General features: G+C 42.9%; 7 protein-coding genes and 1 pseudogene across 8 annotated transcripts in view; 4 read left to right on the top strand and 4 right to left on the bottom strand.

Annotated features, from left to right (window-relative positions):
* Positions 1-11,817, top strand: part of tshz3a (teashirt zinc finger homeobox 3a) — an 18,097-nt gene extending 6,280 nt beyond the window's left edge. The window contains exon 2 of the mRNA XM_030426820.1: positions 7,596-11,817. Within this exon, the coding sequence (XP_030282680.1) occupies positions 7,596-10,912 (3,317 nt within the window). The 3' untranslated portion in view covers positions 10,913-11,817. The remainder of the gene's footprint in view (positions 1-7,595) is intronic.
* A 29,174-nt stretch (positions 11,818-40,991) lies between these two features.
* On the bottom strand, positions 40,992-58,034 carry LOC115586638 (zinc finger protein 536-like; the record flags this gene model as incomplete). Its single annotated transcript, XM_030425814.1, has 3 exons — positions 40,992-41,488; positions 49,323-50,243; positions 56,345-58,034. Coding segments are annotated over 3 exons (2,847 nt in total), but the record flags the coding sequence as incomplete, so codon positions are not given.
* Positions 58,035-75,312: 17,278 nt separating this feature from the next.
* On the bottom strand, positions 75,313-87,328 carry uri1 (URI1 prefoldin like chaperone). Its single transcript, XM_030425815.1, has 11 exons — positions 86,901-87,328; positions 84,821-84,855; positions 79,576-79,654; positions 79,175-79,310; positions 77,967-78,058; positions 77,812-77,875; positions 77,478-77,661; positions 77,135-77,384; positions 76,900-77,039; positions 76,451-76,691; positions 75,313-76,075 (listed from the first exon to the last, which is right to left on the bottom strand). Exons 1-11 carry the CDS (start codon positions 86,970-86,972, stop codon positions 75,887-75,889), a joined length of 1,482 nt encoding a protein of 493 aa, XP_030281675.1. The 5' UTR covers positions 86,973-87,328; the 3' UTR covers positions 75,313-75,886.
* A 2,593-nt stretch (positions 87,329-89,921) lies between these two features.
* Positions 89,922-92,298, bottom strand: LOC115586834 (E3 ubiquitin-protein ligase TRIM21-like). Its single transcript, XM_030426234.1, has one exon. The coding sequence runs from the start codon at positions 92,296-92,298 to the stop codon at positions 90,661-90,663; it is 1,638 nt and encodes a 545-aa protein (XP_030282094.1). The 3' UTR covers positions 89,922-90,660.
* Positions 92,299-100,499: 8,201 nt separating this feature from the next.
* On the bottom strand, positions 100,500-103,997 carry LOC115586837 (E3 ubiquitin-protein ligase TRIM21-like). The gene is made up of 2 exons (XM_030426237.1): positions 103,144-103,997; positions 100,500-102,640 (listed from the first exon to the last, which is right to left on the bottom strand). The coding sequence occupies exon 2, from the start codon at positions 102,629-102,631 to the stop codon at positions 101,003-101,005; it is 1,629 nt and encodes a 542-aa protein (XP_030282097.1). The 5' UTR covers positions 102,632-102,640; positions 103,144-103,997; the 3' UTR covers positions 100,500-101,002.
* Positions 103,998-114,980: 10,983 nt separating this feature from the next.
* Positions 114,981-118,032, top strand: LOC115586839 (zinc finger protein RFP-like). Its single transcript, XM_030426239.1, has one exon. It carries the CDS (start codon positions 115,174-115,176, stop codon positions 116,836-116,838), a length of 1,665 nt encoding a protein of 554 aa, XP_030282099.1. The 5' UTR covers positions 114,981-115,173; the 3' UTR covers positions 116,839-118,032.
* Positions 118,033-132,403: 14,371 nt separating this feature from the next.
* On the top strand, positions 132,404-137,948 carry LOC115586831 (E3 ubiquitin-protein ligase TRIM21-like; annotated as a pseudogene).
* Positions 137,949-141,498: 3,550 nt separating this feature from the next.
* Positions 141,499-143,200, top strand: LOC115586833 (E3 ubiquitin-protein ligase TRIM21-like). Of its 2 annotated transcripts, XM_030426233.1 has the most exons (2): positions 141,499-142,215; positions 142,267-143,200. In XM_030426233.1, the coding sequence occupies exons 1-2, from the start codon at positions 141,499-141,501 to the stop codon at positions 143,134-143,136; spliced, it is 1,587 nt and encodes a 528-aa protein (XP_030282093.1). In that variant the 3' UTR covers positions 143,137-143,200. The 2 variants fall into 2 exon arrangements, with proteins under 2 accessions (XP_030282093.1, XP_030282092.1); XM_030426232.1 differs by having other exon boundaries at positions 141,499-143,200.
* The last annotated feature ends 979 nt before the right edge of the window (positions 143,201-144,179 follow it).

The following is a 144,179-nucleotide window of genomic DNA, read 5'->3' as shown; positions in this document are numbered from 1 at the left end:
AGGGGTTCGCTCGTCCCACTCCCAACCTCGACTTTATTCCCCTCACCCCCTCCAACATCACCGCCACCGCCGCCGCTGCATTAACATTTAACTTTAACCGCGGGCCCAGTTCCAGTTCCAGCCGCAAACATAAACCCAGTTTCAGACCCGAGCCCGTCCCTTCATCCCGACTGTAGCCCCGGTTTGACCCCCTGATTTAGTGTCAGCTCTGCAGTCACCTTTGACCCCCAGCCTCCCTGTCAGGCCCACAGGAAAGCAGCACAAACCTTAGAGGAAAGTTATGTTTTGTAGCTGCTATCATCAGAGTTAATGTCATCGTTAAATTTACATTTAATGTATTTTTGAAAGGCCGTGACATTAGCACATCAAAAAGACAGATGTCTGCACATTCTGCCTGCACACAGACGTGATGTTAATTAAAATAGTTTGGCAAAGAAGTTTACGCAGTCGGTTGGAGATCTTCGGTTAATTCTTTACCAGCGTTTTTAGACTTTTATTTTTAAAACGCTGGTAAACTCAATTAAAATATGCGAGTTGGTGCCATTCACGTTGTCAAGAATCCACCAGTTAGAAGCAGGGAGCAGTGGACAGCAGCAGATGGTTCACCTCATCAGACCTCATCATCCAGGAGACGTTACAGATTGTTTTTAAAAAAGTCTTCATTACATCCTGAATTACAGACAGCGTTTTGTTTCCCGGAGCTGATAACAGAAAAGTAGCTAAAAACAGGGAGACGTCTCGCTTCTGTCTCTCTCTCTCATCTCTGTTGTGAGTTGCACATGTGCAGTAACGCGACTTTCAAACTCAACGCCGACTAAACGGTGTTCACAGCGTCGTGTTTTAAGCGATGGGTGCGGCCGATAAAAACCTTTGGCTGCCGCAGAGTCGTTTGACGCAGGAGTGCCGGATGTTTTTTGTTTTTTTGTTGAGCACATTTGCAAAGTAGTTCAGACCAATCCAGGAACATTAAGTCACAAATATTACTACGATTGCATGTAAATCGACGTGTTTAAACCCCGTCCCAGTCGTCGTGTGCGGTCTTGGTGTGTCTCTACGTTAGTTTATTTAGTGTTTTGCCTCACTGACACGACCTGGTGACTTCTTAACAGCGCGTTTTGTACGAGGCCTGAGCAGCTCCCGACAGGAATGGGGAAGCAAACAGCAGTTCTGCTTCGTGGAGTTTTTGTTTGGGAGCGAGTCCGCGAGAAAAGATTGATGGGAAGAAGTCGGAGGCAGAGATGTGGGGCAGTTTAAGGAACTGAGAAAACGTCGCCTCCTTCCCCCTCCCGTGCTATCTCAGACCTCTCTGCTGCCCTTGGTTCTGCACCTGTGGAAGCTTGTTTGTGTTGGATTTTCAGTTTGTTTCCATTTTGTTTATCGCTTGTTGTGGCTGCATCGGGTTTCAGAACCGGGGGACCGGAGCTATGAGTTTGCTGCCCCTGCTCGTTCTGCATTAGAGTTTAGTGGCGGGGAGGCCTTTTTATATGTTTGTGGCTCATCTGGTGTCAGATAAAGAAGATGAATTCTCAGGTCTTGAAGGTCTGTATATGCAGCTGGCGGCTTTTGAGGTTCGCTCGTAACATAACAGTCAGCCGAGGGTTGAATCTATTCAGTGACTCTCTCTCTCTCTCTCTCTGTTTCTGTGCCGTGTCTCTCTCCCTCCTCTCTCTTACGATGTGCATTGACAAGGTTCAGCCTTAAGCTTTGCCTGGGGCCAGAATGATCTCTCTGTTTTTCCCATCTCCCATATCACACATCCTGCACTACAATCGGCGGACACAATGTATTCACAATGCCATCAGGGGGTAGAGAACACACACAAATAAAAAAAAAAACTTGACAAAGACGTCCGTGATCGGCGGTAACTTGAGCAAAACGCAGAACGAGGTGTTTGACAAACCTGGAAAAGGAAAGCGAGCAGCACAGGACGGCCTTCTGTGGTCATATCTCGAAGCAGCGAATTATGTCAGGACTTATTAATTTTTCAAGTGGCCACAGATCACCTGTTACATATTTTCTCGTGGGACTTTTCAGCCCAGCCTGTGAGGATCAAAGGGAAGAGGAGGGAGAGAACTAAGTTTGATTGAGTGTGTTACTTTGACAAATGTGTACAACAGAGAGGCATTTTAGGTATGTTACTGATCTGCAGCTATTTTGACAGAATGGGGCTGTTTTGGACTGAATTATTCTAATCTATTTAAAGAGTTTTTTAGGCTGCTGGGAAACTCGAGAGAGACACACAGAGAGAGTGGAAGTCGGCGGTTTTGCGGTTTCTTGTGATTGAGACTGAGGTGACTTCCTGTCCTGTAGTGTTCTGGAGCCGTTTCCTGTCAGCGAGAGCCCCCCGCTGAGGGGCCGTGTTGGTTTCTTAAGGGGGCGTCGGGGTCCAGTTGAAATACCGTACACATGTCAAGAAGCACTCGTCGTGTTGTGACACAGTTTATAACTGCGCAGAGGCCGACACGTGATCAAAAGGTCGCGACAGCTGTGTGGAACCTCCTCGATCTGTGCATTCATTCTTTTACGCAGCTCGATGTTTGCGTCCTTGTTTATTAAACCACCAACAACAGGCTGAAATCTCTCTGCTGCTTTTTTTTTTTTTTTCCTGTTGCTTGATTTTTTTTTTGTTTGTTCGGGGGAGGCCATAAAAAATGTTTTGTAATCTTTACAGTGAGCTATACGGGGACCACCCATGTAGACAATTTCCTCTCCCCTCCCCGGATCAGCCCAGTTGCGTCTTTGTTCCACGGCACAGTTCTCCGTGCATACGGTGATTGAGTTATAAATAAAGATGCAATCAAGCTGTGAAGCCCTCGTACGATCGTTAGCTTTTTGTTTTAGTGTCAGTTTTTTTTGTTGTGTTTGCTTAAAATCCTGGTGTGATAATTAAAGGTGCACTACGTAGTTTTTGGGAAGGAATTTTGATTGGCAGAGAAAAAAAATCTTCACTGATTGAAACTCTTGCTGTTTTACTTACTTACTTACTCCCACTTCAAACCATGTTCTGGGGACCTCATTCTGCTTATTTATTATACATATTTACGAGTTTATATTATAACCTGATTAATATTGTAAATATAAAAACTATAGTGCACCTTTAAGCATTGTTGTTCCTCATTTCTATCAGTGTAATATTAAAAAATGAGCGTATTGTATTTACATTATGCATTACGTTGCTCTATGAAGCAGGTAAACACAGTTTTTCTGAGATTATCTCAGGTAACAGCGGCTCAGTGTGAGTGTAAACTGGTCTTCTTATCACCTTGCTGTATTTTCTGCCAAATAATTTCAGAAAAACAAACAATAAACAGACATCTGCCAGCGATGCGGCACCTTTTTAAAGCACAGATTAAATATTGCGCTCATGCCGACCGTACAAAGGACTCACCTTTTTTATATCACGACGCCTGTGGCAAGGTTGTATCTTTTTTTCTTTCTTCTTCTTCTTCTTCATTTTTCAGAGACCGAGCAGTCATTGGAGTCTGAGGGTCAGACATAGGTAGAGTTTTTTAATGACACATCCTGTTTATCCCGCTGCTGTGGGGTGTGATCTGGCTGCCAGACTGTTTTCCCAGCTGTGGAGGTCGGAGCAGGAATATGCACTTTGGTCATCAAGGGACAGATTCAAGAGAAGAGACAGGAGTTAGTTATAGCTTGATGAAGAGGTGGTGGAAATTCACATCCACTAGAATAAAACTAAACATATATGCTGTACGGCTGGACGATGATGTAAATCAAATCTATAGCGTTGTTGTGATATGAGATCTTAGAGTTTGGATAGCGTACATTAATATAGCAGAAGTGTTTTCTTTCCCTGGTTTCAAAAAGCTGCATTACAGTAAAATTATGTAATTTTCTGAATTGTTCTACTTGTTCTGATACTTTGCTTTTAACCACTTAGTCATTAAATGCTCATTACTGGTAATTATTTATCAAACATGTCATTGTGTTAATATTTTTTTCATCCCTACAAACATCCCTTTTTGATTTTGAAGTGCTTTTGGAGGTTTTAAAAATCCCAACGTATATTATAGTGTCTCGTAATATAACCTAAAAAAATATTGCGATATTATTTGAAGGACGCGTCACGCAGCAGCGTTTATTCGTCGAGCACAGAAAAGGAGTGCAGAAGACTTCCTACTCGAGCAGCAGATGATTGATTGTTTTCTTTTTAGGTCCTCAGATTATCACTCTTGCATACGAGGCCTATTTAAAATGCAGCATCTAAAAAAACAGAGCGTGCTTTCAGCAGCACTTGAGGAGAGACAACCCATGGGACGGAGGGAAGGAGACGGAGAGAGGCTCTGCTTTAGAGGCAGCCACAGCACCTTCCTGCTTAATCACCCCCTGTCCCTGCCCTGTCTGTTGTTCCTGATCGTCAGAGCAGCACTGCAGTATTTCTATCAGATGATCTCTCCCTCCTCGTCTGCGGCCCTTATGTTTATGAAAATGATACTCCACAGGAATGCCTCCTGCATGCCAAGATGTCACTGTCTTTCCTCATCGCTTGCATCTACGTGCATGTACGTGTGTGTGTGAGGAAGAGAGAGAGGTGGTGGTGGTGGTGGTGGTGTTGGTTGTGGTGGGGGTGAGCTGGTGTCATAACCGACTGACTAGCTTTATTTATAATTACGCGGGGGCGCGTGTGTGTGTTTGAGGTTGCGTATATTAAAGGTGAAATGTGTGTTTCTGCACGTGAGACTTTTGCTTTGTCGGCAGCATGTGTGTTTGTGCGAATGTGTTATTGCTATTTCTGTGCGAGCCGTGACTGAGATGTTGATTGTGTGAAAGTGCACCTCCGACCGTTCTTATCCTCCCTCCCTCCCTCCCTCCCTCCCTCCCCGAGAAAGGGATCATTCATGGAACCTAATGATTCTTGTCTTTCCCCCACATGGCATCGGCTCACTTTATCATTACAAGAACACACGCATCGCTCTTCCTCTCACTTATACACGCACTAGGAAAACTCATACATTGGCCCGACACCATATGCTCAGATAATAGTTAAGACTGCATCCAAGAGTATTGTTGTATTCATAATCCTCTCCTCTTTTTTTTTTTCATTCTAAGGGAGCCTCTATACTCCCATCACCTTTTATTAGCTTGATAAATCACCTCTGTTGTCAGTCAAGCCAGGGAGAATAATTGGATGTGGTTGTCGCCCTGTGTGATGGATTATCAGTCATTGGGGATTAAATTAACAGATAGTGCTCAGACATAATGGTTTTTGTTTTGCATTTTAAATTGCCTGGGAGCACGGCTAGACTCTCCAGGTTTTATAGCCGGTCCTTTTGGACTTCTTTTCCCCCTCTCCACGCTATCAAGGCTTAATGACAATTGAACAATAACCTATAGGGCCGCAGCTCTATTAGTATGAAATGTAAAACATTTAATACCGAGCTCCGGCACAGAGAGGGGGCCTGGGAAGGCTTACGAATGTGATAACATGGCATGAAATTGGATATAGCGATGGTTTGATGAAATAGCTTGACAATGTGAAGAAATATGTGGAATATTTTCTTGATGAGGAAGAGAAAGGTGACCTGACAACTTGGTCAAGCGGTGTGTCAGGCTCGCCTGATGCAAGCTGACATCTGTGACCAGCTAGTCAGGATACAAACACATTAACTGCCTCATCCTGGCTGGATTTCCTCTTTCAAATGAGAATCTGACACGAAATCCTTCCAGAGGAGAAGCGGAAGAGAAAGTAAAGCGAGGGGGAGAGAGGAGGGTGTGGGCAGCCGCTGGAGCCCTGGTAGCAGTGAGATATCTCTCCTTGCGTGTTTTCCCGAGCGTGAGCGATTTACCTCCTCGCCCCCTTTCTCCATCCTCCCGAGCCCCTCCCTCCCCTCCACATCCACATTATCATAATTGTGTCCAGAACATGAGGGGCCGGGGAAGTGATCATGTCATTTTATTTACACCCTGCTTGGCCCTTTTTACAAACGACATGCCACTGACTGCCAAGCGGACTGGGGCCCGACGACATCTTTTGATCAGGGCTGTCGGGGCCTATCAGCGGAGAATGGCAGGTAATGGATACCCAGTGACAAACCAAATCTCCGGGAGGACGGAGAGTGGGCCGCACCTGCCAGGTCTCCATTAGGCTGGCCTCTCAGTGGGGCTGCCTGCTGACTGTGCCCCCAGGGCCCAAATCAGACCAGCGCCAGCCGCATGGCTGCCTAGAGATTGGCTGTTAGCACTGGAAATGAGAGTTATTTCAGCTATGACATTTTTGTTTAGACTGGACGTGTGTGTGTGTGAGGCGGTTGGGGGAATGAAGGATTTAGTCACAGTGTGTGTGTGTGTGTGTGTGTGTGTGTGTGTGTGCCTGTTTGCGTCCACAACGTATGAGCGCACAAACTCTGACGATACCTACAGCTTCTTTCTTTGGCATTTGTCTTGGTTTACAATATTGTCCGAGTGGCCTCAGACCTGTCCGCGTGCCGTACGCTTCTTTTTTAAGAGATTGTTTGTTTTTCCTTAAGTTGAGCGGTTTTGTGAGTGAGGTGGACAGGAAATGAGGGAGGGGGGAAGGCATGATGACACTGCGGAAGAAGGGGGCGAGTGGTGGGTGAGTTGGCGTTGAGTGGGTAGGCTCGCCACCACAGGAGACACACACACGCACACACACACACACACACACCATTCTCCATGTAAGCAGTGGGCGCCAACATACAAAGTGACAGATCGCTTATGCATTGCCGTCATGTTGACGCGCCTCACTCTCACCTCGTCATCTTCATCCTTCTCCTGCGGCCTCGTTTTCTTCCTCCCTTTATTTTTCTTACTTCCTTTTTTTTTCTTTTTAACGATGAGTGAAATGTCTTTTGTTTTATATTCGCACGACATCTAACACCTGTTTGGACTGTGACGATTTGCTTGTAAGAATTCAGCTTTAACCCGGAGTATCGACTATCTTCCGCACATTAAGAAACTAATGAACTCACTTCGGTCTGGATGACACTGTCGGATGTCTATTCAACATGTCAGAATTTTCTCCAACAAAATCCTGACATCCTTTTCTTGAAATTCTTCAAGATACGCTCTTTGTCTGCATGCGCATGTGTGTGTATATGTGTGTGTGTGTAATCAGAGAAGAGGCAGATGAAGAGGCGTCAGACATATTAACTGACAGATGGAGGTTGATCCAACTCATTTATTACCCCAGAGGAGAATGCCACAGTGAGATTGGGCTTCATTAATTTCAGATTTAGTTTTCATTTCAAGCTGTTGCGCCCTGAGATAAATAAAATGGCGCATTATGTTTTTGCCAAGATATTTCTTTTTTGTTTTCCTCCAATAGAAGGAGTGAAAAGAGGGGAGGCATAAGTTCCGTGTGGCTGGGGTAGTATATAAATACAGGCTCGCCTAGAGGAAAATAACACCTCAACGGTTGATGAGGTGAAATGGGATGACTGTAATTTCTCAGCTCAGCTTTAAAGGCTCCCACACAGATGGCTCATTTATCCCTGGGAGTCCTCGGGCACACATAGCAGGGAAACTTTTTCTCCAGTTATTCTAACATAGCGTGTTCACTCCCCGCAATTTAACTCATCTCTTTCTTTCTCTCTTTGTCTCCATTCTCCTTGCAGCCTATTCTCCCGAGGAGCTGACAGAGCACGCTGTGGAGGATGAGGAGGTGGAAGCAGACGACTTGCCCTCAGCCCCTCAGGATGACCTTCCCATGAAAGATGAGTTTGTGGAGCAGAGCGCAGACCCTGCCAAGGAGCAGGCATGTGACCAGGAATCAGCTGGGGCCGCAGAGCTCTCAGGACAAGAGATGGACAGTGAGTCACATGTGAGTGAGACCAGTGACCGTCTCTCAGACTTCGAGAGCCCCTCCAGCAAAGCTGAGACCAACGTGGTCACAGCACCTCTGAATGGTGGCACTAAAACACCTCCCATAGGCATGGACACCTTAGAACAAATGAAGGCTATCTACTCCAGCTTCCTGAGCAGCCCCTTGTGGTCGCCGCTGAACTATAATTCCACACCGCCACAGGCGCAATCGTCAGCTTCGACAGAGAAGCCGGCTCGCAGCAACAGCACTAGTAGCAGTAGCAGCTGCAGCAGCGGAAGCTACGACTGGCACCAGTCTGCAGTGGCAAAGTCACTACAGCAGCATCCTCCCCAGAGCCGTCACCATGCTCACTCCGAGCCCAGCCTCTTCAGTACAGTCCAGCTCCACAGGCAAAACCCAAAGCTGTTTGGCTCAATCTTCAGTGGGGCCAGTAAATTTCGCTGTAAGGGCTGCAGTGCTGCTTATGACACCCTGGTGGAGCTGACAGTTCACATGAATGACACAGGTCACTATCGCGATGACAACCACGACAGGGCAGGAAGTGGCGGGAAGCGCTGGTCTAAACCACGAAAGCGTTCCCTGTTGGAGATGGAAGGGAAGGAGGATGCCCAGAAGGTTTTGAAGTGCATGTATTGTGGCCACTCCTTTGAATCCCTCCAGGACCTCAGTGTCCACATGATCAAGACCAAACACTACCAGAAAGTGCCTCTGAAGGAGCCCATGGCCCCCGTGGCAGCCAAAATCATTTCCTCTAAGAAAAGGGGACTTGTGGGGTTGGATATCACCCCGTCACCACGCTCTAGAGAAGGAACCCCCAAAGCTAAGCATTCACAGGCGGACCTGAGTGAAACCTCACAGAAGTCCTCCTCCAGCCCCTACAGCACTCCCAATAACCGCTACGGCCACCAGAACGGTGCAAGCTACGCGTGGCAGTTCGAATCCAACAAATTCCAGATCCTGAAGTGTATGGAGTGTGGCAGTTCCCATAATACACTACAAGAGTTGAGAACCCACATGATGGTGACAGGACACTTCCTGAGGGTGACCAGCTCTGTGGGAAAGAGAATCAAAACACTTCCTGAGGCCACCTCCCCCAATCCTGTGAGGGTCACCACACCGACTGAACAGAGGGTCCAGTCTGTCCCGCTCGCACCCTCCACCTTCTCTCCTCCACCTCTTCAAACCACATCGACCTCCCCTGCCACCTCCCCTCCTCTTAAAGAGATCAAAAAGGAGGAGGTCGAGGAGGAGTGCACTAAGGAAGAGGCTGTCGGAAATGAGAAGCAAGTTGTAGCTCCAGTCGGGAAGGAGGAGGACACTGAGAAGGAGGAAAAATATGACATCTCAATGTATAACTATCTCACTGAAGAGGACCTGAAGGAGAGCCCTAAAGGTGGCTTTGATATTCTCAAATCACTGGAAAACACTGTGACTTCAGCCATCAACAAGGCACAGAGTGGGAACCCAAGCTGGGGGGGATACCCCAGCATCCATGCAGCCTACCAGTTCCCCACTGCCCTCAAGCTCCAACAGGGCGGCCTGGACAAGAACTCCCCAGTGAAGTTCCTGTTCAACGGAGGGGACGGCACTTTGTCCTCCCTCGCCAAGAACCAGCCCCTCATTTCCCCGCCACTTAGCCAGTCCTCCCCCTTCCCCTGTAACAACTTCCAGGCGATGGAGGATTTAGTGAAAAAAGTGACTGAGAAAGTAGCAAAAGTAGAGCAAAGGGTGAAACAGTTGTCTCCCAAGATGGAGAATCATCTCTCTCCCTGCAGCAGCGAGGCTGGAGAATCTCACAAGGGAGGAGAGGCTGACTCGCCTCGGGAATGGCGGGCAGTCACCCCAGCCAATAGCGACAGGGGAAGCCATAGCGACAGAGCGTCCCCTGCAACAGAACCCAAGAGAGAGACAGCAGTCAAATCCCCACTCACCTCGACGCTGAGATGCAGCACCGCCATTATCACTGGCCATACTCCTCCAGAGCAGCCCTTTGTCAACCCTCTAAGTGCTCTTCAGTCAGTAATGAACATTCATTTGGGGAAAGCAGCCAAGCCTGCCTTGCCAAACCAAGATCCCCTGAGCATGCTCTCCAGGCTCAACCAGAGCATGGCTGAGAGGGCTGCTGTGGCCGCCCCTCCCTCACAGACCAAAAAGCCGGAAAGTGTAGTTGATAATAGTTTCTGCCAGCCCAGTGATGATCAGCCTATGGACCTGACGAAAGGGAAAAGCGATAGAGGAGGCTCTGTTGGCTCAGCCCCCCTCACCCCTTCGTCCACAGCCTCCTCCATCTCCCCATCGTCCCTCGTTACTCCTGCAAAGCTAACAGTGGTGTCTCCCTACACATCCAGCAGCCCTCTGCATGAAAACGCATTGTCGGATATCTCGGACATGCTAAGGAACCTGACACAGTCCCACCATGTCCCAAAGCCGCCGTCACGGACCCGGGTCGCTGAGAAAGCCGAGATTGTGGGCTCTACTCACGACGAAGATGACGCGACCATGCATGGCCACAAACGCAAAGGTCGTCACTCCAACTGGAACCCCCAGCACCTCCTCCTCCTGCAGGCCCAGTTTGCCTCGAGCCTGAGGCAGACATCCGAGGGGAAGTACATCATCAACGACCTCAGCCCGCAGGAGAGAATGCACGTGTCTCGGTTCACAGGCCTCTCCATGACCACCATCAGCCACTGGCTGGCTAATGTCAAGTACCAGCTACGGAGAACTGGCAGAACCAAGTTCCTCAAGAACCTGGACTCTGGCCAGCCCATATTCTTCTGTAGTGACTGTGCCTCACAGATCCGAACCCCAGCAGCGTACGTATGCCACCTGGAAGCCCACCTAGGGTTCAGAATCAGGGACCTGGCCAAGCTGTCTCCCAAACAGACTGTCAGGGACTCCCACACTCTCACTGAGAAACTAGTGCCCCTGGAGTCCTTCCTTTCCCCACAATCACAAGATGACTGCAGTAGTAATGGGTCAGTGTACCGCTGCCAGCTCTGTGTCCGTAAATTTGCCACTAAGCACGCCATCAAGCTTCACCTCAGCAAGAGCCATGGGAAGTCTCCAGAGGACCATCTGCTATATGTGTGCGAACTAGAGAAACACTAAATTGCTCTCAGCGGCAGTCGTACTGGAAAACACATGTAGAGTGGCTGTTAGAAAACAAAAAAAAACAACAGAGAATATTTGAAAGTGCACAAAGATGGCATGAACTACTGTTATAAGTGTCAGCGCGAGGTGTTTACATCTATTTCGGCCTATAAACATTTCTGATTTCTCTGTATTTCAAAAGACATTTATTTCAAATCAAAATATACTATAGGTCAAAGATAGACAGCCTCGCTAACGTGAGACGGCAGAAGACGGATGATTTCACGATCATGGTGAAGCTCGTTTGACTAGAAGGTCAGCTAATAACTTGACTTGAAAAAATGTATTAACTTTATTGTATTTATTTTGTTATTTTTTTGTGAGTTTGCTTTTGATTTGCTGGTAGACTGCATGTTCGACAAGTTTTACTGTTACATTTGTACAGTCCTGTCCTGTCCAGATTTTAAAAATGCCCTTTCAAACCGGTCATTTTTTTTTAAAAAACACCTTAAAACAGCCAAACGCCTGGGAACGCTCCTTTTAAAAGAATCTGCCAAACAGCAAAAGTTCATTGCTTGTTTTTATAGTTTTCTCTGTACAGCCGATTGATTTTTCTTGCTGATTGTAAAAGCTGCCTTGTTCTATATCATTGAGTGAGGGGCACTTAAAATCCAGGTCTGTGTAAAAATGTATATAAAGTGTATAAGCTTACAACTTGCTGTTTAAATTATGCATACTTGTTATATTTCCTAATTTAAGAGGACTATGACTATCCACTGGTGCAGAGCCTTTGAAGAAGATTAAAAGGACATTGTTTTGCACAATAGTTTTATAAATGTTATTTGATAAAAAAAAAAAACAACAATACAAATATGTTAATGCCTTGTGCTTCTATGATTAAATTGAATTAACTGCTGCATAAATCATTTGTTTTCTTTCGTATTTCCCAACCGGAGAAATGTGTAGATCAAGGTGCATTATGGGTCTCCAATTTTGAAAAAAAAAATAGCAATATTTCAACAGGTGACATTTTAAAGCAGTCCGTTAATGAAGAGCGATAACTGACACGACAGATAACTTGACAGAATTGTCCAAAATATAATTTCCAAGCTGTTAACTAATTTTTCACCTGGCTTACTGGAAAATCATCCATCTTAGGAAAAAAAAAAAAAAAAAAACCCAACCCCTCCCAGTTCCTGTCCCACATTGTAATGACTAAGCATTTACAAGTCAGCTGACAGATTGCTCAAAAAGCCACATCTGCAGAAATGCTGAGCAGAACTTAAAAAAACCCTCAGCATTTTTAAATCCGCCGTTGTCTTCACAACTGCAATTTGTCTCGATATTCCTGGTGATTTCTGTGTCGTCGTGTTGTTGTGGGGCGGACTCGAGAGGTGCGAGCGGTGCCACTGCCTGCAAGGCGTCTGGCAGGTGGTGTGTGCTGCATGTAAACCACCAGATGTTTCTGAAACGAGCCACTGGAGGAGGAGGAGGCAGGCGGGCTGCAACAGCAGGCAGAGTGGGCTGATTACCACGGGGGCTTGGATGCCATCAGGAGCCCTGGGCACAGACAGCAGATCTGGCACACACCTGGACTCCGAGACTGTCCCTTGGAAAAAATAAAGCGGATCCTATATACGCGCGCTGAGACGAGCTGACAGTGGTGCAGAATGCACAGACAGGTGCTATTCCCTCAAAGCAGGCTTTTGGATCTAACAATATTACTGGCAGGTGTTGATGCTATCAGAGTAGTCACAATTCAGGCTCGGTGCCATGTAATGAGAAAGTTTTTTTTATGTTTGTCAGTGTGCAGAGTGCGATAAAGGCACACACACACACATATATATATATACACACAAACACACACATTTAGTTTTCAAAATGTTCACCCATCTACCTTTGTCTTATTTGAAGATGCCTGGGGACACCATGTTCTTTCTGTTTGATGTTCCCAGGCTTCGCTTGTCATGACTGACTGACTGAGTGACTCGGGGGCCGGGGAAGTTATCTGGTTACTATGGTGACGGCCATTTGCCCAGCCTCTAACCCTGCTCGCTCACTCAACGGAGGACAGCCCGAGTGCAGCACACCCATTTACTCTCTTAAATCTCATCATCTCGCTTCAGTTCCTCCCACCCGGGAACAGATTAATTAACACACACACACTGTGTCCTGACCCCGTCTTCTCACACAAACTCATTACCGCCTCAGACTTGCTCCCGGCCCTCCGACGTTTAGGATACATTGGTCTAACGTTGTGGGAGAACCCAGTGATGACTCACATCTGACAAGCAGAATAAAGCCCTTAACAAAGGATGATAATTGAAAGATGGGATTCAGAACGGTAGCCATTGATAATGCAAATGAAACAGGGGCTGAGCTGCCTCATTGAATATCTCGTGCCTTTTCCGAGCTTACCGAGTCCTCGCAGATATAGAATTATCTCTCAGACGTGATCGGTTTTGTTGTTTTTTTTTTCCCCAACATGGTATGTGTTGATGAATGCTTTAGGCTTAGTGATGGACTCGGGGTGAGGATGGTTGGGGGCGTTAATGAGATAGTTGACACTTTGGGGGTTAATGAGGGGCTGGAGGGAGAGGGCTAAATGATTGGACTTCTGCTTGGATGAGCATTATAGTGGCTGCTAGAGGAGAGCGCTGTCGAAGCTGTAGATCTGCTGCAGCCAATTATTTAGCATGAAAGACACAAAACTCCTCTCAATTGTATTTTTCCGTGATAATAAAGAGGAGATTAGATGTGTTATCCATTGTTCTTTTGTCTTGAATATCCTTGAGGGCTGGGTAGTTATAGACGCCGATGCGCCTCAATGCTCCTAAAACAAAGTCAGCAGTGAAGGGGGAAGAAAGGAGGCGGACAGGACAGGGATAGGATAGGAGGAGAATGAGTCCCCCCACTCCTCCACTCCACAGATCTCCCATCAGCTCTTGTCATCCCTCTAATGAATATCAGTTAAATTGCTCTGTGGATCTGAGGAGTTTGGATGTCAATGTGATTTGTGTGAGTGTGGCGGATGGAGGGGCCCAGACTAATGAAAGGCGAGCCTAGCCTGACAGAGTGATGAGCATCAAGCCCATCAGACCAATCACACAAGAGTGGCTGACAGCGCCGACAGACAGACAGCTGAGGGAGGAGAGGCTATGCATTTAGGAAAACAAAATGGCTGCCAAAATAGTGCTGGATGTCATTTAGAGCACATTGATATATATCACTCCTGTCTTCGTGTGCTTGCACAGTTGTGCAAACGGACGCCGGCAGCCGTGTCGCACACAAAAACTGCAGCACGTGATCCTGGAAATACGTAAATTGTGAATTCGGGAAGATTTATAGGAGCCGACTCCGTCGCGCGCTTTAATGGCTTCACGTTAATCAGAGAAAGTCTTAAAAATATCAACAGGTTGAAGAGGATAAAATGGGTTAACCGCTATTAAACAGGGACGACAAATCAAATGTTCCTCTAAGTGTCCCCTGCTTGACATCACGATTTGATAAACAACCATGTTGTTGGCCACAAACAAGCTCCCGGTCATCCTAAATCGTCGCGTGCCAAGATGGAAGACAATGTAGGAAAGTGTTTCCAGTGAAGGTGACATGATGTCTTCTGACAGCGGCGAAGGAGTCATGGGTAGAGCTGAGTTAGCTTCACCTTGGACCTCTGACCTCCTGTCTCTAATGTATGGGAGGAGTCCACACGCATCTATGACAGCTAATATAAAGGTCACTGGCCTGTTCTCTGTCGGTGCCAGACAGGAAATACCGCCTTCACTCTGCACAACATTAAAGAAAATCGACGTTAATATAATTTCTTTGGATGGCACGAAAGATTTGAGCGTGCAGAGATTTGCGAGCGACAGAGACACACAGAGGAAGAGACAGAGAGGTGAGTTTAAGATGGTCTGATTTCCAAATGTGCCTTCACTAGTGGGTGCAGGTTTTCATGCTGCCGTGTTGCAGTGTGCCGCCGCCGCCGCCCGAGATAGCTGTCAGAGGTATTTTGGTGTGATATCTGACAGATTTGCTAAAGACACTCGTCTCAGGGCACTACTCTATATATCGTTAGTTTAATGCACAATGACATGACCAATTATAGCGAGCTACATGCTCAAATAGCATGTCAAAACCTGTGTATCAATCCATTAAGTCCTGTCTCCCATCACATTAAGTGGTACCTTTAGCTATCTGTTCGGCACGTAAAAAAGGAAAATGCTGACGGAATGGAAAATCTGCCTGTGCTGTTCACAGAGCTGATGTCTTTTGGAGAAGGAGGCTGTGTCGCTCTCTCTCTCTCTCTCTCTCTCCTTCACTCCCTCGTTTCTCTCCCTCTTTGTCCCTCTCTGTGCCGTTCTCTCGCTCACTTGCTCATCCCAGCCACGGAGCGAAAAAATGCATAAACAATACATCTAGATAATGGCCCGCATTGTTTACTTAGCTCTGAAAATGTATTTGTGCAAAACTCTAAAATGCATTTAGGGGGAATCATTCACTCTGTGTAAAGCCTTGTTGACATTGGGGGTGCTCTCAAAAGCAGGGGGAAGTGTCATAACAACATCATATATCACTGTATCAATTGGAATAAGAGGATGTGATGATTGCTCGGGAACAGACCAGTGGATTCGACCAGTAGCCGCTCTGCCTCTCCCAGTATTTCTGCATCAACCTGCCTCGTCGGCCATGACAGTGGGTGGGAGGAGGTGTGTGATTTAGTGCATTTGGTCCTAACGACCTCTCTGTCCTTGTGACGAGGACACACAGCCTCAGGGCGCTGGCATGGAGGATGTGCCTTGGACCGCCTGGCACCTCGCCTGGCACCACGCGTGGCAACACGTCCACACTCTGCCGCCGTTCTGATGGATTGGCCTGTCTCTGGTGCCACCTTCATGAAATCACTTTTTGATTTGTTGTCATGTTTTTCTCCTTTTTTTTTCCCGCTACTTGGGTTTTTCACGGGTAAGAACACCCTCTGGTCAGGTATTACAAGAGTGATTAAATTAACCTTCAATAAATCAGCATAATAGAGCATTACCTGCGCGTGTGTGTGCGTGCCTGCCCGCCTGACGGTATGAAGGTGTGCGATCAGGAGGTCAGCGTCAAACGTCCATCCACGACGACCGTATGAAACACAGTTGCCCCGTGGCTGAAGCTGCTCTTTCCAATGTGCCATTTCACAGGAAACACATCAATAAGGCGCGATTACAAGCCTGACAAAATTAATCTCAACTGTCATTTCATAGAGCTCCAGTCTGAGAGTGCTCTGATCAAGTTACATTAGTGGGAAGCTACTGACTGATTTGGAGTGGAATCAAAATCCATTTGACTTTCCTTCTGTTTGGCAAGGGGCTTATTATCGTCAAGAACCATTTCTTATTAGAAACAAATGGCATCTATGAGTGGATTTTGATCTAGGTTCCTGAATTTAATACATATGATGCTGTAACTGTGGGGCTTTGTTTTATCAGCAGCGAGTGTAGGAACTGACATTTGAAGCGGAGGAACCATTAGTATGACTTTTCCAGTGTGGGTGTACACACATGCCAACTGTTCACAGCAGTAGAGGAAGAAATATTGAGATCTTTTATTTAAGTAGATGAAGCAATACTGCGCTGTTAAAATATTATGAGGAAGATTCCTGCATTCCCTTCAAGTTATAATCCTGAAGATCGTCATTCATGCAAACCCTGTTTTCTGAGTTCTTTCAGCAAAGCCCTTCCATATATATTTACATTCATAATTATCACTCCATATGTTCTTTATTGTTGTGTTCCCACGCTGTAGTCAAAGTTACAGGGGATTCCCAGGAAACCACACGTGTACTCCAACGTGTTCCAACATGTACTGTGTGGCTGTCAGCACATCAACCAGGATTACAACGTCAAGTAAGAGTATCATCAGCATAAATGTAAGTGTTCATTATGCAAAATTGTTCCATTTAAACTTGTGTATTAAATTATATATATATATATATATATATATATATATATATATATATATATATATATATGTACATCAGTGAAATATTAAAGGGATATTCCAGTGTAAGTTTAATCCATGGTCTAAATCACCGTGAAACTGTGTTAGACTCCCTCTCGAGAGATCAAGTTAGCAGACCGCTAATTTACGGAGTTTTATCAACCTCAGAAACGACCGCACGACAACAATACTCTGCAGTAAATGGATCCAAATATAAACCGCCACCAAAAAGCCACAAATAATGCTCAGAACAGCACCAAACTTCAGCAACAGTACAAATAGGGTCTCAGCACATAGTCCGGGGCATCTAACCTCTGCTAGCTTAGCTGGATTTCTATTGTGAAGCTAAAAACAGATTTCAACTCTCCTCCAACAGCTTCCGGGTCGGGGAAGTCCCGACGCGACGATTACCGAGTGCGGTTAGAAATGCTCAATTCCGTTCTTTTCCCTGTCCGCTCTCGATAATAACTGTTATAAACTGGCAGGTAAGACACATATGAACTTTGATTGCTTTTCCATGGAGTCATAATCATACATTTTCATCCATGAGCCGCGGAACTCTACTGCACTCGGTAATCGACTCGTCGGGACTTCCCGTCAACAGGAAGCTGCTGCAGAAGAGCGGTAAATTTAGTCAGCTTTTCAGTAGAAATCCAGCTAAGCTAGCGGAGGTTAGATGCCCCGGACTATGTGCTGAGACCCTATTTGTACTGTTGCTGAAGTTTGGTGCTGTTCTGAGCATTATTTGTGGCTTTTTGGTGGCGGTTTATATTTGGATCCATTTACTGCAGTGTATTGTTGTCGTGCGGTCGTTTCTGAGGTTGATAAAACTCCGTAAATTAGCGGTCTGCTAACTTGATCTCTCGAGAGGGAGTCTAACACAGTTTCACGGTGTGTTAGACCATGGATTAAATTTACACCGGAATATCCCTTTAACTGATAAACTGTGAGCAGAATGTAACATTTCCAGCATGTTCCTGTATTATCTTAATCTGACACAACACATCACATTTCATAAACTGAAATCTGAAAATTAACAAGTAACTAAAGTTGTGCACAAAGTACAGTATTAACCTCTGCATTAACATGAATTAGACGTATTAAAGTAGAGTAAAATCATTACGTTGTCACACACCTTTTAGTGCCATATATTAAGTAAAATTTTAAGGTCTTCGGGTAACAGATTACATTTCAGGATTTTCCTACAAATAAAGGTCATCGGACATGTGAGCAGGATTTAGGGGCATCAAGCTGTGAGGTTGCAACCAGCTGAATAGCCCTCGTCCTCCTAGCATGCAGAAAAACTACAGGAGCTACTATAAATGCACAAAAAGCAAAGAGGCCCTCTCTAGAGCCAGTGTTTGCTTTGTCCTCTCTGGGCTACTGTAGAAACATGGCGGACGCTATGGCAGATTTAAAGAGCTCATTCTAATGTAACAAAAACACAACAATTCTTAGATTTGGGGGATTATACAATAATGAAAACATACATATGAATATTATTTTACATGTCTAAATCCTACACACTGGTCCATTAAGATATATTATAGGTATTTTACTCAAAATAAGCTGATTTGGCAGACGTGTCTCGTACTCTTAAGACTGAGACCTCAGCTTTGGGATTTGTTAAAATGAATACATCCTGTAAAAGAGAATCCACCACCATATTCCGCACATAGCTTACTGTGTTCTCATCATAAAACTCATTCCTGACAGAGAAACAAGCTAAACCCTCGGACAACTCATTCTTTCCATCTGCGCCGTCTTCAGTGTCCTTCACGAGCAAATCTTGACAGCTCTGTCCAGAGGAGGAAGGCAAACTCAGGACATCTGCTTCTCTGCTTCACGGAGACATGGCAGGGATTTTGACACAGGGTGTCAGGGTAATCTGACAAGACAAGCCTCATGTTTTATCGGAGCGTTCAAAAAATGTGCCGCCGTCGCTCTGGCTCGTGTCTTCCGTACATCATTCTGTCTTCTCCTTGACTGTTATGCATCGCGTAGGTGGCATTGAAATGGAATGTCCTGTAAAACATGCGAAAGAGGGGAGAGAAGGAAAAGCGAGGGAGAGCGAGAGAAAAGCAGGAGTCAGACCCGTGACCTCTTCGGCCGCACGATGTGTCTGGAGCTGGCAGGGGACGCAATTGAGAGTGACACTCCTGGTTGGAGCTGCCAAACTGCCACTTCCTGTCCTCTTTATTCACACATAGCAGGAGTTTAAGCTGGACGTTTGAAGAGCGGAGAACAGACATGTGTCTCCTTGTACAGCCATCGCTTCTGACTGTCATTATTGTGGTTCATGACCACTCCATCAACATCGCAGTCCGACACCCATCTGCAGAGCACGGGCGGAAAAAACTGAAAGGGGTGGGGGGGGGGGGAGAGGAAAGCATTAGGATGGGTCAAGATATGAGTTTTTGTGGTTTTTATTCTTGTAATTGACTGAAATATAAAACTTTCTTTGTCGTCATTACTCCCTGCGTTCAACTCTTTATGCCTCCTCTGGTGTATCATTGGATTTGGGAGTCCTCAGTGGCCCAGCGCGATCAAATTGCTGCAGAATTGGAGAAATTGGACTCATAATTTTGATGTTTTGTGTTGAATAACCCTTTAACTTTGTTAGGATCAAGTTTGTCACTCTTCTTCCTCTGCTCTCTCCTTTAATGGCTTTGTTTTTCTCCTTCCCAGCATCCCTAATAACGCTTGCGCCAGTGATGGGTCACTTTCACCAATACAAATAAGATTCAAAGTCATGTGTCCAGCTCCAGGTTTTCATTGAATTCTGTCCCCTCAGGTCAAGTTTGTTTTATTTCCCTGATATTCTTGTCTTTCCTGCCTTTGTCTTAACTCTATATCCATCTCGGTTTCTGCTCTTTTCTCTTTTTTTTTTCCTCCGCCGCTCTCTGCACAGAAACACTCTCTCTCTCACACACACGCACGCATACACGCACACATTATCCTTGGGCTATTACCAGGATAAGTCAATTTGATCCATCCAAGGCAGTGGATGTCATTTTATTCATATATTTTCAAGCCTAGTGACTTTATTAAAGGCTACTGCTTCAATCTATCCTGAATGGATGAATGCACCCACTGATGAAACACAGGAAAAAATGAGGCCCACACAGCCTGAAATGACCACAGCCAATCAGCCTGTCATTTTCAAACATGTTCTCAAATTCTGTGTTTTATATGCAATCGAAAACAGCTTGGTGATTCTGAAGCTTTTTGGCACAATGTTTTCTATTCATCTGCGAGTGAAGAGACACAGAGCTGCCCGCCCGCCTCCCAATGACAAGAGAATGGCTGTTGAGACTTCCAGCTTGGGGGGAAAAAATGAGATGTTACAGTCAGTGGAGGCACGGAGCAGAGAAAGTTGGAGACGAGACAAAAATGTGTCTATTCATGCCAACTGGTGTCCTGACCCTCCTCCAGGCTGCCATTGCCTTCTGTCAGGAGAGGGAATTAAAGGGCCATTCACCAGACATGAAGACTTCCACTGCTTTTCCAACTTCCACTCTGCTCCCTCTCGCCCTGCTGCTCGTACTCCTTTTAGGTCAGCTATGATACCCAATCGGTGCCGAGGGGGGGGAACTTTTCCCGCTGAGGTTCATTCAGGGGAGAAAAAAAAGAAAAAGCAGGTTCTGTCTCTTTAAGGTGAATATGGAGATGCCAGAGTGCACACGGCCAACTAGTCTTCCAGAGCAGAGGGGAAGGTCAGATAGAGTTCAGAGTGAGCGCGATGACTGATGGCTGTAGAGGGACTCTGGTGTCTGCTGCTGCACCTCAAAGACCAGGCCTCACTGGCTGCTAACAGGCCACGGTGAGCCGGGACTGGACCAAAGACGACCAGTCCTGAACTTTAGGCCCCATGCGTTCAGACTCTTCCTCTTGAAGTGGACCAACAACTTAAAGGAAACCTGTTTGTCCACTGAGACATGAAGCGTTAAAAGCTGAAGCCAATAGCTAGCTGTCCAAAGAAGCACAACGCTGTCTTGCTCTTGTGCTAGTGTTTCCAGCTGAAGCTACTTTGTAAACTAAAGTTCTGTCCACCAATTTTACACACTTAAGTTCAGTTTACTCATCACAATGAGCGCTATTCAGCCTGTGAATACAGTTGTTGATTGTCTTCTGTGGCTTTCGAGGGAGCTTTCCAAAGTTAGAAAAAATTATGAAGTCATTAGTGTTTTTGGAGCTCGACCCATACAAGAGACTGAATGTTAGGATATCTCAGCCTCTGCCGCTTTGAATTTCACCATCCTTTATTTATATCTGTCTCTTTGGCAGATACTTATTCTGACAAGAACTACAAGAACCTTGAGCCTCTCACGTTGTCCAAAACACTTCAGATTTAATAGAAATCTTTGTGTCCGACTACTAGTGAACACAAAAAGTAGTCCCCTCTGAAATCCTTACACCTGTTATAGCATATGAAATCAATTGTATTGATAGAAATGAACCATTTACGCCTGTGTTTGTACAGTTATGAATAGTTGATAAAGTCTGAAGCTCTCAAATGGTGATGATGAGTTTAAAAAAGCTTTACAATCTCATCCCTATTGAATCGTACAGTAAAAACAGTAAAAACTGTAAAAAACAGTCAGTCTTTGTGTTTCAGTCAAAGTACAAAGTAGTCACCCTGGACCTTAGAGCACATATAGCAAATAGTCACATGATCAATATGGGTATGTTGTCATATAATTAGCAAAGGCAGTTAAAATCACATGACAGATGATGTTTGATATACACAGAACATCTTACAACATCTTAATATTTCAATACACAAAGGAAAAGAAGTAAAGTGTAGTTCCTTAGATGCCTCAACTCACTTACTAACACACTTCCTCATGAGAAACTACGACTACTATTCAACATCCTTTAATATTCAGGGTTTTTTTTTTTATAATATCACCCCTATGAGTGTGTCAGACATCATTTTCTACACCTGAACAGAGAACCTTGCACGCTGTTTTTTCGACTGAGGTCATACAGTTACATTATGCAGAAGAGGCTCTCCTCTTTGAGGAAGCTCTCAATAATTCAACCAGCGACAGTGATTCTAAGGGGTGAACTACAAAACCTAAAGGATGAGGTTTAAGGATTTAGTGGATCAGAGACTGTGATTATTATATCTGGTGTCAGAGTGTTGATGTTGTTCCTAGAACATCATAATTAATGTTGTCGCAGGGACATAATTTCTAATTTGAGAAAGCAACAAAGGACGCATTTCGAGCAATATTATTATATTATTATTTTTAACAATAAGCTTATCGTTTTACATTTCACTTCAGTGTTCTGTTGTCTGGTTAGGTTGAGGCAGCAAAAGCACTTGGTTTAGTACCATAGTACAAATACTTTGGGTTACAATATACCATTTATCAACATTTTACATGTGTAACAAAGTATAACTCCTCCCCTGTGTATATTTTGTTGGTCTTTATTTCCTGATCACAAAGCTGTGACATTATAGAAACGTGAATGGTCAGCCGCGTGATGTTCAAGGAGCAACATTAATTATGATGTTCCAGGAACAACACCAACACGGCAGTATCAGATCAAGCGTAAATATACATAAACATTAGATTGGGGTGGAAGCAGGCGGTGGAGGGTGGTGTTGAATGAAGTCATAAGCAGCCTGAGATGTGAGACATGACAGTTTGTAAAGGCTTGGCTGGCGCAGCTGAATGAATGTGATTGGATGTTGTTAGTCAGCAGGTAGTCAAACAGACGATGCCTGATACTGAGCATGAATGAGGAAGCTGAAATCAATAATGCTGGAATAATAAGTACTATTGTGCTTTACAGTATGTGAACCAACACAAGGCTCTGCTTCCTGCTGTATCCACGGCTTGTTCACATTAGTGTGAGCTTGTGGCCTGTTGCCAGTGTTACTATGTGTGCATGCTAGAAACGCAGTGGTAAACACTAGAAGGTTGAGTCGTCTTATAGAACTATGAAGTATTAAAGAGGCTATATTATGCTTTTTGGGGTTTTTGCCTTTATTGTATTGTGTTATGCAGCATTTTTGTGCATATAAAAGGTCTCTTTCCCACATGAAACACTGCTCCTGCAGTGCTTGAAACATCTGGTTAGGAGTCGAGCCTTTACTTCTGTAACTTATGTGAGTCACTATGTAACAAGCAATATTTTAATATACATATTTACATATTTATTATCAAATACGGCTGTACCACAGGCATGGTTAGCAGCAGTACCTGCATTATTTTGGATCACACTACCTTGCTTGGCATGACCCGCCCTCCTCTGTCTCTGATTGGCTACATCCTGCACATTAACTAATGTGCATGTGCAACTCTCACCTGAGATTGAACTAAAACGAGATTTCTCACTCCGTAGCTAAATCAGAGCATTTGAGGCACATTGAGAAAAGGGATGTTGCAGCAATGCACTGTATAAGAAAAATAATGTGTTTTCTGAAAATTAAATTATGTAAACCTGTTCTACTAGGACTCTCAAATAAAAGCATAAACCTTAAAATTAGCATAATATGACCTCTTTAATCTAAAGACGAAACTTTTTGTTAAAGAGAGAGTGCAGCTGCGGCTAATGGCTGAATTAAAAATTGACCTACATATAAGTGGACCATGGTTCAAACCACGGGGGTGATTGGGGGTGTCTATCCCCCACAAATAAGACTTGGACCGCCCCAAAACAGACGAAAGGGGTGGGGTGAAATATTTGTCTTGTCTGTGATTGCAAACATTACAATTTATTTCCCATAGTCAAGCCTAAGAGACTCTAAATGCGCATTCAGACACCCCTAAAGTGGACCGTACCACTTCTCAACGGTACGTCAGGTGACTGACTCCTGCGTCACTTTGCGTCACTCCCAACCGTTGCTAGGCTACGTTCAAGCGCGTCGCGCCAAACGCTGTCAGATAATGTAAGTAGCCGTCTAGCTACACTAATTAGACTTTATTTAGACTTTACTGTCTTACCTTTATAGTTTAGGCCCTACATCGTGTCAAGGGGCTACACAGGAATGCTAACGTGTGTCTGTGACTTAGCATTTCAATATAAAATGTCATCTAATGTTAGCTAACAATGGCGTTAGCTAGGTGCAGTGAGAAAATGGAGGATTAGCTGTAGAGATGATATCAGTTTAGACAGTGGTGGAAGAAGTACTCACATATTTACTGATGTGTTAATAGCACAAAGTAAAAATACTTAATTATAAGTAAAAGTCCTGTATTTAAAATATAGAAGTAGTAGTTTTAAGCTAACAGTATGAAATATTTAGGTAAAAGTTCTCATTTTGCAGTGACTGATATGTTGAATACATTACGCTGAGAATATTTTTTAATACTTAAGAGTGAATACATTCAGTACAGCATGTTATTGTTGTAGGTGCTTGAGGTGGAGTTAGTTTGAACTGTTTTGAAAGGGTCACAGGATAAATCTGACGGTCGTGAGATGATAGATTTGGTATAAAAGAAGGGAAAAAAACAAACTTCTGCTCCATGAATCATTGCATTTGTGTTAAGTGTTGTAGAATTTTACTGCTTCAGGCCTCAAACTATTATTTATCTGAGACCATGTGAGGGGAAATGTCTCTGGTGAACTGCAGACAACCTCTTAGATTCCTGAAACATGATAAAGTCAAATACACACTGATTTTTCTTTTTTTTTTGGTAAGGATCCACAAGTCAAACAGTTTGGGAATCACTTGTTTAATCTTTGATAAAGCAGTGAAATGTATATAAGAGTGCACTTACTCCAGTGCAGTACATGAGTAAATGTACTAAGTTATTTTCCACCATTGAATATAGAGTTTATTATTTAATTCTAATAGTCTTTTTGTGTCTTTTTGTCTCGTGTATATTAGCTTTTATGATTGCGTCCTGTTTGTTTTCACTCAGGAATACAGGAGCTAAACAATATTAAAAACCATGTCTGCTGAAAGCTAAGTAATTGTATTAGTCCAAATGTATGATGACTTTATTGGACTCAGATTGGATTTAATTCACAGAGTTATAATGAGCCAGAGGAGAGGAGGAGATATCAGGCACTTCTTCCACTTTTTCCTCTTCATAATCAAACCTTTATTTTGTGCAGGACTAATACTGAGCGCGATTATTTCATTATTTCAACGATGTGGGTGACAGGGAGGAAAGCCGAGGAGAGTCAACCCAAACCTCTGTGGTAAATGTTTTAAGGTAAGACTGATTTGATGACATATTTTTGCATTAGGCTCCTTTGAAGAGTGAATTAGCCTAGCTTCTACTTAAAGGCATAGACCACCCACAAATCTTACGCTGAAAATAGCCTAATAGAAAAAATAAATCCATACAGGATCCATATGTTTCTCACTTGAATTAATGCTTAGGCTTAGCCGAGGCTTTTGAGCCTATAGGTTGAGTCCTGTCTTATCCATTCATTTTGTTATTGGGACCAGTATTGGATCTACAATGTAAAATGTTGATTTATTTTTCTGTGCCTTTAACATTAGTGAGGTACAGGCCTAGATGCCAAATAGTAGAGACATATCTGTCTACCTCTGTGGCTTGTTGATAGATTCGTTGGTTCTGGTACACCACTGTGTGGGTCTGTGTGAGAGTGGAGATGATATTCTTGCTGGCAGTTTTGATCTAGAACACTTTGTTGGTGACCCCTGACTGGAAAAGTGTTTGTGCGGTACTTTCCCCCCCGTGAGTTGGTGTAATGGATTTGACTTAACATCATCTTCAGACTGCAGACATTATGTTGAACAAGCAAGAAACTGTAAAGACTTCAGCTCGGTGAAGCACGCGCCTGCATTGTACCGCCTGCATTGTACTGGGTTTCTCTTTACACCCTGGAGAAAAAGTTGACCTCCCACCCAGTTGTCATCATATAATTCATACTCTCGGATAGAGTGTGTACGTAGGAAACATTTTGCATTCACTGCAAAGATTCAAAATCTTTCCGAGTGTATTTGTCTCATTTCCGGTCAAAATATCTGAACACAATCATTAAGAAAGTAGTATTTCAGCGGGAAACAGGACGCTCGTTCTTCAACAGTTTCAAACATTTCCATTTCCATTTATTACAAGCAAACCTTGTTTTCAACATTTTTTATTTATCTTTGAAGTGCGGCGTTTTTTCCAGTAAAGTGTTTGACTACCAGCACTTAGTAAGATTAGAAAACATCCGCCTAAAATCTACAACTTATTGTAGATTCAAGAGAGCCACTCGAGGAGCTCTGACAAATGGCTTTGAGTCACGCTGCCCACTGCTGGAATCACTTGGATCTAAGATATAACCCCAACTGCAGGCATTTCTATAAATTAAAGATTGTTGTTTTTACCCATACTTTTAATCGATCGTATTATTATTTTATTACCTTTTACTTTTATGAAAATCATATTTTTATATATCTTATTTGACCTTTTTCATTGACATTCTTTTCACCTGTTAAATACTGTAAGTAACGCCTGTGTACGATAAGGTGCTATAGAAATAAACTTGCCTTTCCTTGCAACAGCTAGGGACTGTTCTCCGTGTTTACCTCTGTATGGACTCAAAGACAGTTGAGGGTTCATGTTTTCCATAAAACTGTAAGCGACATTCAAACCCTGACTGAGTCTTCGTTCACAAATCCTGTGGTGGTGGTGAGAAGATAAAATGTTTGAAGGAAAACACTTTGAAAAAAAGGGTCAAGGGGTCAAATAGTAATAAATACTTCAAATAGTTGATTAGTGAGCCCCTTCTCTGTGTTGTCGTTGGCCTTAGACTTTTTGTTGCCACATGGAGGTTAAGCACCAGGCATAAAATAAAAAACAGAAAGCGAAAACGCCGACAAGAAGTGGATGTGGAGGGACATCAGGAGGATTTTGCATCCACAGGGTGACACAGATCACATCAAGTTTTGACGACATCCCGCGGTCCTCTCTACACTCCCCGTTTCCTTAACCACACCAAGCTATAAAACCAGAGGCTCCCACAGCTGTAGAGAAGAGAGAGATATGTGCGAGCGCATGTGTGTGACAGTTACAGAATCTAAATTCATCCCCTCTTGCCTCCGAAAGCCTCCCGCAGCCCCCTCCACCCTCCTCAACTATCAGAGCCGTATCGTTTTGCAAACCTCTGCGGTGATGTTGTCAGGCTTCTTTCTGTGAAGTGGCCCCAGCCATAAAACAACAGTGACGTGAGTGATTGATCCAGCAATGAAGATGGCAATACTCCTCTGCATCAATATGAAGGCAGCCTGCGGGACTGGAGCCCTTTCAGACAGCTCTCTGTTTCTCCTCAGAGGAAAAATCCATACACAATTGATGGCAGTTCAAAGAGAGGCTTTATTGTGGGATATCAAATAAAACATCAGAGAACACAGAGAACGGGAGAGAGAGAGAGAGAGAGAGATAGAATGAAAGAGTGCATGTGAGTGAGTGAGAGAGGACGGGTGAGAAAGAGGGGGGAGACGGAGAGAGCGATCTGCATTTTGCTTTATCTCCTTTTTGCACCTGAATGGTAATGAACTGGCTTAGATGAAATGGAGAGACTTCATCGTTTCCAGCGGACTTGCAAACAGCATGTGGATGTCAACAGTATCTATGGCACAATTACACCATATGATCCTACGCAGGGAGAAGGTATGCAGATACGGAGGGACCAGGTGATTGTGTGCAAGTGAAGACAGCCTAAATAGGCCGGTAAAGGTGTTAAGTATTTATAGGGTTATTTCAGGGTATAAGAGAGAAGTAAGAGAGAGAGAGAGATATCAGTCGTTTCCTGTCTGTTCTCTGCAGCCTGGCCTCCGGCAAACCCTGTTATGATTTCATCAGCACTGCTTCTAATCCACTTACTTAATGAAATACATAATTAACACAGCTTAATTGTGGTAGGGACAGTTTTGACTGAAATCATTTCCTGTGGCCACTGTTGCTGTAATTGAATGTGTTCTTCACACCCGGTCGAGACCTTCGGAGTCGAGGCAGAGGTTTGTTTGTTTTCCCTTAATGTGTTTTACTTGTTGTTGTTGTTTATGTTGATCACTGATCAGATATTGATTGATTTTTCTGGGTTACATGAAAGAAAGTTGCACCTTGTAGTAAATCAAGGATAGAACATTATCTCTTCAATTTTCTCTGTTTTGTTTGAATTTTTTCCCAAACAGCTGATCAGATTTTGACCAAATTTCTACTGCGGATACGATCTGTTTTAATTATTGCAGCTCGTCTCGTCGACAGGCCAGAATCACAAGCCAAAACAAGGTAATATACTGGCAGTATACATACAGTGTTTGATGTAGCCGTGGTTTCTTCCATTCCGACTCTCTCCCTCTCTCCTCTGCTCTTTGGTCGTGATTGATCGATATGTCAGGTATGATGGGGCATCATGGCGTTAGAGCGGGTTTGCAGCTCAGTCATGTGACCGCAGCAGATGGCACAGCTGAGTATTAGAGTGGGTTCACCTGCTGTTTGCTCTCCTGCTTCCTGCTTTACTGCTATCAAATACCGCCAAGGGAGCGCGAAGGAGGGAGTGAAAAGGAGCGAGGGAGGGGAAGGAAAAAGTTGCTAGCCGGGGAAAGGGAGAGCAGGTTTAGGAAAGAAAGAGCACGACAGGTGAGGAATGGGAGCCACGGAGGAAGGAGAGATGAAAGTGAGATGATGAGCTAGGTGTGAGAGTGTGTGATTCTGCAAACGGAGGAGGTGCAGGAGGATGTGCCGCATTCTTTCGACAATCTCTTTCTCTTAATTACCCTCTAGCTTATTCTCCCTCTCCTCCTCTCTCAGTCATAAGGCTCAAATAATAAGCTCATAATGACAGGATGTGGTCGAGGATCCATTTAACACCCGTTCCAGACCAGTGGATGAGTACAGATAGAGGGGCTCGGAGACGCACAAAGTTAACTATGACTGATGGCCGAGCCTGGTGACTCCAAGGGACATCCTCTTTGTAATTCTCTTAGTGTAGCATAATATCATTTATCCCGCAAATAGACAAATGACCCTGCAGTACCCGTGTCACTCAGAGTTCAAGACTCGGGGAGTGCACTCGAAGGACAGGACACACACTCATATAATTACACACAATGTGGTTATAGCGCACGCACAAACATTCATTACGTCTCGCACACATGCCTGTGCAGCGCGCTAATGGTGCCGCATGAAGCGCACATAGACACAGATAAGAAACGTCATTCACACATAAACACACACGCTCATTACATATGCATAACCCGCATGCAGCGTCGAGGGCATTGCTGACTAATAGAAGCACTCCATGCGGCCTGCAAACATAAGCGCGTTATCAGTGATGAATTCCACCACACCTACCCACCTTGACAGCAGTCCAACCGGCAGCCTGCTCGGCTGCTATCTGCCCTCTACAGCCCCGCTCCTGGGCTGTTTGGGAATGAGTGGCAGGTGTGTGTAAATGCTGGTGCCGATATGTCACAGGCACCAATCTGCAGTCCCCGGGGATTCTACTGGGAGTTCAGCCTGAGTATCACACCGCGGAGAAAACAATTTCTGCTGCCAATACTCCCGCGCAGATGAGAAATGTTTTAATATTTGCCGCTGCTTTATGGCTGCGGCTGTGACAGTGATGGAGAAAATGTCAGCTTTTTCCACCCTTAAATGCCACTCTTTGTCTCAGTCTGTTTCTTTTCATTGATCTCTGCCTCTGCCTCCGAATCAATAAGGTCCACCAAACAGTCGCTTGTCGGAGAATGCATTGCCGTTTCCCCCCCTCTCAAACCTTTCAGCGGCACAGGATTTCGCACTTTACTTTCTTTGCCTAATTAGCTATCCAATAGGGCCCCAGCCAGTGGACGGCAACATGTTCAAAGGGAGAAATAGCGTTGTAATTCCACAGCTTATTTAGTTGTCAGTCACTGAAAAAGAATGCGTGCCCCCCACCACCACTAGAGAATAGGCTAATGCACACATTGTGTTTGGGGGAAATTTGTATGCTCACTTTACTTTCTTTGGCTCCGAGTTGTCGTTCTGTGTGTTTTGTCTAACTGCAGTAACATTTTGTCCAATAATAGCAGCACAGAAGAGACAACAATACCTCTCTTCTTCCCTCCAGCTACTCCAGAGCTCGGCAGAAGCCTGTCAATAGTAACTGACCCAAACTTGCACCCTCATGGGGTGAAGGGTAATTCAGTCAGTGTTGCCACTCAGCTGCAGTCCCTCTTCAGCTCTCCCCCTCTGGTGCCGCCGCAAAGAGGGGAGAACAAAAGATATAGAGCAGTAACAGTTTAAGGCTCGACTAGGATGGTGGATGTTCCTCATCGACCGCGGCCCTTAGGAGGAGGCTGCTAGGGGAGCCCGTGTCAGTCCTGATCAGATATCTGTGGTGTCAATTAAACAGACACAGGAAGCGATTTTTTTTTTTTAAAGTCACAGACATATTTCCTCACATGACTGAGAGGTTAAGATTAAAATGTGAGCAACAATAGGCCCCTTTTAGCTGAATCGTTGATTCTGGGGTCACTCAGGGGACGTCAGGGAGAGTGATGATATAATATAACGCATCACTTCCCTTACATGTCGACAGGGCAGACAATTAAAGGTTTGTTCTCACAAGAAATGTCTTCCATTCCTGAGGGTTAGAGGAGGAGGAGGAGGAAGGGGAGGGGTACACGAAACTAATCCCTCCTGAGATTTACTGGACAATGTGTCGTCCACGCAGACACGTGTCGATACGCACTGCACCGTACTGCGCTACCAATGAAAACACGCCGAGAACTCATAAGCTCATAAAATGAAACAATAGATATACAGTAAATCTTGTCATCCATCTTTCATGAGAAGAGGAAACAGATGTACAATACCTGGAAGCACCAAACTCTACACATAATGCAGGCGGTTACAGGTTAATGTTTAAAGCAAACACGCCACTTAAAGGGGTTTACGGCTCACTTTAACAATTTGCATGTTTTCCCTCTGGTCTACCACACTTCAATCAATATTTACAGCATGAGCAGCTGTCCCGCAGATCCTTTTCCTGACCTTTCATGTTATCCAGACAGTCGGCGTACAAGCAAACAAGTTGTGCACCTATTGTACGGTGAAGAAAGGAGCTTTATAACAGCAGCCTAATTGGTTGACTCTGACCCGAAGAGTCACGTCAAGGTTTTACACACAGTGAATTTTGTTTCAACCATTTAGAAGGAATCGTTCCACATTTTGGGAAATACAATTATTCTCTTTCTTGGTGGGAGTTAGATAAGAAAATCAATACCACTCTCATATCTGTCTGTGAAGCACAGACTAAAGCTACAGCTAAAAGACACAGAGCTCTGTGTGAAGAGAGGAAGAAAAGTCTGAGACCTTGTAAAAGAAAAAGAGGAGACAAACTACTTAAAGTGTTTTAAATAGAAAAGTCTGTAAAGCCAGAGGTGACGGTTGTATGATGACACACAACACGCTCCAACTGATTTCAACCCATTGAAAACCTGGATTATTATGCTTATTTTGCTGAGTTTTTTTTTTTTTTATCACAAGTGGGTGATGAATGTACACATGCAGATTTTATGTCTCGTTGAACGTTGAAAGTGAAGTTATGGCTCTCCTGGTTCCTGGTCTCGTTAGCTGCTTGGTGTCATTGACAGGCTGAATCCAGGAAAACAACACAAAACCTGTAAAACCACAATTTGTCATATTAACACTTGTACAAATGAAACAAACAAGAATAATGTGTTAATTTATGAGCCTTTTTTACCTTTGGACAGGCTACCTGTTTATTCTATGTTCCTAGGATTGAGAAAACTAAGCTATGCTAAGCTAACAGTCTGCTGATGTCATATTTAATAAACAGATATGAGAGTGTAATGAATTTGCAACTGTTCCCACAAGATTTTGCTGTTAGTGGACGCCATTTATATTGGGTTTTAACTACGTAGCCTACTGTGCTGTGCAGCGTACCTGGATCCATTTTATGACAGTTTTTACAGGCCTCAGTCATTTTATTTTAGGATATGATGCTAATGTATGAATACATGTAGTACACACTCAGATTTATGTAACTTTTCCTAATATTAGCAGTATGTGGATTCCCAATAGAGCTACACAGAGGTGGACAAATTATAAAAAGCAACCGAAAATATGGCAAACCTTATTGTTTATTAAAATCACCAATCAAATCACCACAAGGTAGTATAAAGGTTGACTGTATAATATTATCAAGTGTTTCTCATCAGAAATGAGACAAATTCCTGACTTGTTTAAATAATATGTCTCATGTAAGCGATCGTACATCCACATGTTCTAAATTAGGGCTCAATAATGTCATGAAAGTGTAATTCTCTATCAAACACACACACACACAGACACACTGTACATGAGACAAGTCCTCGACAACATGAGTAAGAGAAACTGATGGTGTGTGTGTACACGAGGTCCTCAGAACACTTCGGCGAAGGTGCAACAGCCTGTCAGAGCGGCCCGGTGTCAGGTGACAAGGCATCACGCCGCCTCAGACAGAGATGGCCCAGTAATGTCTCCGCCGATGAACCACGGGCCACAGCTTTGTCCCTCCATCAGTCCAAACCGCAGCCTGTTGTTGTCACTGTCGGTTAAGGTGTCTGCATATAAACACCTGCCTTAACCCGCGTCAGTGCTTCACTGTCATGTGACTGTTATTGTTAGCATTTAGTTTCTGCTCGCTCTGGGCTCTGACGTGTGCTGATCAGCGTTAGTGAGACCATGTGACGTTGTTTTGGGTCGAGGCAGGAAAAAAAAAATCATCATCTTGATGAAGTCTACGTCATTTAAAATAGCAGATTTTAAAGGACAAATCCAGTTAAATACTACTGCGACTATTCATAGTTTATTTCATTTATAATTCCATTCTTATTGGTTTAACATATAACATCAAACTCTGAAGAGGGATGTACAGTAATTACGTGCATCCACTCACTACATTTAAAGTATCCCTTATTGTGCTTTATCAAAATAACCATTTCATCCTGCTATATACTTAATTTGACTTTAACTATATTTTACTTTTCTTTTTCTGTTTGTGTCAGTTCTTCTATGTTACAGCTTTAGTTGATAGATACTGGGGGTGTAAATCACATGTTTCATTAAGATATTATCAGATTCCCTTTAGGAGCAGGTTCACGCGTTCACATTACGTGTTTGCTTACTGACTGAAGTACAAGACTGCGTTTTATCATTTTTAAGCGCACTACCACTGGCTATTTTTGACAAGGGACTGCACTGTTTCAACATTTGTAATTCACCGTACAATTTCCAGCTGTGTCTATGGAGACAAAAACGGGTATTTTAAGCCGAACATGACATTTCCGAACCCTAAGCAAGTGTTTTTTTTTTGCCTAAACCCAACCAGACCATCTGGCTTCACAATGGTTTCACACTTAAAAATGTAAAAACACAATCTTGAACTGTAGTCACAAAAAATGTAACCTAAAGAAATGTAAAGTTGCAACATACAGTATCTGTGGTTTGCAGAAACATACATTGCCAGCATTTATTCTGGTGATTAGGTTGCCTAAAATCTTTGTCGTAGCGATGTCACCATGTTCACATTGAAACAATGGTCAGAACTGTGAGAGTTGGACTTTTAGGGACAATCATATGTGAGCATGTCAGTTCAGACTGGTTTTATCTTGTTTGCTTGACAGACCAACAACAGCCGGTGTCAAAATACGACCAAATATGGTCCTGATCTCTGACTCGTGACTCTGTCTTTGTCATCCTCACTATGAACAATTCCTCATTTTTCAGCTAAAACAAAAGAAAACAAAAGAAATGTAGTCGAGTCTGATTGAGCAAACAAATCATCTCTCAGAGCAAAGACGGGTTGAATAGCGTTTGAATGCTGTTAGTGTACGACATGTTTTCCTCTGCCACACGTCTTCATAGTATTCTGCCTAATCCTCTTTTCCACAGTCGAGCCTGAGAAAGGCCTTTCACTCTGTGGCCTAAGGGACATGAATAATTGTTGATACAGAGGCTGTTTCATAAACTCCTCGCACTGTAATCACGCTCTGACAGATGTAGGCCTACTACATATAATATCACACACACACACACACACGTACACACATGCACACATGCACAGATGTAACCCCTTTTTTTCTTTTCCCAGTGACTCACTGCTCATATCAGCATAATGACCGCAGACTGATCCAGCCCACAGGGGCCGAGGGTTGGAGCAACACTGGGTTCTGAATAAACAATGAATGACGTGTGGGGAGGGGCTGGATGTGGTCGTAAACTAGTGTGTGTTTCACAATGTAAAAGGATACTGCACAGACACTGATTTATCAAAACAGGCCTGCTGTTGATTACAGCGCTCATCTGATTCATTCGATTCCAGCTTGTGTTCTTCGCATGAATTGCCATCACCTCTGCATAATATCAGCCGAATCCTCACGACATCCTGAAACTTGTAATTTTCTGTTATTGGAGCTGATTTTGAAATGAACGACATTCGACCAAACGCAGAACAATAGCGCGCAACCTAACCTTTTGCCCCTTGCTAAGTGGCAGTATCCTGGTATAGATTCTGCGACGATGAAGCATGAATAGTAATTGTTTACCTGCAGTTGGTACAATGTCAACAGACTAATCCATCACATGGACCCTGTCTACTTATTTATAGACAAGGCGAATAAATCAGGCGAGTGGATGAAAGTTGAAAAGACAAACACAAGGACACAAATAGGAGTCCCATAGATAATCCTTTAAACATTTTTAATCAAGACGTCAGCAGCGGGAGAGATGAATGAAGCATCCATCTACGTGTAATTAAACTTGTGCATCATCATAATGTAGATATAATGTGATAAACAGCCTGACGGTGATATACTGATACTAATAGTGCGGTGAGTGATCTGAGCTTCATCATCGCCTGGAAGTTTGCATTGTGATTCTGGAGGTAAATAATTCCAGCTATATTGGCATTATGGCTTTACATTGTGAAACTTTGCGCTGAATGATCCAAGCTACATCTTGGGTGTAATTTGATAGCTGATTTTAATTAACAACACTTTCTGATGACGCTCCTATAAATATGATAGACAGTTGGATGGCTAACTGTGAATACAATCGTAACTCTTTGGAAGGACTTCAGCAAGGATATAAAAGTATGAAATTTTGAGATATGTCTGTTATTTCTTCCAAACATGAGTATCATAAGCTCACTGCGTTGTTTGACCAGTGGGAATCAACGCTCGACTGGAAGGCAGTGTCATAAATCATTCTCAGGGTTCATCAGAAGCGATTATCTCTCGGAAAATCTGTGTTTATCTTGGGTTTCCCTTCAATAGCTCTCAGAAACCAGATGACTCTCAATCATTCCCTGGAAAATTCCCCTCTCATTTGTTTATACACAAGAGATAAGGAAAACCTTGCGAGTACTTACGAGGAAATTGAGCACGCATAGATATTTTTCATGCGAGACCCATTTTGGATTTTTTTTTTTGGAGAATTGCTGTGTGTCACTCTTTGTGCGTCTCCCACACACTTTGGGAGGCGCTGTCAGGAGGTGTTCTCTCCAATGTCTTTTTCATCAAATTCAGGGAAACAGCACAACACCTTCAGACACTCAAGATGTACTGTATGACGGCCGGCAAAGGAATGCGAAGAGACAGGAAAACAAAAAAAACAAAAAAAAACACCACTGTTAATCTCTGCCAAGTGTGTTTCCTTCACTGCCAGATTTAAGCTGATGGCTCTGATTCTATCTGCTCCAAAGAACCCCCGGTACAATGCTAACTTTCAATGTCATTGGATTCGTCTGCGTGTTTGGAGGAGGAGGAGGAGGAGGGCGGGGAAGGGGTGAGGGTGTGGAGGGAGGGAGTGAGAGGAGGGGGGGCTGAGATTACAGTGAATGTCACCCTACCTCCTCTCTCAATCATCCACTTTCAATCCATCGCCATCCCGGGGTTTGTGAGACAGCTTGGCGATGATGCCAGTAAAATGGGATCAATAGCATAGGGAAAAACGGACCAGACAATCTCTTACCCCCTTGAACTTCTGTACCCGTGATTGATTTGTCCCCTGCCACAGCAGAGGAGACATTAGAGACAAGAAACATGTGTGTGGCCGAACATGTGTGTGTGTGTGTGTGTGTGTGGGCCGGTGCACCTGCGTACGTGTGTTGAAAGCATGTTTTTGTAAAAGTGCGATGTCTCCCCGTGTGTGTGTGTGTGTGTGTGTATATGCGCTCGGTGATTGATGATCTGAAGCGCACACACATCATCAGCAAGGCATTTGCGAGGTGTGTGAGTCAGGAGCTGTCATCCCCCTCAGTCTCCCCAAGCAGAGGCCTCGGCTGCTGATTTATAGTAAATCATTAAAATCTGCTTATTATTGCAGCAGCTCATCACCCTCCCCCTCCCTCAGTCCCCATAAGCAGCCCCTCCTCCCCCAAAACTTGCCACCGCCGCCGCCACCGCCACTGCAGATGCACAGAGAGGCGATTCTCCGACCAGCTCGGCGACACTAACGTATACACACACGGAGTGATGGTCAGCGGGTTCTGGCACATTAAATCCATTTCTGACGCGCGTTTGAAAATAAACGCACCAGATGTCTTGTTTCATAAACATCGGCTGAGGAAGCCAATGAAAGAATCTATCTGGCCGCGTTCCTGTACAACAGCTGGAGCAGAGTGGTTGTATTAATCTGCCCCCCCCCCACTCCCAAAAAGAAAAAAATATAAAAGAGAGGATGAAGAAACTTTCTTATGGGCACTCATGCTCACATGTGCATCAACACACACACACACACACACACACACACTCGCACACAGCTGCACACCTCTACTGTCTTCTGTCTATGAAACTGAAAATGTGATGTGACTTGAACAATGACAGGTGTGTTTGTCAAGGATGTGGCTGTCACTTCAAATCAATGGACGGGAGCATCTTCCCAGGGAGACTTTCCACTTCTTAGGGTTTGACTGGTTACACCGCGCTTCAGTGCCGGTTGGAGAACAGTAAGTTGTCAAAGTGGCATTCAGGGAGTTTCTGCTGAGGTGTCATCAGATCAGAAAAAAAAAGATTAATAAAAGACCCCAAAAGTGTCTCACTTTTGCTTTTATTTCTCCAGGGACAGTGCGTATAGGTTCCAGTGGCCGTTATATACTGACTCGTGTGGCGGAAAAGAAAATCATTATCTGGGTGTCGATCCATCTGAAGATCGTTAGCATGAACAAATCCGAGAATCACTGTTTTACAGACGTGCTATTCAAGCAAGTTGTGTAGGGCGCCGAATGAAATGATGATAATCATTTCCACTGAATAACTCAAGTGAGAATCACAGCTTGTCTATTGTCGCTTTGCAGTGCGTGGTTTGTCAAATGCTTTTCAATTACAGCCTTTAACTTGAGGCACTATCACATCCCCATGAAGTGATTTTAATGGAGTTTGGTGCAATTGTTTGTTATGCGAGACAGGTCTTTTGAGCGGAAAGAGAGAGAGAGAGTGAGGGAGGGAGAGAGAGAAGAGGCTTGAAACTCAAATGAACTTTGGGTGATAACACGACACGAGCGGCTGAGCAGGGGAGTAGCTGTGGGCTTAAATCTACTCACTTCCTGTCACTGGTATTTAACAGAACATGTGTATTGTGCGATATGAGGCGGGGACGCGAGGACGGTGGGGGGGTTTACTCTCCTGCATGTGCGGCTAAAACTTAAAACATGGGTGCTGGCATCTGATTTGGCAGATACAGCATTCTGGGGCCTGATTGCTGTCTCCAGCACCCCCAATCAGTCTGTCCTGTCCCACTTTTCTCTTCCAGCCCTCCCTCCTCCTCCTCCTCCTCCTCCTCTTCTTCTCCCTCCCTGACACATACAGTACAGCAGCCTCCTCCTCTTCCATTCTGTCTCTAAAGCTCCAGGATCCTCGGTGCACAGGTGCAGGACTGCAGGGCTGCACCCCACAGGCCCTGGATGCTGAAACGGGAGAGGCAAGCCGGCACACATGCAGAATTACAGCGCCTCCATTTCTCACACTGACATAATCCCCATGTTTTATTTGTCCCCTTGTAATTCTTTTTATATCTTGGGCTTATGTTCTTTGGCATCCGTTCAATCCCAGCCTCGGGACACAGGGCTCTACCAGGCCCATATGTGTGCCTTGCTCCAGTTAACGCATATTAGTTCCTTTGTAACTGTGACTAAACTGGCACGTCTCAGCTGGGAGATGTGCCGGCTTTGACTGACAGCCCATGTCTGGATCCTGTACTTTGAGTCTCACGCAGACTTGTCAAACACGGGCTCTGTCAAAGCATCCCTCACTCTCTTGTCAAGCACAGGGACCACGGCGAGCTGCAGAGGGTTCGCAGCTCTGACCACATGTCTCTGAATTACCTTACACTCCTTATATATGTGTGTGTGTGTGGTGTGTCTGGAGTAGAGGATGAATATTGTCTCGCACTCGGCCGTTCCCCGGTGTTGCTTTTACCGAAGCGGAGTCTCGGCAGCATGTTGCTGGCATGTTTCTTTCTTTTCTGCGAGTAGAGGAAATCCTAAGGGGGGAAAAATGTAAGTGAAACATTTTTCATGCTCGCGTTTTGGCAAGATTGCCTGCGAGACGGAAAAAAAAAAAGGAGAGACTTGTATACCCTGATCAGATCAGTCACTAAAATTACATCGAGAAAGCTTTTCAAATAACAGCTTGATATTAGGACTTCAGCGCCGCGTTGATGTATGTTGTCGGCGGAGAAAATCTGTTAAGTCTGTGCCATGTGATGCCAACAGTCTTAAATATTGTTTTCACAACTGTGCAAGCTAATTACCTTTAATTTTTCATCTGTGCTCCAAGGGTTGTAAGAGACTGTGATTAGTGATTCATTACTTCTCATTACCTGGCCTGTCAAACTGTTTCCTTTACTTATTCAAGCTGATTAGCCGAACATGGCCCGCCTCTCTCGACGAGGCTGAAAAAGAGACCTCAAACATGGACTGCAGATAAGCAACTGTAAATAGCCATAATGATGTGGAGGATAACGATGAAAAGAAAAAAGGAAATGGTGTTAATTTTTGTGTGATGGAGGGAAAAAAGATAAACAAAGGGCTAAAAGCAGAAAGAGATCGGTTGGGTATGTTTAGAGCCAATTAGCGTGTTTCAGAAGTTAACTTTCACTTAACATCAATTAAAAATGACCTGATCTGAGGTTGTTAGATAAACACCCACGCTGACAGCCAAGTGAGATGGCGTGTCTGGCGTTTTCTCCAGAGAAGGGTTATTTATAGGTGTCAGAGAATGAGGATTGATTTACTGCAGGTAAACAGGATGTCATTCTCAGCGAAAGGTCAAGGTGAGCTAAAGCTTAGGTGGATAAAATACAGGAATTTGGCATCTGCGTGTTTCGCTTGTCTGTCAAGCCGATCAGGCTGTGAAGGCGCGACAGAACTTGATATCATGCCTTTTTTTTTTGTTTTTTCGGGATTCACAATCGGTCTTTGAGTTCAGACGTGAAAAAAAACAACACAGGAAATGATACAAAAAAAATAAAAACGGGGTTGAGATGAGCAGCAAAAAGCCTGAGTATGACATTGACTATGGTTGTGAGACGTTAACTAAAACATTCATCACCATTAGTAGTAATTAACAAACTTCCCCAGCATTAATTAAAGGGCCCTGCTTTAAGGGAAACTGGCTTAATTAGGGGATTTGACAGGATGAGGCCTTAGGGATGATCCATATCCAGAGGGCTGTTGGAGGGGTGCAAGTGACTGCATTTCCACAAAGCTGCCAGTTTTTGGAGGAAAAAACGAAAAAAGAAAATAAAATCTGTGCCCTTGGTCAACCCACAAGATGGTCTGGTCTGGCCTGATCTGGCTTGGCATGGCTCTGAGAAACTATTGACAGGTATGACAGGCCTCCGATTAGCCAGTCAGCTGGAGGCCCAGACCTTGTCACCTGTCAGGTAGAGAGATGAAGGGTGAGTGAACAGAGGAGGAGAAGGAGGAAGAGAGAAACAAACAAAAAAAGGATTGGTGACGGTGGCGTTCAGCGCTGACGGGGGTGCAAACAAATACAGGCAGCAGTTATACCACATGTACATCAGGCCTGAGTCACCTGCAGAAGTGTTCATGAAGCACTCCATTACAAAAACCTGAGGGTCTGAGGATGACAAATGTGTACCCAAAGAATCTGTGATTGGATCGGGGATTAAGGGGCTGCCGTGTCTCTGAAGGAAAACAGGAAGGAGACGGACAGACAGGGAGTGAAAAGAAAGAGATGCAAGCGAAGGGACGGGTGGAAAGGGGACAGTAAACGAATGTCAGACTGCCCAGGCAGGGAGACGGAGTGGCAGAGTGGGTGGGCTTTGACAGACACATCTCACACAGGCTGACAGCTCCGTCAATAGCCCCAGGATGGCCGTCCTGATTGACAGCTAGCAGGTGGCGCATGAATGGAGTTGTCAGGCCGACTGTCAGTCAAAGTCACATCGCTGTGGCTACAAGGCCCCGGCTGAACAGGCACACAGCTGCCCAAGGTGATCTCTGGGTGTACACGCAGACTTTTGGCACGGGAGGCCGATGCAGCTCAGATCATACTAAAATTACCATACACGGCAGCAGCAGCAGCGTACAATAGCCGCATTGATTGTGGACCCTTTTTTTTTTTTTTTACACTAGTGGGCAGATCTGGTATATACACACATGGGTGGTTCCACTCAATTTACAAAAAAACAGAAAGGGTGAAAAAAAACAAAAAACAGAAAGGATTTGAATGTACTATCAATGAATCTCTGCAGTTTTTCCATTTCCTTGGTTCCCCTTAATTGAGCATTGTTCCAGCACGAGGGCATGAAGCATAGGAGTTAATGGGCAATAATTATATGTGAGAGAGGCTTTCTCCCTGGAGTGGAATCCAGAACAAATGGAAGCTCCGATGTGCAACATTCTACTTCATTACATCTGCCGCGATTAAAGCCCGAACATCTGGCACCGTATCCTGACAGATAGACAAGACTTCTGGACTGGAAGGGAAATCGAGCGATATTTACAAAAAAAAAAAAAATGTAACACAGGGTATTTACTGGATGAAAGAACAAGTGCTTTGGGCAGGCACGGTACATTCTCCCTATCAGACAAGTGTTGAGCTGATAGATGCGTGTAAACACTAGTGAATCGTTTGGACACTCTTGACAAAATGAACGGCACTAAACAGCCTCGCTACACGTTCACATCACGACGGACTTTATTATTATTATTATTATTATTATTATTATTATAGGCAGCTTCTTTTTGCTACAGATAAATACGTACTGTGTCTCTTCAAGTAAACACTGGAATGTACATCAAGGTTGGTTGTTAACTTCTTTTTTTTTTTTTCTTTCTCTCTCTCTCAACAATCTCAATCATCCTAACCCCCCCCCGCGAGGTGAAGCTAAAACAATAATCATAACTGTCTGTGTCTGCTGTTGCCACGACAACGTCAAGTCCCACAGAGTGATGTCATGCCAATCTGGTCTCTTCCTGACGCGCGACTGTCCCCGGTGATGCTCTGAGGCAATCTGGAGGGCCGCTGGGGCGTGTGTGAGCGTCGGAGGCGGCGGTCGGGGTAGAGGCTGTTGTCGAAGGGCTTGCGGTGGACACAGAGGACGTGGGTCTTCAGGTTGCCCTTCTGGGAGGCGCTATAGGGGCAGTACCGGCACTGGAATGGCTTCCGAGCTGGTAAAGAAAGAAAGAGTGCAGACAGAAGAAAGAGATTTTAATACCGAGAGTAGTAGTTTCACCTCTGCAGGGTCTGAAATGACCAGCTGGTGAAGACTAAATGTCACAATGCATTTCTTTTAAAAGGTAAATCAATGATCAGCTCTGGTTTACAGAAGCATATTGATGCCACAGCAGAAAAACACAAATATCAATATCATGTTATAACATGAACAGTTTGTTGTTCTAGCGATGTGTTTTCATGTTATTGTGAAATACAAACTTGTCACATTATAAAATGAATCTTTTCTTGTCATTACAATATCTCATGTATCATAAAGTTTGACGTTATAACTTGATCTCTTATTGTTAAAACATAAAACTTTACACACAATAACGAGATATTTTCACGTCATACGTTACATCAGCATCATGTTATATGGTGAAACATTAAGATATAACAATAAGTCATCAGGTGGTATAACTAGGGGTGTAACGATGTATTGATCTGGATCGATGAATAGATTCAGCGATCAACGATCCAATAGCATCGATGCAAAGTGAAAACATAGATTCATACCGCCACCATCGCTAAGATACGCCTTTATTTTGAAATTCCCATGTCTGTGTCACCGTTTCCATTGATACACAGCTCCTTTCTAAACAGTGCTTTATTTTTACTGATTGATTGTTTTCTATTTAAGCGTCTGGAGCCACTGAAGAGTTCAGTCATGATATTGTGCAAATCATATTTTAGTTGCTTTTTGTGAGTTGATATGAATGTTAATGATTGTGTTAAATCCAATAGAAATCATGTCGTGGCAGACTTTGTAATCTGATATCATATCGTGATAAAACTTGCGATTTACACCCTGATTATAACAAGATAAACTGCATATTGTTATAGTAAAACCAGTTTCTTGTTATAACAATACAACATCCTGTAATAATGAGGAAACTGCTTTTTACAACAATAGATTTTCACATTACGACGCGACACTGATCTGTTTTTCTTTCTCCAGCATGACAATACATTGTCACACCTATCATATGATTTTTGAGATGATAACATTTGACTGTTTATACGGTTTGCCTGCACTCGAACCTTCTGTAATCTTAACTAAATGTTTCACAGAGTACAGGTTTCTTCTCATGGAAAAAAAACATTTGCTACTAATATTTTTTGTGGCTCAACTGTCATCAAGTTAGAGGTGAAACCGTTGTCAAACACTGATGTTTCAGTAATGTTGAAACATGTTTTCCTCTTCATCATGGTTTCGTAGAAGAGTGTACCACCTTAAACTGACACTAACGTGGCTTCATAATAACAAGCTGCACTTTCTAACAGTCTTAACTTTACCAAAACACTGGGACACCTCATGAGCTAACAGGTTTTTATAAAAAGGCCAGCAAGTTCTGATTCATTGTAACACATTTCCTGCCTATGACACGAACACAGCCATGAACACACACACACACACACACACACACAGACACGCACACAAATAAACACACACACAAGTGTTGAGTTGAGGAATGACAGACGTCTGCAGCTGGGAGGCAAGGCATGCCAAAACTTCCTGTCTGTCCCCCTCTTTAGCGCCCGCTACATAACTCCACTGCAAATAATGTGAACCTTCATGACACAGCACACGGTGTACCTTTAAGACACAGACAACACGGCATACCGCTAATAGCTTCCAGAAGTTTATCTGACCTCAATAAAAATCAGTATGACACCAAAGCCTGAAGGTGTTGCTAAGATCAAAACCAAAAGTGTGACTCATTTACCTGTCTACCTCGACAGCCATGTGTCCTTGTTCACTGCGGTGCTATTTTTGAGATGTTACCTCATATAATGACTGTCTCTTCCCCCCCTGTCTAACACTTCAATGTGTTTTTCTGTGATTCATGGTTACAGTAAACCATTATGTGCTGATGTCATTTGACATCACTTCCCAAAAACTGAGGGCTGCCTCAGCCTTTTCACCCCGCCCTCGCCTCTTCCTCTCTATTTGCTCCTCATCAGAGCCGAGACAGCTGTAGGCAGCTGAACACTCGCTTTCACATCTACATAAAAAAGGTGTTTTTTCGGGGGGAAAGTGGGAAAACTCACAGAAGGTGTGAGCAATAAAAGGTAATGCTCCATCTGTTGGTGTATAATAACCTGATGGCCGTAAAGGACACACATCGACATTCACACACTAGTCAGGGAGAGGATGAGGCCTGACACATCTGAATATCATCAGGATGGCACAGAGGGTATTGTGTGTGTGTGTGTGTGTGTGTGTGTGTGTGTCTGTGTGTGTTTGTGTGTGTGAGAGAGAGAGAGAGAGAGAGGGAATAGTCTCAGTGAGGGAGGGAGGGCGAGCTGTCTGAGAGGAACAATAGTAAAAGAAAAGCCTGGTCAAAATCCAGGTACGGAGCAGTTTGCGGTGCGTGTTAAACTCCACCTGTCTCACTTCCTCACTTCAACTTCTCCAAGCTTCAATCAGTGGAAGTGGAAAAACAGGAAATAGGGGGTTGGACAGCCCAAAAAAAAAACACACACACACGCACACACATCTCCTATTTTAAACTGTTAAAACTTTGACGTGCGTAAAAGTTGCTTGGGAAACTATAAAACCATCATCCCCGCTCTCCAGATCTTACACATCCGCTGTGACTTGAGGGAGACTGGGCAGGTTTCCCTCAATCGTGTTAAAAACTCTTGTAAATGCACTCAGAGGTTGCGAGAGATCCTGTAGCCCATTACACTTTCATAAAGTCAGTTAATAATAAGCCAAAAGGTCGGCGTGTACATCAGTCGCGTGTTGCCCTGCTTGTCTTCCCCCCCTCTCTGCCTCTATCGCCTTTTCCCCTCTCTCTCCCCTCCTCGTCTCCCCGGGTCTGCTGTTCTTTTTCTTCCCTCCCATCAGAGGAGAGGGGAGGTCCAAGAGAGGGCAACCTCCAAATAAGTTCCATTAATCACAAGCCAGAGTCTAATGTAACTAATATTTTACAATTAGAGGAGACAGCAGTGGGCTCCGAGCCATCCATCTCTTCACCACATGATCCTCCATTCATAGGCTGCTGCAGCCACAGCTTCAGACATGCCACACACACACACACACACACACACACACACACACACACACACACACACGCACACACTCAAGCACGCACTTGCATGCGTGTACACATACACAGATGCACAAACAGACTGGACAGGAAATGAGAGGGGTGGGATTGTGTGGTGTTGAGAGAAAGAGTGAAGAAAGAACAGCAGAATGAGTGATTACTGACTTTGACTCCGTGTAACACTGACATTGGACCGTATTAAAAGGATAATTCGGGGTTTATTACAAGTCGGGGTCTTATTTAATTATGGCCGTCATTTTCATCTGTACGCGCCGAAGTGATCGCTGAGATCTGGGAACAAGACAACATCGCAAACAACAGTGTCAGACGTGGCAGGAATCACAGGCGGTCAGGTGATCGGGTTGTAAAGAAGCTAACAAGAAGCAAGATTAGCTAAAGCACTTGATTTAATAATACATTTAGATACTAACCACTCGCCGCATGGGAAACTGTGTGTGCTCACGACTACGGCAAGCATGTCAGGTCAAATGTGAACCAGGAAGTCAGTCTGTGAAACCAATCACGATGTTCTCTGTGGATCACACACTAGTTTAAATTTAATTCTGTCTCTTCAAAAGTGTTATTTCAATGTGTGGACATGTCCTTCATCTAAAATACATGCTTGAGGCTTTAATATAATATTAATAGCAACACTATGAGAGTTAATTTACCTGTTGGGTCACTGAATTCACCCCCAACTAGTAGTTTTTCCGAGATGCTGCTGTTGGCTATAACCGCAAAGTGTCGTCTGTTACTCTCAGATTTATATTCAACTTTAACAAAAGACATATATCGTGTTTATTAGAGTGTTTTAAAAGTGCCGGGATTTGTTTTACTTTCAGACTGTGCCAGGCTAGCTGTCTTCCTGTTTCCTCTCTTTATGCTAGCTAAGCTAACCTTTACCTGGCTTTAGCCTAGCTGCGTGGTTAAAGGACAGATATGACATTAGATATGACTGGAACATAAAAAGATATGTAGGCTATTTCTGCAGAACGTCAAATTCCTTTTTTACAGATAAGTACAATTTTATACTGTATACTGTACTCAGTATATTGCAGTAGAGACCAAAATGTGTCCGTAGAAGAGTTAGCTTTTTTCAGTCAGGTTTGATTTCATCTTTCTGTTTTCTCTGAACATTTATAGACAAAATTAAATAATAGTTTTGCTCGTTTTGGACTTTTATTTTGTACTAAATTGTTGTATTTAGCCAACATGTGATAGTTTTTAATGTTGGCTTCTTCCGCCTGACATAAATCAGATTTAGAGAATTAGTCATCAAGGGAAGTTTTATGTTCATATTCACCCGATTTCAAACCGTGCACTTCCCTGTCTGCATATTTGCATAACGTTGTCCACATATATATGTTTGCACCTGCAACGTATGTTTTCCCCCGTGAGTGTGTGCGAGTGTGTGTGCGCGGTGAGAGTGTGTTGTGTGTCACAGGCCGAGATAATGACCATGATGACAGTGGCGGGGCCGACGGGGGCCAGAGGAGCTGAATGGTGACGGATGACACAGGGCTGAGCTCTGATGGCGCACAGACAGTGAGTGATGACTGCACATCCTTCCCAGTGCTCCACCCTTCATTATCTCTATGGGGAGAAACGCGGCACAAAGGCAGGCCGCGCTGCCCTCTTGCTGCCCTCAAACGACATCTGCTCATGGAGACAGCCGCACTACCGCTCCTCTTTCACCTCCCTGTCGCTCCATCTATCTCCATCTATGGTGATCTTTCTCGCTCCTTTTCTCTCTCCTTTTTCTCTCGCTCTCTGTCACCCTCTCCGCGGAGGGTACGCAGAGGTCAGACAATGAGATAATGACTCACCCCTTTCAACCTTTCAAATCAGGCCCTTTTATTTCCCTCCGTCCTCTGTTGCTCTTTCATTCTTAATCCTTTCTTTATCGATCTTCTCATATTCACTTGTTCTCAGGCGTCTGAGAGGCCTGATCTGATGTCGCAGAAGAGACAGCTGGTTTTTGGTAAACTGGTTAACTGGTTTTTAAGTTGGATAATGAGTCTCAACCCAAAGGCATTCATGGCGCCACACTCCAAAAAAAAATAAAAAATAGTTGTCCTAATTGTGCCTGTAAAATATGAAAGCATGCCATAATACCTGCCAGAGAAATATTTAGAAGCCTCACAGCAACTCGACTGTTAGAGTGGTAAATGTTGCCATCTAGTGGTTCAGTCTGAGCAGTGCAGCGAGGAGAGTTTCTGTTTAAAACACAAGGGAGGGCTCAGTGAGACTAATGAGCATGCAGACAGGTTCAACCAGAGGTCACCATCTGGCCAATTACCACTGCTGGCACATTGGAGCCGACCTGAACTGTCATCACAAACACATCACTCCATGTCCAAACTGCCCGGCAATATGTCACCATGCCACTCGACGTGCCATACAGTATGGAGAGGATGGGGGCAACAGGAGACAGCCCCATGACAAAGCCACCTGGTCAGCACTGCAGACAGGACAGGCTGCCGGGCCACCTGCTTAGTTCAGTTTTAGAGGACACTCGATGGACTCTCAATGTCAGTTACCCGTCTCAGTGTCCAGTTTGACTGACAGGTGTTTATTGTGTCTCTGACATCTACTTCCTCTGGGAGAGAGAGAGAGAGAGAAAAAAAAATATGGAGGATCAATCTCCAGCGAACAAAAGGCGAGGAAGGCTTGAAATAACTCCCAGCAGCAGCGAGCGCCGCATTGATCCGATTGCAGCAAAACACAAGCGACAGTTACAGAATTATACGGAATTTAAAGTAAAAAGAGGTTTATTGATGTTCAAATGTTGTTACATTTTTAATGGGATTTAGAATATGAGCTTAAACGCTGCAGGCTGGTCCAAATTTCTGTCTCTCTGGAGTTAGAGGCTGCGTGTAGTGTTGATTACTCAGGTGAAAGTACTCAGAACACACAGTAAAAGTACTCAGAACACACAGTAAAAGTACTCAGAACACACAGTAAAAGTACTCAGAGCACACAGTAAAAGTCATGTAATCAAAATGTAATTGAAGTCAAAGTACAGGAAGTGTTGTACGGGAGGTGCTGCGGTTGAATGAGCTAAAACATTTAGACGAGAACAAAACATCAACAGCTGATTTTTTTTACATTACAGGAATATTTTTCTGTGTTACAAGATTTCGGTATAAAATGTTTAAATGTAAATAAGTCTACTTAATTAAATATGCACTCAGCTGCATACATCACCAGAACAGATATCTGAGCTAAAATAAACACCTAAATGTGTATTGTGGATGTTTTTTCATTATGTTTCAGAGGTAACAGCCCAAATCTATTAAAATATATAGATTCAGTTAAAAGTAAATCAGCGCAATATGCAGAAAACCTTCTTCTGTGACTGTTATTATATCATACATTAAATCATTGATTGGATTGGCAGCTATTTTTTTAGGACTGCTTTTATATTGATGATTATTTTCATCATGGATTTATCTGGTGATCGTTCTTTTGGATTAACTGATCGATTGTTTGGTTTGTTTAACCTCTGAAATGCCGTCACGATTACCTGGAGTCTAACGTGAACCTGCTGAGCCTCGAAATGATAAAGAACACATTAAAATTATTGGATTAATTAAAAGTAAAAGCTGATAATCTTTAAATTTTGTGAAGCTTGAACCATGAAATGATTGTTTTATTTGCTTAAATGATCGATGACTTGTTTGCTAAGACGTTTCTAGTACGTCAAATTGTAACCTAAGTACAGTACTCTGGTGAATGTACTTAGTTACATTTCACCACTGATTACACACAGTTACAGCCAGAAGGAAACACGTACAGTGTGACGGCTGAGACAGGAGCTGAAGAGGAGCGCTGCTTTTCGGCGTATTCTAATCACCATCTGTACCATCAAATGGAAAACTACATCTTGCTGTTAGAATCATAAAGAAAGGGAACAGATGTTAATCCCTAATGGAGTTGACAGGCACTTTCCTGTCTTTCACATGAACATATTGAGTTTCTGAATAAGAGGGGGATCAGAGGGAAGGTGTATCATGTTGCACTCATAATACATGCATATCAAAGACCCCAGCTGTTGGATTCCCTCTCCTGAGAGACAGCATTATTAAATCTGCACTCAGCAAGCATATCACACCAGCACAAGAGCTTAAGCCTCTCCATCAGTGGGCTCCGTTGGCTTGGGCGATTTGTAACCTATCACACGAGGAGATTATATCATCCTTTAAAGTGTAGGGGTAATCAGTGCCACGCACCTGTGTCTTCTTTAGTCCTTATTTGAGATCAGAGACAAGATCTGGCGAGAGAAAAGCGCTATAAGAGAAGTGTGTTGTTTGTAATTGGCATGATTTATTCACACACTCACGCTCGCTCTTCACACTTCCGCTGTCAGGTGATGAGGGCTGAGATACTGACAGAGAAAAACTTTTTTTGGGATTTCTACAGCAGCATCCTTGTGGGTGACATTGTCACGTATTGTTCCACAGTGTACAGAGTGCCAGTCAGACGGTTATATTTAGAATTCAGTTAACCAATTGTATGATTGTAATACCGCCATCTGCAGTGGTCTATCACATTCAGATGGGCTGGTACAAAGCATCTAAAAAGGAGATAACAAGATGAGGAAAAAGGGAAAGGACCATTTTTGTCCACTAGGTGGCACTAGAGGCTTTCAAATGTGAAAGGCAACCCTGCACACGTCCTGATTACAGTGACAGCTGCATGTAGCATATATGATGTATAAGCTGATGCTCACCTGATGCAACGTCTTTGTCCACATCCACGCCGCCGTTCAGACCGTCTGTGTGCGCGCTGCCAGGTGTGCTGCTCAGGTTCCCCTGGGATCTGAGGAAGGAGAGCAGGCCGCCCTGGTGCTGGAGCTGCTCGGCCTGTCCCGGAGTCAAGTTCTCCAGAGAGGAGATGGGAGACTCGGCCACAGCTCGGCCCCAAGCTCCCGGCTTGTCTTGCTTCGACTCAAACTCAGCCTGTCCCAGCTCCTCCGGCTGGAGGACGTTATTTTTCGGCATCTTCCACTTGGCAGCGTCGTCGTCTTCCTCCTCCCTCCCTTGCTCAGATTTCTCAAATTCACCTTCGCCGTCGAGCCCCGTGGAGCCTGCATTCTGTGTGTTCATCTCTTCTTTTGTTCCCTGCACCAAAAGGTCACACTGATATGCGGGTTTCACACTGAGTTCAGCTGCAGCATTAGAGTAACTTTGTAGCCGGCGGGTAATGGAGGAGGAGAGTCCATTACTAAAAACGCCAGACATCTGCACCAGTGCAGCAGGAGACACGGCTGAATGAGACATGACAGACTCCGGCCTGACAGACAAATCTAAAGGCTCATACTGGGACTTCCTGGTTTGAGCAGATAAGGAGGCGTCCACACCTGCGTCTTTGTCAGCGAGGTCGGGCTGCTTGTTGATGAGCAGGGCGTTTTCGCCGTGGCTCTCCAGACCGAGGTAGTGACCTGCAGCTGGGCTCCAGTCTTCCCTGGATCGAGGTCTGAGCTTGGGGTTGGGGCTGGAGCTGCTGCTGCTGCTGGTGGGCTGCAGTGGAGAAGAAAGATCCCTGCTGTTTTGCCAGTGGGGGAAGTGGTAGCGATCCAGATGGAAGCCGAGGGAGGCCGTCTGCGCTGCGGTGTAGTCACTGGAGAGTGGACACCTGTAGACTTTCTCACCTAACACAGACAATAACAGCAAAAACATAATACAATCCAGATCAAATTAGGAAACTATGTGTATATGAAGCATGCTGAGCATTTTTTTTTTTTTTTTTCTGAGGGAAGTATGTACCAACAAGCGTTGTCTAAACATGAAAAATGTTGCAATCCCACACCAGGCTGAGTTGAATGATTTAAGCGCTGCCCTGCAGTAAATCAAGCTTGTAATCAGCTTTCAGCTCCAGTGATCCATCATTTTACAGTATGGACGCCACCACCATGTGCAATAAATACACCCAAAGATGTTAACACCAAACAAGATTCTTCCAGAAATAATAAACAGTGAAATTTAGAGCAACTAGAACGAGGCAGATGTCGCAGACAAGAACCTCATTCCATCAAAACCAGTAAGTGGGTTTCCCAGTCAGAAATAACGAAGTCCAACATGTGAGCGGTTCTGATTAACCGCACCGTGCGCTGTGGCTGAGTTTATTTTTGCTTCATACTTGAAAAATGGTGCGCCGGAGCCATAATTCAAAAAGTACAAAGTGTATTATTGTGGAGAATGACAAAGGGTAATTTTTCTCCTTTTAGCCGGTGAAAAATATCCATCTGGAAACAAGATTTGATCCCACTCACCGTTACTTTTAATTAAAGGTAATTTAAATGCCTTCTTCCCTCTGTTTACCTACAGCTTAATCCTTACAGCCATCACAGAGACTCCCTCCAGGGTTAAACACACTCTCCCTGTGACCATTTTGAGTTAGTGATTGTCTGAGACCTCAGCCTTGCACTGTCTTTAAACAGCCCAGCTGTTTCGCTGCCATTCCAATTACAGTAAAAGTCATCCGACGCCATTAAGCCACAAATATTGGCAGTTTATTGCCCAACACTCTCCTGGCATTTGAAGGTCAGGTCATACATTATACTGTGTCTTTTAGGGATGCGTCTGGGATAGAGAGATAAACCCACCACCATTAATTTAATTCTATGCATATTGATGCCTTATTGTTCTTCTTTAATGGACTAATATCTGAGTTACAACAGTGATTCATCCCCGCCAGAGAAATATCAATTTCATACACCCTGAGATCTGACCCTGAGGTAATTCTCTGAGGTAAATCTAAATCTAATGATCTGTACTTTGTTACTTTACTTTGTTTCCAACTTTAATAGAAAAACCGCCTTTGCGAGCTGAATGGCAGTAAAAGGACGACTGTTTTTTACTATTTCAGACGTACTAAACCGTAAAATAGCACCTGTATATTAATCAAACAGAGCTGAACCTAATGAAATTGAAAACTCACTGCTGAAAAGGCAAAAAGAAAAAGTGGGGGGGGGGCGTCCTTGATCCGAAGACAGCCACCTGCGTTCAGCACTGTATATATGTGTTTGTGTGTACAGTACGTTTGGTTTAACGTACATCGCGGGGGGACATGCGAGGGCGTGCAAGACCGGGAAAGACTCTTCAACAGTGCCACACCCTCGTCTCCAGTAACAGACCAACACACACACACACGCAAAAAAAATCTAAACAGCTTAATGGAACTCTTTCAGACACGCTATATATCTCAATTATTCTGTGGCTTAAATTACGATGACATTACCGGCCAGCCTCCAAATGCAGCAAACACGTATATCTGACCTCATCTCTCAGCGTGGACCCCCTTTTTTTCCTAAACCCATTTGCCAGCCTACACCAGAAAGCGGTAAAACAACACAAAAGACTGGAAAAAGCCTCTGCCTGTTTTTCTCTTCTTTTTTGGACGGGTGCCATCTTTGTGATTGCCTGGTTCATGCTAACTTAATCAGTTTAAGATTTACTTACACTGCCGAGGCTCCACATTATGTGAGGGGAGTAATTTTAGAGCTTAGATTTATCAACCAAAACTCCAATTACTGCATCATTACAAACCCCAGCCTCTCTCACCTAACACAGAGCATCTAATGAAGTGATGCGTACGAGTTATCCGCCCTTACTGGATGTGCGAGGCGGAGGAGGAGGTGGAGGTGGATGAGGGGGGGAAAAGGTAAATAAATAAATAAATAAATAAATAAATGCCTCAAGTGAGCCGTGTCTATGGAGAAAGGCGTGCAGCTGTGCTCGGACAAAGTGATTCATTTCATATGGAAATAGGCTTTAAGATTTACAACCATACATCACCGTCAATGCAATCACAGCCTCACATACTATGCTTACATAGGCATCTGGCAGTTATATTGTAGATATCAAACTCTGTATACTGTCGGGGGGGCTTTGGCTCTTTTTCTATATAAGCAATCAAGCACCTGAAATGCAAAAGCAGAGATACGTGGTGGCTGGTTTGGTTTAAGATGAAACAGAGTGAGAGCGAGCGAGAGAGGGAGTCACACACAAGACTGGTGAGAAAAACAGGGGCACCAGATGTTCTTTGATGTTTATAATAGCATATATTATTAATATTAATTAGACCACATAGTCAATGACGCATTTGGGACGTTTCCAAGTCAATTAAGCCAAATGGCATTCAGGAGACGGTGGAACAATATTTCAAGGCAGGTGTTCAGAACTCCCTGGGTAAATCTTTTTATCTGCATGCTAGGAAAACAAGCATTTTGAGCTTAATTTGAGCCTCATATCTGCAATAATAATTAAAAAGAGGATTAAAAGACAGAAGTGAGAGGGAGACGGAAAAGCCAACAGGTAATCAGTGTAGACAAACCAGTCAGACGGGCTCTGATCTCTGAATAAGAGCGGAATTTGTTTAAGCCCGACACAGGAGCGAGTTAGATAAGGACCTGTTTGGTTAAAAAAGATGCTTTTACTGTCAGCAATCACGAAGAATAGACTGATGTAACCGGAACGGGCGGATGAAAAGTGATAGTCTTTATCTGTGATTCTGGGTAAACCTCCGCTCATGTTACCATTCACAGTTTTCTACAAGACGCTTATCGTTTTCAGGCTCTCTTGGCTTTTACTGTAAAAGACGAGCGAGAGGCAGAAAAACACATGTGGGGACAACATCATTACATGGCGTCTGCTCATTGACCTTGAGGTTAAGAGTTTTGAATGGGACTAATTAATAACTGTCAGAGCATTTTATGTTTGTTCGGCATGCTTTTTATTCCGCGCTGCGATCTCACTGGTCCAATGTAGGTCAGAGGCCCGAAGCGTGCACCCTTCATTAGTTGATCATTTTGAGAGGAGTCGTCAGTTTTCTTAATCTCAGATTATAATTAAAGTCAAAGTGCATTTTTCAAATCTGCCCTGACGAGATGTTGAGAGAAGTAATTCCTCACGCGCGCTCTTCTATTGAAATCAAAGCGCGGCGTCTAATTGAAGACGCTGCCTGTTTGTAGTTAAAAATCTAAATCCAGCACTGTATCTGGACGCATCGGGTAAAAGGAGCCGTCTCTCACTCTGACAGCCATGACTGTACTATATTTGCTATCCATATTGAGAACATCAATAACTTCATGACCACCATAGGCTGACTATGAATAATGCAGCCAGTAATTCTGGACTAATCAATGTTCCTCAAGCTGAACATCTGGCAGTGGTAATTCTTCCTCAGCATCTCCGCTCTCCTGAATTAGAAAACACTCGCTCTCTCTCGCTCTCTCCTGCCTCCACGTCCGACCATCGAGACAGACAGACTTGATCAGTTACAACCCCCCACCTCCGAAAAAACTTATCCCTGTTATTAAACCCTCATCAAGTGGTGCGTGTTCTCCATATGTGTAGGATTTACCTATCTGTCCCGCAGCAGACCTGTGTGTTGAGCCAGGGCCAGCAGCGTGTGATTGTGTTAATTAATCTGTCATTGTGAGCGCAGGGAGCAGCTGCAGAGGTCTCTGGGATATATTGTCAGAGCTAAACAATGCGGTGCTAAGCCCCCAGAGTGAGTCTACCATTACACAAGACTAAGAACAGAGAGGAGAGGAGGAGAGGGGGAGAGAGAGAGCCTGCCGGATCCATCATTGACTAAAGCAATGACGCCTGACCTTTACAATGAATTAGTTTCCATGCTTAATATTGACTGAAATTAGAGTCTGATACTGAATGTGCCATCCCAGAACTGTGTGCACTCAAATCCTCAGCTAGCCAGCGATCATAAATGTTTTCTGGAAGTGACACCGTATGGTCTTGGTGATAGGGGAGAGGAGGGAAAGTGAAAAACAATAGAGCTTGAATATGTTTCTTAAAGAGCAACCAGAGAGGGGATTTGGCCGTAAACTGCCAGAATTTACATGTAAATATGCAGATACCAGTATGTGTGCACAATGTGGAAACAAAACATCTAATGAGATTAGACCTGATCCATTTATCTCTGCTATGCGGCCAACATTTAAGAGGATGCTGGATCAAATCCCACGTGAGCGCGTCGGACTTAGATGTACATAACAGCAGCACTCCAACCGGAGAGAATAACCGCGGTCGCGTAAGCCAAACGAAAGAAAACGGAACAAAAGTTTGGATTATTTCCTCGTCTCTTACCAACGCCGTTATAGCAGTAATTTAGGCTCATGATAACATGTTAGCAGGATGCCATGACAAGAAAGGCATTTACCCAGAGAGCCGAATCATCCAAATCACCAGGTGGAACAGAAGACTATCAATAAAAAATACCAGGTGGTAGATCAAATCATAAAAATCACTGGGTGGTATATATCAAATCATTAAAAACACCAGATGGCATGCATTAACATCTTGTGCCCCCGTAGGCAAGGGGTGGGGATGTGACGGATAAAAAATAGAGGGTACTAATTATCCCTACAATTCAACATGATGCCATTATCTTTAAAAGGAAGACAAAGTCCTCGTGCATGAACAGTAATATCTGTGGTTGTGTGGCTGACCCTGCACTTCATGTCCACCTACACGACGCCAGAGGAAGACGCAGACCACAGCCGTCACATATAGATGTTATATATGTTGAAGAAAAAAAGGGGGAGAACATATAGAAAAGATAAAGATATCAGATCCTTTGTTGTGATAGTCTGAGGCTATTATTGCACTGCCTGCATCACTTCTGAGACTGTAAACATGTAATCCTGCAAAGACAAAATATTAAAGGGGCTCTTCAGTGCGATGCTTCCTCAGTGTTGGGGGGCTTGCAAGAGGCAGATTCTTTTAAAGCGCAGTAGTCTTAAAATGCAACTAATGACTATTTTCACTGTCGATTAATCTGCTTATTACTTCTTTTGATTAGTCTGAATTTGTCGTTTGGTCTTTAAAAATGTTGGAAAATGTCGATCAGTGTTTCCTCAAATGTCTCGTTTCATCGACAACAAAGATTTTCAGTTTACTGTCATGAAACAGAGCAAAGAAACCAGATGACATTCAGTTTTAAGACGCTGGAATCTGAGAATTTCATGTGACTTTGGTATTATCAAAATAGTTGATTTGTTGATTAATTAAATAGCTGATCATTCATCAAGTATCGTTGCAGCTTTACTGTAGTCGCATCAGCAGCTCCATCCTCCTGTCTTTAAGACTTTAAAGCAAACATTAAAGGTGAAATGTCCTTATTTTCCTCTGAGATCAGCTGGTTTATTCAGCATTGAATTGTCAAAATTGAAGCTGTAGAGGCCGAGATATTCTATAAACACTGGATCCATGTCATTCACATATAATATTATAACAAAACATTAAATATACACATAAAAATGTAAGAAAATGGTGAAAAATGTCGATCAGTGTTTCCTTAAAGGTTTCGTTTCATCTACGACCACAAAGATTTTCAGTTTATTGTCAGAAACCAGAGCAAAGAAACAAGATGACATTGAATTTTAAGAAGCTGGAATCTGAGAATTTAAAGTGACTTTTTCTTTTTTCGTTGGTTTTATCAAAATAATTGGCAATTAATTTAATAGCTGACAACTAATACTGTCGTCGAATCAGCATCTTTATTCTCCTATCAAGACTTTTAAGCAGACATTAAAGGCGAAATGTCCCTTTTTCCTCTGAGATCAGCTGGTTTATTCAGCGTTTAATTGTCAAAATTGAAGCTGTAGAGGCCGAGATATTCTATAAACACGGGATCCATGTCATTCACAAAAGACATTTTACAGCTCGACTGACGTAACTGCTTAAAATCATGAAAGCATCTTCAGAAAAACTGACTCGACTGAATTACCTGCAGCTGGAGAGGATGATTGTGGTCGGGAGTTCCCCATCTCTGTGACGATCTCCGTTGGCCCATGATTACTCACGCTGCCTGGGCTACCGGGCCTGCTGATGGCCTTTGTGTCGGGATCGCCCAGACACACTTTCCCATCGTCCACAGGGAGACATCTCTCAGATAGGTAGGAGGAGAGCTGCTGCTGGTCTTTAGGACCGAACATTTGCTGCTCGACAGGCAGCCCTGGAGTCATGATCTGCCAGCCAGGGTAGCTGCTGTTGCTGCTGTTGAGTGTTTCTCTGTTGGACATGACTTTATGCAGGTATTCCATGCTAGTGGAGCTCATAGGAGGGTGAAGATGATTCAAACCCAACAAAGAAGAGCTTTCTGCATCTGTCAGCGGGCCTGGACCTGAGGAAATCATCCTCCCTAACATCTCCCTAACCTTCATGTCAACGCCTGCTGTGGCAAGTATCTGATTATAATCTTGATGGTCGGCTCTCTCGGCCGCGAGGAAGCGGTTGTGAATGCGGGAGATGTACTGGGAGTAGAGGTTGCTCTGATGCTCTTGCGTCAGGTTACCCATGGAGGTGTTATGTTCAGCGGGGAGATTATTGGTCGGCTTAGCTGCCAGTTTGTTGAGGTGGACCTTCATGTGGTTCTTGAGAAACCAGGGTTCTTTGAATCGACGGCCACAGATCTGACAGCAGTGCTCAAATGAGTCCTTGTGTTTCCTCATGTGACCTTTCAGGAACCACGCCTGGCTGAAGGTCTGGCCGCACACCTCGCAGGGGAATTCACCGACGGGCTTCCTCTTGTCACCCGCCCCCATCGCAGGCCTCTGTCCTGAGCCTGTATCAGCAGTTATATGGGTCGTCTCGACGTGGCCGATGAGCTCCTCCTCTTGTGAGGCGGCGAACTCGCACAAGGTGCATTTGTAGGGTTTATGAAGGATCCTGATGTGGCGCTCGAGCTCCTGCCGCTTCCTGAACTTTCCTTTACAGAATGAGCAGCGGAAGCTGTTGGGTTGGGGCTGGAGGGGATCATCAGGGATGGCAGTCGCCTTCGGAGAGGTGGATGCATGCGGCTGGCTCTCTGGAGCGCCACAGTTGGTTAAGAATGAGGGTTGAGTCGGGACAGTCTGTGACAGAAGGGGCTTCTGAAGTTGGTTTATATTGGATGTTTGAACATGACCACCTCGCGTCTGCCTGTCCCTCAATATCGCCCTTTCCTCAAGCTCGTGAAGCAACCTGTTCTCCTCCCTAATGCGCCCACGGCCTTTACCCAGAATGCCCTGCTTGTGAGTGCGGAGGTGTATCTTCAGGTTGCCCTTCTGCGCCGCCCTGTGGTCACAGTACGGGCACTTGAAGGGCTTCTCGCCGGTGTGCGTGCGCATGTGAAGGGACAGTATGCTGTTGAAGCGGAAGCGCTTTCCACACAGCGGGCACGGGTACTTCCTGTTCTTGCGGCTGTCGTCCTGGGGGGAATTTACCTGGGAGACGATGCTCTGATTGGTGACTCTCAAGAACTGGGAAAGCTCTGCTCTCCCGTTCATACTGCTGAGGATCCTCGCATCCATGATTTGATTGGCCAGAAGCGCCATCTGGCTCCTAATTGGATCGGTGGACGGGGTAATGAAGCTGTCCTTACTCAGGGACTGGGCTGCTGTTACAGTATGGTGGTCAGGGGTGTCTATGTGGGACAGTCAGAAGGTTATCAGTTAGCTGTAATGCTGACTGTTTGCACTTATTCACATGAAACAGGATGTGGATTCATGCTGTTCAGATGAAGCGTCTCTCTGTTGTTGCACAGACCTAAAGAGAAAACAAAAAGAAACATTTAATGCATTCAAATCCTGCCAAGACCGAAATCAGCCCTAACCCGAAACCTGAATACATTCATTACCAGCCTGAAGTCCATGAACACGTACGTTAAATGTCAGCAGGGTTATGAGATGTCACTGAATTAAATCTGTACTTTTGCAACTGCTGTATAATGCCAGTGATGCACCACAAATAGGTCAGGAAATAGAGCAAAGTATGTTCTGACTCTCCTCATCCTGTGTAAAGTATGCTTGTGGTTTGAGATTATTGTTGGAGACTAAGAAAATGCTGATTAAGTCGAAACCACAAAGGCTTCCTCAACAAATATCTCATCTTTAGTAAAAGGCTAAGGTGAGAATCTTTGTCTTGATCTCGTTTTGTACTGACACACAATACTAAAGCAGCACAGACATCAAAGACTGCCTGCTTCAACTCTGGCCTTCCTCTGCATTTCACAAATCTTGAACTGCTTTCGAAAGGGGAGGGAAAAAAAAGATTAAAGTAGGAGAGTTAAGCGTTTTTTTCTGCAGGTCTTATTGCATATTTGAATAAAACTTTACCGGGATAATTATGTCACAGGAGTGCTCAGGAAAAATAAACAACTTGATGATGCAAACATGCAAACTCGAGTTAAAGACAGAATATCAAAACGGGAACGCTTGAAAATATGCCTCGCGTCTCTCATGCCCCAGCTTTTTTTTGTTTGATTCCACCGTAGCAGCAAAACAAAGCTTCAAATTCACATCGTGCTACAATGGTAGAGGTCACATAAGCGAGCCCTGCGCAGCTCCAGTGCAGCACCAAAGGGCACAGAACAAAGCCGGCACTGTCCACACTGAATTAACACAGGCTTACATCATCCTGGACTGCAACCTCAGTCAGTCATGAAAATGATGTACACAACAACACACAGATAAAGAGCTGGCAGCCGAGGCTAGTGCGAGCCTGTTCCGAGCGCTACATCGCAAATCAATGTAACCATATGGCACTTACCTAATCATATCTGACAGGGAAAAAAGTGAGCAAATTATATGATTATGTCAGCAGATCCACTTCATATTTCTTAATTCTTTAGCATTCGTGCCAGAACGGGGAGCAGACAACAGAGGATGTTCCTGTCCTTTCTCTCACCCGCTTTATTCAAGGATTACGGTCACTTGAACTATTATTGTCGGCGCCGTACTGAAGCCTCGCGCGTGTAACACTGCACAGTGTATCCAATCTGAAGCCTGCACCCAATCAATAATGATTGATCAACTTTAAATGCCCTTTGCGTCTGCAGCGTCTTATCAAAATAACTTCGGCTACTGTATGACGGTGTGTCTGCGTTTCCTTTTATGAATCAGCTCGCGTGTGTTCTTTCTTAACTGCCCGTCACATCTAGATACCTGGAAGCAACGCACATGAAACACGACCGCCTACAAAGAGATTAAATGCCAAAATCATGAAACTACTGATGCAACTTTTCTGTTTTATTTTGCATTTTTTTAATTCCTCATTTATAGACATCAGGGTAGGTCCGAGTGTTTTCTACCTCACCTGCACATGTGTTTTACTTTAATTGATTTATAAACACAAGTAAACAAACTAAACTAAAAACCCAACATAACCCGTTCATGTACACAAATCGTTTAGTTTAATGTCATCAGTGTTTGACAAACTGATTTTTCTTAACATACAACCGCGTCACGTTTACCAAAATCAATCCTGTAGATTACATTTTGTGACTGTTTCACTGAAATGATCTTTGCCAAACCTCAAACCATCTGGCAGGTTAATTTTCTTATTAAATGAGTGTTAAATAGCTCAAACAGTAATCACCGCTAGAGAGTGTGTCTCCCCTAATCCCCTAATCATGCAGTCAAAGAGTATCCCTGCCCACTTTATCCAATCAGGACAGAGAACCCGTAAAGAGGTGGTCGTGTCTGCTTGTGAACGTGCAGAGAACAGGATCCGCTTGTTTACCGGCAACGGTGGAACTAATTCCAGCGCTTTATACTACAAAACATGGCAGGTAAACCATTTGAAGGGAAGAGAGCGGCCTCAAAAGACAAAAAAAAAAAGGAAGGAGTCGTGTAGGAGTGGTAACGTAGAGAGGAGGGAGGGGACTTCTGAGTGGGCAGGAAGTTAGATAACATCACAACTACGCTTACAGCAGCTTCAACCACGACGCCTTTTGTTGCCGAAACCTGACCACAGGACTGCTGTACGTTGTGCACACAGCATCCATCCCGACCACCTCCCTGTGACTCCAGCTCAGCTCCTAATGGTAGTGTTTGTTCAGCGGAAACGTATACAAAATTTGCATCCGTGCACGCCAGTCCTGTTGATCAGATTTCGTAACAGTTTCACGCAAATGCCGCGATGCTAAGTTCCAACTGAAGGCCGTCTTTAATAAAATGTCGGACAAGGAGTCTGAGCCTCCTGCTGCTGCCTGCAGTCCACAGCCGTCCTCAGTCAGTCGTGAAGATGTTGCAGACAAACCCACACAGATAAAGCAGCGTGAGCCGCGCGTCTGCTCCGAGCTCAGATCAATGTACGGATACGGACCTGACCTAATCATATCTGACAGGGAGAAAGTGAGCGAATGGTATTAGCATACACTAGATCCACTTCATATTCGCCAAAGTGGTATTCCTCTGATTAACTAAGCATACCGAGGAGGCATAAAGCCGTCAACGCTTGTGTGAGTCTGTGTGTGCGTTGAGTGTGTGTGTGTGTGTGTGTGTGTGTGTGTGTGTGTGTGTGTGTGTGTGTGCACAGGTTATGATGGAATCAGTGGAGATGGGAACAGGATGCAGGGCCATCAGGTGTTTTCTCTGTCGGAGTGGATTAGGCTCTTTTGGTGCAGATTGAGAGAGAGCCTGATTGTTATTAAGCATCGTGTCACAGTTTCGCCTCTTAGGTGTGGCCGCGCTCAGACGAACAAGGAGCAGGTGTGATTTAGCGCAGGCAATAAAAAAAGGGGGGGAAAAATGTGACACATTCACAATTAAACCAGCCATGGGAGCTGTGCATTCTGGATGATTTCAGATCTGACGATATCAAACATCGTTACGTTTATATTTTTTACCGCAGTCAGCCTGAGGATTCTGTGTTTTAGTATCTAATCTGCATGAGGGTGGAAGTGTAATCTCTCCAGTTTTTCTGTAGTTGCAGCATATTGACAGACAGGATGGATGGACAATATTGTAAATCCATAAAGAGGTGACAGTGGAATGAAACGCATGGCTGAAATTTATAGATCAGAAGTGCATATTTCATATTTCTTTTTAACAGCGGTTACAAAGCATTCATAATTTATGTGGATGGTTGAGCTGAAAGCTACGAATGCACCACACAAACATCGAAATGAGCCTGCAACCAACAGCCACAGCAACCCGTCTCCTGTCACCCAAAATAAAGATTATCTATAACCCAGCAGAGGCAGAAAGGATGGTGATAAGATGATAATATTCTATAACATAATATGTAGCAAATATTATATCTTTCTTGTGCATTTGTTGTATCATTTTCTTTGTTCTCCTTCTCAATTGATTGAGTGCTTGTTTGGTTTATATCTGTGTTTTCACAAAGATGACGTCGTGTTTTGTCCAAAACCCCAAAGTAAAGAAATATTCACATTTAAGAAGCCGAAGTTTAAAAAAATGTGGAATACATTTTTTTTCTGAATGAATTACTCAGACCAATTAATCGCTCATCAAGACTAATCAAACGTTTCAGTTTTGGATTTAAGAGTATCAATCTTCCTCAGAACGGGTCAACAGAGTCCTGAAACACTCAACACACACTGAATCTGCCTGAAAGGAGAAGTTGACCCAAAAGGGAAAATCCAGCCTGAAAATCAGATGAAGCTTCGTAGTCCACAAAACGTTTCTGGAGCTTGACAGAAAAACAATGTTGCAGCGTTTCTCCGAAACATCTGAAGTAGAAGGGGACTTAAATAAAATGGCTCCATACGGCAGAATTTAAGTCCCCAGAAAACCCCAAACTCATGTGAAAAGACTTTATTCACACCCCCTTTTTAAAGCTGAAATCTTCACTGTAGCCGCTAAGCTAGAAGTGTAAATCTGTTTTGTTTTTTTGACGTTTTAAAACAAGTCCCCATCTACTTCACTTAACGTAGGAGAATGTTGAAAACACTGTTTGACTGTGAAGCTCCAGAAATGTTTCATGTAAAACAGTGTTGCAAAAAATAATAATAAACTGGCTCCATACGGCGTAATTCAAGTCTCCAGAAAACCCCAAACTCATGTGAAAAGACTTTATTCACAACCTGTTTAAAGCTGAAATCTTCACAGTAGCTGCTAAGCTAAAAGCTTTTGGATCTCAGGGCTTCTGGAGACTTGGATTACACAGAATGGAGCCATTTTATGTTTTCTTTCAGTTGTCCCAATCTACTTCAGTTATGTAGGAGAATGTCAAAACACTGTTTGACTGTGAAGCTCCAGACATGAATTACAGCAGGGGTCACCAACACGGTGCCCGCGGGCACCAGCTGGCCCCCGAGGACCACATGAGTGGCCTGATCAGGCCTGTTCTAAAAATGAAAACTGAATATTGATATTATCTGTTTCCCACCTTGTTAAGTCATTGTTGATAAATATTGGGAGAAATCATTAAAGGGACAGTGTGTACCGATGTAAGTAATTTATTAACTCAAATCAACGTCTTTGTTCATAAGTAAGTCCTCATTGGTGTACAATTACCTCTGCCAACAATCTGACTTATCCTCCTGAGCGAAGAATTACCTATCTGAATATACACAGCACGGGCAAGCTCTATGGAGGCCGCCATGTCTTTCTGGTTTTAAAAAAACTATGGACTGCCGAGAGGGACACAAAGCACAACGTGGTACTACGTAGTAAGCCTAAACACGTTTTCGCTCAGAGCTAGCTTGACTGCGGAACTGAGAGGGAGCTCAGCGAAAGCGCTCGTCACTAACAATAACAATAACTAACTACATCTTTACCTCATTACTTGAATCAGTAGAAATACTCGACGCTGTTGGGAAAGATTCCATATTTTGAAAATGAGTTTCTTGTCCGTCAGGGCCACCGTAGCTTCCGGAACGTCTCCAACGTCTTCAGAACGGGAGGGGTGAGCAAAGGAGTGTTGCAATGTAGAACCTCACAGCTAGATGGCGCTAAATACTTGATATATTACACACTGTCCCTTTAACGTGATCAGTGTCTTCACATAGATGAGTATCATTAATCATTAATAATCATATATAACTAAAGGCAAACTGAGCAAAAGTGTTATTTTAGAAGAGTGTGTCAAACTGTTATCCCTTCGTATGACTCAGTACCCGTGAAGTAGCTCTCAGTTTCAAACAGGTTGGTGACTCCTGGTTTACAGACGACGTTCCTTCACCTGACTTCACCATCATCATGAAGGTGGAGCGGAAGATTGAAAGTTAGATTATTTAACGTTGTGTTTTTTCATTCTGATTTCTCTCTTCGTGCAGGCTGGGAATAGTTTTTTTTCCGGCTGACGCACTAATAAACCCCGTCGTTCACTCCTGCAGCACGTGATCCGCCACGACGTCCCACTGAAACATGTTTACTGACACGTTACGACACCGTGTGACGATGCAGCCGAGGTCCCACGCTCTTTGAAATGCGGCTCTGCCCACATCAAAATATCATAACGTGAGATCATGACTTTAAAAACATTCCTGGAATTCCATTACGTCCCAGTGTGCAGATAACAACAGTTTCATTCATTATTACAGAGCGGGCTTATGTGCAAACAGTAAAAAGCCCCGTGCCACGCACTGTGCCCCCTGTGTCTCACACCGCCCACGCACCCACCCACCCAATCAGCCGGCCGACCGTCCTGTGGACTGCCCTGTCAGGAGATGAAGAGGCAGTGGAAGGAAGAGGGCAGTGGTAACACAGCTGCCCACCATGACCTGTACAAAAGATAGCACCCATATACTTTCTGACAGCCAGATTAATGAAACCCTATAGGAGCTCCTCTGTAGGCCCCCCAAAAGCCTGACGGAGACAGAATAGTCTAACCAGCACCATTCATTACTGCGGGGAGCACAGAGCACAGAAAGAGCACACACAGCACTGACAAACTAGCTCCTTGTGAGTAATAGCTAAAGAACTCATAAAGGAATACATACACATTTGTTGTGGATGCAGTAAATCTATGCCACTCCTTTAACAACTATCAGAAATCTGGCTCGTGCCCTGCAAAAATAAATCTGGCGTGCATGTGGCGCAGCCGCGATGTGCAGTCAGCTATTCCACGCGTTCAGCGAGAGGAGGCATTCGATTCATTTTGTTTGTCTCGTTCAGTATTGCAGATTAGTGGCATTGAATGCAACAGAGGGAGGAGGAGGAGGAGGAGGAGGAGGAGGAGGGGGTAAAGTTCCTCTGGCAACGTACTGAAAGCTACAGGGTATCTGAGCTGCAAGTCAGACTGTAAACAGCAGGTTTTACTCCGCGGTGACCAGCTGTGTTTGTACCTGTAGGGAGTTTTTTTTTTCTGGAAAATCTCAAATTCTCTCCCTTCTTTGTCAAAAATGTTCAAGAGTCACATTTAACGCAGAGGGCAGAGACGTGGAGATGACTGAATGTTTCTGCAGGATCGTTATCACATCAGTACAGCTCCTCCGTGTCGTGGTTAAACTTGGCATTCATGAGCTTCTTCTGACGCTTTTTCAAAAAGAATCGCGAGGAAATATAAACACGTCTCCTCAACTCAGTCTCATCATGCAGAGACACCCACTTTGACACACACACACACACGCAGACATGTGCATATAGAATGTATTTTAAATCACTAATGTGTAAACAGTTGCTCTTGTTTGCACAGACCACCTGTTCTTTCTGGACACAAACAAAGCTTTGGCGTACGATGGGGTGTGTTAACAGTGTGGGGTGCGTAGGGGATGCCTTGCACGAGAGAAGCATATCCACATGGTGTAGGCTGCATCAGATGGTTGGGCCCGGCAGGACGGCGGCCAGCTCCAACAGAACTCACACAGACCTTCAAAAGAACGGAGCTTCTTCAGCTCGCAACACACCGACGTGTTTTTGCTTTTTCTTGAGAAGCGCAACTTTCCTCCGGCGCGGGGGGACAGCAGGGGACGCTCGTCACTATATATCGCTTAAAGAGACGAGAGATGGTTTCGTGCTCGCGCTCACATTCGTCTGCAAAGTAAAAACTGAGGAGAGAGGGAAAAAAAAAAAAAAACTGCGTCTACTTTCGGCAGCTAAAGCACTCGGAGGCACTAAAAACAAAAAAGTCATTAAACGAGTCATCACAAAATCACAGCAGGCGTCTGGTAATGCCACTTACAGTATCTCATTAAGCTATGGCATCTACAGGAAAAAACTGACAAACAAAGAGCATAATCCAAGGCACATTAACTGGGCTGATAATTCAATGAACTCTCATTTGGCAGCCATCTTGCCCTTGTGATGGTCTTTTTTCCGCCGCAGCAGCAGCAGAGCACAGACCCCTCATGAAGTTCCTCTCTCACACACACACACACACACACACACACACACACACACACAGTCTTCCTCTCTCTCTCTCCTGCGCTCTCTAAAACAACAAAACATCCACCATTAGACAACGGGGTACCAGCGTAATTAGAAAATGACTTCCTTTGCAATCCTAGCTAAGTAGTTTACACACTGTAATTACAGGGACAAAATCATCTTTTCATCATTTCACTGATTGAGCTCATCAACCCAGTGGGATCCCAGGACTGTGCTCAGGCAACATCTGGGCTAAGAGAATTAGCCCTTAGTTTAGCGGGCCTTTCCACAGCGGCGAGCGGCGCAGCGTGAACGCCGGACATGGCCGTGGCACACGAGCGCCAATCGAGGGGCTGTTTTTTTTGTGTTTTTTTTTGTGGATTACGCGTCGGGCTGGGTGTCAGATCACCTCGTTCGCAGAGAGCACTCAACGTTGTACTCGCTTTTTCGGCGTTACAGGCGACAGTTCAGGAGGAGGCGCAGCGCAAGGTCACTGCAGCGACGATCTCTTTTTCCCACACTTCCACCCCCCCACAAAAAAAAATAAAAACAGCCACATCGAACTTGGCCTCCCTCTTCAGAGCTGTGTGAATCCAAAGCACTGAAGACTGACCTTGGTGCACAACAAACACGCCTTTTCACAGGAGCGCTGGTGTTTACTCTAATTCTCCGTGCGCCCTGAGCCTCGACTCTCTAACAAACACATGTGGTCGTGGAGTTGAAGGTGAAGTGCTTGCGTTCGTCTCTGTCCTGTGGAAGGGCTCGTCTGACTCCGTGTGTTGGCAACAGAGGCAAGTGTTTAATGTGGCAGCTGTTAGCCTCGTGGATTTTCACTAATCACTCTCTCCTGATTACTCTGATGAGTGTATGATGCTCTTAAATAATCAACCCGCAATGAAAAAAAAAAAAAAGAAAAATAATTATCATCATCTCCCTAAGTAGTGCAGCTGCACCCGCCTGCAATAATTACAACTAGAACAGGGCGCCTTCTCTCGTCACTTACAACCACTTATTATTAGAGATAACGCTAATTGGTGCAGTGGTGGGCGACAATTCTTCATGGGGTTCATCATAAAAAGCCAAACCTTGAGAGTTATGGCACATTAGAGGTCTTAAAGCCAAGGTACGGCACTAAACATCGCATGCTGAGACACGCCAATAATCTGAGCCAGGGGAGTAGTAGACGTCCTATCAGTAGCCCCATGGTTGCCTCGCTGCCTTGCCCTCACTCCACCCTTCCCCCACTCCTGGTATCAGCCTGGCAGACACAATTAACATTTTCATAAAAACAATTCCCTGCCTCCAATAGTCCAATGTAATTTGTTTTCCATCTCTGTTCATTAATCATTGTTTAAATCGGTGAGCCATCCCCTCCACTCTGCCATCTGCACTCAGCTGTGTTACAGATATGACACCTTCCCCCTTAATGGGAGCTGACAGCCAGGAGAGGAGGCCTGTGGAAAATAGCTTCCTGCATGTGCACTTCCACCTCGCACACTGCCAGCAGGTGAGAGAGACAGAGAGACAGAGAGAGAGAGGGGTATTTAATGGTTTCTGATTAATCTCAAAGGCAAACAACATTACACTACAATATCATGCAGCATGCAGCGCTACAGTGTACACGCATGCAGCAGGACCCGAAGAAGTGTGGCTGCAGAAAAAACTAGACCAGAACTCACGCAGACGTGCTTTAAAACAATGGAGCTGCATTCCAGATTTTGTCGAAGTTGTCGACTGTTTTTTTTCTTTTTTTTTTTTCCTCTAGTTAAATTAGCGCAGAGTTCCTACAATATGCTATTGTTTTCCTGGAATTGGGAGCAAGGTTATTAATTATTCACTGTTGTGTTCTCATACGAGGGGGCTATGCTTTTCACTGTATTGCCTCATAGCTCAAATACTTAGGGCCATGGTACTCGGGCAAATTTCACGAGGCAACATCACAGAGATATTATTATCGCAAGGCAAGAAACTGTGGAGATTAAAAGTTTCCTGAAGAGTTTGAATGATTGGAGAAGGTCCGGATTGTTTTCGTCCGATGAGATTTCAAAGTTGGAGGGGAAAGACAAATAACTTTTTCCTCTTTTTGTTGTTGTTTTTCTTCCTTGGAGTGATTTTAAGCCTAAGTCTCAGTTAGCTGAGGCATTTATTATTATTTTTTTTTTTGTAGGAAGGGGGGGGGGTGGGAGGGAGAAAATCCTTCTCAATGTGGTGGGTGAGAGGGTGCCAAAAAGTTCATCTGGCCTGTTGATTTCAGCGTGGATTACAGATATTCAAATCATGTGCCTGGTGTTCAAACAAGTGCCTCTATCGGGGGGGTGGGGAGGGGGGAGAAAGTTGCCAAGCGGGGCTTTGTCATGTAAGCTGCATGAATTTACTGCAGCATAATGAGAAACCGGCCGTGGCGCTACATTTAATACAGTTTCATCCAAGCACCGTCCCTCCCTTCCTCTCATTTCCTCCCAGTCGTGGTGATCATTTCGAACGCCCCTCCAGCCTCCATAAAAGGGGGGATAGTTTTACAAGATGGTGTCACCTGAACAGACACAGAAAGCCCCCCCCTCAATTTATCAGGAAGTGTGTAGCAGCACACACATGGACCCGGTCAGAAAAAATAAAACACCTCAGACAAACACTCCACCTTCTTTTTTTTTTTTTTGGGATGGGGGTGTTTTCTAACAAGGCCAGCAGCAGCAGCAGCAGCAGCAGCAGCAGTAAATGATGTGTATATTCAAAGCTGAATATTTCATGTTGATTGATCGCACTGACTGCCACCCACCTGCTCCTCCTCCTGTCCCACCGGAGCTGGCATGAGGAGAATTCAGTAATTGAGAAGAGCAGAGCATGGTCTCTCTTTGCTCACATATGACAGATGGGGCATCATCGCTTCAAAGGAGAGCATTTGGAAACAGGAGGAAGGGGGCGGAGGGGGTGAGGGTGAGGGGGAGGCAGAGGGTGAGGGTGGCTTTGAAAGTAGCTGTGCCACTCTGTACAGGTGACAGTAACAGATAAAGGTTACAATATCTAAAGCTCAGCCGGTGCAGACGATGTTACAGCTGTTTAAGGTGCAACTTTAGCAAAAAATAAATAAATCTGTGTGTGTGTGTGTGTGTGTGTGTGTGTGTGTGTGTGACGTGTAAGTGTGTTTAATCACCTGCACATTGTCATGCACACACACACATACACATACACACACCTTGCATCATTATTCTCAGCCACAAACAAACAACTTCTTAAATAGCCCAAATTTTGCATGGAGTCTGGTGTATCCGGAACTTCATGGGTTTTTTTTTTGTTTTCTTTTGGGTTTTTTTAAATAATCTATTAATATGAAATTAAAGACAAACATTATGGCTTCACACAACATCTGATAGACGGTCGTATTTAAAACCACATGGCTCATATGTGCTCGAATAAACACACAATAAAAACACTTCTTTCCTCCTGAATCCGTCTCAGCCGCTCGCCTTTACTTTCTTTTTCACCCCCGACCAACAGAAGCCAACAGGCACAAACACAGTCTGTCACAATCCGGCTCGTCACAAAACTTCTCACAAACGACTTGAGTACAAAAAAAAACAAAAACACCTTCAGCATGGAGCGGTGTTGTGTCTCTTACCTGGCCGATCGGCGGAGGTTGTCCGGGGCTGACAGCTGGAGTTGTGCAGCAGAGTGATGTTGAACTGGATGACTGACTGCTGACTGACGGACTGAACGCTTCACACGCTTTATCACAGACGCCCAATGCAGCGTGCACAGTCGGACCCAGATTTCCTCCTGAACTGTCGCTTCCTCTCCTGAATAAAAACCAAACAACCTCTTCACCTGTTTTTTTGTTTTTTTTTAAGGGGGTGAGATTTGGGTTTTTTACGCTCTCGCCGGACGCGGACAGCCGCGCGCTTTTCGCTCTGTAGTATTTCCCAGATGAAGAAAGAGGTAATGAAATCTTAGGAGGAAAAAAAAAATGTAGTCGGGATACTTCGACATGTCCCGAAGCCGTATGTCTCCCTCATCTGGCCGCTGGTGTGTAAGTGTAACAGATTTGGCACCGTGCGTAAAAATGTGCACTGCCGTCTTCAGGACGCAGACCTCGTCAATCGATGCGTTTGTGAAGCGTTATGTGTTATTCTGCCACGTTTGTCTGCAGGAGTAACACTTTTATATCCTTTATAAACGGACTCCTGACTCAGTGTGATTATCTTTTTAACGTGCTCTCGTTTTAAACACAACATACATGCAGATTTAGACACAGGTTGTGTTCACAAACCTGCATCTTCCTTCATGTGCCCAAACTGTTTGTCTGCGTTCCTTTCAGGGCGACTAAACCTCAATGATGCTGCATTTTTTGGTAGTTAAATGGCTTTATTATGGAAGCTTAATTAGATGCTTGTAACATCACATTTCCACCACCCTCCTGACCTTCACTGTGGAGGGGTTTTTTCTCTCTCTCTCTCCAAGAAAATAGGGAGGACCTTGAGTTGTACTTCAGACAAGTAAAGTGAAGAATGCTTTTCAAACTTTTGTTCTCAGAGAAATTCTTAAACACTCAAAAATCTAGAAATCAAAAGAGCAGAATGACATAAAGGACACCGACACAGCAACAGGTCTTTAGTTTCGCTGCTGTTGTGTGGATTTGCATTCAGATGTTGCAGCAGGTGCTTATTTTTGTTTTTTGTTTTTTGCATTGGATGTAAAAGCACCCCATCTGTTGCAGTTTATTACCAGGCAGCACACCTAGTCATACCATGATTTAAAGCCCCCCTCCGGTCAAACATGTGTTCTTCTTCTTCTTGTTGCTCCAGTTGAATGTTTGAGCTTCACTGTGTGCAGAGTTGGACTCTAGAAGGCTGTTTATCACATCCACCTGCTTAAAGAGGTCATATTCATGCTTTTATGTGGAGAATCTACTAGAACAGGTTTACATACTTTAACAAAACACATTTAAAAAAACATTATTTTTCTCAGCTGCAGCATCTCTGTACACACACTGTCTTGAGCGATCTGTTTTGGCCACAGAGTGAGATATCTCGCCTCTGTTTGATCTTTGGTGAGAGATGCACTCTGGATGTAGCCAATCAGAGGCAGTCTGGTGGTTCATGCCCAGTGAGGTAGTGTGATCTAAAATAACAGCACTACAGTAGTAGCAACTGTATGTCTGCTGTCTGACCGGAGTGATTATGTTTTATAATAAATTTATACATATATATTTTTATTGGGGCTGTCAAACAATAATTTTTTTCAATCGCAATTTATCGCAGTTTGTCCATAGTTAACTCGCGATTAATCGCAAATTAATTGCAATTTTTTGGCACATTTTTTTCTGTTCTAAATAAAGGGCAAATATGCTTTCTTTGTGAAAATGTTTATTCAACACTTCAAATCATTTAGGAAAATAAAAGGCTCAAAAAATAGAATCTCTGCATCTGCCGGTGTTTGGCTTGCAAGTGATATTTGAGACTCAACGTACTTCAGTGGTAACTGATTTCATGTCAACAGTACGTACAGATAACTTTTGTCCTGTCGACCGAACCATCTGGCAGTGTTGAAAGTGAATTTGCCGTTCCTAACTCCATTCTCCATTTCCTTTCACTTTCGCTTTTCAGTCCACCGTGTTTTTCCCGAACGCCAACCCTGCTTCTTCTTCTTCTGATTCCCTTTCTTATTCTTCTGCCGCCCTCTGGATCAAGACTACAGGTGCCATCGACGGCCGTAAATCCAACAATGCGTGTTTCTTTTCTTTTTTTATACCGAGCGTTAATCGCGCGCTAAAAAAATTAACAGCCTTAAGAGGATGTTGTGTTAACATGTTATTAACACTAAAAATTAGGGCTGTCAAAGTTAACGTGTTAATCATGCGTTAACTTTGACAGCCCTAATTTTTATATAACACAAGATACATAATGACTCACATAAGTTACGGAAGTAAATGCTCGACTCCAAACCAGGTGTTTCAGGCAGTGCAGGAGTGTTTTCTGTGAGTAACTCTCTTTGTCGTGGACTTTTCACACTGCAGACCTTTGATACTAAAATATAATATTACCTTCAAAACACAATAAAGAAAAGGCAAGAAACCCAAAAAGCATCATATGACCTCTTTATACTTATCCAGAAAGATGTTTTTTCATGGTTCAAGTCGAAAAAAATGTTCATGGTTGAAATTTCTCGTTTTTAACCCTTTCAGCACATGACAAATAAAATTCCTGGGTCAAGATAAGTGAAAAATATATTTTTTTCTTCATGTGTGAAACATGAATGAATGGGGTGAAATGGTTGAAAATGATCTTCTTCTGTCTTTTAACTCCTTTAGACGCATGAAAAAAAAACAATCTTCATGTGTCAAGATGAGTGAATTTTTTTTATGAAAATAAAAATAAATGTAAAGATAATTTTTTACGAGAGAAAAAAGTTACACTCACAAAAAATGTACATTTTTTTAAAATGTTTTTTTTTAAAACTCCATTCAACACAAGAAAACATTTTTTTCATGTGTCAAACTGAGTGAAAAAAAAAATGTTCACTTGCAAAACAATTTTTTTCGTCATGTGTTAAACATGAATGAATGGGGTGAAATGGTTGAAAATTCTCTTTTTTTAAAGTCCTTTCAACACATAAAAAAAGAAAATGTAACTTAGAAAGCAGAGCACCAGATAAAAAAAAAGCCATCTCCTTGCCCCTCAGGGCTTCCGTACGATGGTCTGCATTATTTTGTATTAAGCTCTTTTCCAGTTTATCTGCCAGAAGCAACTTGAGCTAGTTAATGTTAATGCAGCGGTTACTGGTTACTGGTCACAGGGCGCAAAACTATAACCAGCCAGCAGCCGCTGTCATGCTGCTGAAGTCATTCAAGTGACAGTTAGATTCACATCATTCACAGCCAAAATATATAGTGTGTTTGAACAAAATGAAAAAAATGATGCCGTATTCTTCTCTCCAGAGAAAATAATCATTTTCAGTAAACATGATTTTATTTTGTGTAACCAACGTAATCCACCAGACAGTTTCCAGGTATAGTTGCCTTTCTAATGACTTTAATGTGATAATCTACAAAAAACACATGAAACACACTTTAGAGAATTGCAGCAAATTGGGATTTCTGGATTTCTCAATTAATCAATTAATTGTCTGGTCAGGAAATAGTGAAGAAAAGCTATCTCAAGGTTCCAGGATGTCTTCAGACTGCATGTTTTATATGAACAGGACCACAGAAATGTAACTAACTATCATGCAAAGACAAAATTAGTTTTATGTTTTATATGTTTTTTTGCTTAAAACAATTACATAAATATCTATAAAGTTGACGGTTACTTTTCTGTACATCCATCAATCGTTGCAGCTGAGAAAACTCAAAAAGGGCGTTTTTGATGAATAGATAAGATACCCAAAAAAACCAGCATTAAAGTTTTAATCAGTTTGTGGTGTGTAGTTTTTGAGGAGGGTGTGAGAATCCAAGTGTCATGAAGCTGCAGACTTGTGATATCACTGGATCACCTGAGCATTCGTTCTTCTTTCCTGTGATTCCACCCGAGATTCATTAGTGGAGCGAGCGAGGAACCAAAAAAGAAAAAAAAAAAAAAACACAGCTCCCGTTTTAGGCTGCGAGTGTAAATGATGTAGGTACGAGATGTGCAAAATAAGCGGTGAAGCAGATACGTGGACTGCTGCTGTTTAATCCGTCCCTCTGACGTTTGGAGCTAAGTGCAACTCTTCCTCTCCTCCTCTCAGGCCCGAGCACCTGTCTGGAAAACAATACCTGCTTGATTCCTTCATCACACAACTCTTAAAATCCCCCTTAATCCCTGAAATGTAGATCTAGCGTGTGTGTGTGTGTGTGTGTGTGTGTGTGTGTGTGTGTGTGTGTGTGTGTGTGTGTGTGTTCGGACCTCTTACATAGTTTGCATGCTACATCTCTTTGTGATGTAGTTCTACTGTGTTCTGGCGTATATACCTTCACAGCTTAACCTACATAAGTCCATTGATCCGTGTCTCACCAACATAACGCTAGCATGTTAAGCGTTGCCTAATCTGTCTCATGCTACCTGGATTTTCATATTGGAGAAATAATCCTGATGAAGGAGGAGAAGGGGGGGGGCGGAGGGTGCAGAGTCACCTCAGGACCTGTTTAAAAGCTTCTTATCAGAGACCTGCACTCCCACCATTTAACTAAAAGGGGAGTGATAGCCTTTCAACTCACAAGCTGCAGCTTTAATTAAAGCTGCTTGTGTGTGTGTGTGTGTGTGTGTGTGGTAGAGGAAGTGAAGGGTTGTGTGTGTGTGTGAGAGTTGCCCCACTAAAGAAAAAAAAATCCTAAACTACATCAAACAATGTGATCGTCTGCTCAGTTACATGGAAGGAGAGAAAAACAAATCCCGTCTTCTGCTAAACATATTAATCACGGGGCTGAAAATGATTATTGTAAGTAACTCCAAACATTCGCAGACCACAGACCGAACTGTCAGCGGGAAGAGGAGAAAAATAAAAATGTAACCCCGACCCTGGAAAAAAGCCACTTCCATAGTAAGTGAACTGAAAAGTTTATCTGACAGCTGTTCTCACTTTCAGATGAAGACAAACACATGAAGCGCATATAAGCTGCTGAAAAACATAAAAAAACAAACACATTGTTGAAGATTAAATCTGACTTTACATTTTTTCTGGTTGGTGGCAACATCCCCCTCCCCCAAAAAAAAATGTGCTCAATGTTCAACCACACCAGGATTTTGGGTTTCCTTGTTTCCCCTTTCTTATAATTTCATATAATTTGTTGGAGGTGAAATTATCCAAACGGATGATAACAGATGACAAACATATGTTTCTTCTTCTTCTTTCCTTTCACAGTTAATCATCTCACAAACCCTCCGATTCGTCACGTGACCGTTGGGAAGCGGCTCGAACACACAAACACATCAGTGAATATTTGCCAACAATAAAATAATGTCATTTATTAAGTTTTGCTAAATTTCTCATGTAGTTGTTCTGAACTTACAACTTGTATTCTCAGTGTGTGTGTCACAGTTCTGACTGGAAGGAGTACTTTTCCTTCTAATTTCTTTAGAAATTCAAAGAATCCGTTAATTGAATCAGAACTAAGAGCTTTAAGCGTTACACAGTCAGTGATGTCACGGCGATTCCCGAAATCCACATGTCAAATCACACAGCTGTGCGGCTGTTTTATATCCAGCGCCTTTTTCTACAGCTCACTGACGGAAACCACCGACTGCAGACCTCTAAATCAGACTTTAAATTTGTTTTTTGGGCCCGCGCTTAATTTGATTTGTTGCCACAGTGATTGCCTTTGCAATCCCCTCTCTCACATTAGGACTGCACTTTGATTGTACGTTCACTAACGGGGAAAAAGGCATTTTGTGTTCAGTTTGCTTCGCAGCTTTTGATTAAATGTTATTGCTCTCTTACAAAGTTTGGCTGCAGTACGCAGAGATGGTGCTTTTGCTTTAACTCCTCACGTTTTAAACCGCACAACAAGAAAACTCCCAAGGAGTGACAGTAATTCATGAAAGAGCGTTATTAGCTCAGCCTGCAGTTTAAAAACGAGGTATCAGGGGGCAAGAATGTGTTACGATTACACACCATCGCTTCACAGTCATGGTGTGTAACTGCAACACATTTCTGTTGTGATGAAGGCAGAACATCAATCAACAAGATGTTAAAGGAACGAGACTTTTAGCCAAAATCTTTTATTTTCCTTTTAGTCTCCATCAATATATTTTTTTTGTCTTTACATAAAGCTCGTCACAAAGGAATACATACATTCATTAGGCAGGTGAGGGAAGGTAAAATGAGCACTAACAGGCACCTGATTGTGTTTAATGATCAGTAGAAACAAAACAAGGCAACTCATCACAAGCGGCAAAGCCTAGAAGCTCCACCGACGACCGGCAGAAGCACGAATCAACAGAGGAGCCGAACAAGAGACGGACAGCGATCAGGTCAAACAGGCCCGGGAGAAAGACGGGAAAGCAGTTAAGCGCCATTTATATCGTTAGGAGTAGATGAGCGTTTATCAGTGTTAAAAAGTTACAGTCGTTATTCGATAACATCGCTGCTGTGCTTCTTCTCATCGAACAGTCCGACTCAATAACAGAAACCAGGAGAGGAAGGAAGTTCTGCTGCGTCCCGCTCATCAGTCGTAGAAAAGAAACAAAGGCTTTTTTTTTGTTGAAAAAACAGAACAAAACAAGAAGTTATTGTGAAAAATCAGATTATCTGCTCGTTAACAGTCACTTCTGCTGCAACCTGGCAGCTTTAAACTTCGACACCCTCTTCGGGGGTTCCTGGGGCGGAGGGGGGTCAGGCGCCACCTCCTCCTGTTTCCTCTCCAGGATGGTCGGCAGGGCCGGCGGAGCGATGGTGAGATGTGGAACCGCCAAAGGCATCGGGTCCTTTTCAACCACCGTGCCGGAAAAAGCCTTCAGAGGAGAAAGAGAGAGACAGAAACCACGACTGATCACTTTCACTTTCACTCAGACTGGTTCGACATTACAGGCTGAAGCTACAGAAGAAGAGTTTCTCCTGTTTTAATGACGCATCCACGTGTTCATATCGCCTCTCGTGACTGACAGTTAATGACTGTTGGACCACACGCAGCTTCCGCTTTAACTTAAAGAGGTTTCTGTGGGAGTTTTGTTATGTTCTCATTAAGGGGATCTGAGGCTCAAATGTGTAGTTTTCATAAGCTGTTTCATAATAAAGATATATTACAGTTTTCTTCCGCGCTGTAATTGAGATAAAAGACCAAAAAAAAGAAACTAGACGGAGATGTCGTTTTCTGTTTTTTTTATAACCTCAAATTTGCTGCTGGGGTGCAGCGGGACCGCCGTGGGACTGTCCTCCTCTGTGATGCCGTCGCTGGTGTCGCTGTGCGTCGCCTCGTCGTGGCTGAAGCTGCGTCCGATCATCCGCCGCTCGTCGAAGTCGGCGGCGCTGCTCTCGCTCGTGTCGCTGCACACGCTGTTCTCTCGGCTGCGTGACTTCAGGATGGACTTCCTCGGGATGGGCTCCCCGTTCTTCACATCCACAAACAGCCTGACAAAGGAAACACACCTCAACACTGTTTACACTTCACAAGACACAGAAGTATTCGCTTCTTCTTTTCTCTGCGAAGCTCCTGAACTCCTCAACACCCAATAAATGTGTGCAGCTTCAGAAACTACAGCTGAAATTTCCATCTTAAGTTGTACGATGTCAATAATGTTGGTGGGTCAGTAATTTGGGTTCAGTGTTTGTTTTTTACCTGTAAATGTCGGCCGGCGTTGTGATTTTGTGGAGTTCGTGATGCGAGTGTCCGTTTTTCTTTTTCCTCTTCGAGTGTTCCTTCTGTTCTTTCCTTTCGCTGAACTTCAGCATGGTGTTTTTTCCAGTGTTTATTCTCACCTGCAGCAAAAGAGGGTGAAGGAAAAAAAATAATCAGAACAGAAATTAAAAAGCAAATCTGTAAAGAAATGTTCAGAGTCATTCATCAGTCTGACCTTCTTGGGTTCGACCGTGTGAGAGAAAAAGATGGTGGGCAGACAGTCGCCTTCATCCTCGTCGTCGTCGTCTTCATCCTCTTTCCCGTCGACACTCGGCGGCACTTTACTGTGCGGCGCTGAGCTCCAGCTGGGCTTCAGACTCAGCCCGTTGACCCGAGTCTCAGCCTGTCCGTCTTTCTCTTTCTCCTCCTCCTCGGAGGAAGAGGATGACGTGTCTTCACCGTTCATTTCTGCGTTGTCAGATAACCTGCAGGAAAAACATTTTCATTTTTACAAACGTCACAAACTTTGATTTGTGGCCGTTTATGAAGGCTACAAAGACGAGAGCGCGTTCATCTACCGGTCCTGCTCGTCCTGCAGCTCCTCCAGTTTCTCCAGTTCGTCCAGTCGAGCCCACAGCTCCTCCTCGGTCAAGACGCTTTTCCTGCTCCCTTCATCATTCTCCTCCTCCTCCTCTTCTTTTAAATCCAGAACAGCATCCAACTTGGGCTTAGAATTTGGTTTGTGAGCAATTCTTTGCTTTCCTGTCAAAGCAGACACGATGGGAGAGAAATTCCTGACCTTTTCTTTATCTTACATGACATCGAATTAAAGAACAGGTTAAAGAGTTTCTTTGCTTCCTCAAAAGAAAAGATGTGCGAGTAAAATGAGGGCAGAAAAAGGCTGACAGGTACCTTTGGTGAGAGCAGCCTCATTGTTTCCGGCATCTTCTCTTATGTCAACATAATCTCCTTTGCTCTAAAAAAGAAACAAAGTCAATACGTGCGTACCCATTTATGTATTACGCAACATCGTTATCTGTGAGACGACTTGTAGTGAAGCAACGTACGGCCGACATGCTCTCCAAATTCTTCGCCAGGCTGACTCTGGCTTCAAAGTTCTTCATCGTCTTTGACAGATCGTCCAGTTCCTTCTTCACATCTGCAGAAGAAAAAAAACAGACACATCATCATAAAAACGTTAATTTCATTCAGAGAGTCGGAGGCAGACTGACAAAAAAAAAAAAACCCCATCAAGCAAGAAATAAAAAAACCTGGCTGCTGGCTAACGAGAGCTTTAAGGAGAATATAAACGGTGACAGTCGGCTGCTGAAAGAGTTAAAATCCTGAACAAGTTGGGGGGAAAAAATTGAAAAATGATGACACAAACAGTTCATAATATCTTCTGCCCTGAATACTACTCCGGATCATTAAATCTTGACAACAATTAAGCCCTTTTACTAATAGCAGCAGAGGGCCCTTGTTTCCATGGCGATCGGGAGCCCCTCCAGTCAGTGCATCAACTGGAAGTGAGGAAAGGTCAAACACAGAAGGCCTGACAACTCAGCCGCTGTCTGACACATTTCAGCTAGCTATGTTTGTATTACAGCACTTAGCTCTGTAATAGCGGGGTGGGCCGGGTCAGGAGATGGGAGGAGGACGGGGGAGGAGGGGGGAGGAGGGGGGGAGGCCAGACGGCTGCGGATGGGCTGTGGCAGCACATTTCTGCTTCACTAAACACTCTAATAATGTTCACATCAGAGATCGTTACTTGGGCCCATTTGACTCGATATGAGATTTTCAGACCCGGAATGAGCAGCGGGGGCAAACGCAGTGTGTAAGTACGACTACGCACAACACACGTTAGAGCAAACATGTATTTTATATTTTAAGGTTTTCACAACAGAAGCAGTGACGACCTGCAACATACGAATCCAAGACAGTAAATCAGATCACATCATAATGTGTCTTTTTAACCTCGTGTGAAATAAAGCGACCCGCATGTGTCGAGAATCATGAATGCTCCGACTGTTATTAGAAGCATGCATTACAGTTCACTGATTAAATAAAACATCTCAAAAGTTTATCCCCACATCTCACAGCAAATAATGGATCAGGCTTAAGAGGAAGTTAGTCTCCCGTGTTCATAAAAGCTGGTGTACTGGCGCCCTCTGCTGGGCGAACAAGAGAAGTGTTGAGTGAGCTCATTAAAATGACACAATGCTGTCATTTTCTTTTTTTTTTTTTTTATCCCAGAGAGGACAGAAAACAGACTCACATTTCATCCTGTGGCTGACAAGTTTCTGCGCCTGCTTGGCGGAGCATTTGGCGAACCAGTTGTCACCGAGCAGCGCCGTGACCTCGTTGGTGTGCACCAGCTTACCGGGCATGAAGGCCAGAGGGCCGAACGGCACCTGTTTACAGCCGAACAGTCAAGACGGCGCAGGTGGAGGAATGTGGACATGAAAGCAGGAGGAAAGAAGAAACAAAACTTTTAGTCACCAGATTCAAAATATACATCTTCAGGATCAGTTCCTGCAAAGTTAATAATATCAACCCAGCTTGTGACTCTGGTAAAAATGCCGTTTGCAACAGGAATTCATTTTAAACCTGACCCATGATGCACAAGTGGAGTGTCTGTTTTTTCTTCTGTGCACTGTAAACAAGGACGGCACTCACCATGATGTCATAAGACAGTTGCTCTGGCAGAGTTTCGAGGCGGTCGTTCAGGGCTTCATAGTCACCTGACACCTTCTTCCTGCAAAAGCATCGGTTCACGCTGACGTTAGGACAACAGACACTCACATAAATGCTGTTTACATGTGCTGCCACAGATCTCCTCTGAAGCCATTGTAATCCAGATCTGTCTGTCTGGTTTATTTTGGGATATTAAAGCTGCAGTGTGTAGTATGAAGAGGCAACTAGCAGAACAGATTTGGCAGAAATGGAATGTAATTTTCATAAGTACGTTTTATTTAGCGTACAATCACCTGAAAATAAAGAGTGGCGGTGGTTTTTATTACCTTAGAATGAGCCGTTTATATCTGGACGCCATGTTTCTACAGGAGCCCAGAGTGGACAAACCTGTCACTAGTGGGGACTTTTTGCCTTGACGCTTATACATATTGCACGATAACATCTACAGTCAGAAGTTTACATTTTTATCATTTTTATGTTCCCATTCTGTTTATCCGCTCTGTGATTGTGTTCATTGTTTCTGTTTGTTATATTAAAAAAAATCACCTATTTTTGAGATTTAAATAAAGGTTGAATGGATGAATACACTTGTGAAAAACATGTATATCACAGCAGTCTTCACTTACAGCTCATTTTCTGTTATGAAAAGTTTAGTTTAGATCTGAATTTCTTTATAAAGTCTTCTGAAAATGTCATAACCTTAGAATGAGCTGTTTATATCTGGTCGCCATGTTTCTACAGGAGCCCAGAACGGACAAACCTGTTAATAGCGAGGAGAAAAAGAAGAGTGAGCGGCTGCTGTTTCCTGCCAAACAGGCTGAATTGTGAGTCGTTTGAAACCTGATGGATGACATTACTTGGATTATGCAAAAATAAACTAAAAGGAGCATGAATTATTGTCGAAGAAACAAAAACTCCAAGATGCTAAAAGAGATCCGGACAAGCAGCGGCATCAAACAAGAATAAACATTTAAGCTTCCTTTCCAAGACTGGAAATCTCTGAGGACAGAGAAATGTTTGCAGACTGATGTTGGAGTCCTGATTTCTGCTGGACAGGTCAGAGTAACCGACTGTAATATATATATTTCCCTCACTGCTAAACCTAGATAATGTACAATGTTTTTTAGCAGTACATTAGTTGTAATGAAAGAGATGCACACCAGAGTGATAACATATGAAGAGCTTTAGGCCTGGGAGCGTTTGACTTAATGTGACGGATAAACTGAGGAGAAGTCTGATCGTCACCGAGTTAAAAAATTCTGTGAATATTTTTCTCAGTGCTCCATAATTTCTTTGTGTTATCCCAACACATGTTTGGGAGTTATGACCTACAGTTTTATAGACTCGATAAGTAAATACATCTTTACCTGATCACTGTAATTAGCAGAAATAGTAGACGTTGTTGTGAACGAGTGTGTGTTTAGAAAACTGTCCGTGAGGGCCACCGTAGCTTCTAGAGCCATACTTGACATATTACACACTGTACCTTTAAAACATGTGTATTTATTCATTCATATCTACAGTATTTTCTACTGGACTTGGTTTTGTTTTGTCTACTTTCTCTGTAAAGGTCACAACATCAGATTGTATGTTTTTAAATGTAACAATGTAGGAAGTTGCACCAACGCCTTCTGCAACATAATCAAAGAGATTTCACATCACTTATTTCTGACTTTATAGACTTTCCTCACTGGTTTTCTGATGAGATCTGCTGGAATAATCTGTATTTTTTTGTTAAAACCACTGACCCTAAAAACAACTCATCATATATTCAGGTAATTTTCAGTTAAAGGGGGAAATATTAAAACAAAGATATGTTTTGCTGACTTTTACCATCATGTCACAATGCTACACGTTTCGAATTCCATACATGCATTTGAATAAGCTTGTAATAAACTGACAGCAGAGAGAGTATCTCAAATCTTCTAGCATGCAAAATAACCTTTTACAACCTCTTCTTTTGTTTTTTATAACCACATGAACTCTACCTGTAGTTACACACTGTACGGCTTGTTGCAGCGCTCGCAGACAGGAGGCGGTACTGCTGGACTTTTGGACCCACATGAACAATAATCTGGCTTTACAACACTCAAATTCACAAAACAAGCCAGAGCAATGTCACAGAGTTTAGCACAGAAGTCACCACTCGGTTTACTGGAGCACCACGCGGGTGTTTTCAGTTGTTCTGCCTGATTAGTCCTCAGTACCCTGCTGGAAAAACCAGCACAGACCAGCACCAAAACACAACATATGCTGGACTTGCTGGTGACGCAAGTCCAGCATATGTTGTGTTTTGGTGCTGGGCTGTGCTGGTTTTTCCAGCATGGTTTGGATTAAAGGTGGATGTAACTGTCGGGAATCATGCGAGGTCACCGGACACGTTGAACCAAGACGTATAAAAGTGTCGTCAAGCCGTTTGTAGCAGACGAGTTAAATTATCCTTTCAAGAATACTAAAAGCACCCCGCTGCTTGCAATCAGCAGAAAAGGAAAAATGAAGTTACACCAAAGTAACGCTCTGACAGTTACTGCACAGTGTTTCCACTTTATCTACCTGATCAGTTCTGTTGTCGGGACTTTGTGTGTTCGTCTACAATGTGTCACTCACTCTCCTGTTAGCTTTGTTGCATCTGTTCGGCTGGAATCACCTTTATCATGCAAATAGCCCCTTTTTTTCCCCCAATGAAGACATTCTGACACATCAGTAGCGACGGGCAGATGGTACCAACGCTCTGAAGCTTGTTTCTGTCTGTCTCGTGGACTGTTTCAGTGCATTTTGAAGGTTTTTACTGCTGAAGCTCTGCAGTTGGCACATTAGCAGGATAAGAAGAGACGAGCGTAATTTAGAAACGTGTCGACATAATTACATTACACGTACGTTCGAGTGCGACACCAAGTAATAATGTAATGAAAGTAAAAGGCTAATTTAATGTATCGTTCTCCAATTACATTGTGACTCGTTAACTATATCGCATAAATATCAACAATGAGGTTTGGAGTCACGAGCCTGCAGCGACTCTCAAGGTGAACTGAGCTTTGTGTCAGCAGACGTATTTCACATCCTCAGACAGAACCTTTATTTTATTTGACATATTGAACAATAACATCTACAGTCAGAAGTTTACATACCATTTATATTTTATGCACCACAATTTTATTTGTGTTTTGCCATGTTTGCTTGTTATTTGTTATCATGTTTTAATTCCCATTCTGTTTATCCGCTCTGTGATTGTGTGCGTTGTTTCTGTTTGTTTTCATATTTTTGCACCTATTGTGTTTTATTTTATTTGTGCTTTCGACATGATTAAAAAAGATTTATCGAGGCTTCAAACAAGGTTGAATGAATGAATACACTTGTAAATAACTTGTATATCACAGCAGTCTGCACTTACTACAGCTCATTTTCTGTTTTCACTAAATGAAACACACGACTTTGTCACAAAAAAACATTCATGAAGTTAATTATAATATTTTGTTATAAGTCCGTTGGACACTTTCTCCTTAATTAGGCGCGTTTGATAGCCATCCACAAGTTTCTGGTCGTCCTCTAGCTGAGTTTTAATCTCTCGTCTTGACAGAATGAGTGAAGTTTAACTGAATGTGTTGAAAAATGAGAGCTGTAGAAATCTTTGGAACTGAAAACTGCCATGAGATACATTTTCATTACAAATGCATGTATGTAAACGTTTGACCATGACTGTATCTTTAATGCAGCACTTCTGAACAAAACTCAACTCATGCATTAAAACTGTAGACGTCCTGGACTTTAAATTTTTGAGCTTCGCTGTGTAGAATGACGTACGGGCAGAGTCTGACACTAGAAGGATGTTTTCACATTCGTTGCTGAAAGTGTAAATTTCTCCTGTGCTCGTTGAAAATCTCGTTTCAAGACTATAATTTGTGACATCACAAATAGTTTGGAAGTCAAACACAAGTGTGATGTGGAAACATGAAGCCTCCAGTGGACACACAACGAGAATGGAGGGAGAAGAAATAGGAGCCATTTTAAGGATCTTAACTTTTTGCTGTAATAAACCATGTCAGACACACAATAGAGTCTTTTTTATGCCTAAAGCAACAAAATGAAACTTCCTGCAGACAGATGGTTGATCATTAAGTCTCGTCTCCAGATTGTCTGGGTCGAACACCAGTCAGAAGAATCAGCATTCAACAACTTGGGTTTGAGACTTAATGATCAACTGTCTTCCTCCGAGAGGTTTCATTACACTGTTTGTGTGGAGGGACTCTTAAATATCAGTGAGGTGTGCTGGTTGTGAAGGGCAGTCTGAAGTTTCATGGCAATCCAGACGTCAACGGTTTGTTTGTTCAACGCTTTAAATCTTTTTTTGGCATAAGCCAAAAAAAGCCTGAAAGCTTCATAAGACTTCATCCGCCCATCGCTACTGATATTGTTCCGGCTGGCAGACAGTCACGCTGTCACGACCTGCTGGGACTCTTGAATCCAACAGAGCCATTGTTAATGTTACTTGAACACCTTTTCCAACTATCAAAATCTCTGCTGTGGAAAAAAGGTGCATTTTTATTTTAACGCCACCGAGCTGCACCGACTTTAACCTGAGAAGAGGTCTTTCTTTGTCCAAAAGGTGAAACACTGACTTACAAACCTTCACATCAGCTAAAGACAATCAGACAGAATGACTAACACATCACGTGTGGGTGTGAAAGGCCTTCAAGGTTGTCTGTGCGCTGAAATTGCTCCTCGCAACGGCATTTTTTTTTTTTGAATCGAGAATAAACAGGCTAATTACGGCGCACTTGAAACAAACGCCTCTGATTGGTCGTAGAGTGTCTAATTTGTTGATTTTGACCAGAGCTGGCACTCTCAAACGCTGAGCCTCAACACGGAATAAAATCCCGCTTGATTAATTGCGGGAAAGCCAAACTCGTGGCGGCTGTCATTATAACATCATTAATGCAGTTCTAACGTGGAGCTACACCAACTGTGTCTCAAGTAAATACAAACTTCACTGATGAATTAAGAGCTGATGATGACTGACCGTTTCATTTCTATTACAAATCAGCTGTATTCAAAAACGTGTATCACACAGAGACAAGCAAGTGCAAGCAAGTTGTCTGTGGGAAATAAATCTATCACATGTGAACACATATTGACCTGCTGGTGTTTCCTGCTCGGTGCAAAGCAATAAACTGAACAATGCTATCAATATGCAACTGTGGAAATAGTGCACGAAATTCTTGATACTTACCAGTGCTGAATCCGACTTTCACAGTCTTTCACCACCTGTTTCAGGACAGATCATTTCAAAATGAATCACAATGAAAATCTGTGCAACCTACACAGCCTTGTGCACAACATTTAAAGAGGTCATGTGATGCTAATTTTCAGGTTCATACTTTTATTTAGGGGTCCTAGTAGAACATGTTTACATACTTTGATTTTCAAAAAACACATTATTTTTCTAGTATGGTGCGTTGCTGCAGCATCCGGTTTCACGCTGTGCCTTGAACGCTCAGTTTTGGCAATGGAGTGAGACGTCTCGCCTCTGTTCAGTCTTTGACGAGAGCTGCACATGAGCAATACGTTACGGGCAGGATGTAGCCAATCAGAGGCAGAGTAGGACGGGTCATGCCGAGCAAGGTAGTGCGACCGCTACAGCCATAAACATATATACGTAGACGCTGCATTGACTCGCTGGATCGCCTGTTGTTGTGTTTAGTATTAATTACAACAGAAATCCCTTTAATTGTTTAACTGGTTGAAAGGTCATAATATATTGTGCATATTTATAATAGTAGCCTCCTGCAAGTTATTGTATACAATAAAATAAGTGTCTATAATATTCTGTCATGCAGTGTTTCACTTCACTGCTAAAACAAACGACAGCAGACTCTCTGCCAGGTGCAGTGTCTTATTTTGATTTGCAGACTTTGTTCATTTTTTGTCTCAGTGATGTCATTATTAGAACTTTCGTGAATATAAATCATTGAATATAAAAACTGATTAATCAAAATCAGTTAAACATAAATGTTTGTGCTTTTTATTCAGAAAACCCAAAGTTTTCACGTCAACTAGTGTTTGTTTACAGATCGGACCTGCCACATCCAATATGGCGGACACACTAACATATCGCGGCAACAGGACAGCACAGCCAATGCGGCGTCCACGTGTAACCATGGCTGCGGTATGACCGTACACGCTTGAGCCCGATTCCGATCCCGAAACACCGGCAGAACAAAACGAACCACCTTCGCAACCAAGACTGGAGCAGGAAGGTTTCACAGGGGTGGTAAGTTATTTTTTTGTGACTATCTTTTATTTCAAATATAACGTTTTAACTTAAGTAATTTCTCTACATCACAGTCTGCTGACTGACTATAAATATATATTCACTATAAAATATACACAGCTGTACCGCAGCCATGGTTACCAGCTGTAGCAAGTTATTTTAGATCACACTACCTTGCTACTACTCTGCGTCTAATTGGCTACATCCTGCAGGTTAAGTAATGTGCAACGCTCGTCACAGATTGAACAGAGGCGAGATGTCTCACTCTGTAGCTAAAACGGTGCGTTCAAGACACAGCGTGTAAAGAGGCGCTGCAGCAATTAACCATATGAGAAAAATAATGTGTTTTTTGAAAATTAAAGTATGTAAATGTATTCCACTGGGACCCCCACATAAAAGCATGAACCTGAAAATGTGCATCATATGACCTCTTTAAGGAAACGACACACGCAGAGAAGCAGGAAGAGAAATAACCGGATCAAAGAGGCAAGAGAGGAAGACAAAAACACAGCTGTCAAAACTTCATCCAAGTGGTGCAGGAGGACATTTTGCACAAACAGCTCGTCACTGTGATATATGGTGACACACACACATTGTTGTCTGTTGGGCAGGAAGATGATCTGCTGGAAGAAAAAAGCATCAACAACAGACACACTCCTCAGATTGTGTTGCTGTAAACTTGTTGTATCATGTGGGAACTTCCTGCAGGGATTATTTAGCATGATAGCTAATCCGCAAGATGGAAGGTAAATAATCTGCATGACAGCTAGAAGATTTGCAGACAAACGAAACTAAAAACACCTCCAGGCGACATAACAAGAAGTAGAACATGTGATTAGGGTGTGTGAGTGTGTGTGTGGGAAGCTTCTGGAAAATGGACAACACAACAACATCCTGCTAAACACACACACAGGTGAGTACAGTGAGTGCACACAGGTGTGTTGTTTGACCTGTGGGGAGGTCAGACACCTCCACTGTTGGCTAACGACGGACGGAAGTTACCAGCCAACCGACAACTTGTTCAAAAAAATAAAATTACCTTCTCGTGTTCCTCGCGGAGCCTGGCAACTCCGTCCACATGCTCCACATTCATGTTACCTTTTTCGGCCATTGTCAACCCCACGTGCACGTCAGGGGAGGTGTAGGTGGTGTTGGGGGGGATTCGTGTCGTGTTGTGACCCCTAAATCAAAATTCAAAGCCTCAGGGGTTGTTGTGAGTCCTAAAGAAGTGTTTATGAATGCAGCAGCAGCTATTCCTGAGACCCGTTCCGGTCGTATTCATCAATGAGGCGGCGGTAGTTCTCCTCACTGTCGGAAGTGATACCATCTCACACAATCATTTCAGGATTTCTGCATGATGTATCCAGAAATATCCGCGTTGTTTTCCGTTGTTTTAGTATTCCCAAGATGAGCAGATATTCCTGGTCACTCTCGCTGCGACATGCGCCTCGGTCCCCCGTCAAGACAGCACGGGTGACACCGGAACTTCCGGTCGAGATATTCAGAATAAAAGACTTTTTGTGTGATGAAATGCTAACAAGATTTTTTTGTTTGTTTGTTTGATTCTGCCATATGCACAGGACATACAGATATAAGACATGTGGTTATCTCAGACCTACTGTGTTATAAGAAAATATGATACAAAACATAATTTATAAACTATAAACAAACCCTGAAAACACCGAATAAAAATTCAAGGCAAGTTTTTTTTGTATTGCACAATTCAGACACAAGGCAACCCAAAGGGTTTTACGAGGGCATATTAAATTAAAAGACATTAAAACCAAATGGGAAGACATAAAAGAAACAAACGATTGAAACAAGTTAAGAAATAAGAAAATAAGAGAGGAGAAGAGTAAAGAAGATATGTGGCAAATAATAAGTGAATACTGCTTTTCCATGTTTAGTTTTGACTCTAGTGACTGAAAGCAGACCTGAACCTGAGGGCCCCAGAGGTCTGGATGGTTCATAACATGACAGCAAGATCAGAAATGTATTTTGGCCCAAAACCATTCATTAATGAAATGATTTGTAGCTTTTATAAACAATTATAGATTTATTTGTCGATTCTGCCATATGCACAGGACATACAGACACATGACTTGTGATTAAGTCAGACCTACTGTGTGATAGGAAAATGTAACAATAAAAAAAAAACTGTAAACACTGGATAAAAATTCAAGACAAGTTTATTTGTACAGCACAATTCAGACACAAGGCAACTCAAAGTTTTTTTATAGGGGCACGCAATTACATTAAAAGACATAAAAAATGCATTTAAAAACAAGTGGTAAGACATCAAGAAACAAAATATTACAACAAGTTAAGAGGCGTGTACGCTAAAACAGAAGAGGTTACAGCGCAGTTCAAAGCCTTAAAATCACTTCAGTGAAAAGCAAACAGGAATGTCATCAGCCTCAATTTAAAAGAGGTGAGAAGTCAAATTCATATCAACAATTTAAACTAAATGTTTTTTCAACTAGGAAATCATGATCAAATTTGCAGATATTCTGCTTGTAAATGACATTGTTTCATGGTATGAAAATAATATGCTACCATAATCCAGGATAAGGTGGTTATGTCTCTGTCTTTAGTCATTTCCTGTGTCCTTGTGCTTTTGTCTGTTTTTCAAACACTTATATGTTTTAATGTGCCTAGGTTCTGATGTGATTTGTTTGTGCTTTATATGCTACGTGACAAACTGTCCTCATATGTGCAGTGATTCTGGAGTAGTGGTTGTCTTATAACCTTGTTTGTTCTTATATGTTTTGTCTGTTTTTTATAAATATATAAAGTAACATGAGATATATATATATATAAATAAAGTCTGTTTCTCTCTTCTTTAATACTTGTACATGCTTTTATTTTGAAGACAGAACAATGCACGTTCCGGTTGTCCGCTGCATGACGCACGCTTGACGCAGCTCTTCCTCCATGTCTCCCGGTGTACTCTGGGTAAATGTGGACGATGGCACAAATGTAAACAACCATCGTTTTCAGCTGTCGAGCTGAGGTTCTGCTGCACTGACCGACACACTGAAAACACTTCCGGTGACCTGTCCATTAGCGAGGCAGCAGCACGTCTCCTGTGCGCGTGACACTGTGTTTGTGTCCGTAGCTGCACAAACATCGTAGTTACACACATTATTGTAACACACACTGTACATCCACACAACGGCCCACACAGATGTCTGTTCTGATGGTGTTCGTGGGTTTACAGGCAGAGAGGTTGCGATGAACAAGTTTGGGTCCAGAAGATGAATTTAATCCATCCGTGGTCCCAGCCCCCTTCTTTGTCAGACGCTCATTGGCTGCTGATGCTGCATTCACTTGCTGTCGGAAATATCAGAAATGTTACAATTGCAAGGACTAGTGCAGTGTGACACCAAAATAGATTTAAAACATCCAAATCACCCGTCACAGTTTACCTGTTGGTGTATGCAGCGTGTGTTGGAGCGATGATAAAGGACGTTACGTTAAAATGTGATGAGCGTGAAAGCAAGATGAGTTAACAAGCTAAGAGGTTAGCAGGAAGGTCAAAGGTCAGTGATTGGAGGAGCTGAGCTGGAATCATCTGGAGACATTTTGCACAGCTCACTGCAACTTGGAGATAAACTGTCTATCATGGCACAAATTCTGTGAGCAGGACTTTCCTAGATGGACATATGTGAAGATATTATTATTTGACCAGTACGTGTTTTGTCTTGTAATAAAAACATGCATCGAACTACACAAGCACATTTATGGAGCCAGATCAATATATCAGACAGATCAATATAGAGCCTGAACAAGGCCAAAGGGTTTGTTCATTTAAAAAAGTGAATTAAAAATGTTTAAATGATTGAATAAAATGACGTTTCAAACTCTAAACTTTAAAGATTTTCAACATTTTAAATTTCAGCAAACTGTATTTCTTCTCATCTCTTGGGTCAAGATGAGGAACACAAATATAGTCTGACTTTGATCTTAAAATGTCAACTTTAGTCTTGAAATGCATAATGATAATGATAAAACTTCCCCCTGATATTTTTTTCTCCCCCCTGGCCCAGATACTCTTCTGTATGCTTCAGCATCAGACTGTAGTTCTTTATTAAGAGCAGGTCCTCATGTGGACACAGGCTGCAGTTTGTTATGAGCTCCACTAGAGGGCGTCCTCACATCTATTATTCTCTACAAACCAGTTGGACAGGTTTAGTTCACATCAGCTGCTCAAACCTTCAATAACACAACATCATCTTACACTACAACCTCTCTCACATGTGATCTGATCTGAGAACAGCTGATGGTGTTTTTAATCATCTGAATTTGTTCATTAGAAACATCAACTGCAGAAAACAGTGAAAAACAAATTTACTGATTCAGGCAGATAAAAGTCTTTATTTAACTTTTGATCATTGTAAAAACAATATAAGAGAACATTAAATTACATTTGTCTTATCCATAAAATGTTCTTCAGCACTTTGTGTCAGTATGCAACACTTCTTATATAAACAATGATCAAAACATGAAAAGGTTTGAATTTGGCACCCAGTTATTTAAGGAACTGAAAATGCTGATTATTTTTGAATACTTTGAATACTCAGATGATTCCATTTTTAATTCTTAGAACAATGAAGTACATTACATATCTCACATATTTCATATTAACCACAGCGATACTGTAAGACATTAAATATAAACATTGCCAAAGAAGGTCAAAGTCTGAGAAACAACAATGTAGAAAACCAAATATAATCAGTAAATGTACATTTATTACATTAAATGATGTGAATCTTTCTGTAGAAAAACAAATGTTTGTTCTACTCAGTGTGATTGACAGGAGAGATGATCAGAGGAGCAGAGTTTTTACCTCGATCATGAAGATATGGACCGAAGTACCGGTAGAGTTTCTGAGTAAAGCAGCAGCCAGTAAAGGAGTAGATAAGAGCTGCAGCATCAACGTCATAAAAGGAGACCAGACCCTCCTCATAATCCACAAACACCCCCACCTTCTCAGGCCGACACTTCAGAGAGAGACAGACACGAGTGTCAGCAAGAGCTTTGTACTCATTTTCATTCCTCAACCATATCGTCCAGTAACCATTCTGAGGAGACAGTTTGATTTGTCCCTTCCTGTTGATCGACTCTCTGGCCACTCCTAAATCCCAGTCAGTCTTCTCTTTAACTTGAACCTCATAATAAAATCTTCCTGAAGAGAAACTCTGCTTTGCTAAGACACAGGTACAAGTATCAAATCTCTCTGGGTTGTTTGGGAGTTTCTTCTTTACATCACCATGTTTAACTTGTTTTCCATAATCAGACAGGATGAGTTTGTGTTGTGCTGTATCAGGATCGAGTGTCACATCCACTGCATACTGCTGGACCCTCTTCAGCTCGGCCTTCTTCATCTGTTTACTGAGTGTCTCCTCCAGCTGATTCACAGCTCTCACCACAGTCCCCTCATATGAAGGTGGACGGACGCTGACTCCTGTCCAGTCCTTGGTGGGTGGTGGAGCGGCGTTCAGTGATGGGAAGATTTGGAGGAGGTGGAGGTGGTCTTCAGACTGTGAGAGCTGCTCCACCTCAAAGCTTCTCTTCTCCAGCTCAGAGATTTCCTGTTCCAGCTCTTTGATGAAGCCTTCAGCCTGTTTCTCTGTCTCTCTCTGCTTCTCTTTGATGGTGTCGATGAGCTCGGCCTGGCTTCTCTCAACAGACGCCTTCAGAGCGCTGAAGACCTGAACACCAGCTGCTATCTCTCTGTCTGCATCTTTCTTACTGAGCTCCACTGAGCGCTTCATCTCCTCAATCTTCAGTCGTCTCTTCTGGATCATCTGCTGAATTTTAGTGTCTCTCTTCCCCAGCTCGGCCTTCTTTTCTTCATATTCTTTTTTAAGAGGAACAACATCATGTGTCTTGTGGTCTAAAATACTGCAGAGCATGCAGACACACATCTGGTCGGTCTTACAGAACAGCTCCAGCAGTTTATCGTGCTTCGTACACATCCTGTCTTCCAGGTTCTCCACAGGGTCGATCAGCTGATGTCTTTTCAGCTGTTTAGCTGTCAGATGAGGCTCCAGGTGAGTCTCACAGTAGGAGGCCAGACACACCAGGCAGGACTTCAGGGCCTTCAGTTTGGTTCCAGTGCAGACGTCACAGGGAACTTCTCCTGGTTTGGAAACTTGTTGCTCTGAGCTGCTGCTGCTGGCTTTCTGTTGAGCTGACTGTCTGAACTGAGCAGCCATCTCAGAGATGAACGCGTTGACCCGCAGCTCAGGTCTGGTGTAGAAAGTCGTTTTACAGTTGGGACACTGACACGGGACATTTATATCCCAGTGTTGAGTGATGCAGGTTTTACAGAAGTTGTGTCCACATGGTATGGTGACTGGATCAGTGAACACATCCAGACAGATGGAGCACAGAAACTGATCTTCAGTCAGCAGACAGCTGGCAGCAGACATGTTTACATCTGAGGATGAAAAGTGAGAAAAAGAAAACTGTAATTAGATATCTCTCGATTAAATGTTCAATAAACTATTACTCCTAGAATATAAGGAGAGTCATGATGAGCTCTGACAGGTAAAAATGTGTCCTGGATACACCTCTGAGTGGAACTTCCTGTCTGAGTACAGTTCAGGTTTTGTGTTACAGTTTTCTGAAACACAGTAAATATTATTATAGGTTCAAGACTTCTTAAGTGTTTAACAGCTATACAAGTTGTAAAACAGCAATTTAGTTAGCCTTTAGCAGACTAAATTATCTGTGTTTGTCCTTGTTATTGTTGGATTGAGCTGCTGTGCTTCACAGTAAAGGTGTGTGGTTTAACAAACTCAGTAAATATCAGGTATCAAACATGATGATGTAATATCAGGAGATGATACAATGATATTACAAAGTCAGATACTGTTTTTAACTCAATTCAACCAAATATTTCTGCAGTTTGCCTTTGTGTGGCCGTGTACTCACCAGTGTTTGCCAGAGATTCTGCTGTCTCGTTGAGACAGTTTCCTGCAGAGAGAAACACAGAGACTCTTCTGGACTGCAGCTGTGCTGCCACTCAAACTTTCACGGTCATTCGGGGACATGTGACATTAGGCGCGTTCAAGTTGAACTCCTGCTGCCTGACTGCATCAGAGAGATCTGCTGGTGACTGCAGGGGCATGTGTATATATGTATATATATGTATATATGTATATATATATATATATATATATATATATATATATATATATATATACATATATATATGTGTGTGTGTGTGTGTATATATATCAGAGGAGGCTCGTCCATAGAGGCAGAGGAGGTTGGTCCTCCTCTATTGAGGGACAAGAGGAAGATCAATTTTTTTTTCAAGAAAGAGTAACTGGTTGAAATAAATCATTACCAAATCTCAGTATCATTTATAAAATATCATATATATGTATTATATCATAAAAAAAAGCTTCTTTTTTGCAATAAAATCCACTTAAAACGGTTGAACAGTGACAGCTGCAGACGGAGGAGACAGAGCAGTCTGTGAGAGGAGCAGGGAGCAGGAAGGTGGGGGCTAGAGGAGGACGGAGGGCTTCTGTCCTCCGTGGGAGGGATCTCCTTCCATTCACTCAATGCATTTAGGATTTTTTTATGCTGATCTATGATTGGCTAAGACACGTAAAATGTAAAGGACAAAAATGTAAATGTAAATGACATATAAAATAGCATGACACCGTGGACTTGTTTTCCTCCTGTCCTCCCCAATTTTTTCCGTCACCAGCCGCCACTGATATATACATCTGATGTGTATATATATATATATATATATATATATATATATATATATATATATACACATACATATACATACAGATAGACAGATATAGACATATATAGAGAGAGATATATATATATATAGATATAGATATATATATAGACAGATATATATATATATATATATATATATATATATATATATATATATATATACATATATATATATATATATATATATATATATATATATATATATATATATATTTACAGTTCATATTTAGAGACAACAGAATGTGACAGCTTTGTCACAATAACAACTTCAAATTTGGATATTTTGTAATTGCTTCACTTCAAAACGGTCGCATCAAGAGTAGATGAATAGCCTAAACGTTGTCTTACTGTAAATGCTCATGTTCTGTTTTCCTTGTAATGTCACCATTAAATACATTTGAACTTTGTCTATCTGGTACATTATAGTAAGTCTTACCCAATAACAATACAATACAATTACAACAGTTATTAATTATTATGATGGCAACTGTGCTTAGGTGCATGATTAAATCACAGCTGAGGGGAATTTGCTGACTACATTTAACAAATAAGCATAACTATAGACACATAAGATGATGCATTTTCTTATAGCAACATTATTCACAATGGATTAAATACATTTCACTGAATGAATGAAATACAATAATCAGAAAAAATGACTGAATAAGATGCCTTGTCCCGCTGCACCATCTCATCGCACGCAAAATAGCTCAGGATAATTCTTTGTATTGTTAATGTGACGGGAACAGAAAGGGTCAATAAGAGTGGATAGTACAGGTAACACTGGACACAGCAGTTAACCACTTCTCCATCATCACCCTAAGCTGACAGAACTGAGCAATTTATTGACGACATCTTTCAAGGTTGTTGCGTTAGATGAAGGATTTTATAGGCTTATTCATGTTGACTATCCCATAGGTGCGGCCACACGGCTGCTACTTATCTGAAACTATTCGATATTTGAGTAGAAAAGAGGCACAGGCGCTTATGGATATGGAAATTCATCGAAACACACGTCATATACGTCAGCGTAGATGAGAGCCAATTAGGGCAAAGTCCTGACGTCATGAAGATGGGTCTAGGATCGCACAGTACCTGGAGAGCAACTGCGCAACTGCTCTGCAGCCACCTTGCTCCCGCGATAACTTGAGGTCATGTGACATTGGATGCAGAGCAGAAACCACACCCATCGAGGTCATCATGGACACATTTTAACCAGCATGCATCACGATTTAGGCAGCCCCGCAGCGCTGCGTGATCTTGAACTCGCCTAACTCGGCTTGACTCAGACTGGATCTCGTAGTGTGGGCACTGATAATGGCATGATGCCTTCACATTGGACCTGAAGCTGTGGCCACATGCAGTGACCCGAGACAGTGTGGAGCTTCTCAGTCCATCCGGAGCCGAGCCGGGACAGGAGCAAACCCTTGTCATGGTGGCCGATGACCAAAACACACCAGGACGCCAACTAGGTAAGTGCAGAACTAGGAGAGTGGGAGCTGCTGGTTACGGCAGCCCTGCTCTGAGCTCTACTGCACCCAACACGCACCAACCTGAACCGCTCACTCCCTCCGGCTCACCGTTGCTCCCAGCACTTAATAACACAACGAGGAGACACGGACGTGCACGCCGAACACACCAGAAGCACCACACAGCAGAAAGAGAGAGGGAGAGTGGCAACCAACACAACTGGTTTCATCACCCGCAGCGCCACCCAACAATAAACCTGCACCAGCTGGCACCACACCATGCAGTGACCAGGGGATGACCCACCCGGCCACACAATCTTCAGGTCACTGACCTGTAACCCCTCCACACCATGACTGAGCCTCGAAATCCTGTCCATGTATATTACAAACAAGATTGGGAACAAGGCACAGTCCTGGTGGAGGCCAACACCCACTTGGAACAAGCCCGATTTACTTTCGAGTACACGCACGCAGCTTTCGCTTTGAGCATATAGGGATTGGATGGCCAAAGAAGGGACCCCCTCACCCAATACTCCCACAGCACCTCCAACAGAACATCCCAAGGGACCCGGTCATACGCCTTCTTCAGATCCACAAAACCTATGTGGACTGGGAGATTGTACTCCCAGGCCCCCTCCAGGATCCCTGCCAGAGTAAAGAGCTGGTCCGTTGTTTCACAATCAGGACGGAATCAGCATTGTTCCTCTTCAATCTGAGGGTTGACAATCTGCCGGACCCTCCTTTCCAGCAACTTGGAGTAGACTTTCCCAGGCAGGCTGGGTAGTGTCATACCTCTGTAATTGGCACACACCCTCTGGTTCCCCTTCTTAAAGAGAAGGACCACCACACCTGTTTGCCACTCCTTCAGCACCGACCCCGACCCCAACTCAATGTTTAAGAGGCGTGTCAACCAAGACAGCCCCTCAACACCCAGAGCCTTCAGCATTTCTGGTGGTATCTCATCGATCCCTGGGGCTTTGCCACTGTGGAGTTGTTTGACTACCACAGTGACTTCACCCAGGGAAATCGGCTATGATACCCTGTCATCCTCCAGCTCTGTCTCCGTTACAGAGGGTGGTTGAGTGGGATTCAGGAGGTCACCTAAGTACTCCTTCCACCGCCCTATGACCTCCTCAGTTGAGGTTAACAAGGTCCCATCCTTGCTGTACACAGCTTGGATGGATCCCCGTTAACCCCCCCCCGGACGGTGCTGGACGGTTTTCCAAAAACGCTTTGGCGCTGCCCGAAAAATCCATCTCCATGGCCTCGCCGAACTCCTCCCACACCCACTGCTTTGCCTCTGCCACAGCTGCGGCTGCTGCCCTTTGGGCCCGTTGGTACCCTGGCACAACATGTCCCTAAAAATGACTCCTCCTTCAGTAGGACGGCTTCCCTGACCACCGGTGTCCACCAAGGTGTCCGAGGATTGCCGGCCCTTGAGGCACCTAAGATCCTATGGCCACAGGACACAGCTGCAGCTTCAACAAGGGAAGCTTTGAACATCGTCCTTTCAGGTTCGATATCCCCAGTCTCCACAGGGATGCTAGAAAAGCTCCTTCAGAGGTGGGAGTTGAAGGCTTCTCAGACAGGGGCCTCCCCCAGACGTTCCCAGCTTACCTGCAGGTTTGGGCTTACCAGATTTGGGCTTATCAGGTCTGTCCAGGGGTTTCCCCTGCCATCGAACCCAACTCACCACCAGGTGGTGATCAGTTGACAGCTCTGCTCCTCTCTTCACCCAAGTGTCCAAAACACACAGCCTCAGATCAGATGATACTATCACAAAGTCGATCATTGACCTTTGACCTAGGGTGCTCTGGTACCATGTACACTTATGAGCACCCTTGTGTTTGAACATGGTGTTCATTATAGACAGACCGTGACTAGCACAGAAGTCTAATAATAGAACACCACTCAAGTTCAGATCGGGGAGGCCGTTCCTCCCAATCACACCCCTCCAGGTATCTCCGTCATTGCCGACGTGCACGTTGAAGTCTCCCAGTAAGACTACGGAGTCCCCCACTGGAGCCCCATGCAGGGCCCCAGCTAGTACCCTTAAGTAGGCCGCATACTCCGAACTGCTGTTCAGTGCATATGCACAGACAACAGTCAGGGTTTTCTCCCCAGCCCTAAGGCGTAGGGAGGCGACCCTCTTGTCCACTGGGGTAAACTCCAACACGGCGGCGCACAACCAGGGACTTGTGAGTACCCCAAACCCGCCTGGTGCCTCACACCTTTGGCAACTCCGGAAAAGAATAGTGTCCAGCCCCTATCCAGGAGTTTGGATCCAGAGCCAATGCTGTGCGTGGAGGCAAGCCCCACCAGATCCAACCGGTACTGCTAAACCTCCCGCACCAGCTCCAGCTCCTTGCCCCCAAGAATGGTTATGTTCCACATCCCCAGAGTCAGTCTCTGCCGCCCAGGTCTGGGTCGCCGAGGCCCGCCACCACCACTGCCACCCATGTGGGACCGCACCTGACCCCAGCTGTTTCTCCTGCGGATGGTGGGTCTACAGGATGGGGGGAGGGAGAAGTGCCAAGTTGCTCATTAGGGCTGTGCCCGGCTAGGCCCAGTAGCAGACCTGGGCACCAGGCTCTCGCTCACGGGCCCTCCATCTGGGCCTGGAGCCGGAGCTGGTGCGGGATTTGGGCCCCGGGCTTTAGTCAAGCAGGGTCTCTTGCCTCACACCTCTGTCTTTCATGGGGTATTTGTGAACCATACTTCGTCTAGCCCCTCACCTGAGACCAATTTGCCTTGGGATACCCTACTGGGAACACATAGCTCCTGACAACCTGGCTCCCAGGTTCATTGGGACACGCAAACCTCTCCACCACGATAAGGTGATGGTTCCTGGAGGTATGAAAAATATACTACCATAATCAGGGATAAGGTGGTAATGTCTTTGTCTTTGCTAATTTACTGTGTCCTTGTGCATTTGTCTGTTTTTTTAAATACTCATGTGTTTTAATATGCTTAAGTGTTGATTTATTTGTGCTTTATGTGCTACGCGAGAAATTGTCCTCATATAGGACTCTGGAATAGTGGTTGTCTTATATACTTGTTTTTTCTTATATGTTGTGTGTGTTTTTAAATAAATATAAAGTAGCATGAGATATAAAAAAAACAATCAAAGTCTGTTTCTCTCTTCTTTAATACTTTTACATGCTTTTATTTTAAAGACAGAACATTGGACGTTCCGGTTGTCCGCTGCATGACGCACGTTTGACGCACGCTTGACGCAGCGCTTCCTCCATGTCTCCCGGTGTACTCTCGGTAGATGTGGATGAAGACACAAATGTAAACAACCATCGTTTTCAGCTGTCGAGCTGAGGTTCTGCTGCACTAACGGACACACTGACACCACTTCCGGTGATTCGTCTGTTAGCCAGGCAGCAGCATGTCTCCTGTGCGCGTGACACTGTGTTTGTGTCCGTAGCTGCACAAACATCGCAGTAACACACATTATTGTACACACACTGTACATCCACACAACAGCCCACACAGGTGTCTGTTCTGATGGGTGTTCGTGGGTTTACAGGCAGAGAGGTTGCGATGAACAAGTTTGGTTTCAGAAGATGAATTTAATCCAGCCGTGGTCCCAGCTCCCCTCTTTGTCAGAAGCTCATTGGCTGCTGATGCTGCATTCACTTGCTGTGGGAAATATCAGAAATGCCAGTTACAATTACAAGGACGAATGCAGTGTGACACCAGAATACATTTAAAACATCCAAATCACCCGTCACAGTTTACCTGTTGGTGTATGCAGCGTGTGTTGGGGCGATGAGCAAGGACATTACATTAACATGTGAAGACCATGAAAACAAGATGAGCTAACAAGCTAAGAGGTCAGTAGGAAGGTCAAAGGTCAGTGATTGGAGGAGCTGAGCTGGAATGATCTGGAGACATTTTGCAACTTGGAGATGAACTGTCTATGATGGCACAAATTCTGTGAGCAGGAATTTCCTAGATGGACATATGTAAAAATTTTATTATTTGACCTGTACGTGGTTTGTCTTGCAGTAAAAACATACACTGAACTACACAAACACATTTATGGAGCCAGATCAATATCAGACAGATCATTATAGAGCCAGAACACGGCCAAAATGTTTGTTCATTTAAAAAAGTGAATTAATAATGTTTAAATGATTGAATAAAATGACATTTCAAACTCTAAACTTTAAAGCTTTTCAACATTTTAAATTTCAGCAAACTGTATTTCTTCTTATCTCTTGGGTCAAGATAAGGAACACAACTTTCGTCTGTCTTTAATCTTACAATGTCAACTTTAGTCTTGTGCATAATGAAACTAATAAAACTTCCCCCTTACATTTTTTTCTCCACCCTGGCCCTAATACTTTTCTGTATGCTTCAGCATCAGACTGCAGTTCTTAATAAAAGGGATATTCGGGTGTAAATTTAATCCGTGGTCTAAATCACTGTGAAACTGTGTTAGACTCCCTCTCGAGAGATCAAGTTAGCAGACCGCTAATCTGCGGAGTTTTATCAACGTCAGAAACGACCACATGACAGCAATACACTGCAGTAAATGGATCCAAATATAAACCGCCACCAAAAAGCCACAAATAATGCTCAGAACAGCACCAAACTTCAGCAACAGTACAAATAGGGTCTCAGCACACAGTTCGGGGCATCTACCCTCTGCTAGGTAGCTGGATTTCTATTACGAAGCTAAAGACAGATTTCAACTCTCCCCCATCAGCTTCCGGGTCGGGGAAGTCCCGACGCGACGATTACCGAGTGCGGTTAGAAATGCTCAATTCCGTTCTTTTCCCTGTCTGCTCTTGATAATAACTGTTATAAACTGGCAGGTAAGACACATATGAACTTTGATTGCTTTTCCATGGAGTCATAATCATACATTTTCATCCATGAGCCGCAGAACTCAACTGCACTCGGTAATCGAGTCTTCGGGACTTTCCGTCAACAGGAAGCTCCTGCAGAAGAGTGGTAAATTTAGTCAGCTTCTCAGTAGAAATCCAGCTAAGCTAGCGGAGGTTAGATGCCCCGGACTATGTGCTGAGACCCTATTTGTACTGTTGCTGAAGTTTGGTGCTGTTCTGAGCATTATTTGTGGCTTTTTGGTGGCGGTTTATGTTTGGATCCATTTACTGCAGTGTATTGTTGTCGTGCAGTCGTTTCTGAGGTTGATAAAACTGTGTAAATTAGCGGTCTGCTAACTTGATCTCTGGAGAGGGAGTCTAACACAGTTTCACAGTGTGTTTCGCAGTGTGTCAGACCATTGATTAAATTTACACCGGGATATCCCTTTAAGAGCAGGTCCTCATGTGAACACAGGCTGCAGTTTGGTATGAACTCCACTAGAGGTCGTCCTCACATCTCACTTATTCTCTACAAACCAGTTGGACAGGTTCAGTTCACATCAGCTGCACAAACCTTCAATAACACAACATCATCTTACACTACAAACTCTCTCACATGTGATCTGATCTGAGAACAGCTGATGGTGTTTTTAATCACATGATTTGGTCGTCATTAGAAACATCAACTGCTGAAAACAATGAAAAACAAATTTACTTAAGGCAGGAAAAAAATCTTTATTTTACTTTTGATCATTTTAAAAACAAGATAAGAGAAAATAAAATTACATTTGTCCTATCCATAAAATGTTCCTCAGCACTTTGTGTCAGTTTGCAACACTTGTTATATAAACAATGATCAGAACATGAAAAGGTTAGAATACTCACATATTTCATATTAACCACAGCGATACTGTGAGACATTATATATAAACATTGCCAGAAAAAAGGTCAAAAGTCTGAGAAAACAACAATGTAGAAAACCAAATATAATCAGTAAATATACATTTATTACATTACATCATGTAAATCTTTCTACAGAAAATCAAATGTTTGTTCTACTCAATGTTATTGACAGGAGAGATGATCAGAGGAGCAGAGTTTTTACCACCATTATTAAGACATGGATTGAAGTATGGATAGAGTTTCTGAGTGAAGCAGCAGCCAGTAAAGGAGTAGATAAGAGCTGCAGCATCAACGTCATAAAAGGAGACCAGACCCTCCTCATAATCCACAAACACCCCCACCTTCTCAGGCCGACACTTCAGAGAGAGATTGACTGCCGGGCGAGCACAAGCTTTGTGCTCATTTTCATTTCTCAAACATATCGTCCAGTAACCATTCTGAGGAGACAGTGTGATTTTTCCCTTCCTGTTGATCGACTCTCTGGCCACTCCTAAATCCCACTCAGTCTTCTCTTTAACTTGAACCTCATAATAAAATCTTCCTGAAGAGAAACTCTGCTTTGCAAAGACACAGGTACAAGTCTCAAATGGGTTGTTTGGGAGTATCTTCTTTACATCAACATGTTTAACTTGTTTTCCATCATCAGACAGGATGAGTTTGGGATGTGCTGTATCAGGATCGAGTGTCACATCCACTGCATACTGCTGGACCCACTTCAGCTCGGCCTCCTTCATCTGTTTACTGAGCGTCTCCTCCAGCTGATTCACAGCTCTCACCACAGTCCCCTCATATGAAGGTGGACAGACGCTGACTCCTGTCCAGTCCTTGGTGGGTGGAGCAGCGTTCAGTGATGGGAAGATTTGGAGGAAGTGGAGGTGGTCTTCAGACTGTGAGATCTGCTCCACCTCAGAGCTTCTCTTCTCCAGCTCAGAGATGTCCTGTTCCAGCTCTTTGATGAAGCCTTCAGCCTGTTTCTCTGTCTGTCTCTGCTTCTCTTTGATGGTGTCGATGAGCTCGGCCTGGCTTCTCTCAACAGACTCCTTCATAGCTGTGAAAACCTGAACAGCAGCTGCTATCTCTCTGTCTGCATCTTTCTTACTGAGCTCCACTGAGCGCTTCATCTCCTCAATCTTCAGTTGTCCCTTCTGGATCATCTGCTGAATTTCAGCGTCTCTCTTCCCCAGCTCGGCCTTCTTTTCTTCATATTCTTTTTTAAGAGGAACAACATCATGTGTCTTGTGGTCTAAAATACTGCAGATCATGCAGACACACATCTGGTTGGTCTTACAGAACAGCTCCAGCAGTTTATCGTGCTTCGTACACATCCTATCTTCCAGGTTCTCCACAGGGTCGATCAGCTGATGTCTTTTCAGGCCTGATTTTGTCAGATGAGGCTCCAGGTGAGTCTCACAGTAGGAGGCCAGACACACCAGGCAGGACTTCAGGGCCTTCAGTTTGGTTCCAGTGCAGACGTCACAGGGAACTTCTCCTGGTTTGGAAACTTGTTGCTCTGAGCTGCTGCTGCTGGCTTTCTGTTGAGCTGACTGTCTGAACTGAGCAGCCATCTCAGAGATGAACGTGTTGACCCGCAGCTCAGGTCTGGTGTTGAAAGTCGTTTTACAGTAGGGACACTGACACGGGACATTTTTATCCCAGTGTTTAGTGATGCAGGTTTTACAGAAGTTGTGTCCACATGGTGTGGTGACTGGATCAGTGAACACATCCAGACAGATGGAGCACAGAAACTGATCTTTAGTCAGCAGACAGCTGGCAGCAGACATGTTGACAGTCTGAGGATGAAAAGTGAGAAAAAGACAACTGTAATTAGATATCTCTTGATTAAATGTTCAACAAACTATTACTCCTAGAATATAAGGAGAGTCATGATGAGCTCTGACAGGTAAAAAAAGTGTCCTGGATACACCTCTGAGTTGGAACTTCCTGTCTGAGTACAGTTCAGGTTTTGTGTTACAGGTTTCTGAAACACCGTAGATATTACTATAGGTTCAAGACTTCTTACTTAAGTGTTTAACAGCTATACAAGTTGTAAAACAGCAATTTAGTTAGCCTTTAGCGGACTAGTTTATCTGTGTTTGTCTTTGTTATGGTTGGATTGAGCTGCTGTGCTTTACAGTAAAGGTATGTGGTTTAACAAACTCAATAATTATCAGGTATCAAGCATGATGATTTAATATCAGGAGATGGTACATTGATATTACAAAGTCAGATACAGTTTTTAACTCAATTCAATCAAATATTTCTGCATTTTGTCTTTGTGTGGCTGTGTACTCACCAGTGTTTGTCAGAGATTCTGCTGTCTTGTTGAGACAGTTTCCTGCAGAGTGAACACAGAGACTCTTCTGGACTGCAGCTGTGCTGTCACTCAAACTTTCACGGTCATTTGAGGACGTGACGTTGAGGCTTCTTCTCTTTCAGTGTTACTCCTCCTCTCAGTGCTGCTCTGTGAGATCTAAATGATAAATACTCTGACATGGCTTGGCACCAGGATGAGTTTTTATTTTTGTTTCTTCAATGGAAGTTTACAGCTGACAGTATATTTTATTTTCACGTTTTTTTTCAATGCAAGACCTAAAGTCTAGGTCAGGGCTCAGCAATCTTTACTATCAGAAGAGCCATTTTTGCCTCCATCCCTCTACATAAAAATCTGTCTGTAGTCACAAAACATATTTGTGGCAGCCTAGAATGTCTAAATTAGCCTATCGAGATTATTAATAGGCCTAAATGATCTTAAAGGCATAATCCGGCGTAAATTTAATCCGTGGTCTAACACACCGTGATACATTTTCACCTGTCAAAGCTCATCATTATTCTTATTATTTTCTAGTAATAGTTTATTGAACAATTAATCAAGACATATTTACATTTAGAGTATTTGGCAGACACTTTTGTCCAAAGCAATTTACAATGAGTACATTTGTCACAAGAAAGAAACCACAACATATCACCGTAGTGAATGAATAAATAGAAACAATTTTCAAGCCCTCTGACCATATTAGCTTCTATTTCAACTGGCTCCTTTCCATGCAGAGGAGCATCGGCTCTACTCCGAGTCCCTCCCGGATGGCTGAGCTTCTCACCCTATCTCTGAGGGAGACCCCAGCCACCCTGCAGAGAAAACCCATTTGGGCCGCTTGTACCCGCGATCTCGTTCTTTCGGTCATGACCCATCGCTCATGACCATAGGTGAGGGTAGGGACGAAGACTGACCGGTAGATCGAGAGCTTTGCCTTCTGGCTCACCTCCCTTTTCGTCACAACCGTGCGGTGAAGCGCATGCAACACCACCAGTGCACTGCAACCAAAAACTGTGTCAAACACCACCACCAGGAGAGGGCTGCCGCTCGCTTGGGCCTCAGCACCTGTTATAAAACAAGAAAAAAAACACAAAATGAACACAAGGCACAGTGTGGGGACATCTGGGGGCATCTACGGTTAAACGAAGAAAGAAAACCAAATACACAGTTAATCAATTAATACCAAAGAAACCCGAAGGAAATCAGAACAAAATAGAAATATTTTATACGATATTAAAAAAAGAAATTCGAAACAACTACAAATTCGATCTACAACTAATAAGAAAATTAACAAAGAAACACCATATGAACCAACTTAGTCTAGGAAATAATCAAATATTAAACAAGGCAAAAAAGTGATATCATAACCCAAAATCAACTCGACAATCGGCTGGACCCTCCTTTCCAGCACCTTGGAGTAGACTTTCCCAGGCAGGCTGAGTAGTGTCATACCTCTGTAATTGGCACACACCCTCTGGTTCCCCTTCTTAAAGAGAGGGACCACCACACGTGTTTGCCACACCTTCGGCACCGACCCCGACGCAATGTTTAAGAGGCGTGTCAACCAAGACAGCCCCTCAACACCCAGAGCCTTCAGCATTTCTGGTGGTATCTCATCGATCCCTGGGGCTTTGCCACTGTGGAGTTGTTTGACTACCACAGTGACTTCACCCAGGGAAATCGGCTATGATACCCTGTCATCCTCCAGCTCTGTCTCCGTTACAGAGGGTGGTTGAGTGGGATTCAGGAGGTCACCAAAGTACTCCTTCCACCGCCCTATGACCTCCTCAGTTGAGGTTAACAAGGTCCCATCCTTGCTGTACACAGCTTGGATGGTTCCCCGTTTCCCCCTCCTGAGGTGCCAGACGGTTTTCCAAAAGCGCTTTGGCGCTGCCCGAAAAATCCTTCTCCATGGCCGCGCCAAACTCCTCCCACACCCACTGCTTTGATTCTGCCACAGCTGCGGCTGCTGCCCTTTGGGCCCGTTGGTACCCCAAAACTGCCTCAGGAGTCCCCCAGGACAACATGTCCCTAAAGGACTCCTCCTTCAGTAGGACGGCTTCCCTGACCACTGGTGTCCACCACAGTGTCCGAGGGTTGCCGGCCCTTGAGGCACCTAAGATCCTATGGCCACAGGACACAGCTGCAGCTTCAACAAGGGAAGCTTTGAACATCGTCCTTTCAGGTTCGATATCCCCAGCCTCCACAGGCATGCTAGAGAAGCTCCTTCAGAGGTGGGAGTTGAAGGCTTCTCGGACAGGGGCCTCCCCCAGACGTTCCCAGCTTACCTGCAGGTTTGGGCTTACCACGTTTGGGCTTACCAGGTCTGTCCAGGGGTTTCCCCTGCCACCGAACCCAACTCACCACCAGGTGGTGATCAGTTAACAGCTCTGCTCCTCTCTTCACCCGAGTGTCCAAGACACACGGCCTCAGATCAGATGATACGATCACAAAGTCGATCATTGACCTTTGACCTAGGGTGCTCTGGTACCACGTAAACTTATGAGCACCCTTGTGTTTGAACATGGTGTTCATTATAGACAGACCGTGACTAGCACAGAATTCTAATAATAGAACACCACTCAAGTTCAGATCGGGGAGGCCGTTCCTCCCAATCACACCCCTCCAGGTATCTCCGTCATTGCCGACGTGCACGTTGAAGTCTCCCAGTAAGACCACGGAGTCCCCCACTGGAGCCCCATGCAGGGCCCCAGCCAGGACTTCCAAGAAGGGTTTTCTCCCCAGCCCTTAGGCGTAGGGAGGCGACCCTCTTGTCCACCGGGGTAAACTCCAACACAGCGGCGCTCAGCCGGGTAATTGTGAGTACCCCAAACCCGCTTGGCGCCTCACACCTTTGGCAACTCCGGAAAAGAATAGTGTCCAGCCCCTACCCAGGAGTTTGGATCCAGAGCCAATGCTGTGCGTGGAGGCAAGCCCCACCAGATCCAACAGGTAACGCTAAACGTACCGCACCAGCTCCGGCTCCTTGCCCCCAAGAATGGTGATGTTCCACGTCCCCAGAGTCAGCCTCTGCCGCCCAGGTCTGGGTCGCCAAGGCCTGTCACCACCACTGCCACCCATGTGGGACCGCACCCGACCCCAGCTGTGTCTCCTGTGGATGGTGGGTCTACGGGATAGGGGAGGGAGAAGTGCCACGTCAGTCATTCGGGCTGTGCCCGGCTGGGCCCCGGAGCAAACCCGGCCACCAGGCGCTCGCTCGCGGGCCCTCCATCTGGGCCTGGCTCCAGACATGGGCCTCGGGCTTTCTTCGAGCATGGTCTCTCGCCTCACACCTCTGTTTTTCATGGGGTATTTGTGAACCATACTTAGTCTGGCTCCTCACCTGAGACCAATTTGCCTTGGGATACCCTACTGGGAGCACATGGCTCCTGACAACCTAGCTCACAGGTTCATTGGGACACGCAAACCTCTCCACCACGATAAGGTGATGGTTCCCAGAGGTATGAAAAATATACTGTCATAATCAGGGATAAGGTGGTTATGTCTTTGTCTTTGCTAATTTACTGTGTTCTTGTGCTTTTGCCTGTTTTTTAAATACTCATGTGTTTCAATATGCTTAAGTGTTGATTTCTTTGTGCTTTATATGCTACGTGACAAATTGCCCTCATATATGACTTTGGAATAGTGGTTGTCTTATATACTTGTTTGTTCTTATATTTTGTGTATGTTTTTTAATAAGTATAAAGTAGCATGAGATATTAAAAAAAAAAATCAAAGTCTGTTTCTCTCTTCTGTAATACTTTTACATGCTTTTATTTTGAAGATAGAACATTGCACGTTTCGGTTGTCCGCTGCATGATGCACGCTTGACGCAGCTCTTCCTCCATGTCTCCTGCTGTACTCTGGGTAAATGTGAACGATGGCACAAATGTAAAGAACCATCGTTTTCAGCTGTCGAGCTGAGGTTCTGCTGCACTGACCGACACACTGACACCACTTCCGATGATCCGTCTGTTAGCCAGGCAGCAGCATGTCTCCTGTGCGTGTGATACGGTGTTTGTGTCTGTAGCTGCACAAACATCGTAGTTACACACATTATTGTAACACACACTGTACATCCACACAACGGCCCACACAGGTGTCTGTTCTGATGGTGTTCGTGGGTTTACAGACAGAGTGGTCCTGATGAACAAGTTTGGTTTCAGAAGATGAATTTAATCTATCCGTGGTCCCAGCCCCCTTCTTTGTCAGCTGCTAATGTGCTGCTGATGCTGCATTCACTTGCTGTCGGAATTATCAGAAATGCCAGTTACAAATGCAAGGACTAGTGCAGTGTGACACCAGAATACATTTAAAACATCCAAATCACCCGTCATGCAGCGTGTGTTGGGGCGATGAGCAAGTATGTTATGTTAAGATGTGATGGGCGTGAAAGCAAGATGAGCTAAAAAGGTAAGAGGTTAGCAGGAAGGTCAAAGGTCAGTGATTGGAGGAGCTGAGCTGGAATCATGTGGAGACATTTTGCACACTTCACTGCAACTTTGAGATAAACAGTCTATCATGGCACAAATTCTGTGAGCAGGAATTTCCTAGATGGACATATGTGAAGATATTATTATTTGACCATGACATTTTTTTCTCACCCCTGGCCCGGATACTCTTCTGTATGCTTCAGTATCAGACTGTAGTTCTTTATTAAGAGCAGGTCCTCATGTGAACACAGGCTGCAGTTTGGTATGAACTCCACTAGAGGGCGTCCTCACATCTCACTTATTCTCTACAAACCAGTCGGACAGGTTTAGTTCACATCAGCTGCTCAAACCTTCAATAACACAACATCATCTTACACTACATCCTCTCTCACATGTGATCTGATCTGAGAACAGCTGATGGTGTTTTCAATAACATGATTTGGTTGTCATTAGAAACATCAGCTGATGAAAACAATGAAAAACAAATTTACTGATTAAGGCAGAAAAAAATCTTTATTTTACTTTTCATCATTTTAAAAACAAAATGAGAGAAAATTTAATTTCATTTGTCTTATCAATAAAATGTTCTCAGCACTTTGTGCCAGTATGCAACACTTCTTATACAATGATCAGAACATTTAAGGAATAGAAAATTCTTGTTATTTTTGAAGATTTTGTTTCTGCTGAGTTAACGGTTATGAGAAAAATAAACAACGTTAAATCATATCAATCAGAGTGATACTATGACAAAACAAAAACATTGACAGAGAAAAGCGCATCATTAGAATCTGAAAAAACAACAATGTACAAACCAAATATAATCAGTAAATATACATTTATTACATTAAATGATGTGAATCTTTCTGTAGAAAATCTAAATTTTTTTCTACTCAGTGTGATTGACAGGAGAGATGATCAGAGGAGCAGAGTTTTTACCACCATGATTAAGATATGGACAGAAGAGTGGGTAGAGTTTCCTAGTGAAGCAGCAGCCAGTAAAGGAGTAGATAAGAGCTGCAGCATCAACATCATAAAAGGAGACCAGACCCTCCTCATAATCCACAAACACCCGACCTTCTCAGGCCGACGCTTCAGAGAGAGACTGACTAGAGGGTCAGCACAAGCTTTGTACTCATTTTTATTCTTCAAACATATCGTCCAGTAACCATTCTGAGGAGACAGTGTGATTGGTCCCTTCCTGTTGATCGACTCTCTGGCCACTCCTAAACTCCACATAGTCTTCCATTTAACTTGAACCTCATAATAAAATCTTCCCGAAGAGAAACTCTGCTTTGCTAAGAGACAGACACAATTATTAAATCTCTCTGGGTTGTCTGGGAGATTCTTCTTTACATCACCATGTTTAACTTGTTTTCTATCACCAGACAGGATGAGTTTGGGATGTGCTGTATCAGGATCGAGTGTCACATCCACTGCATACTGCTGGACCCTCTTCAGCTCGGCCTTCTTCATCTGTTTACTGAGCGTCTCCTCCAGCTGATTCACAGCTCTCACCACAGTCCCCTCATATGAAGGTGGAAGGACGCTGACTCCTGTCCAGTTCTTGGTGGGTGGAGCAGCGTTCAGTGATGGGAAGATTTGGAAGAAGTCAAACAGGTTCTCTTTAGAACTTGAGATCTTCTTCACCTCAGAGCTTCTCTTCTCCAGCTCAGAGATTTCCTGTTCCAGCTCTTTGATGAAGCCTTCAGCCTGTTTCTCTGTCTCTCTCTGCTTCTCTTTGATGGTGTCGATGAGCTCGGCCTGGCTTCTCTCAACAGACTCCTTCAGAGCGCTTCACCTCCTCAATCTTCAGTTGTCTCTTCTGGATCATCTGCTGAATTTCAGCGTCTCTCTTCCCCAGCTCGGCCTTCTTTCCTTCATATTCTTCTTTCAGAGGAACAACATCATGTGTCTTGTGGTCTAAAACAGTGCAGAGTAGGGCTGCACGATTCTGGAAAAAATGTGAATCACGATTTTTTTGCTTAGAATTGAGATCACGATTCTCTGGCACGATTTTTCTCTCAAAATGTTTATTGCACTGATGAACTTCAACAAAACAAAAAAAACATGATAGTGTGGCAGATACTACTATGCCTCTGCCAAAGCAATGTTTTTTTGTTCATTTCAAGTTCTATCATTGGATGAGAAATTATTTTTACACAAATAAAAAAAAAAAAATTAGTCTCCCAAGATGAGAGGGCATCCTTTTATACCTCATGTTTTACAGTGTTTATTGGGGCCGTATTTTAAGCTAGGTGATATGCGATAGCTGCTGTGATCGGCTTTCTAAAATGGAAGCATAATTTTCTTCCTTTTCCAAAAGCCGCCTCAGAGGTAGAGGTAAATATGTGACTTGACGTGAAGCCCGACGTTGGGCTGTGAGCAGTTGACAACGAATTTGTCTTCAAAATAAGAGCTTTACATTACACCCCATTGGAGTTTAGAGCTGGGTTCTTAGCGGGGGGCTTTTAATTTGAAAGTAGCGACCGTTCCTAGATTGTGGCTACAACAACAAGCTAACACAACCATACAGCTTGAGATCCAGGAGACGCTAGCATCTCCTGATCTCAGCGGCTGTCCAGTTGCTCATCTAGCAGGCGAGACGGAAATAAGTGTACCCTCCGAGGCGGGAAATCGGCGGACCAAAACAGACCCCCAATTTGCCGTCCTCTGTCTAAATCCACGGACCTAGCCGCCAAAAGGACGGGCAGATTGGCAGCTTGCTGCCCCGTCTAAAAACGGCTTCTCACTCACTCCTTCCATACACTTAATTGCAGGCGGGCTTCCGCCACTGAATCACGTGTTGTAAAGACGTTTAACACAGGTTGAGGGCGGAGGCAGCGGCAGTGCTGCGTTTGGGGGCGCTTCAAAAAATCCGGGAGGAAATTAGGAGCATTTGTTTGTGATTCAGCTCGAGATATAAAATGCTTCAGAATCGCTGTGTGTAGATATGAGATCACGTGTATGTGTGAATCGAGATCGCGATTTTTTAACGATTTTTTGTGCGGCCCTAGTGCAGAGCATGCAGACACACATCTGGTCGGTCTTACAGAACAGCTCCAGCAGTTTATCGTGCTTCGTACACATCCTGTCTTCCAGGTTCTCCACAGGGTCGATCAGCTGATGTCTTTTCAGGCCTGACATTGTCAGATGAGGCTCCAGGTGAGTCTCACAGTAGGAGGCCAGACACACCAGGCAGGACTTCAGGGCCTTCAGTTTGGTTCCAGTGCAGACGTCACAGGGAACTTCTCCTGGTTTGGAAACTTGATGCTCGGAGCTGCTGCTGCTGGCTTTCTGTTGAGCTGACTGTCTGAACTGAGCAGCCATCTCAGAGATGAACGTGTTGACCTGCAGTTCAGGTCTGGTGTTGAAAGTCGTTTTACAGTAGGTACACTGACACGGGACATTTTTATCCCAGTGTTTAGTGATGCAGGTTTTACAGAAGTTGTGTCCACATGGTGTGCTGACTGGATCAGTGAACACAACCAGACAGATGGAGCACAGAAACTGATCTTCAGTCAGCAGACAGCTGGCAGCAGACATGTTTACAGTCTGAGGATGAAAAGTGAGAAAAAAAAACTGTAATTAGAAATCTCTTGATTAAATGTTCAATAAACTATCACTCCTTTAATTTAAGGAGAGTCATGATGAGTTCTGAGGAGTTTAATGTGTGTCCTGGATACACCTCTGAGTGGAACTTCCTGTCTGAGTACAGTTCAGGTTTTGTGTTACTGGTAATAAACACAGTAAATATTATCAGCTGTACAAAGACATGGAGCAGAAACAGGTAAGTTGAAAGGACAGAGTCATAAGTTCAAAGCGTCCTATTCAGTGTCTAACAGCTAGTTGTAAAACAGACATTTTGTGCCTTTTGGAAGCAATAAAATACACTGTCAGATAAAATGAGACACTGTGCTCTGAGCTCGGCTAGTTAGCCTCTAGCAGACTAGTTCATCTGTGTTTGTCTTTGTTATGGTTGGATTGAGCTGCTGTGCTTTACAGTAAAGGTATGTGGTTTAACAAACTCAATTAATATCAGGTATCAAGCATGATGTTTTAATATCAGGAGACAGATCTGTCAAAGTGGGTAAATTAGCTGAAGCTAAAGCTAGCTGTGACTGTGTCCTATCTAAATTTATCCAGAGTTCAGTCACTGTGGTTTGATTTCAACCTGTTTTGTAGTTCTGACTAAATGTACATGTTGAAATTGGCCGTGTACTCACCAGTGTTTGTCAGAGATTCTGCTGTTGTGTTGAGAAAGTTTTCTTCAGAGAGAAACACAGAGACTCGTCTGGACTGCAGCTCTGCTGTAAATTAACTTTCACTTTCATTTGAGGAAATGTGACTTGTAGTTTTTTCTCTCTCAGCTGCTCCTCCTCTCAGTGCAGCTCTGTGGTTTTATTGTCTCACTGTGAAATAACCTTGACACAGATTTGAAACAGGGGCAGCTGTAGCTCAGTGGGTAGAGCAGATCAGCTAGTGATCGGAAGGTTCAAATCCCGGCTCCAGGGCTAGGCTGAGCAGTGCAAGTGTCCTTGAGCAAGATACCGAGCCCCAAATTGCTCCTGATGTGCAGTTGGCACCTTGCATGGCAGCCACTGCCATCAGTGAGGGTGCTGCGATGAGCTGGCGACTTGTCCAAGGAGTACCCTGCCCTCGCCCGGAGACAGCTGGGACTGGCTCCAGCAACAAAACCCAGCGACCCCATAAAAGGGATAAAGCGGTTACGGACAATGACATATTTGAAACAAGATGAGAATTACATTTCAGTTTATTCTTCTTTTTTCTACAATGGAAATACACAGCAGCCAAAAGAACACATAATTACAAACAGTCAACATAATAAAAGAAGTGAGTGGAAGATATTTAAGAACATACTGACAGATTTCTAACTATCACATTTACAGGAAACAAAAGTGAAGAAATACTGAGATGGAAAAGTTTTGTCACGGGTTTGAAACAAGTCAGTGTAGAAAACAAGACATTTGACTTTTAGTTTATTCCTCTTTTTTTCTACAGTGTAAGTTCACAGCAGCCAACAGAACAATTACAAATAGACAACATAAGAAAGGAACTCTTAAGTGAAAAATGTAATTGTGTAGTTTATATAAAGCTCCTCCATTAGAGAGAACAGTTGGCCTGTACACAACTGGGAAAATCCACAGTGTGTCTAAGAAAACAGGATTTATAATTATCACTTTTACTCCAATAGAGGGCATCCTTACTGTGAAATCTAACTTTACAAGTGCTCTGATGTCAGTGACAAGTTTTTGTGTGTTTTGCATTTTTTAGCTCAATCTAAAGCCAGCAAATTCTACTCAATAACATTTGTATTTAAAAATGATTCACAATTACTTTCTACTTGAACCAGACTATAGTTGTTGTCCTTATCTTGACCCAAGAGATGAACTGACTTCATGAATTAACTTCTGTAAAACCTGCATCACTAAACACTGGGATAAAAATGACAAGTGTCAGTGTCCAAACTGTAAAAAGACTTTCTACACCAGACCTGAACTGCAGGTCAACACGTTCATCTCTGAGATGGCTGCTCAGTTCAGACAGTCAGCTCAACAGAAAGCCAGCAGCAGCAGCTCAGAGCAACAAGTTTCCAAACCAGGAGAAGTTCCCTGTGCAGGGTATATACAGCAATTCTTAAGTTGAATTTAATACCTTTTAATACCTTTTTTAATACCTTCATAATATTTTTTAATACCAACACGACTTCGAGCTGCAACTGTAGTGGCAACCTTTCGAACTTCAGTGTTGGGGGTAACGAATTATAAGGTAACAGATTACTGTCATTTTGTTACTTAACTTTCTGAGTGAATAAGTGTAGTAATGCTTACAATTCAAATCAAATACCTATTATTACTGGATACTTAGTTACTTTTTTGCCTAAATAAAAACACTGACCTATACACAATTATTTGGTATCTAACCCTAACCCACGACAAAAAATTATTACATTGTTATGTGTAGGGAGAGCACACACCACTTCTCCGGGGCCGGTACGGGGAGGTAATTTTGAAAAAAAAAAAACCTTTAAATGGTGACTACTGGTGAGATTTAAAAAAAAAAAAATCATTTTCAGAATTTCAGAATCAGAATCCAAGACATGAGACAAAATAGTGTAGAAGCTGACATTACTGCTTGAAAATATGTTAACCTCTTGAGCATTAGAGAACTTTAACATTATTTTCTTTATTATTAGATATTTTTTATGGAGTCTGTTTCAGAAGTCAGTGGGCCACATGACAAAATAAAATAAAATAACAATAACTGTGTCTCATTCGTCCAGTTTACTAATACAGTTTGCTGCTAGATCGGAGTCACTGGGTCATGACATGGAAAATATCGAAAAAAACTGCAATTATTTTGTATTAATATATTTATGCTTAGTAATTTAATGACGGTCCCTTGCACACTCCCATCCAGGTGATATTCATTGTCTTACTACTGCTTACTACTTTGTCCAACTACTGGCCTAAACCAGCTTTTGAATCTAGAGTCCTCTAATCAGAGGTCAGGAAAATTACATTTCCCCATGACTTCATCAATAGTAGCGAACTTCTGCAAACTTTTGGCAGCAAGCCAGCTGTGTGCTATCCAGTTAGAGCATAGACTAAGGGCGCTATTAGCTTTACCGTGTCGCACACTGTCTGACGTCACATCATCGATACCTCTCTGGTCCTACTCGCACATATAATTTATATATATAGGAGATAGGCCTGCAACTCATAGTCGGATAGTGGTTCGAAAATGTAATACCTCATCAGATGACGTTTATCACTATTTAATATTTTTTAATGACCTTAATTTTTGCTAATTTCATGTACTACCTTTTAATACATTTTACAACCCTGCGGACACCCTGCTGTGTTTTCTTAGACACACTGTGGGTTTTCCCAGATGTAGAAATGAATAAAAGCCGACTTATCTCTAAATGGAGGAGCTTTGTATAATATACGTAATTTAATTTTTCATTTAAGATTCATTTTCTTATGTTGTCTATTTGGAATTCCATTGTAGAAAACAGAGGAATAAACTAAAAGTCAAATGTCAACTTGTTTCAAATCTGTGTCGATACCTGATATTAATTGAGTTTGTTAAACCACATACCTTTACTGTAAAGCACAGCAGCTCAATCCAACCATAACAAAGACAAACACAGATAAACTAGTCTGCTAAAGGCTAACTAGCCTAGCTCAGAGCACAGTGTCTGATCTTAACTGACAGTGTGTTTTATTGCCTCCAAAAGGCACACAATGGCTGCTTTACAACCTATAAAGCTGTTAAACACTACAACAAGTAATCAGCCTCAAACTTATCACCCTGTCCTTTCAACTTTACTGTTTCTGCTCTGTGTCAGAAACCGTTATTATCTGTAACACAAAACCTGAACTGTACTCAGACAGGAAGTTCCACTCAGAGGTGTATCCAGGACACATTTGTACCTGTCAGAGTTCATCATGACTCTCCTTATATTCCACTAGTAATAGTTTATTTAACATTTAATCAAGAGATATCTAATTACAGTTTTCTTTTTCTCACTTTCCATCCTCAGACTGTAAACATGTCTGCTGCCAGCTGTCTGCTGACTGAAGATCAGTTTCTGTGCTCCATCTGTCTGGATGTGTTCACTGATCCAGTCAGCACACCATGTGGACACAACTTCTGTAAAACCTGCATCACTACACACTGGGACAAAAATGTCAAGTGTCAGTGTCCCAACTGTAAAGAGACTTTCAACACCAGACCTGAACTGAAGGTCAACACGTTCATCTCTGAGATGGCTGCTCAGTTCAGACAGTCAGCTCAACAGAAAGCCAGCAGCAGCAGCTCAGAGCAACAAGTTTCCAAACCAGGAGAAGTTCCCTGTGACGTCTGCACTGGAACCAAACTGAAGGCCCTGAAGTCTTGCCTGGTGTGTCTGGTCTCCTACTGTGAGACTCACCTGGAGCCTCATCTGACAAAATCAGGCCTGAAAAGACATCAGCTGATCGACCCTGTGGAGAACCTGGAAGACAGGATGTGTACGAAGCACGATAAACTGCTGGAGCTGTTCTGTAAGACCGACCAGATGTGTGTCTGCATGATCTGCAGTATTTTAGACCACAAGACACATGATGTTGTTCCTCTTAAAAAAGAATATGAAGAAAAGAAGGCCGAGCTGGGGAAGAGAGACGCTGAAATTCAGCAGATGATCCAGAAGGGACAACTGAAGATTGAGGAGATGAAGCGCTCAGTGGAGCTCAGTAAGAAAGATGCAGACAGAGAGATAGCAGCTGGTGTTCAGGTCTTCAGCGCTCTGAAGGAGTCTGTTGAGAGAAGCCAGGCCGAGCTCATCGACACCATCAAAGAGAAGCAGAGAGAGACAGAGAAACAGGCTCAAGGCTTCATCAAAGAGCTGGAACAGGAAATCTCTGAGCTGGAGAAGAGAAGCTCTGAGGTGGAGCAGCTCTCACAGTATGAAGACCACCTCCACCTCCTCCAAAGCTCCCCATCACTGAACGCTGCTCCACCCACCAAGAACTGGACAGGAGTCAGCGTCCGTCCACCTTCATATGAGGGGACTGTGGTGAGAGCTGTGAATCAGCTGGAGGAGACGCTCAGTAAACAGATGAAGAAGCTGCTTGAGGCCGAGCTGAAGAGGGTCCAGCAGTATGCAGTGGATGTGACACTCGATCGTGATACAGCACAACCCTTGCTCATCCTGTCTGATGATGGGAAGAAAGTTAAACATGGTGATGTAAAGAAGACACTCCCAGACAACCCAGAGAGATTTGATTATTGTGTCTGTGTCTTAGCAAAGCAGAGTTTCTCTTCAGGAAGATTTTATTATGAGGTTCAAGTTAAAGAGAAGACTGAGTGGGATTTAGGAGTGGCCAGAGAGTCAATCAACAGGAAGGGAAACATCACAGGGACTCCTGAGGATGGTTACTGGAAGATAGGGTTAAGGAATAAAAATGAGTACTATGCTTGTACTGATCCTCCAGTCCGTCTCTCTCTGAAGTGTCAGCCTGAGAAGGTGGGGGTGTTTGTGGATTATGAGGAGGGTCTGGTCTCCTTTTATGATGTTGATGCTGCAGCTCTTATCTACTCCTTTACTGGCTGCTGCTTCACTAAGAAACTCTACCCATTCTTCTGTCCATGTACTAATTATGACGGTAAAAACTCTGTTCCTCTGATCATCTCTCCTGTCAATCACACTGAACATTTTATGTTCTTAGATATTTAAAAATAGTAATCCATCTCTGTTCCATAAATATTTGGGTGCCAAATTCAAAACTTTTCATGGTCTGATCATTGTATATATAAGAAGTGTTGCATGCTGGCACAAACTGCTGAAGAACATTTTATGGCTAAGACAAATGTCATCTAATTTCCTCTCAATTTTTTTTAAAATGATGAAAAGTAAAAATAATGGGTTTTTTTCTGCCTTAATCAGTTAATCTGTTTTTCATTGTTTTCAGCTGCTGATGTTTCTAATAACGACCAAATCATTTGATTAAAAACACCATCAGCTGTTATGAGATCAGATCACATGTGAGAGAGGTTGTAGTGTGAGATGATGGTGGATCATTGTGGGGTCTATAAAAGGAGTGTTACAGTCTCATGATGTTAGTATGTTTTTGTACATCTACCACTCATCTGTTTTTTTGTCATCTTGTAGTCTTGTTAGACGATTTCTGATGATTTAAATGTGTTATTAATCTTTGCCTCATCTTGTAACTCCATTTTTTCAACGTAACCAGGAATGACATCCTTGATGTGTTTGTTAAACAAAGTCAAAATATCAACATGTTGTTTTGTCCAAAATATGACCAATATCTTTCATTATGTACTGATATCTTGTATCTGATGACATTTTCAGTTTTGAGGTACAAGTGATTTTCAACCAGATCAGCAGACAGAATATTTCTTCACCCAGATGGTTAGAAGAGTCTTTGAGGATTCTGGAAATTCTGATCAGAAGTAAGTGCTGTGAAATGAACTTTTCGGTGTCATGATTCTGTTTGTGTTTTGTGATTTCCTGTTTTATTTTGAAGTTTGTGTGTTTCGTGTGTTGTTCTTCAGTTCCTCCCTCTGTGTGAACTTCCTGCCCTTCTTCTGTGTTCAGCTGTGTCTTGTTTGTCAGTCAGCACTGTGTGTATATAGTCTGTGTGCTCCCTGATGTCTTTGTCAGTTCGTCCTGTGTTTCCTCTGAACCCGTTCCTGTGTCTTCCACTATCTTCTCGTGTCATGTTTCTGTTGTTTTTGTTCCTCTTGTTTTCTCCTGAGTTGTAATTTGCTCCTCTTGGTTGATACTTTGTTTTAGCATTTTATGTTTCTACTTTGTATTTTTGGGATTTATGCCTGTTGGTTGTTTTTGGATTCTTTGTTTTTGGTTTACTCAGCTTTTTGTGCAATAAAGCCTGACTTTTGTTCTTAATCCTGCCTGCCTCCCTGGTGTTTTGTATTTGCGTCCTCACCTTTTTACCACAAATCATAACATTATGATCTTTAAAATTAATTGGAAAATGACAATCTTAGCTCTATCACTTGAATGTTAGGGTGATACATGAGATAATAAACATTCAGTATAATGTTGACTAACGATCACAAAGCTCAGAATGTGAACTTTAAAGCAACACAGGTGCTAAATTATAGCAGAAAAATGTCACTTATGCAGCTGATGATCGACACAAACTGGCTCCAACACGAGGCTCACAAAGTGGGTCTGCTGATCAGCTGCTGCATTGTGATGATCAACCACAAACCATGAACAGTAACATGGTGCAATAAACTGCACCACAAACAGAATATGTTTTCAATGAGGAAAACTTCAGCACAATGTCTTCATGAACACATAACAATTAACAAAAAACTGTCCTTGAACCATCCACTCCTCTTCTGTTGCTGCAGTGACTGAGTGAGAGAACACTGTTTGTGTGCAACTCCTGTTTGGTCCACTAGGTGTCACTGCCAGTCTTTCCAACACATATAGATGATCTATGACTAATATGTAAGCAGCTGCCTCTCTGCCCAGTCTGAGATGTTTTCACCTTTTAACACACACACGTCTTAGTGATGTAAAAACAAGAGGACTCCAGACTGAACTCCACCAAGACTTGACTCAACTTGAGCCTCGAAAAGCGAGTTTCAAGTTTTCACCTGTAAAATCCTCCAACAATGAAAAATGAAGAAGACAGCGACTGGCAGGACTTCATAGTTTACAATGAAAGGACCTGATCTCAGCCACAATATTCACAGTAAAAATAACAAGAATAAACACTGACACAGACACACCATCAACACACACTGCAATAAATCCACAGCAGCTCTCTTCATAAATGACTGTATCACCAGTCTGACACTGAAACTAATGACATGAATGCAGGAGTTGAATAATTAAACTCTTAATCTCTTTAAAACGTTTAGGCTTTAAGATTTTATATTTCATGCATAGAAATAAAAGTGATAATCATAAATCCCCTGTGTTTAATTAGACACACTGTGGATTTTCCCAGTGGTGGAAATTAAATACGGTCGACTTCTCTCTCTAATGGAGGAGCTTTGTACAAAATACACAATTTTATTTTTCACTAAAGTTTTCTTTGAAAGAAGTATTTAGACCTCTATATCACAGAGAAGCCTGCTCGTCGCCCTGTGACAACTTTTCTGTCTCAGTTTTTCTTCACTTTTGTCTCCTGTAAATGTTCTTGAATATCTTCCACTCACCTCTTTGATTATGTTTTCTATTTGTAATTATATGATCTTTTGGCAGCTGTGTACTTCCATCGTAGAAAAAAAGAGGAATAAACTAAAATGTAATTCTCATCTTGTTTCAAGACTGTGTTAAGGTATTTTACAATAAGGCAATAAAACCACAGAGCTGCACTGAGAGGAGGAGCAACTGAGAGATAAAACAAAATAATGATGAAGCATTTCCTCATATTAAAGTAGAGCTGCAGTCGAGACGAGTCTCTGTGTTTCTGTTTGAAGAAAACTACAACTGAATCCATCTGCTTTTCCTCAACAAAACAGTAGAATCTCTGACGAGCACTGGTGAGTACACGGCCACACAAACACAAACTGAAGAAAGATTTGGTTGAATTGAGTTAAAACCAGTATTTGACTTTGTTTCACCTGTATTACCATTTTTTATTGCCATCAAAATGTATCACATTTCAACATGTACATTTTGTGAAAATACAAAACAGGTGAAAACCAAACCACAGTGACTGAACTCTAGTTAAACTTGGATAGAATACAGCAGGGCCCCAGACTAACTTTTCTTACTAGGAGCACAGTGGCCCCTAACTCCTAATTTTAGGAGCACAATCACAAAATGTAGGGGCGCACACTGTAAATCAATTATATTGACTATATAATATATAATAATTAAGAAATTATTATATGTTGAGTTCAGTTTCAAGCCGTTCTTTCTTTGCAGGTCGAGTAGGCCTTTGTATTTTGTAAACTGTAGTTCTTCCTTGGCAATGAAAAAGGCCGTTTTAAACTCAAATATTAATCCGGCCTCCTCAGCGCACTGATTAACAGCCTCTTGCCTTCTAAATGTAACTGACAGTGGAGTTGCATTTTCATTGGAGTGCAGGTCACAGCATATTTTATGCAGCACTGTTTGACTAATGTGTTATGTTTTAACTGTGTAGTGCAGCATTACCTATACATTTCGTGTTCCGCACATGTTGAGGGTATCAACTGCAACATTTGCAGTTCATGGAATTCCTCTTTCTGAGAAATCTTAACCACTCAAATTTGCACAGCCATTCTTCACGAAAACAGTGTTTTCTGCTCTTTTTCGTCACACACATGTCTTCAGACTCAGACTCATCCTCTGCATTAGGATTTGATTCTGGCACACTATTGGGCTTATTGGGGAGAAAATAACCCAGAGATTCCACCAGATACGTGTCACATGCGTTATGGCTTTGATCCAGTTTTGCTCTGCTGTCCGGCAACACCCACCAGTTGTGTTTTGAGTCAGCCACCATGCAGTACTTTTACAACTGGCATCACGAGACCGAGAAGTTCCTGTGATAATCACATAATCTCTCATGACCGCAGTTATAGGTATGTGTTATAGGAACAACAACACAAAGTTTTCCCAACCGAACGATTAGTAGAAGAGCTTGTATTTGTCTCTTTTTGAGATTTGTGTTGAGTGTTTTATTTTGTTTCACTGCGTGACTCCCTGTCTGCTCTGTGCTAAATTCAGCTGAATTGCTGCGATATGCAGGACGAAATAGAGGTCCTGCATATCTGCTCCGGAGCTGGGACGGTGGAAGTTAACACATAGAATAGAGTGAAAGTTTCGCTGGCATAGCGGGCCGTAACGCAGTGGACATTTATCTGGTGGAATCGCAGGGTAGCGTCAAGAGTTCGTTTCGACATTGTTTGCTGAAAGTGTAGCCTTCTCCTTGGGCTCAGAACAACTTTAGGACCCTCCCCCTCCACACAATCACCACTTACAGTGGCATTCCCTGACACTCTCACACACATTGGCCTGCCACCTGTGATTCCAGGTTCTTTGATTCGCCCCTTCCACGTACCAGTGTAAGAAAAAAAAATGGAAAAAACTCAGACAAATGTAACATGTAGCCGCACTGTCACAAATTTTGGTCGCAGTCTGGAGCTCTGTACAGTCACAGCTAGCTTTAGCTTAAGCTGATTTACTTACTTTGACTGGTCTGTCTCTGAAAATTGAAACATCAGTCTTGATACCGCAACATATTAGTTCTTCAGTTTGTTATACCATATACATTTACTGTAAAGGGCCACAGTTAAATCCAACCATAACAACGACAAACACAAGCACAGATAAACAAGTCTGCTAAAGGCTAACAAGCCTAGCTTAGATGACCTTTGGATTATTCAAAAGTGTATTTTATTGCTGATTAAGGAACAAAGTTACTCTTTACAACTTACAGAGCTGTTAAACAGGCAAGTAAGAAGCCTTGAACTTATAACACTGTCCATGCTACTTTATGTGTCTGCAGCTACATGCTGTATGACTTTGTACAGCTGATAATATTCACTGTGTTTCAGAAATCTGAGCTCTACACAGGCAGTAAGTTCCCCTCAGGGCTCAAATATAACTATAAATAATTAAAAAAGAATTATAGGAAACACAAATTGAGTAATTAAACTGTTATGAAATAAACAATATATGATCACTGTAATGTAAACAAAATAGCGAATGAGGAGATTTGGTTTGTCATTGACAATGACAGCACTTACTTAAGTTTCACCAACTTCTGAGAAACTTTGTACCTCGATTTGTTAGGGTACAACAACAGAACTTAACAATACTCAATTTATAGGACAGGAGAAAGTTTATGAAACACTTAAACAAGAGATATTCAATTACTAGGGATGTAACAATACATGTATTTGTATTGAACCGTTTCGGTACAGGATGTTCCGTTCGGTACAGGGCTGTGCACAGGTGAGTTCCTGGAACGCAAATTACGTGTGTTTATTTTCCGCCGGCAGCTACACGTGCAGCCCATTTACGTCATGGCTAACGCCCCGTTAAATATTGCAGCAGAGAAAGACATGTTTCCGGTGTGACAGTTGAACTTTGGTGCTCATTTTAACTGGCAAGGGTCAGTGCTGGAGGTGTGGTTTGAGAATCCCGTCTCGAGAGGGGTCCTCGAACATGTCCGCTAACCAGGAAAAACATTCGGATCACCCTGCTCATCGATCCAAGTCATGTATATGTATATTCATTTTGACGTAGCTTGAACACCACTATTCCACCTGTGATGCTGGACCACTGCAAACCATTTTTTGACAAGCGCTACAGAGCACACAGTGACAGTGTAGGTGACTGTGTCGATGCCTGTCCAAAACAACACGACTGTCAATAAATCATCCAAAAGTGCATATTTTCGTCCTTATATCTTCGCAATGAAAGCCTGTACTCACAAATGTGGAGTCAATGTGGACAAGTTAATCTTTCTGGCAAAAAATATGAAGGTTAAGCAGTGTTGTGCCTGAACGCGTTCAATGAACGATCGTTCATGAACTCGTTCATATTTTGGGCGAACGTGAACTGAACGTACTGTATTTCTGCCTGATGAACGTTATTGTGAACGCATTCATACTGGCGTTTGTAAACAACGCGTTCTCACAGTTTAACTGCGTTCAAGACAGTGCCAGATTTCCATCGAGCCTTCCAGGCGAAAACCGGCTAAAACACACCGTGAACAGGCTTAATATGTAGCGGAAAAACACCCAATCTGGCTGTTGTGTATAAAAAGGACGCTGGATGAGAGGTTTCTACACGCAGCTCGCTTTACTTTCGATCAAAACGAAACTTAACTATTTCAGACAGAAACAGCTGCATACCAAACATGCAGTGAGGCATTACCAAACGAACACAGACGAATTCGTCCTGAACGGACCGAAGACTGGCAACACCAGCCACCACAGAGTCGCACCGCGCATGCGTCATCAATGTGCTAAGCATGGAGGCAAAAAGTAACTCTGTCCATTCTCTTACCCTTAAACATGTTATTTGCTGTTAACCCAGAAGTTAATGCTCTTGAACACATGATAAACTTTGTTATCATATGCAAAATGTTTTATTCACAAACAAAAATTTCCAAAATCACTACCTAAATCTGCTCCTTTTCTCCTGGAACTGAGCTCTTTGCTTAAATCTCTGATTTTGTTAAATAACAAAAAAAGTAATACCTTACTGAGTCATTATGAAACGTTTTTCCCTGAAGCCACTGTCTGAACTATCTATTTATTTATTGTTTTATTTTTCCCTTCCTTCTTCTTCTTTTTTTTAGATTATTTATTCGTTTACTTATTTATGTATTTTATTTTTTATTTGAACTCTATCCTGTACCGTAAACCTGAAATGGCACATTGAACTAAAGCACCCGGCGAGCCTTTCAAGGTATGTGCAAATGAATAAAAAATCAAAAGACACGGCAATGGCGAGCCAAAACAGATCCTCTATCACCCAAATTGCATTAACGGCGTACAGTAGCGACTCTGTTGTCTTCATCTCCCAGCCGCAGCTGGACAACCTGGTTTTGCAGAATATTGTCGAAGAGCTGCAGTTTCAGTGTTAAAACTGAAAACTGAAAAATAATAGCTTGCATCAACATCTTGAAAAAAAAACGAACTATGAACTAGTTCAAAATGTTGAATTATGAACTATGAACTGAACTAGTTCAATTTAAAATTTGTGAACTGAACTTTGAACTAGTTCGTGTAGAAAGTGAACTTTCCCAACACTGAGGTTAAGTAAAACTGAACATGGCTATATGCTGGAACTGTTGCACTTGTGGAAAAGTTTTGATAACAGACTTTAACAAGCTGTGAGGAAATCATTTTCATATTGTTTCATATAGTTTTTGTTTGAGAATATTTTACTCATTAGAAAGCTTATATTATAATTATATTTTGTTTATTTGAGAATAATTTATTTAACTTATTACCAGGCAGCACTTTACAACAGTATTATATTTCTTTTTTCGTATTTTGTATGTCACAATAAATTGTTGGTTTACAAAAGTTCTGAATACACAACTAGCAAATTTACTTTTTGCATTTTGTTCCCATACTGTACCGAAAATGAACCAAACCATGACCTCAAACCGAGGTACTTATCAAACCATGATTTTTGTTTATCGTTACACCCCTACTATTACAGTTCTTTTTTCTTACTTTTCATCCTCAGACTGTAAACATGTCTGCTGCCAGCAGTCTGCTGACTGACGATCAGTTTCTGTGCTCCATCTGTCGGGATGTGTTCACTGATCCAGTCACCATACCATGTGGACACAACTTCTGTAAAACCTGCATCACTCAACACTGGGATAAAAATGAGTGTCAGTGTCCCAACTGTAAAAAGACTTTCAACACCAGACCTGAACTGCAGGTCAACACGTTCATCTCTGAGATGGCTGCTCAGTTCAGACAGTCAGCTCAACAGAAAGCCAGCAGCAGCAGCTCAGAGTTTCAAGTTTCCAAACCAAGAGAAGTTCCCTGTGATGTCTGTACTGGAACCAAACTGCAGGCCCTGAAGTCCTGCCTGGTGTGTCGGGCCTCCTACTGTGAGACTCACCTGGAGCCTCATCTGACAGCTAAAAAGCTGAAAAGACATCAGCTGATCGACCCTGTGGAGAACCTGGAAGGCAGGATGTGTACAAAGCACGATAAACTGCTGAAGCTGTTCTGTAAGACCGACCAGATGTGTGTCTGCAAAGTCTGCAGTGTTTCAGACCACAAGAGACATGATGTTGTTCCTCTGAAAAAAGAATATAAAGTAAAGAAGGCCGAGCTGGGAAAGAGAGATGCTGAAATTCAGCAGATGATCCAGAAGAGACGACTGAAGCTTCAGGAATTTAATCATTCAGTGGAGCTGTATAAGAAAGATGCAGACAGAGAGATAGCAGCTGGTGTTCAGGTCTTCACTGCTATGAAGGAGTCTGTTGAGAGAAGCCAGGCCAAACTCATCGACACCATCAAAGAGAAGCAGAGAGAGACAGAGAAACAGGCTGAAGGCCTCATCAAAGAGCTGGAACAGGAAATCGCTGAGCTGGAGGAGAGAAGCTCTGAGGTGAAGAAGATCTCAAGTTCTAAAGAGGACATATATGTCGTCTTCCAAAGCCTCCCATCACTGAACGCTGCTCCACCCACCAAGGACTGGACAGGAGTCAGCGTCCGTCCACCTTCATATGAGGGGACTGTGGTGAGAGCTGTGAATCAGCTGGAGGAGACACTCAGTGAACAGATGAAGAAGGCCGAGCTGAAGAGGGTCCAGCAGTATGCAGTGGATGTGACACTCGATCCTGATACAGCAAATCCCAACCTCATCCTGTCTGATGATGGAAAACAAGTTGAACATGGTGATGTAAAGAAGATTCTTCAAGACAACCCAGAGAGATTTGATTATTGTGCTAATGTCTTAGCAAAGCAGAGTTTCTCTTCAGGAAGATTTTATTATGAGGTTCAAGTTAAAGGGAAGACTCGGTGGGATTTAGGAGTGGCCAGAGAGTCGATCAACAGGAAGGGACAAATCACACTGGCTCCTCAGAATGGTTATTGGACGATAGGTTTGAGGAATGAAAATGAGTACAAAGCTTGTGCTCGCCCGGCAGTCAATCTGTCCCTGAAGTGTCGGCCTGAGAAGGTGGGGGTGTTTGTGAATTATGAAGAGGGTCTGGTCTCCTTTTATGACGTTGATAATACAGATCTTATCTACTCCTTTACTGGCTGCTGCTTCACTAAGAAACTCTACCCATTCGTCAGTGCTGGTCTTAATGATGGTGGTAAGAACTCTGCTCCTCTGATCATCTCTCCTGTCAATCACACTGAGTAGAACAAACATTTGATTTTCTACATCACATCATTTAAAGCTGCAGTCTCGAGTTAGCATCCAGGTCCGTCCTTCTATCTCTCTTCCTTCAAAACCCCTCCCCACAGACGAGCATGCCATGCACAAGCAGACTTGTAATGACGTTAACAGAGGACGCCAGATAACCAAGTGGGTGCATTCAAAATAACAACTGCATAAGCTCTATTGCTTATTTCTGATCAATACAACTAAATTACAATGACGAGTGCCTCATGCCGAGTCACTCTATATATCCCGAGTAATGAGCAATATTCCTCACATCGCTGTAGACAGAGTTACCAGGTAATCATTTGGGTAATCATCATCCCCATGCTGCCTTCCTGTAGCATGAGTTATGTTATTTCTCTAAACCAATTCAACCACTTCAGAGCAACTGCCCGGGCACTTGAAAGACACTTTTGCTAACCAGTAGTCATCAAGACAAAGCTAAACACCGGAGTTAGCATACAAGTTAACTAGTTAGCTAGATTTACCAACAAGCTACATAGCTCCACTGCAACGTTGTACGGTGATATGCGCTATTGCGAGTATTACTGTAACCACTGCCACCACAGCCTTGTGGTTAAAACATAGAATAAAACATATCAAGCAGGGATCCTTAACTGTCCAGCAGAAAAGCAGCAAACTCCGCGTCGCTCTTGAGTCCTTACAAATCCTGCAGCTCCCTCCACCTCCGAAATGACGCTCCGATATTTATCCTTGTTTTCTCTCTGGCTTGGTGCAATTCTTAGTTTTTACGCTACACTTGTTTTTACACTAGCCTTCTTATTTTTTCTCTTTAAGTGGGCAATGGTGGGGCATTTCACGGCTCTGCTGTTGTTATTGCCTGTTCTCCGCCATTGTTTACAGTTTGGGCTTGAACATATCTGAGCAGGTAAGAGCAGACACTGTGCCTGCATGGGGAAGGGCACTGCCCACTACGCGCTGCGTGAGGGAGGGGGGCTGTCAATGTTTATGTTAAATGTGTCACAGTATTGCTCTGACTGATATGATGTAATGAACTTTATTTTTCTAAGAACCGTTAAATCATCTGATTATACAATAATCAGCATTTTCTGTTAAGTATTTAAAAATAGTATTCCTTCACTATTCCTTAAATATTTTGGTACCAGAACCTTTTTATGTTGTGATCATTGTATATATGAGAAGTGTTGATTAAAAACACCATCAGCTGTTCTCAGATCACATTTGAGAGAGGTTGTAGTGTAAGATGATGGTGGATCATTGTGGGGTCTATAAAAGGAGTGTTACAGTCTGATATGTTGGCATGTTTTTGTACATCAACTCAACTGTTTTGTTGTCATTTTGTTGTCATGTTAGATGATTTCTGATGATTTTAACTTGTTATTAACCTTTTTCTCATTTTGTGACTCCGTTTTTTCCATGTAACCATAAATGACATATGTTCTTGATGTTTTTATTAAACAAAGTCAAAATATCATTGTGTTGTTTGGTACAAAATATGACCAATATCTCTCGTTATATACTGATGTTTTGTATCTGATGATAACATTTACAATTTTTGGGTTAAAATAGTTTTTCCAGCTCAGCAGACAGAATACTTTCTTCCACTATCTTCCCGTGTCATGTTTCTGTTGTTTTTGTTCCTCTTGTTTTCTCCTGAGTTGTACTTTGCTCCTCTTGGTTGATTCTTTGTTTTAGCTTTTTGTGTTTCTACTTAGTATTTCGCGGATTTACACTTCTTGGTTGTTGGATTCTTGGTTTTTGGTTTACTCGGCTTTTTGTGAAATGAGCACACTTTGGAGAACAGCAGTGAAGTGCAGAGAGATTATTGGCTGTGATGGATCACAGATTGTAAAGTGTTTGGAACAGATACACACTGAAATGTTACAGTCACAGACAGAAAGTAAGAAAGTGCATTTACTCACATGCAAAAGCACAAAAATTGCCATACGTTTCTGTTTCTGGAGGCCGTTTTACTTTTCCATCACTGTGAGAGGAAACATTGTACTTTTGACGTCATCTGGACTTGATGTTTGCAAATTTACATTTTTCATTAAACAAGAATTAAACTCAAATAACTGTTGTTGTGTTATCTTAAAACTAATTTAATTGTACTAATATTACATGCATTTTGTTCATTATGTTAAAAATCTCCACACATTAAGGTACGTCATATAATCCATGCTGTTGTCTGATGACATAACCCCCAAAAACCTGATGATGTAAGCTTTCCAACCCACAGTAACAGCATGGTGCATTTAATGTTTCCAATAGTATTGAAAAGCATTCAGATCTAAGGCCAGCTGAAACAGAAACATCAGCATCAGTCATTTCTGGATATTCAAATGCTGAAGCAAATCTTACAATATCTACAGAGCACTTTCAACTTGAATCAATAGCGGCAATAGCAAATATCAATAATCTAAAAGATTATGGTTAATCAAAGTTATGTCTGACATTTGACTGAAATTGAAATTGAAATTTACCATGCAACTGTTTTTAACGAGAAATCCACGTCTGCTCCTGTAGTAGACTAGCGGGGTTCGCTATATCATAACACTTTTGTCTAAAGGGTTCAAGATGTGAATCTCAGGTTATGCTGAAATTAAAGTTGCACACTTATGAATGATTGCCAACAGTACACTGCTTCACACTGGGCAGTCTATGTTTCCTCTGAACCTGTTCCCGTGTCACGTGTAGGGTTTTTTCTTGTTCATCTTGTTTTTTCCTGAGTTGTACTTTGCTCCTAAATTTTTTCTCCTTTTTTCTGTCAGTGTTTTGTTTAATGTATCAAAGGATCACTTGGATTGAGATGATGTAATGAACTTTTCTAAGAACTGTTAAATCATCTGAAACAAAGTATTTAAATAATTATAATCGTTTTCTGTTCATAAATATTTGGGTGCCAAATTGAAACCTTTTCATGTTCTGATCAAGTGTTGCATACTGGCACAAAGTGCTGAAGAACATTTTATGGATAAGGGAATTTTCTCTCATTTTGTTTTAATGATGAAATTACAATAAAGATTTTTGAATCAGTAAATGTGTTTTTCATTGTTTTCAGCAGCTGATGTTTCTGATAACGACCAAATCACGTGTTTAAAAACACCATCAGCTGTTCTGAGATCAGATCACATGTGAGAGAGGTTGTAGTGTAAGATGATGTTGTGTTATTGAAGGTTTGAGCAGCTGATGTGAACTAAACCTGTCCAACTGGTTTGTAGAGAATAATAGATGTGAGGACGCCCTCTAGTGGAGTTCATAACAAACTGCAGCCTGTGTTCACATGAGGACCTGCTCTTAATAAAGAACTACAGTCTGATGCTGAAGCATACAGAAGAGTATTAGGGCCAGGGGGGAGAAAAAAATATCAGGGGGAGGTTGACATTTTAAGATTAAAGTCGATCATTTGAGACAACAACAAACAGTGCATATTACTGCCTTTACAAATTTGTCTTTCAGCCCATAAACACAGTGTAGTTGTCAGTATTAGGACTTTGAAGAGATTGTGCAGAAAACTGCGTTTGTTCAGAAGGAAAAAGCACGCAAAACAGCATGGAAGAGGTGGCCGCGTTCGTGCAGGCTCAGGTGGGTGCAGTGTCTGAGACGCAGACATTACTGCAACAAAGCTCCCAAGGCGCTGTGACATATTATGGACTCGTACGATGGCACTTTATGGGGATTACTTGGATAGAAGCCTAATCAAATTCTGCGTCTTGAACCATGTTCAGGTCGGCCTGCAAGTGAAAATTAGCTTGGAGAAAGTTCTCCCACTTCCTGATGTCGCCCTCTCACTCAAATCTGTTCTATGATTTTCATGAAAACCTCTTTTATGTATCAGACTGCATGGGAGCGAACTGATGAGAGCTACTAAAATGTATAATTTGGGATGTTTTACAATAATTAACACACATTGAAAATGACTCTGGCTAAATTGCAGAGAGGCCTGGGTGGTTTATTAATTGCAGCTATACTGTTATTGAGCATTCACTTTCCCATTCAGTTTACTTTAACTGTAACTATAGCTCTTATTCAATATAAACATCAATCCAACAAGGATTTAGCAATAATAAAGGTCGAAACCTTGTGACTCATATTGTATTCCTTTGTTTGAATCACTTCACAACAGAAATACACAAACATCAGAAATTTTCAGTATAGTAATACTTTGGGTTTATGTAGTGTTTCTGTTGGTACCTGTGATGAAGGCATCCTGGAGCTCATATAGAAATCCATCTTGAACCCGCAGATCAGGATACTCACACCAGAACCAGGAAAAGCAATCCAGCAATTTCCTCCAAAACCTCTTCCCAGAGGCAGCGGCATGACCAGAGATCCGTCCACAGGCTCGGTTCTGTCCCCGATACTTCATCCTGCACCAACTCCTTCGTCCTGAACCAGCTCCTGGACACGTCCAACATCCAACCTCCTCTGCTGTCTCCTGATTAGCAACTGGCGATGCTAACTGCTAGCAAACATTCCCATTGTTGTCTTCAGTTAGCAACAGTAATGAACCCTCACTTCTAAAACACGCTCGGTTACACTCTTGACAAAATAAGCAAACACTTGTATAAACTCCCGGCTGATAACGGTAAATAATACTGTTTCATAAACTTATCTGAAAATTTGCTCAGACTTAACATCTTTCCGCTTCTCTCTCCGATCTGTCTCTCCTCATTTCCCGGGCTTTCCCTCTAGTCCCGCCCCTCTAACAATCCGACAGGTTAATCCCCAACAACAGAGAAAATGATTGACAGCTGCCCAAACACATGAGAATCCAAACAACAGAAGCCTGAGGCGTTCAAAGGCCTTTCAAAACATAAGACATTTCTGTTTTCACTCGCCACATTAACCATACAAATATTAACAGCAGCAAAGTATTTATAGGCGCACATCAGAACACTTTACCAACTGAAATAAATATAATATACCCGTATAAACAAATTGGCAGGGCACTACATTAATACACTACGTGATTAATTGTCCTCATATGTGCTATGTTTTCATATGCTATCAACTTGCCATGGTCTGGAGTAGTGGTTGTCTAATTCTACTTGCTCATGTGTTGTGTTTTATGTCTGTTTTTTAATAAAGATGGGGTAGTATAAGATATAAAAACGTACAAAAAACAAAACAAGTCTGTTTCTCTCTCCTTAAATACTTTTTATTCTTTTATTTTAAAGACAGAACATTGTATGTTCCAGTTGTCTGCTGGATGACAGAAAGGTTGTGATACAAGTTTGGTTTCAGAAGATGAATTTAATCCATCCGTGGTCACAGCCCCCTTCTTTGTCAGATGCTCATTGGATCACTGCTGATGCTGCATTCACTTGCTGTTGGAAATATCAGAAATTGCCAGTTAAAATTGCAAGGACGAGTGCAGTGTGACACCAGAATACATTTCAAACATCCAAATCACCCATCATAGTTTATCTGTTGGTGTAAGCAGCATCTGTTGGGGCGATGAGCAAGTAGGTTACGATAAGATGTGATGGGCGTGAAAGCAAGATGAGCTAACAAGCTCAGAGGTTAGCAGGAGGGTCAAAGGTCAGTGATTGGAGGAGCTGAGCTGGAATCATCTTGGGACATTTTGCACGTCTCACCGCAATTTGGAGACAAACCGTCTATCATGGCACAAATTCTGTGAGCAGGATTTTCCAAGATGGAAATATGTGAAGATGTTATTATTTGACTTGTATGTGTTTTGTCTTGTAAAACATGCGTCGAACTACACAAACACATTCATGGAGCCAGATCAATGAGATAAATCAATATGAACCAGATCAATATAGAGCCAGAACATGGCCAATTGCGGTTTGAAAAATATAAAAAGGACTGAATAAAATAACATTTCAAATTCACATTTTCAAATTTCAGCAACCTGTATTTCTTCTCATCTCTTGGGTCAAGATGAGGACAACACCTATAGTCTGGTTCAAGTAGAAAGTGATTGTGAATAATTTTTTAAATAAAAAAATGTTTAAAGTAGGATTTGATGGTTTCAGACTGACAAAAAAAAAAAATACCAAACATACAAAAACTTGTTACTTGACATCAGAGTACTTGTAAGGTTAGATTTCACAGTAAGGATGCCATCTAGTGGAGTGAAAGTGATAATTATAAATCCTGTGTTTTCTTAGATTTTCCCAGTGATAGAAATCAATTAAGTCCAACTACTCTCTCTGATAGAGGAGCTTTGTACGAAATACACAATTTCATTTTTCACTCAAGAGTTCTTTTCTTACGTTGTCTATTTGTAATTACATGTTCTGTTGGCTGCTGTAAATTTCAGTTGTGGAAAAAAAGAGGAATAAACAAAAAGTCAAATTTCAACTTGTTTCAAATCCGTGTCAAGGTTATTTCACAGTGAGTCAATCAAACCACAGAGCTGCACTGAGAGGAGGAGCAGCTGAGAGAGAAAAACTACAAGTCACATATCCCCAAAAATGAAAGTGAAAGTTTGAGTAACAACAGAGCTGCAGTCCAGACGAGTCTCTGTGTTTCTCTCTGAAGAAAACTTTCTCAACACAACAGCAGAATCTCTAACAAACACTGGTGAGTACACGGCCAATTTCAACATGTACATTTAGTCAGAACTACAAAACAGGTCCAAATCAAACCACAGTGACTGAACTCTGGATAAAGTTAGATAGGACACAGTCACAGCTAGCTTTAGCTTCAGCTAATTTACCCACTTTGACTGATCTGTCTCCTGATATTAAAACATCATGTTGATACCTGATATTAATTGAGTTTGTTAAACCACATACCTTTACTGTGAAGCATAGCAGCTCAATCCAACCATAACAAAGACAAACACAGATAAACTAGTCTGCTAAAGGCTAACTAGCCTAGCTCAAAGCACAGTCTGTCTGATGTTATCTGACAGTGTATTTTATTGTTTATAAAAGCTACAAAATTGCTGTTTTCAACTTATGCAGTTATGAAACACTGAAGTACGAAGCCTCACACGTATAACCCTGTCCTTTCAACTTTACTGTTTCTGCTCTGTGCCTTTGTACACAAAATCCTGAGCTCTCCTCAGACAGGAAAATAAAAAAATAAAAAAGGAATTTCACTCAGAGATGTTCCCAGTAGGGATGGTAAGATTTACCGATTCATATCGGTAAATCCGTATGAACATTTACGATGCGGTTGCATCTATGACAAAAGTGTGCATCGGTTAAAAATCCAGACGAACTCGAGATGTATCGCGAAGTAGGACAAAGTGCTTGTTTGCATTCTCATCACCACGGCCGTCATCGGCCAATTCAGCCAGAGTCTCGTGCGAGCTGGAGGCGGGGCGGAGATACACTCGCCAGTCATTTACAAGTCTGGTGTTTGGGCACACTTCGGCTTTTATAAAAGAGATGGTCAGCTTGAGCAAACTAATGCCATCTGTCAATGTGCCGTGCTGCGATTAAACACACAGGGAGCACAACCAAGCTAAGCTCTCTCCTGAAGCGGCGACATGGTGTTAATGTGACAGAGAGGTCCCCTTCGGCTCCAGTGGTTAGCACCAGCAGGGGTGCTTAGGCCTGTCATGATAATCAATAAATCAATTAATCATACAATAAATAAAAATGAGCTTGATAATTTTGCCGGCCTCGATAATTTCCATTTGCATGCTTATTTCTTTTCTTCGTGTCTCTCATGTGAATCCTCTTGTCAGTCACTCGGTCTCTCTGTGGGGAGGCGGGCCCTGCCCCTGGCATAACACAGAGTGCAGCATGTGAGCCCCGTGAGGAGACACAAGCAAGAGGTAACGCTAGTTGAGATTTGACTTAATAAAAACAAAGATGGAATTGGTTTCAAAGACGAACGCGACAGCCGCAGTGTGGGAGCACTTTGGATTCAAACCGAACGACCATGGTGAACCACTTAACCAGGACATTTACATTTAGACATTTGTCAAAGATTCTCTAAGTGCATAAGAGATATGATAAAAGTGCTAACAATACCAGCATACAAGTGTATACAATTTTTTTGTTGATTTTTTTTGTTTCGTATTTGGGGGAGCGGGGTCGAGGTGAAGTCTGAACAAATAAGTCTTGAGTCTTTTGCTGAAGATGGAGAGTGACTCTGCTGTCCTTACATTAGTCGGGAGTTCGTTCCACTACTGAGGTGCCAAAACAGAGAAGAGTTGCGACTTTGCTGAACGGGCTTTGTTTGTTCTCAGCGATGGGGGTACCAGTCGGCCAGCTGATGTAGATGAGCGAAGTGCTCTTGCTGGGGCGTGTGGTCTGACCAGTGTTTGGAGGTAGACGGGTGCAGTCCTGGCTGTATGTCGCATTTGTTGTAAAACAGTAGCAACTAAAAGCGGCAATACAACAAACGTCTGCACCTGAAGCATAATCATCCGATGTAGTTTTCCAAAAAAAACAACTAAAGCTACAGAGGAGCTGTCTCCGTCTTCCTGACAGACCACAATAACTGGGGCGTTTAGTCGACAAACAAAATACAAACAAAGGACAGTGCAAAATGGTGCGCATTCATAGAGAGTGTAGATTGCTACATCGCTACAAGAGATGCAGCCCTTTAATACCGTGGAAAAGCCGGCATTTCGACAAATGCTGCAAATACAAATTGTCTGGGAGAACATACATGTCACAAACGGCAATTCCAGAACTATACAGCATGAAAGACGACATACTAAAGGGTTTTGGTTTTTGGTTGTGTGGAATTCAAGTGCAATTTGTGCTAACAGAGACTGAGAGTCCTTTTTATTTATCGTTTCTGGTGGTTTTCTTTATTTATTTTGGATATTTAAAATGTCTTCTTCACATTCCAATTCCGAGGTTAAATGTTCTTTTGAAATACAAGTTTATCTTTGAACGGTTGTACTTGCAATATTATGCCATTATCATTATATTAGTTGAAAAATGGTCTCAAAACGACAATATTATCGTTTATCGCAATCATTTCTGGGACAATTTATCGTCCAGCAAAATTTGTTACCGTGACAGGCCTAGGGGTGCTGCTACTAATACAATGACTGGTGAGCAAAGTAGCCTTATCCTAACTTTTTTTTCACGCCCCACTGGCTAGCAAATTAGGTTCGTTCGACCAAAATAATAGATTCCATCTCATTCTGTATTTGCAAAGACATCCAGCACTACAGTGTAACTGAGAGCTTTTGGAGGAAGTTTTAATGTGTATCTGTGTGAACCTGTGAATGTTTTGTTATTTATCATAATTGCTCATAGAAAGAGCAGCACTGTTTCTGTTTAGGGCTGAGTTGTCCCTCCTGTAGTGTGAAGCAAACTGTAGAAATGGAGAGTAATCTGTTTAACTGTACAGCAATCTGTACAACTTTTGCATTCATTTGGCAGCTTGTAACTGCCAAAAGGCACCACTGCTTTGAGTTTAGGGAATTGTCCCATTGTCCCTGTTAAAAGTGTGAACCATCTGTACCAATTTGTATTCCATTTTACAATATTCTTCTGCATTGCATCATATCATATCACATCGTATCGCACTGTATCGTACTGTGTTAAATCAAACAGTACTGTAACGCAGTAGGTGGGAGAATCGTATTGTATCTTATCGGTGGTTGTTTCATATCTTTGTCTTTAATGTATCGTATCGTTGTGTGTCGAGATGTGTATCGTATCGCCTCAGTGTTGAAGATGCACATTCCTAGTATCCAGGGCACACTGTTGTCCAACAAAGGTCATGGTGTCCCTCCTTATATTCCAGGAGTAATCGTTTATGAAGCATTTAATCAAGAGATATCTAATGACAGTTTTCTTCTTCTCACTTTTCACCCTCAGACTGTAAACATGTCTGCTGCCAGCTGTCTGCTGACTGAAGATCAGTTTCTGTGCTCCATCTGTCTGGATGTGTTCACTGATCCAGTCACCATACCATGTGGACACAACTTCTGTAAAACCTGCATCGCTATACACTGGGATAAAAATGTCCCGTGTCAGTGCCCCAACTGTAAAAAGACTTTCAACACCAGACCTGAACTGCAGGTCAACACGTTCATCTCTGAGATGGCTGCTCAGTTCAGACAGTCAGCTCAACAGAAAGCCAGCAGCAGCAGCTCAGAGCAACAAGTTTCCAAACCAGGAGAAGTTCCCTGTGACGACTGCACTGGAACCAAACTGAAGGCCCTGAAGTCCTGCCTGGTGTGTCTGGTCTCCTACTGTGAGACTCACCTGGAGCCTCATCTGACAGCTAAACAGCTGAAAAGACATCAACTGATCGACCCTGTGGAGAACCTGGAAGACAGGATGTGTACGAAGCATGATAAACTGCTGGAGCTGTTCTGTAAGACCGACCAGATTTGTGTCTGCATGCTCTGCACTGTTTTAGACCACAAGACGCATGAGTTGTTCCTCTGAAAGAAGAATATGAAGGAAAGAAGGCCGAGCTGGGAATCAGAGATGCTGAAATTCAGCAGATGATCCAGAAGAGACGACTGAAGATTCAGGAGATGAAGCGCTCAGTGGAGCTCAGTAAGAAAGATGCAGACAGAGAGATAGCAGCTGGTGTTCAGGTCTTCAGCGCTCTGAAGGAGTCTGTTGAGAGAAGCCAGGCCGAGCTCATCGACACCATCAAAGAGAAGCAGAGAGAGACAGAGAAACAGGCTGAAGGCTTCATCAAAGAGCTGGAACAGGAAATCTCTGAGCTGGAGAAGAGAAGCTCTGAGGTGGAGCAGCTCTCACAGTCTGAAGACCACCTCCACCTCCTCCAAAGCTCTCCATCACTGAACGCTGCTCCACCCACCAAGAACTGGACAGGAGTCAGCGTCCAGTCCACCTTCATATGAGGGGTACTGTGGTGAGAGCTGTGAATCAGCTGGAGGAGACGCTCAGTAAACAGACGAAGAAGCTGCTTGAGGCCGAGCTGAAGAGGGTCCAGCAGTATGCAGTGGATGTGACACTCGATCCTGATACAGCACATCCTGAACTCATCCTGTCTGATGATGGAAAACAAGTTAAACATAGTGATGTAAAGAAGAAATCTCCCAGACAACCCAGAGAGATTTGATACTTATGTTTATGTCTTAGCAAAGCAGAGTTTCTCTTCAGGAAGATTTTATTATGAGGTTCAAGTTAAAGAGAAGACTGAGTGGGATTTAGGAGTGGCCAGAGAGTCGATCAACAGGAAGGGACCAGTCACACTGTCTCCTCAGAATGGTTACTGGACGATATTGTTGAGGAATGAAAATGAGTACAAGCTTGTGCTCGCCCGGCAGTCAATCTCTCTCTGAAGTGTCGGCCTGAGAAGGTGGGGGTGTTTGTGGATTATGAGGAGGGTCTGGTCTCCTTTTATGACATTGATGCTGCAGCTCTTATCTACTCCTTTACTGGCTGCTGCTTCACTCAGAAACTCTACCCATACTTCAGTCCATATCTTAATGTGGTGGTAAAAACTCTGCTCCTCTGATCATCTCTCCTGTCAATCACACTGAGTAGAACAAACGTTTGATTTTCTACATAAAGATTCACATCATTTAATGTAATAAATGAATGTTTACTCATTATATTTGTTTTTTCAGATTCTGATTTAGCATTTTTCACCTTTTTCTGTCAATGTTTTTTTTATGTATCACACTGACTCTCTCGTTGATATGATGTAATTAATTTTATTTTTCTAAGAACTGTTAACAGCATTTTTGGTTATTTTAATATTTTTACTCGCTAACAAATTGCTAAAGAACATTTAATGTAACAAAATGTTCTCTTATTTTGTTTATAAAATGATGAAAAGTAAAGATTTTTTGTAGTTTTTGAGCAGCAGTGATCACAGTCTGTTTAGTGTTTGATTCAGTAACCGACTGAAGTGGGTTTTTATCATTTTCTGGACTCTTCTGGATTTCTACATGTTGGCTGTTAGTGTGGTGGCCCTAAAGCGCGATTCAATGACGTAATGACCCTCACTTCTTTTTAAAGTTGGTTTTAGAAGTCATTACTGCATCACTTTATATTAGACAACAGAGAAGCAACATTTAATTAATACTTGTCAAAATAAAGGAAGCTGAAGTCTGACCTCTTTCTTTTTGTCTCATGGGACTTTTTTCAGTCAAAACTGTGTATGGTAGTGAATGGAGAAAAACAAACACTATTTAAATCCCCTCTGAATTTTGACATGAACTACAAATATGATGTTAAATGTAAGACTGTAACTGTAGTTAAGACACATAATTACAGTTGTCAATACAAACAGATTTATTATGATTATCATCTCTTTTAGTACCAATTCTGTGCAGAGTTGATGGCCATGTTGTTGTTGAGCGAGACAATGTAGTTCACTGAGCATTTTAACACAAAACCAGATGAGATTTGACTTTAATTATGACAAATTGAGACTTTCTTGATTTGGAAAATTACCTTTTAACTTGATGAACATTATTGTCATCAATCAATTATCAGCCTCCTGCAAATGTACACAATAAAATAAGTGTCAATAATATTCTGTCATGCAGTGTTTCACTTCACTGCTAAAAGAAGAGAAAGCAGACTCTCTCTTTTTTTTTGATTTGCAGACTTTGCTCATTTTTTTGTCTCCATGATGACATCATTAGAACCTACATGAATATAAATCATTGAATATAAAAACGACAAAATCAGCTAAATGTAAATGTTTTTGCTTTTATTTTGAAAACCAACAGTTTTCACATCTAATAGTATTTGTTTACAGGACAAAACCTGCCACATCCAATATAGCGGATGTGCTAACATATCTTGCCAGTACAGTCAATACGGCGTGTGCATATATATGTCTGTGGTCAATATAATCAGATTTATTGTGATTTTCATCTCTTTTAGTACCTTTTCTGTGCTGAAATCGAGGCAGTTTCGGTGTTGGTGACGTCTGTTGAGTGAGACGATGTAGTTCACTGAGCAGTTTCACCCAAAACTACATGATATTTTACTAAAATTATGGCAAACTGCGAATTTCTTGACCTGAAAAGTAATTTTTTAAAGCATGTCTTCAGCACTCTGTTTGCCTCTTCTCTCGGACCCCATGGAACCTTAAATCAGAAAAACTTTGTATGGTAGTAAATGGAGAGAGACCAATAATGTATTGATCCCGCTTAAATTGTGTCATGAATCACAAATATGATGTTTGTCAATTTAAAAGATAATTTTCCGAGTCAATAAAGCCTCAGTTTGTTGTAAATAAAGTATAATCTCTAGTTGTTTTGTGTTAAAGCGCTCAGTGAACCATATCGTCTGACTCAGCATGTCACCAACAACAACATGGCCGCCACCTCGGCACAAAAAAGGTAGTAAAAAATATGAACATCACAAATCTGCTCATAGTGATGACTGTACTTATGTGAATAGAGAGTCGGTCAGTTCTATTAGCTGCTAATATACAGGAGCAGCTCTATAATGTTTAAGTTACAGGTTATGGTGAGCGGTCAAGGAGACAGTGTCGCCAACATCTGTTGGCTGTGTGTTCTTTATAAATATGCATTTTCACAGCCTTATATTTAATTCATTTTATGACCGACTGAGCCTTTATTGATGTGGAAAATTATCTTTTAAATAGACAAACATCAAATGCGTGATTCATGACACAGTTCAAGCGGGATAAAAAAAATAATTCATCGCTTTATCCAGTGTTAATAAAGTTTGGGGAAAAAAATAACAACCACCACCATCACTGTCCTGGAAGCAAAACACAACAATAGACCCATTCACACTGCCGTTTGAAGGAGGGGATGCTGTGTCAATTCTCCGCCTCCTCTCTGTGCAAGCCTCAGAGGCAGCGAGGGGTGAAATTTCGCTTCGGCGCTGATCCGTCTCTGGAGGTAGTATCAGAGGCGCAGTATTGGTGAACCAAACTATTGTGAATGGATTGGCCAGCAGCGCGAATCGAGGGCGTAGTCTGATAACTGCACAGTCACTTCACTCAACTAAATAAAGAGAAATGTCCCACAAAGCAACGTTACATGACCAAACAAAAGTAACGTATTAACTGTAACCGTCTTTGGCAACTCTGACGAAAAAAATTCCCCAGTTGTACACAGAAAATCGTCCGTCCTCCCACCTGTTCTACCGACACTTCATCACATTTCTGACTGAAAAACAGTGTCTGTCACCGGCTTCCAGTTTACTGTTGGTGATTATGCAGTTATGTAATTTTAGCGAAAAACGTTACTTTGACACCTTCCAGGATGTTTGTAGGGTCAGGATCTCAATCACTACCCATTATAACAGCATCCATATGATTATAAACTGTCCGTGGGTTTAGATTTACAGGAGGACACCTGGGAAACACCTAGAAAAAAACGCAGAGGTCATCATCATGAAGTGTGCCGTCATGTTTCTTTGGGAGCCGCAGCGCCAGTTACACAGTTTGATAACAAGTTAATGTTGGTCAGTAATGAAGTAGTACATGTTTCATGTTACATTCCGGTAATAAAACATATTGCTTACATCAGCTTCGATGAGAAACGAAGAGAGACGGTGAAGAGAGACGGTAAAGAGAGAGCTGCAGCCCACTGATTCACAGATGAAGAATGTTATTTTGTGTATTGGAATGAAATGATTTGTTCTGTTGTGTGTTAGAGAGGTACTGACTCTGGTACAAGCCAAAATAAAAATATCATGATATAAAAAGTCTTCTGCAATCACAGAGTGACCTGAAGGCCTTCAGTGTGTTGCATCAGACTAAATCAAAAGGACATCAGTGATCAAGTTGAACCTGAAAGGCAACAAAACCTCACCTGCAGAGCAGAAAGAGGCGGAGCAGCACTGGAAAAACACAACAGCTTTAATACCACATTCATTAAATGAAACTGAACATTCATCAGATAAATAGCAGAGCTGCAGTCCAGACGAGTCCCTGTGTTTCTCTCTGAAGAAAACTTTCTCAACACAACAGCAGAATCTCTGACAAACACTGGTGAGTACACGGCCAATTTCAACATGTACATTTAGTCAGAACTACAAAACAGGTCGAAATCAAACCACAGTGACTGGACTCTGGATAAAGTTAGATAGGACACAGTCACAGCTAGCTTTAGCTTCAGCTAATTTACCCACTTTGACTGATCTGTCTCCTGATATTAAAACATCATGCTTGATACTTGATATTAATTGAGTTTGTTAAACCACATACCTTTACTGTAAAGCACAGCAGCTCAATCCAACCATAACAAAGACAAACACAGATAAACTAGTCTGCTAAAGGCTAACTAGCCTAGCTCAGAGCACAGTGTCTGATGTTATCTGACAGTGTATTTTATTACCTTTAAAAAGGCACAAAATTGCTCTTTTACAGCTTATATAGCTGTTAAACACTTAAGAAGACTCAAAATTATGTCTGTCTTTTCAACTTTACTGTTTCTGCTCTGTGTCTTTGTACATATGATAATAATTACTGTGTTTTAGAAGCCTGTACTCAAAACCTCAACTGTACTCAGACATTATGTTCCACTCATAGGTGTATCCAGGACACATTTTTATCAAACAGGGCTCATTAGAACTTCTTATATTCCACTAGTAATAGTTTATTGAACAATTAATCGAAAGATATCTAATCACAGTTTTCTTTCCCTCACTTTCCATCCTCAAGAGTGTAAACATGTCTGCTGCCAGCTGTCTGCTGACTGAAGATCAGTTTCTGTGCTCCATCTGTCTGGATGTGTTCACTGATCCAGTCGCCATACCATGTGGACACAACTTCTGTAAAACCTGCATCACTAAACACTGGGATAAAAATGACAAGTGTCAGTGTCCCAACTGTAAAGAGGTTTTCAACATTAGACCGAAGCTGCGGGTCAACACGTTCATCTCTGAGATGGCTGCTCAGTTCAGACAGTCAGCTCAACAGAAAGCCAGCAGCAGCAGCTCAGAGCAACAAGTTTCCAAACCAGGAAAAGTTCCCTGTGACGTCTGCACTGGAACCAAACTGAAGGCCCTGAAGTCCTGCCTGGTGTGTCTGGCCTCCTACTGTGAGACTCACCTGGAGCCGCATCTGACAATGTCAGGCCTGAAAAGACATCAGCTGATCGACCCTGTGGAGAACCTGGAAGACAGGATGTGTACGAAGCACGATAAACTGCTGGAGCTGTTCTGTAAGACCGACCAGATGTGTGTCTGCATGCTCTGCACTGTTTTAGACCACAAGACACACGATGTTGTTCCTCTGAAAGAAGAATATGAAGGAAAGAAGGCCGAGCTGGGGAAGACGGATGCTGAAATTCAGCAGATGATCCAGAAGAGACGACTGAAGATTGAGGAGATGAAGCGCTCAGTGGAGCTCAGTAAGAAAGATGCAGACAGAGAGATAGCAGCTGGTGTTCAGGTCTTCACCGCTCTGAAGGAGTCTGTTGAGAGAAGCCAGGCCGAGCTCATCGACACCATCAAAGAGAAGCAGAGAGAGACAGAGAAACAGGCTGAAGGCTTCATCAAAGAGCTGGAACAGGAAATCTCTGAACTGGAGAGGAGAAGCTCTGAGGTGAAGGAGCTCTCAGGTTCTAAAGAGAACATCTTCGTCCACTTCCAAGGCTCCCCATCCCTGAACACTGCTCCACCCACCAAGGACTGGACAGGAGTCAGTGTTCGTCCACCTTCATATGAGGGGACTGTGGTGAGAGCTGTGAATCAGCTGGAGGAGATGCTCAGTAAACAGATGAAGAAGCTGTTTGAGGCCGAGCTGAAGAGGGTCCAGCAGTATGCAGTGGATGTGACACTTGATCCTGATACAGCACATCCCAAACTCATCCTGTCTGATGATGGAAAACAAGTATCTGATAATGATGTAAAGAAGAATCTCCCAGACAACCCAGAGAGATTTGATAAATGTGCTAATGTCTTAGCAAAGCAGAGTTTCACTTCAGGAAGATTTTACTATGAGGTTCAAGTTAAAGGGAAGACTGACTGGACTTTAGGAGTGGCCAGAGAATCAATTAACAGGAAGGGACAAATCACACTGTCTCCTCAGAATGGTTACTGGACGATATGGTTGAGGAATAAAAATGAGTACAAAGCTCCTGCTGATCCTTCAGTCCGTCTCTCTCTGAAGTGTCATCCTAAGAAGGTGGGGGTGTTTGTGGATTATGAGGAGGGTCTGGTCTCCTTTTATGACGTTGATGCTGCAGCTCTTATCTACTCCTTTATTGGCTGCTGCTTCACTCAGAAACTCTATCCATACTTCGGTCCGTGTTTTAGTGCTGGTGGTAAAAACTCTGCTCCTCTGATCATCTCTCCTCTTAACTGATTAAAATTTTTTTTTTGATTGATTTGGTTAAAAACACCATCAGCTGTTATCAGATCAGGTCACATTTGAGAGTGTTAGTCTGCTGATGTTAGTATGTTTTTGTATCTACCACTCAACTGTTTTGTTGTCATTTTGTAGTCCTATTAGATGATTTCTGATTATATTAACTTATTAACCTTTTCCCTCACTTTGTAACTCTGTTTTTTTCCATGTAATCAGAAATGACATATGTTCTTGATATTTTGACAAAGTCAAAACATCAATGTGTTGTTTTGTACAAAATATGACCAATATCTTTAATTATATACTGATATCTTGTATCTCATGATAACAATTTTTAAGGTTTGAGGTCAAAAATGTTTTTTAACCAGATCAGCAGACAGAATATATCTTCATCCAGATGGTTAGAAGTAAATGCTGTGAAATGATCTTTTCAGTGTCCTGATCTCGTTTGTGTTTCTGTGATTCCCTGTTTTATGTAGGGCTGGGACTTCAATCGCTAATTACAATTAATTAATTAAAGAAAAAAATAACGCGACAAAAAACGCATCTTATCTTAATTTATTTTTGCGCTCCAAACAAGGCGGAACGTTGCTCTTGCAAACAGTTACCGGTAAACCCCTAATACTGATGCACAGGACACTACACGCGAAATGGAAACCGATGATAAGACGTTGCTGTGTACGGTGGGCGGAAATTTTTGTTTTGAAAACCACCAAATGCAAATGCAAATCGTGCAAGAAATTATTTGCCTATCACCAGAGCACTTCCAGCCTCCGCTACCACCTCAATGCCAAACATGTTGCAGCTAGCACTGACAACGCTCCTAGTTCGAGCAGGCAGTGTCGCCAATCCACACTCGACAAGGGTGTCAAGGTTCAGAAGCAAAATGAGTCCACGACTGACAAATTAACAAATGCACTTGCGAAGCGGACTGCAGTGGACCTTCGGGCACTCTCGGTGGTAGAAGATCAGGGGCTAAAAGCGGTGTTATAGACAGCGTCATCTGACCCAACTTGTGAATTGCCATGCAGAGAGGCAAT

This window comes from Sparus aurata, chromosome 8 (assembly GCF_900880675.1).
Source record: "Sparus aurata chromosome 8, fSpaAur1.1, whole genome shotgun sequence".
NCBI classification, from domain to species: Eukaryota; Metazoa; Chordata; class Actinopteri; order Spariformes; family Sparidae; genus Sparus; species Sparus aurata.
The sequence above is the reverse complement of the archived record's forward strand: the minus strand, read 5'-3'. Positions and strand labels throughout refer to the sequence as shown.

Bases quoted from the DNA above. Each gene is read 5' to 3' on its own strand.
- LOC115586833 (XM_030426232.1), top strand. From the start codon at position 141,499: ATGTCTGCTGCCAGCTGTCTGCTGACTGAAGATCAGTTTCTGTGCTCC.
- LOC115586837 (XM_030426237.1), bottom strand. From the start codon at position 102,631: ATGTCTGCTGCCAGCTGTCTGCTGACTAAAGATCAGTTTCTGTGCTCC.
- LOC115586839 (XM_030426239.1), top strand. From the start codon at position 115,174: ATGTCTGCTGCCAGCTGTCTGCTGACTGAAGATCAGTTTCTGTGCTCC.
- LOC115586834 (XM_030426234.1), bottom strand. From the start codon at position 92,298: ATGTCTGCTGCCAGCTGTCTGCTGACTGAAGATCAGTTTCTGTGCTCC.
- uri1 (XM_030425815.1), bottom strand. From the start codon at position 86,972: ATGGCCGAAAAAGGTAACATGAATGTGGAGCATGTGGACGGAGTTGCC. The intron at 77,876-77,966 runs GTACGTTGCTTC...TTTCTTTTTTAG, and splicing joins ATTTGGAGAGCATGTCGGCC to AGCAAAGGAGATTATGTTGA. The intron at 77,040-77,134 runs GTCAGACTGATG...CTTTTGCTGCAG, and splicing joins ACACGGTCGAACCCAAGAAG to GTGAGAATAAACACTGGAAA.